This window comes from Melanerpes formicivorus, unplaced genomic scaffold, assembly GCF_026170545.1.
Source record: "Melanerpes formicivorus ecotype bairdi unplaced genomic scaffold, bMelFor1.0.p_v2 SCAF_6, whole genome shotgun sequence".
NCBI lineage: Eukaryota > Metazoa > Chordata > Aves > Piciformes > Picidae > Melanerpes > Melanerpes formicivorus.
The window spans coordinates 3,559,996-3,704,174 of record NW_027142358.1 but is presented as its reverse complement, the minus strand read 5'-3'; the positions used below and the strand labels follow the sequence as shown (position 1 = coordinate 3,704,174).

The 144,179-nt window shown below is 42.7% G+C and overlaps 2 protein-coding genes across 5 annotated transcripts; one reads left to right on the top strand and one right to left on the bottom strand.

The window, feature by feature from the left end:
• Window positions 1-41,714: 41,714 nt before the first annotated feature.
• Window positions 41,715-75,246, bottom strand: GPAM (glycerol-3-phosphate acyltransferase, mitochondrial). Of its 3 annotated transcripts, XM_068139380.1 has the most exons (22): window positions 74,783-75,246; window positions 74,386-74,513; window positions 72,822-72,952; window positions 70,745-70,867; window positions 68,464-68,537; window positions 65,470-65,583; window positions 64,065-64,214; window positions 63,001-63,097; window positions 61,896-62,032; window positions 60,515-60,614; window positions 59,022-59,234; window positions 58,450-58,563; window positions 55,795-55,880; window positions 54,722-54,837; window positions 53,936-54,006; window positions 53,299-53,563; window positions 52,497-52,639; window positions 50,114-50,191; window positions 47,932-48,072; window positions 46,715-46,904; window positions 46,559-46,617; window positions 41,715-45,122 (listed from the first exon to the last, which is right to left on the bottom strand). In XM_068139380.1, the coding sequence occupies exons 3-22, from the start codon at window positions 72,921-72,923 to the stop codon at window positions 45,006-45,008; spliced, it is 2,490 nt and encodes an 829-aa protein (XP_067995481.1). In that variant the 5' UTR covers window positions 72,924-72,952; window positions 74,386-74,513; window positions 74,783-75,246; the 3' UTR covers window positions 41,715-45,005. The 3 variants fall into 3 exon arrangements, with proteins under 3 accessions (XP_067995481.1, XP_067995482.1, XP_067995480.1); XM_068139381.1 differs by lacking the exon at window positions 74,783-75,246 and having other exon boundaries at window positions 74,386-74,532; XM_068139379.1 differs by lacking the exons at window positions 74,386-74,513; window positions 74,783-75,246 and having other exon boundaries at window positions 47,932-48,069.
• A 4,069-nt stretch (window positions 75,247-79,315) lies between these two features.
• On the top strand, window positions 79,316-128,371 carry TECTB (tectorin beta). Of its 2 annotated transcripts, none has more exons than XM_068139383.1 (12): window positions 79,316-79,488; window positions 116,228-116,395; window positions 117,321-117,409; window positions 119,481-119,671; window positions 120,120-120,262; window positions 120,344-120,416; window positions 122,917-123,020; window positions 123,100-123,183; window positions 123,380-123,542; window positions 126,222-126,291; window positions 127,638-127,670; window positions 128,157-128,371. In XM_068139383.1, the coding sequence occupies exons 3-12, from the start codon at window positions 117,334-117,336 to the stop codon at window positions 128,207-128,209; spliced, it is 990 nt and encodes a 329-aa protein (XP_067995484.1). In that variant the 5' UTR covers window positions 79,316-79,488; window positions 116,228-116,395; window positions 117,321-117,333; the 3' UTR covers window positions 128,210-128,371. The 2 variants fall into 2 exon arrangements, with proteins under 2 accessions (XP_067995484.1, XP_067995483.1); XM_068139382.1 differs by lacking the exon at window positions 79,316-79,488 and adding an exon at window positions 105,416-105,507.
• The last annotated feature ends 15,808 nt before the right edge of the window (window positions 128,372-144,179 follow it).

Genomic DNA, 144,179 nt, shown 5'->3' with positions numbered 1-144,179 from the left:
CACACACACAGAGGCAGAGTAAACAGATCAGCAGCAAAGCTTCAGGGAGGTCAGGGAGTTGCACTCTCTTCGCAGAATCACAGAATGTTAGGGGTTGGAACGGACCTCGAAACATCGTCTAGAGCAGGGTCACCTAGAGCAGATCACACAGGAATGCATCCAGGTGGGTTTTGAATATCTCCAGAGAGGGAGACGCCACAACCCCCCTAGGCAGCCTGTCCCAGTGTTCTGTCACCATCACAGTGAAAAAATTTTTCCTCATGTTTCCATGGAACTTCTATGCCTCAACATCCACCCCTTGCCTCTTGTCCTGTCATTGGGCACCACTGAGCAGAGCCTGGCTCCATCCTCTTGGCACTCAGCCTTTATATCTTTATAAACATTAATGAGGTACCCCCTTAGTCTCCTCTTATCCAAGCTAAAGAGCATCAGCTCCCTCAGTCTCTCCTTGTAAGGAAGATGTTCCACTCCATCATTTTTGTGGCTCTGCACTGGACTCTCTCAAGCAGTTCCCTGAGGTTCCTCTTGAACCGAGGGGCCCAGAACTGGACACAATATTCCAAATGCAGCCTCTCCAGGGCAGAGTAGAGGGGAAGGAGAACCTCTCTCAACCTGCTAACCACAGCCCTTCTTATCCACCCCAATATGGCATTGGTCTTCTTGGACACAAGAGCACATTCCTGGCTCATGGTCAACTGTCCATCCACTAGGACCCCCAGGTCCTTTTTGTCTCCACTGCTCTCCAACAGGTCAGTCCCCAACCTATATATGAGGTTGTTCTTTCCCAGGTGCAAGACCTTACACTTGCCCTTGTTGAATGTCATTCCATTTCTCCCTGCCTGTCCAAGTCTTGCTGAAGGACAGTACAACCCTCAGGCATGTCAGCTATTCCACCCAGCTTTGTGTCATCAGCAAACCTTTCCATTTTAGCATTGGGGAGTCTGTTCACTATTTCACCCAACCAATACATGCTTCACAGCATTATTTTTTTATATGGGAAACTTTCATACGAGTCACACGTAACAAATTATATTATGACAATCCAGGGCCAGCAGGAAACTTTCCTGATAGGCACAAACAGGAGACTCTCCCATGAGGGGTGATGACTAACATCACTTTAGGGAAAAAAGAGAGCTCCTGGTGTTAAGATGTTGGAGTTACTCTAAACTTCATTATGCCAACTTGTTTCCTGGCATCCCCAATGAACAGCAGCTCTATATGCTAAGCCTCAGCAGCATTAGTCCGTAGCAGAGCTGTGTTTGTCCAAGGGGGGTTCTGGTGCTGTTTATGAATTGCAAATATATGTAAATGTTGTCTATTTTGTACATATTCATTGCATTTCATATTTAGATTGCAGTTTTGCTTGTAAATACATTTGCTTCCAGCTGAGCTGGTCTGGCACTTTCATGTGGGGGGACAGGGGGAATTTTCAACACACCATACTGACACACAGCCAAACTCTCTGACCTCTGAATCTTCCATGTCACAGGACCAAGATGGGAGCTCTGATCCTAGAAAGATCACATACACAAGCCCTATGAGGAGAGGCTGAGGGAGCTGAGGTTTCTTAGCCTGGAGAAGAGAAGGCTCAGGGAAGACTTTATTGCTGTCTACAACTACCTGAAGGGAGGTTGTAGCCAGGTGGGGGTTGGTCTCTTCTCCCAGGCAACCAGCACCAGAACAAGAGGACACAGTCTCAAGCTGCACCAGGGGAGGTTTAGCTGAATGTTAGGAAGCACTTCTTCCCAGAAAGAGTGACTGGCCATTGGAAAGTGCTGCCCAGGGAGGTGGTGAAGTCACCATCCCTGGAAGTGTTTAAAAAGAGACTGGATGAGGCACTTAGTGCCATGATTTAGTTGATTAGATAGTGTTGGATGATAGGTTGGACTCGATCATCTCCAAGATCTCTTCCAACCTGGTTAATTCTATTCTATTCTATTTTTACAGCATGGGTTGGCTCCCAACAACTGATATCCCAGAGTTCTGCCCCTCACCCCTTGGTTCCCTGTCCTTTGCTAAGGTTACTGTTGTCACAAAGCCCTTCTCAAACGGGAGGTTCTGCGATGCATTAACCCTGTCACGTAATGAGTTTTATTCGGCAACTGCCCAGGTGATCCCTGCTAGGAAATTCAGGCTCCCACTCTGCCCCAAGATGACTGTTTTTACAAAAAGACAATTCTGACTTCCAGAGCCATGGCTGCATTTAGAGTAAAAAATGCTTGCAGTGACATAGCTGCAGCATTCGAGGGGGGGAAGGTATAATAACAATTATGCTCATTTTCCAGCTGCTGGGGTGGGGGGACGCTATTCCCACCAGCAGAGGAAGAGAGGAGTTGTTCCAGACAAGTTCTTATGTCTACTATCCATATTCTGCATCACTACCAGGCTTCCTTGTGCATATATACAAACAGAAGGTTTTATGTTCTCCTTCAGAGGCTGTTAAGTATTCCCTGTACTATTTCTAGACCTGCAAGAGTCTAGGAAGGTGTATAAACATAGACACTGATTCATACTTGCTAAAGACTTCACCATTGTCACCTAATTATTGCTGGTACTAATTAAAAGACTCTATGCAGATAGTCCACACTGTACGTGACATTAGATTGAGAGCACCTAAGCAATTCATCGCATTGCTAAAATATGCAGGCATGTTTCTCAGCACCAGAATAATTTAGAAGTGACTCTTGCTGCAAGATAATTGCAAGCCACTTTTCCTGGCTTCTTCTGTTTTCAATTTGTGATTACTGCAAGAAGTTTAATGGCAGCTGTAATTCTGTGCCGCCCCAGAAGTCCCCAAGGGACAGGTCACAAGGCCAGTTTCTCAGAAGTAAACCATCACAACTCACTTGCTATTAAGATTGGGATGTAGAATAAATGTGAAATAGAATGTAATTAAGAACACTTTCAGCAGGAACCATTTCCTTCAGGACATTATTTGGAAATTCTGAGTGTTTTGATGAATAGCAGGGAAAAAAAAACAACAGACCAATCCCCCCACCAGGTAGCAAGGGCTACCTCTCAGGATTACTTTCGTGAAAAATTAAGCATCCACGTCAATTGTGTACTCTCAGTAGATTAGGCTGAAACACAAAGTTTACCAAGTTGCTTAATGTTGAGTCACATTGTTCAATTCACCACAGACAAGTACCTAAATTTCCAATGAAGTAGCTTTGAATAAGGCAAGACAAACTGGCTTTTCAGAACATAGTCATTTGTCCAATTTCTCATACTGAAGGCTAGAAAATAATCCAAGGGTTTGGGGCTTTGTTGGGTTTGTGCTTTGGCTTTGTGGGGGTTTGGGGGTTTGTTTATTAGTTTTGGTTGGTGGTTGTTGTTTAGCAGGGTTTGGTTTGTTCTTTTGGAGGGTGGTGCCAGTGGTGTTAAGTACTACAAATAGAACGGTGAAGAACTTCTTCCTAACATCCAATCTGAATCTACCCATTTCTGGTTTTGTTCCATTCCCCCTAGTCCTATCACTACCTGACACCCTAAAAAGTCCCTCACCAGCTTTCTTGTAGGCCCCCTTTAGATTCTGGGAGGCCACAATGAGGTCTCCTCGGAGCCTTCTCTTCTCCAGACCGAACAGCCCCAACTCCCTCAGTCTGTCCTCACAGGAGAGGTGTTCCAGCCGTCAGCTCACAAACATCATAACAAAAGCTTCAAGTACTTGATGATGCCGAAGTATTCGGAGAGTACATTCCTAAATAGGAATAAGGTCCTGGAAAGCCCCAAAAGCAGCGTAATGAAGGCATGCCATTTGAAAAGAAAATGAAAATTTTACCTATGACCCTGTTCTAAAGCCTATTGTTATCTTTCTTCACTCCAAGTTTCACATCAGCCCAGCAGATAAAAGCAGAGCTCTCTTACAAGTCACTCTTTTTATGGTTTTTGCCTGACAGGATGTGCATCCATAATATAGCACCTCTCTTTAAGGGAGACGAAATGCATAATGGTTAATCTTCACAAGGGCTTTAACAGCTTCAGGGAACAGCCACCGTTTCTTTCAGCACTCTAGGCAGGAAGTCTCCCACAACCAAGATGACTGTTCAAGACAGAAATAATCCCATATAATAATGCTGCACTTGGGCATTCAAAGTATGAAGAGAGCTGACATTTCCTAACACCAAAGCGATGAAGACAACATGGGTGTACTGTCTCAGCCAGACCTGCAGGCTTCACTTCTCTTTGGAATGGTGCAAACGCCTGCAGAAACAAATGCCACCCTAGTGACAGTTTGAGAGTGTTAATTAAAGACAGGATTTTTCAGAAAGATTTGAAATGCTGGAGATTTGGACACACTTGAGCAGAACTTGTACCCAGACTGCCACAGATACTTTGGGGATGCTCAGCTGAACACACTAGACACAAGAAACCCACGTGGGGCAGCTCTTGCTGGGACATCATTTTGTCAGGGCTTGAGATGACTAAAGCATTGAATCAGAGAGACACAATTTAACTGACAGCCAGCACTGCACTTGGAGTGAAGCATTCCTGCTGCTTGAGTCTTCCCATTGTTCAGCCAGGCCTCGTGGGTCACGTACCACATTCCGTATGCAAGTTCATACTTTTCATTCATTTAAGGAGTAGCATTAAAATCCTTCAAAGTCCTTTCTTCTATGCTTAAGAGTAAAAGGGAGTATTCTACTGCAAAGAATTAAAAGCATCCCTCCTCCCTCTGTGAAAGAGCTTGGAGAATATAAAATGGAAGAAGCTATACAGGTGTCATGTATTATTAGAGAATAGAGGCGAAGCAATTAACTTAACAGGCAGATCCTAAGTTTATTAGACTTACACAATGCAAGGAATTCAGTCCAAACCTCCTCCAGCTCTGAAAGAATTTGAGTGACTGTAGTTAACTGGCTCACAACTTGTACTTCTACAGCAATGGAGTTTATCCTGCTAGCTGAAGCAATGAATGAGAACTGAGCAGAGCACTCATTGCTGTAGTTTTTGGATCTACTTAACTGTTCTGTGTAGACACACAGAAGAGTCAGACCATGTTAAGCAAATCTTTAACAGAGAAAAAAAGCCAAAAACATTTCTTAAAGGAATAGTAAATTAAACACATGTTCAGAAGTCACATCTGAGACATGGTAAACAAGGACAGATTATTTTTTTTCCCCATGCATCAGGGACTTTTGTTTATATGAAGAGAGAAAGTTACCATCACCAGGTTAAAGTCAACACTCCCAGAAAAAGGGGAAAACAGCTGTATTCATCACAACACTATAAGGTTAGAAGTACCTACCAAGATAATAAAGAGGTCATCCATGCTTGCCACTTATTTCTTTTTAAGATGGAACAACATATTGCCACCTGCTACATTCTTCTAATTTAACCACGAGACACCTCTGAAAAATACCAGCAAAAGTTAACTAATCCCTACACAAGATCTCCAGCTTGTTGTCTGTGAGTACCACAGATATTTCAACCACACACAGTGGAACAAATAGGTATCACCAGATGTACCAATAGGCATCACCATCTTCACTTGTAAGCCTGAGCTTAACAACCCATAAAATAACAGAATACAGAATTAGCCAGGTTGGAAAACACCTTCGATATCATCAAGTCCGACCTATAAAGATCTTTTCTTCAACACTCAGTCCACTGATATGTACTCAACAGGCTATCTTTACTACAGATCCCTCCCCAAAATAGAGCAGCCTCCGCCCAAACTTTCCATCCTTCTGTCCACTGACAGCTCTCGTTTATATAAGCTAAGGTTCACCAGAAGTAAGAGGTACAGGTCCACACTGTGTGATGGGGAAAGAGCTTCAGGCATACTACTCCACAGACATCTCTGAGAACTTCTCCCCCAGCAGCAACACAAGTCACTTGTTCATGCTTAGATATCTACCAAACCATTTAGGTCCAGCAGCCATACCCAGAGGTATCCACTCCTTTATGCAATAGACTTGTTCATAAGCTTTGATGAGTATTTGCTTATTTGCCTAACTTCTCAAAGTTTGCTTGCTGATAAAATTCTTTGCCCAACATTTCAACCATTACTCACACAGCAGTGTCAGAGACCAAGCCAACATTATTCATACTGAATTTCTCTATTCAGTCAGCCTCCCCCCTCCAAGAGCTCACTTTTCCTATTTAGCCTAGCACAGCATTTTCCTGAAATTGGGCACAAGGCTGACATTTTTTATGATGTGCATCTGTTTAAGGCAACTTCATACTTACTAGATTAAAAGCAGCCCTACCACACACAAACGTGAAAGAGCCTTAGTTCCCTTCACTCTTGCTGCATTATCCTTCTCTTTGAGAAAGGCCCACTCCCTGCTGGGTAACATGCTCCATTTATCACAGCCTGCAGAGAACCCTCTTACAGAACTTGTCTTTGCGCTGCAGCACCCCACTGTCTGCCCTGCAGGTGACAGAAGAGTGCAAGTATGTAATTAATTATACCTAATGCTTAACATATCAGCTTCCATCTATTAATAATCAGCTGAATAGCCAAACTGAACCAATTTGAAAGATGTCTGATGTACAAACTGAACCAATTTGAAAGATGTCTGATGTATTTCACTGAACTTGAGCCTGAATACAGAGCTGAACAAAATCCTCTGGCTACTACTATAACTAACATGCTGATGAAACAAAGTGGGAGTTTGATTATGATTTAATAATTCACAATACACTGACAAGAAACTGTCATTTAGCACACAAGGGGGAAAGCAACAGCACAAAATCCAAAATCCACAAAAAAAACACAAAATCCATGATACAACAGAGATTCGAGCACTAATCAAGTGATTTGTACTAATTGAGTTCTGCCTTCACTGTTTTGAAAAGTAGTTGGATACATTCTGTGTTCTTCACATCTCACAAAGGTTGACCTGCTCTAAGCTTTACACCCTCCACTCTGAAACCAGAGCAGGTTTCAATCTGCCAGGTCCGGTGGACAGCATATAACAAACCACTCAGTTCATTTGTCAATCTTCACCTCAGAGTTCAGTCTGTATCGTCCAACATCTTATCAATTGCAAGCAAAGTTTTCAAGTCACAAGTGAAGTGAAAATCAAACAGTTAAGATATACTGAAGATGGAAGCAAGGCTAACATCCCTGGATAGCACTGCTTCTGCAGCTCCCATCACACACCTCAGGTTAAAGAGATGCTCAGCACAAATTTTGTAATTGCTTACTTTCTATACTGAGAAAATAATAAAGTATGTGGGACAAGAACTCACTATGACATTCATGGCAGCTGCCTTGCAAATAAACAATGTGATTTGTTGCTTTTATTAGAAGTCTTACCTAAGAGAATGTTCCCTTCCAGAAACAGGGAGGTGTCATCCAAACAGGAGAATCTTAAAGAGCAGCTAGTAACCCACATTGTGAGATTTACACAAAACTATCTCCTACAAAGCTGCACTTTGCTGAGGCTTACAATTACCCCAATGAATCTTGATATAAATACTCACACTGGTATATTTATATTTTTCCTTAGGAAAGCTGAAAGGGATCCCATGGGTCTCTGCAGGTTTTAGTCTCTATTCTGGAACTATGCAGAAGGGCAGGCAGTAACCTAACAAGGAAAAGCTTGCCCTAAGTAGACTATGAAGAGCACCTGGAGACAAATAGATTTTAGTTACCAAATCTCTTCTATATTAAGAAACAAGCAAAACACAGTGCTTGAAAGCTTTGCCACATCTACCTTTCATGCTTGCCTGGAGCTCTGTTACGGGCATCAACACCTCCTGTGAGAGATTAGCTTCTAGTACAAGCAATCCAAAGCAAGTAGGGCTATAAAGCAGGTACTGCAGCCTACTGGTTAGAAGAGCTTCTGCAGACACAACTATTTTAATGAAAGAGGAACTAGCTCTCCTTTATTCAGTGGGGTGGGAAGCATCCGTGTGTGCGTGGAGTTTTGACAGTTACTTTTCTGACTAGATAAAAAGCTTCCAAATTTAACAGGATCCCGTAGCCAGACCTAACATCTACTTTTCATCAGGACTAATTACAAATTAGCTGTAGCCCACCACCAACACCCAACCAAGGCAGAATATTTATATCTATGCCATTCAGCAGCACTGAGATTACACATCTACAGAAATTAGTAGGTATTAAGAGTATTCAGGCTTGTGATTTGCTCGAGTACCTAAACTCCAACCATATCACTATTTTAGTCCACTCCCCACCCCCAACATGATCCTATAAAGCACTTACTTTCTTCCAGACGTTGTGGAAAGTGCACCTTCTCCCATCAGAGCCTCACAGGAAAGTGTAGCCATTCTTTCACAGCCCAAAACTTGATTTCTTCCTCCAGACTCTATCTTCTTTGATGCAGTGGCTTACTGAGCCAACAACTCAGCTTTACCTGGAGCACGATAAGGAAGGTCTCATTCTGCAGGAAGGAGCAATGAGATAATCTAGGAGGTCAAACCACAGGAATGTGTGGTTACATAATGTAACATTGATACAATATTAGTCTTTACAGGACTCAGGACAAAGTACATTGGAAGGTGAGCTTAAGAGAAAAGGACTGGTTCCATATTTGTTAATATAACTTATTTATTAATACTGGGTTAATATAATATTAATACTAGTAACACTTAATATACATAAGTTAGACATAGATATTTAAAGACCTATAGGATTAACTCAAGGATAGGACTGGACTAAAGGGTTTGCAGACCAGCTAGTCTCTCCAAAATTGACACAAGTCAGCCTTGAAGTTCCTTTCCCTGCAGGAAAACTACATGGAAACTTGATTCAAGTTAGCAGCTAAATCAGAGCACAGTGAGTGTATTGGCTGATCAGCTGGAATTTAGATGCTCAATAAGGATAAGTGATTCACCTGGGTGTATCCTCATTCTCAAGGTTTACTTCCAAGAGTTAGCTATTCATAGTTAGCTATATGCTTTCTTTTTCAGGTGCCACAAATGTGTTTTGTAGCAGAAATATTTTGGGCCTCCTTCCAAGGCCACTGCAGAAAGCAGAAGCATCCCTACAGACTTTCCTGGGCTTTAATCCTAAATATATCATGAGCATTTCCAACCTGTCTTTTATTTTATCTCTGCTGGAAAACAAATCCACTCTGAAAATTATTTACTTTTTCTAGGACCCTACAACCTCTGTGAACTCCTGCCCCATGTGCTGCCAGTGCAAACTCAGATTAAGGCTCAAGTTCTCCACCTGTGAGAATAACAGGGGGGCTGATTTTTGGTATCCATCAAGGTGATCTCTTTTTTACTTATGAATTTGCCTAGATGATAAAGCATAGCATAGCATTTTCATATTGGGCTGAGCTTGGTTTCAGATAGGATTGATCTCCACATAGTACACACAGAAGTCCTTGCCACAGCAAGCCCTCCAAAATATCTTTACTGAAATTTTATCTTCTCTGTCAACGCATCCAATTTAACTTCCCCTTTAAGTTCTTGCTTGTGCTTACACAGATGGTTTCCCCTATCACTTTCTCACAGCTTCATGTGCCTTTTTCTTGTGCGTATCTAACAGAGTGGTCAAATGTCTTGTCTTTGTCTCTTAGCCACAATTAATTGTTTCATGTTCTACACAGAGTATTTCCTTTGATTAATTGAAACACACACAGAGGAAACCATATAGTAATTTTAGTGCTGTTTTTTCACTAAATAGCTTTTTTGTGTCTGGATATTATCCAGCAAGTGTTCCAGTTCATTTAAGAACTATAAAACAGAACTGCAAATTAATGTAAACTAGTTAGTGTCATAGGAAAACTAACACCAGTGTCATCAGTTGCAAAGAAGATCATGACATGCAATGCATTACTCAAGGAATCTGCCTTCTTCTTTCCTGTTATTACTGCTGCAGCTCTAAAATATGCTGCATTGTTTTGATGACATAATAGAAATGCATCAGGTTGCCCACACACTGCCTGAGCTGATGCAGACAATTTGACATTCAATGGATACATTTTAAATCCTGTGTGCATTGTCATCCATTCCAGGTGCAGTGGGGCAAACTACGCATAACAGACCTCAGCATACAGGAGCCCTGCATCATTTAAAACACAGCTGAAGACTTGAATCTTTCTGCTGAATCTGCATCTAGGAAAGACTTATCCTAAAGCTAGGCTAGTGCCCAGGTGGCCAAGAAGGTAAATGGCATCCTGGCCTGCATCAGGAATAGTGTGGCCAGCAGAAGCAGGGAAGTCATTCTGCCCTGTACTCAGCACTGGTTAGGCCACACCTTGAGTCCTGTGTCCAGTTCTGGGCCCTCAGTTTAGGAAAGATGTTGAGTTGCTGGAAGGTGTCCAGAGAAGGGCAACAAAGCTGGGGAGGGGTTTGGAGCACAGCCCTATGAGGAGAGGCTGAGGGAGCTGGGATTGCTTAGCCTGGAGAGGAGGAGGCTCAGGGGAGACCTTATTGCTCTCTACAACTCCCTGAAGGGAGGTTGTAGCCAGCTGGGGGTTGATCTCTTCTTCCAGGCAACCAAAACAAGAGGACACAGTCTCAAGGTGTGCCAGAGGAGGTTTAGGCCAGATGTTAGGAAGAAATTCTTCCCAGAAAGAGAGATTGGCTATTGGAACGTGCTGCCCAGGGAGGTGGTGGAGTCACCATCACTGGAGGTGTTTAGGAAGAGACTGCATGGGGTGCTTGGTGCCATGGTTTAGTTGATTCGACAGTGTTGGATGGTATGTTGGACTCGATCTCAAAGGTCTCTTCCAACCTGGTTTATTCTATTCTATTATGGTCACTTTAACCCATGTGGGCAAAAAAATGTCTCTTTCCTCTTGGATGTGGAGAGGCCTCACGTTCACTACCCTGAAACTTCACCACTGCAGTGCCCTCAGCTGTAAATGCTAGATTGCAGCAGGCCTCTCAGTCATGCCAGTGCAAGGAAGACAAATCTCTGTGGGAAAGCACTTGTTTCTGTAAGGTTATTATTCACGCTCTGTCTAGTCTTGATCACCCCAGGTCTGCACAGAGTCACCTTGCCACCTGGCTCCACAGTCCAGCTTTCTGGAACCAGCCTTCCTCCAGAGCAGTTTGTTCTGATCATTGCTGTTTTTCTATGCCTGAAAACTAACCTCTGGATAATGAAAACTGAAAAATTCATACCACAAAATAGGTCATAACAGCCTGGTTTTGTCTGCAAGGTCCATGTATCTTTCAAACTCCAAGTTTCAAAGTCCCAAAAGGAAGCACAAACAACTCTTAAGCCAAAATGTGTGTGAGACAGAGACCCAGATACCAAGATATATGGCTGTGCAAACTCAGAATGCATGCACAAATAGAGAGCTAATTTGTTCTAAAAGTACTAAAGAAGCATATGTTAAATTCTTTGCACCTGGTGTTTCTGATATTTTTTGCTTGTTTAATCTTTCAGTGGTAGCTGCTGATAGCGCCAATAAAACAACATTTGGATAGATTTGGCACTTTAAATATCATGGACAAGTCTTTTGTCACCATTCCTGTCTGCACTGTTTTACAAGTGGCATCTAAAACTAGTCGCCTTTCATTTTCTCACTAAAGTGTGGAGTTGTTTTCAAAAATAATTAGCACACTGGGAGGCAAGTAGGAATTAGTATAGCAACTGACACCACAGAACCCACAGCAGTCCATGAGAGAATGGATTTTGAAACAAATCACCTAAATCTTCATAAGGTCTTGATCCTAAGGAGTCAGAGAAAATTACCACAGAGATTTCCTGTATTAAAGGAGTAGCTCATATGCAGGAATCTACTGTAATTAAATTAAAAGTGAAAATTGTTTTTCTGTTCTATGAAATGACAATAGCCCTGTAGTGACAAGGACACACAGTCTAATTCTCCTGTACCTGTAATTTTCCCCTTCTTGAATAAAAAAAGGTCAGAAACACTTCCATCAGCTGCAGACAGACAACAAGCAAAAAGCAAATGTCTGTTTCTCCACCCTGCTAACACAGGGGCCATCAACTGGGTTTGGATCGAAGAAAAACTCTCTAACATCTCAGGAGAGCTGTGCATGTGATTGATGCGGGGCAAGCAAACATGTTGTAAGATGTGTTTCAGCATTACTTATACCATGCATTTGAAGAATATATGAAAGTTGCTTTTTTTTATGTGCAGTGTTTCACTTGCAGTTAAATGAAGTTTTAGTGTGGGGAAACAAACAAGCAAGCAAGCAAACAAAAACCCCACAACTAATCAAACCCCGTTTCCCTTCCTCTAATCCTTAAAGCTATTCCATTTTGTCCCAGCCTCTAGAAACACTGCCATTTTCTCTGGAGATGTCACTTTTTAATTAACTTGCTATTTTTCTGAAGTTCCCAAGTGAAATGCTAATTTGGGTATTCCTTTCTCTTTCCTTGAAATTCAAGATAGTTTAAAACTTCCTGGTTTTTCCAGATACTACAGGTACCTTCAATAAGAAAGCATATCCTTGACCATCCAGCCACCATAACTGAGTAAAGCTCCATTGACACAAATTGGGTCCCCAGAGCCCAGTTGAAAATTCATATACTACCAAACAATGTTACCATCTAGAAGTGACATCAACAAAACACCTGGATGTTCTATGAAGGAAGAATGTGAGATAACTTCTCTCAGCCATTCCTTCCTGTAGGGTACTGAGATGTCCTCTGAAAGTAGCAAGATGTGGTCAAATGGGTAGAAGCTGCCCTCCACCCAACTCCTAGGCAGCTACAGCTGTGCTTCACAGCCCCCAGCTTCATGGGTCTTTTCTATCACCTCTCTGTTGCAAACTGGCAAGAATTACTCAGCAATCAATTTATTTCCCCAGTGCTCAGAAACTTCGAGCCTGTTTCTTTCTACCCTCTAAGACTGGTCTGCCCCTGAGCCACTGTTTGCATTCCAGATGACCTTACTATCTGTCTATAACAAGCCCATAGTGAGCTCTGAGTGTTGCCTGTGTCCTTTTCTTCCATGGTACTTAGGTGCACCTGCTTCAGAGTGTTTTAGCTCCAAAAGAGAAAAACAGTCAGAAGCAGGAAATCATCCAGCACTGGAGGTTCAGTTTAATGGATTTCTCCTACGTCTAGGATAGGGCAGCAGTGACCATTTCAGAAGAACAGGACTGCAGACAAAGATATGATATTCCTAAGGGGTCAGTTCAGGAGACAGGCTACCTACACATCAAGTACCTCAAAAAGACAGGGTGATAGTCAGGCACACCTACAGATAGATACTGACAGTCACTGGCTGACTGAAATGAGTGTCATGGGCCACAGGAGAGGGTGTGAGAGGCCCCAGGGAAGGCTGGGCAGGGTCATGAAGGGCCATTACTACCCTCAAGGGCCCGACAGTGTGACCCATCTCTTCATTTGAAAGGTGGCACTTGCAAATGTTAACGCCAATATAAAAACCAACATCAAATTACTTTCAATTTTATGTTCTCAGCAGCTTTCTGAGATCCCCTTGAACTACAAGTAGACTTGATGGTAATAATTTTTCCCTTTTTTTTTAATGTATTGGTAGACAGCTATCAGCAGTACCACATTAGGTAACTGTCTCAGCTAACAGCTCACGAATGTAGGGAGTATTCCTTGCTCATCATTGACACTCGGTTAGTTCACCAGCTGACTGAATTATTGTTTGTAAGTACTTTTGGATTGATTATCTTTTTCACCACATTTTGAGCTGTTTGAATCAATGCAGATTAGTTTGTGTAGCTTAAATTGTAAGACATAACAGTATTGAGCTCCAAAAAAATAAAAGCTTTATGCTGTTATATTTTATATACTCTGCATCACTTACAAGGCTACGTCTGACCCCTAGCTGGAGTGAAATACATATTCCAAAGTATTGTGTCCCATTTTACAGGAAATTAAGGCACAATTTAGATCCCTGACACCTCTAAAGTTTATTCTTTTTGCAGAACTGGAATGTTAATCCAAACAATGCAGATTTTCTTTACCTCTGTTCCACACAAGATTTTTTTTCAATGAAGAATCTTATTTCTTTAAGATTCACAAACCCAGGAGCCCTTTGATTTGTGTGATGCAATCTATGCTTGAGAATGCAAGTCGTTAGTGAATTAACATACAAGACATCAAATCTGCATTTGGCAGATGTAGGCTTTTTGGCCAGAGTAATGTATGCCGTGGTTTCTGGCCAGTGTCAGAGCTGTCAGACCTATGTGAGTTAACACTTAGGAGCTACAGTAGCTGGTTTCCATCTCTGCCTCTGGCATCCCAGGCATCCTTAGGGCTCTCTCATGTCTCTGAATTCATTGACTTCATTTATCATTGCCCATCACATGGGAATAACAATGTTTAAAAGCATATTGGAAGGATGTGATAATCTTATAGCACATTTTTGAAACCAAGCAGATAAGATACAAAAGAAATAGCAAATATTATTGTACACTTCTATATCTTCTACTCTTCAGCAGAAGGCAAAGTTATCAGCTGCTGGGCTGAAATGTTTTGGTGGAGAAAACTCATGTCTAACATTGTGGGATTATGAGCACAAGATTTCCCAAAAGAGAGCTGCAGCAAAGAATATTCTCTCTGGTACAAGGAGACAGATTTGCAGGGATCAAACAATTCACTGCTTTAAAAAGATCTGTTTACTGCCTGCCACTGGTAGCTGCATTTCTGTTCCTGTAGATGCATTTCTGTTCCTGAATTTTCTGGAGGTAGAGAATCTGGTTGTTCTAGAAGTAGCAAGAAAGAAACAATTCTATTTGGAAGGTCTCAAGTGACAGAAGATCAATATGAAATCTGCAGGAATACAATATTTTACAGTCGTCATGCAAACATTTTTCAAGAATGAGTTCAAAGCTGACTATCAGAGCAGCTAATAGAATAAATACATCTCAGTTTGGAGATTAAAGGTCTTGATTTTTGCCAGGTTTTACCAAGGCTTATTCTGCTCTTTCCATCATGCTACAACAAGTAGTTCTGCACATCATGTTTCACATTGCAACAGCCTCCAACGGTGAGACTCAGACAAGACACAATCTCTTCAGTTCCATCTTCTTCTGGAGAAGAGAAGACTGAGAATGGATTTAATAGGCATTTATAAATATCTGAGGGCTGGGTATCAAGAGGGAGGGGACAGGCTCTGCTCAGTTACACCTTGTGATGCAAGGGGTAATGGATATAAACTACAGCACTGGAGGTTCCACCTCAACATGGGGAGGGGCTTCTTCACTGTGAGGGTCACAGAGCACTGGAACAGGCTCCCCAGAGAAGTTGTAGAGTCTCCTTCTCTGGAGACTTTCAAGAGAATGGATGGTTTCCTGTGTGACCTATGCTAGATTCTATGGTCCTGCTCCATCAGAGGAGTTGGACTCGAGGATCTTTGGAGGTCCCTTTCAACCCCTAACATCCTGTGATCCTGTGAACACTTCAAATTGTCTGTAATCCTTCTGATTTAGATGTAAATATTTGTTTAATTTTTGCTAAATTGAGACTCCATTCCCCATCTCCATTCTCTCCTTCTGTCCTAGGCTACAGTCTGTATTTAGTGCAACATCCAGGACATGTGTAGACCATCTTTCCTTACTACAGATCCTGGCTTAGCCTAATTAAAATTAGATTACATGCAAGAAAAAGGGCTGACATAGTAAATGCAGCATTAAATAAATATGTAAACAAATAAACAGCCTTGTGAATCTTCAAAGCAGGCATCACAATGAGCTGCCACTTTACATGGAACGAGCTGCAGTATGTAATTTGAACCAACATTGTGGGCATCTGGGCAGATTTCAAAAAAAAAAAGATGAAGGCAAATTGCCAGCTGTTACCAAAATATCCCCAGTATGAATTCTCATTCCAAGGTTTACATGAAATGTGGTCTTAATAATTGCCCCACTACTTCTTATAATAGGCATGCCCAGGAATTATCCCAACTGGAACCACATCTTGCAGATCACAGTTGCTACTAAGGACTAGATCTTGCGCTAAACATAGGGATCATCTGCAGTGCAGAATCCAACGGCATGAGATTGAACACATCCAAGTGCCGGGTTCTGCACATTGGCCACAACAACCCCATGCAGTGCCACAGGCTGGGGCCACAGTGGCTGGAGAGCAGCCAGGCAGAGAGGGACCTGGGTGTACTGGTCAATGGTAGGCTGAACATGAGCCTGTAGTGTGCCCAGGCAGCCAAGAGGGCCAATGGCATCCTGGCCTGCATCAGGAACAGTGTGGCCAGCAGGAGCAGGGAGGTCATTCTGCCCCTGTACACTGCACTGGTTAGGTTGCACCTTGAGTCCTGTGTCCACTTCTGGGCTCCTCAGTTTAGGAAGGATGTTGACCTGCTGGAATGTGTCCAGAGAAGGGCAACAAAGCTGGGGAGGGAATTGGAGCACAAGCCCTATGAGGAGAGGCTGAGGGAGCTGGGGTTGCTTAGCCTGGAGAGGAGGAGGCTCAGGGGAGACCTTATTGCTCTCTACAACTACCTGAAGGGAGGTTGTAGACAGGCAGAGGTTGGTCCCAGGCAACCAGCACCCGAACAAGAGGACACAGTCTCAAGCTGCACCAGGGGAGGTTTAGGCTGGAGGTTAGGAAGAAATTCTGCATGGAGAGAGTGATTGGCCATTGGAATGGGCTGCCCAGGGAGGTGGTGGAGTCACCATCTCTGGAGGTGTTTAGGAGGAGACTTGATGGGGTGCTTGGTGCCATGGTTTAGTTGATTAGGTGGGCTGAATAATAGGTTGGACACGATGGTCTTGAAGGTCTCTTCCAACCTGGTCTGGTCCATTCCATTTCATTCCAAGGTGGTCTTGGGATGAAAGAATTGCAGAAAGTTAGAGTTTGGAAGGGATGTCCAGAGTCCAACCCCCCTGCCAAAAGCAGGATCATCTAGGGTAGTCAAGGAAGTCTCTAAGCCCTGCCAAAGTTTAAAATAGAAGCTTTGGTCCTCAAGTAAAGTCACACAGCAGACGTGTGTAACCCAGAGCAGCTGATGGATGTGAAAAGTGCCATTGATAGATAATTGCCTAATTAATTAATCAAAAGCTTCAGCAACATATGAACAGCAGAGTATAAAATTAAACATTTCATATATATATATATGAAGGAGCACATTCCTTCTTGGCAGCTGCTGGCATTCTGAACTCCCAGGAGGTCCTGCCAGTGCTCACTCTGAGGGATTTGAGATGAACTTCAGCAGTTTAAGTACTAGTCAGTGGGGATGTTCAACACCACGTAAGGGATTTACAGCCCCAAAATCCATTAATTTTAGAAAGAACTTTAGAATGCTCCAAAGCCTTAGGGACCATCAAGCATTTTACCCTCATTTTCATGTCTAAGATTTGTTTTCAGGGAAAGCTTTTGGTAAGAAATGTCATGGGGGAAAGCACTGATACACAGCTGTTGCTGCAAGCAATGAGTACATGACTTCTCACTGCACTTTCTTGTTAGTTCTGTGTCCTGTTTGTAGAGGTGATTTTTGTATCACTTCTGGATTGTCCATTGCAGGTGATAACTGTAAAGTGGGATGAAGAAGGATGGCTTGTGCAAAGTGTGCTAGCAGAAGTTAAGGGATAGAAGTTTTAAATCACTTGCCTATAGCAAGCAGGACTCTGTGACTAAGGTTTACTGCCTCTCCAACACAGCAATTTATCACTTCTGGCCATACTCTCAGCTTGCTTCCAGCAGGTACAGTGCTACTAGATAGGAAGCAAAGGACAGCACAAGTTTGCACACATATTTTATTAGTGGCAGACATAAGGCACTACCACAACCTTCAGATGTTTATCCTGATCTTTCAAGGAGCCTAGGTGCTCAAATCTCAGCTTTTAATTCAGCTTATGCTAAATATGGAGATTAGCCATGGCAGCACCATTTGCTGTTGGGCTGCCAGGACAGTTATAAAGGATGTTACAGGAAATCACTAAGACCAGGGTACATTTGACAGTCCCATTTCAGATGCAGAGAGATGACTTCTACATAATCACAGAACCAGGCTGGAAAAGACCTTCAAGATCATCAAGTCCAACCTATCACCCAACACCATCTTATCAACTAAACCATGGCACTAAGTGCCTCATCCAGCCTCTTTTTAAACAATTCCAGGGGTGGTGACTCCACCACCTCCCTGGGCAGCACATTCCAACAGCCAATCTCTCTTTCTGAGAAGAATTTATTCCTCACCTTGAGCCTAAACTTCCCCTGGCACAGCTTGAGACTGTGTCCTCTTGTTCTGGTGATGCTTGCCTGGGAGAAGAGACCAACCCTCACCTGGCTACAACCTCCCTTCAGGTAGTTGTAGACAGCAACAAGGTCTCCTCTGAGTCTCATTTTCTCCAGGCTAAACAACCCCAGTTCCCTCAGCCTCTCCTCACAGGGCTTGTGCTCCAGACCCTTCACCAGCCTTGTTGCCCTTCTCTGGACATGTTCAAGTTACAGAATCACAGAATCAACCAGATAGATAGGAAGAACTCTCCAAGATAATTCAGGCCTTTCTGCAGTCTGTGAAGTCTGTCACTCTGGAGACTCATTGTGGGGCTCATGTAGACTAAAGACACTCATTGTGGGGCTCACACATTACAGCTCTGCACAAACAAGGCTGAAGCCCATTGCTCTGCTCAGCAGTGCCATGCCTCCCCTCCAATCCTGTGGTTCCTCTCTGGGGTAATCTTATCTCTGCATTCAGGGACAGAGCACTGTATTGGTGCCAGCAATCACTAGAGCCTCACTCAAGGACACAGTTTTTGCATTATTTAATTAGGTGGGGTTTAATATTCCACAGAAGACTGAACTTGAGATGTGGTTTGAAGCATTCATTAACATTAGCAGACAGGTATTGCAAAGTCCCAGTGGAAGTAACCTCACCTCCTGCTCTCTTCCTTATCCAGGCAACAAGAAATCTGTTTCTATGACTTTCTTCTCAGGGTTATTTCACTTGCTGTTTTCAGACAGTCCTCTACATGAGCTCTGCCAGGTGAGGTTTAGTTTGGATATTAGGAAAATGTTTCTTCACTGAAAGAGTGGTCAGGAATTGGAATAGGCTACACAGGAAGATGGTGGAGTCACTGTCCCTGGAGGTGTTTGAGAAATGTGTGGACATGACACTTTGGGACATATTTTAATAGCATGGTAGTCTTAGGTTGACAGTGGACTCACTGATATTTGAGGTCTTTTCCTAATGAAACAAAACCTAGATCCCATGATTCTATAATATTGGGGGGAAAAAATGTGTCATTTCTTCATAAAACATTCAAATAACATATTTTATTTTTTAACAGAACAAATAGTAACAAGAAAATGTTGGTTTTCTGCCACAAGCTCTTTCACAGGAAGGAAAAAAAAAAGGGGGGGGGGGAGTTTGAGGTACCTCCAATGTCCTGATGGGTTTGTCATTAAACATGTCAGCTCAGTGATCGTGCCAGGAAGGCAACCCAACTGCCTAACTCCTGAAGAACTGGAGAGAGAAAAAAATCTTACAGGCATTTAGGACAGTGATCAGTAGAAGAGATGTATTCACAGTGCTGTGGCCTGACACCAGGCAGAGATCTGACCCAGCCACTCTTGGAAAGGAGTATAGAGACTTCTGCAGCCTGTGTAGACTGGTGACACACTCATCAGCTGCTTCTGAGAGGAGGCCGGGGGGAATAAAATGATGAGACAACAAGCTATTTCTGAAGTCAAACTTTGGTTTTGAAAGAAATCTTAATTCCATCTAAAGCAGCAGGTAATAATGCAAAAGTGTACCATCACCCAGGTTGTATGGGGCCTGCTGAAAGGGGGTTAGAAGGGACTGTTTATTACTGCATACACGAGGCTATCACATGCAAAGTACATCCATGTTGTCCAAATATCATCACTGAGTGAGAACTGATACCTATGATACCATCCCCTCCTATGAGGACAGACTGAAGGAGTTGGGGCTGTTCAGTCTGCAGAAGAGAAGGCTCCGAGGTGACCTTATTGTGGCCTTCCAGTATCTGAAGGGGGCCTACAAGAAGGCTGGGGAGGGACTTTGCAGGATATCAGGTAGTGATAGGACTAGGAGAATGGAATGAAACTGGAGGTGGGGAGATTCAGACTGGATGTGAGGAGGAAGTTCTTCCCCATGAGAGTGGTGAAGCCCTGGAATGGGTTGTCCAGGGAGGTGGTTGAGGTCCCATCCCTGGAGGTGTTTAAGCCCAGGCTGGATGAGGTTCTGGCCAGCCTGATCTAGTGTGGGGTGTCCCTGGCCATGGCAGGGGGGTTGGAACTAGATGATCCTTGTGATCTCTTCCAACCCTGGCTGATTCTATGATTCCTTTGACTGAGTCCAACTTCCTACCATTACTGAAATCCTTCTCTTTTGCAGAAATAAAGGGTAGTTCTGGCATTTGCTTAAAAATACACCTGCAGCAGTCTGGGACAGTGTGTGATTCTGCCCAGCTCAGAGGCAGACTGTGAGAAGATTTGAGTATCAGAAACAATATATTTCATAATACATTTCACTATCAGAAACAATAAACTTCATAACTATATAGGTCACGGACAGGCCTGTTCCGTGATAAATAATTCTTTCACATACACTATTGGGCACTTCAGCATCTCATCCAAGATCAGCTCCAGAGCAGGAATGGCAGGTAAAAGAGAAGAGCAAGAGATACAATAGAAAAATAGCTAAATTATCAGGTGGTATATGGAAAGGGAAACAGACCTCTCCTGCATATACCCTCGTGAAATCAAAGAGATAATCTAGTTAGTGTGAATTGGGAACCTATTGCAGGCTGGGTGTAGGAAATGCATCTCAGTTTGCCTGGGCAGGAGTAATTCCCACAGATGCTAATGAGCCTTTGAAACATAGCATTGTTTGATGCCACAGCACTGAAGGATAGAGATGATCTCACAATAAAAGCCATCCTGCATTTCAGCCTGTGTTTCTCAGCAAAGAACTTGGAGATCTGGGAATGAAATTCCCATTTGAGTGAGTTATTTAAATGTGGGGTTACTTGGATTTACATCTTAACACATGTCCCTGGTAGCTGTCAGAGGCAGGATAACACTGAGGGGGCTTCCTTCTAGCAGCACCAGTCTTGCATTTCTATACTGCAAAGAAACTAAAGAGTCATGTTGAAAGCTGGTTTATGAGCTCTACAACATCAGAGATAATTCATGAACTTTCAGTGAAAATCCTGGGTTCTTGCCCTTCTGGAAACCAAATTCCCTCAACCACTTTGGAGATGCACTGTGCAGAATTAAAATCCTCCCCAGGGAGATTTTGTAGATACAGTAACACTGTTTAAGGATCTCTGCCAGCTAGATCATGTCATTCAAAATCCTTCCGGAAATGTTGAAAACAAGTGGACCGGAGAGGCTGAAGTAAGGGAAATGTGAGAGTCGTGCAAATATGCAAGTATGCAATAACCTTACTCAGATTCCTAAGAGTATGGTGATTATTTGAGTCAAGAATCAATTTCTAAGGCAGCAGAAACAGAAAGCTTGCTTTTTAATTTGTGATAAGCAGGAATAAAACTGTAAAGAAGCTCTGATAACAAATTCACAATATGCTTTATAATGAATTCACTAATGGAAGTGAATTAAATACATATTTAGCATAGTTTTGTGCTGGAGATTCAATAGAGTAAATCCTGAAGCAGAGCCTAACATATTTGTATGAACTTATACAATGTTTTAAAGGATTTCCTGAGCAAGACCCTAGAAGCCAGACTTGAAACCTGAAACAAATACTGTTTTTTACAATTCACATATAAAAACAGAACCAGAGGTTTTCTATGACAATCCTGACACATTGTTAACTAAAAGAGAACCTGGTAGTGTTAAAAACCAGAAGGGGGAAGAAATGAAGAGAAAGAATCTGCTGGGTACTGAGGGTACATACAAGTTTTGTGTTACTTTGCCCAGAAACAAAAACATTAATTGAAAAGAAAACAAATTATTAAATCATTGCTGAATTGCTCCTCAATGTCCCTGGAATCTAGCTGTGCTCTTCAAATGCTCCTCTGGATGAAGACAAACTAATGGATAGGATAGGATAGGATAGGATAGGATAGGATAGGATAGGATAGGATAGGATAGGATAGGATAGGATAGGATAGGATAGGATAGGATAGGATAGGATAGGATAGGATAGAACGGAAAAGACCTTTGAGATCATCAAGTCCAACTAATCATCCAACACCATCTAATCAACTAAACCATGGCACCAAGCACCCCACCCAGTCTCTTCCTAAACACCTCCAGTGGTGCTGACTTCACCACCTCCCTGGGCAGCACATGGCCAAACACTCTGTGAAGAACTTCTTCCTAACATCCAGCCCAAACCTCCCCTGGTGCAGCTTGCAACTGTGTCCTCTTATTCTGGTGCTGGCCACCCAGGAGAAGAGACCAACCCCCACCTGCCTACAATCTCCCTTCAGGTAGTTGTAACCTAACTGAGCTGCTCCCAGCACTATGTTTTGCTATGTATGCAGTTTGTTTCTTTGCAATGTAAGAAAAAGAGATTGGTGTTTGATGCTAATTATGTAGTAGCATTGCTCTACATGTGCAAAAAGGCAACAGAAAACCTTCCCAAGATGTATGGATCCCACAGAGGATAATAGAGAGAAGCCTACCTAATAACTAACTTCATTTTCACTTACTTAATCAAGTCTTGTTAGTTTTCCTGTCCCAATATTGAATATAGGAAAACAACTGGTGTAAAATGAAATACATTAAACCAGTGTCAATCCTCTTATTTCCCAGAGCCAGTCACTGATCCAGTTATCGTGCCAAGAATGCAAAGAATTCATAGTTTCATAGTTTCATAGTTTCATTCAGGGTTGGAAGGGACCACAAGGATCATCTAGTTCCAACGCCCCTGCCATGGCCAGGGACACCCCACACTAGATCAGGCTGGACAGAGCCTCAGCCAGCCTGGGCTTAAACACCTCTAGGGACGGGGCCTCAACCACCTCCCTGGACAACCCATTCCAGGGTTTCACCATTCTCATGGTGAAGAACCTCCTCCTCACGTCTAGTCTGAATCTCCCCACCTCCAGCTTCATTCCATTCCCCCTAGTCCTATCACTAACTGAGATCCTGAGAAGTCCCTCCCCAGCCTTCCTGTAGGCCCCGTTCAGATATTGGAAGGCCACAATTAGGTCACCTCGGAGCCTTCTCTTCTGCAGACTGAACAGCCCCAACTCCTTCAGTCTGTCCTCATAGGAGAGGTGCTCCAGCCCTCTGATCATCCTTGTGGCCCTTCTCTGGACACGTTCCAGCACCTCCACATCCCTCTTGTAATAGGGGCTCCAGAACTGGACACAGTACTCCAGGTGGGGTCTCACCAGGGCTGAGTTCATTGAACTGGGACCATTCATTCATTGAACTGGGACCATTTAAACAAAGCCAAATTCGCTTTCTCCTCTGTCTTCCATCAATTTTCAGGTAGCATGCCTTGCACAAGGTAATTACAGACTCATTGCAGCCATGCTGTAAGTGATTGCTGTAATTTTGCATATTTGCTGATGTATATTAAGCAGTAATATTGCAGCTCTCAGGATGACAGATCTGTGCTTTGAATTTGCATTCAAAGTCCATGCAATTCTTTACACAGGTGCCTCAAAAGAAGGTCTACGGGAAGCAAAGCCAGAAAATTCACAGTAGATTAAAACTCAGCAGGGGTGAATTCCTTTGTGGTGAAGAAATGAATTAAAAGAAGAAAATCAGTCCCACTTCTAATTCTTTAGCAACAACAAAAAAAGTAGAACAATCCTGATCTCACAATGTTCACTATTCTTACAGCAACAAAAACCTTAGTGTCTCAAAGGCTGTTCATGTCCTTTGTCGAAGCATGGCCTAGAGAAGTAGAAAATATAAACTCTACAGGTCTGCTCCAGTTCTCAGCAGGAATAAAATAATGGAATAATTGGGAGAAACATCTGGAAGCCAGAAGGTCCAACACCACTATATCCTGCCTTCAAGGAGAGTCATCTTAGGACAGGTTGCTCAGCACCTTTTCCATTTTGGTGTTTTCAGCCTCCAAGGACAGAGATTTGGCAGCCTCCCTGAGCCCCTGTTGCAGTGTTTCATTGCTCTCACTGTAGATTTTATTCCTCGTATCTGGTAGGAATTTCTCTTCATGCAGCTTATGACTGTTGCCTCTTGAAAGCAGAATATAGCACAGGCCATTGTTTTGGGGATTAAGGGAGGAGAAGGATTTGGCACATTATCCCAGATGTGGCTTCTTAAGTGTTCAGCAGAGGGCAAGAAGCACCTAGGCTCTAGTAAATGCAGTTCACGGTAGAGTTGGCCTTTATGGGTTGGGCAAACACTGTTAGTGCACAAGCAGTTTGATGCCCACCAGGCTGTGCAGGTAATTTCCATAACTAGTTTCTATATAGAATCATAGAATCAATAAGATTGGAAAAGACCTCAGAGATCATCAAGACTAACCTGTCTCCCAACACCTCATGACAACTAAACCAAGTGCCACATCCAATCCCTTTTTTAACACCTCCAGGGATGGTGACTCCACCACCTCCCTGGGCAGCACATTCCAATGGCCAATTACTCTTTCTGCGAAGAACTTTCTCCTCACCTCAAGACTAAACTTCCCCTGGCGCAGCTTGAGACTGTGTCCTCTTGTTCTGGTGATGTTTGCCTGGGAGAAGAGACCAACCCCCACCTGGATACAACCTCCCTTCAGAGTTGTGGAGAGCAATAAGGTCTCCCCTGAGCCTCCGCTTCTGCAGTCAATTAACAGCACTGAGAAATAAATAACATCTCTAGCGCATCCTCTGTGCTCACTACAATTTTAGAATGTCCCAAGATTGCTTTGATATATTTGGTACCTGAATTTTCCAACACAATTTTTTTTGTACTGTCAGTATAATCTGGTCTGCAGTCACCTTGATCCAGAGTGGCTTTAGATGACACATCTGGAGAAGTACAGCTGGAGATACAATTAATCCAGTGCCTTTCTCAAGCATCTGAATGAAAAAAAAAAAAAAAAAAAAAAAGAGAATAATTTCAGGAGATGAGGAAGTTTGAGTAAATAACTGATGCCCCTCTGCATTTGTTAAATGATAGTCTCTACTTTGAGTTTGAATGTGCACTTGCAGCCCGCAAAGCCAATCAGATCCTGGGCTGCATCAGGAGAAGTGTGGCCAGCAGGGCAAGGGAGGTGATTCTCTCCCTCTACTCAGCTCTGGTGAGACCCCACCTGGAGTACTGCGTCCAGTTCTGGAGCCTCTATTACAAGAGGGATGTGGATGTGCTGGAGCGTGTCCAGAGAAGGGCCACGAGGATGATCAGAGGGCTGGAGCACCTCTCCTATGAGGACAGACCGAAGGAGTTGGGGCTGTTCAGTCTGCAGAAGAGAAGGCTCCGAGGTGACCTCATTGTGGCCTTCCAGTATCTGAAGGGGGCCTACAGGAAGGCTGGGGAGGGACTTCTCAGGATCTCAGGTAGTGATAGGACTAGGGGGAATGGAATGAAGCTGGAGGTGGGGAGATTCAGGCTGGAGGTGAGGAGGAAGTTCTTCCCCATGGGAGTGGTGAAACCCTGGAATGGGTTGTCCAGGGAGGTGGTTGGGGCACCATCCCTGGAGGTGTTTAAGCCCAGGCTGGATGAGGCTCTGGCCAGCCTGATCTAGTGTGGGGTGTCCCTGCCCATGCCAGGGGGGTTGCAACTAGATGGTCCCTGTGGTCCCTTCCAACCCTGACTGATACTATGATACTATGAAACTATGAACTAGAGTCCAAATGCAAATCCTTCAGCTGGGTGTGGTGTAATTTATCTTACACCTGTATGAAACTGGCAGATAGTTTGCCCTGAGTTCATCTATTTTGGTGAGCCTCGGTGATCCTAACATTCCTTCCTAAATAAGCAGCAACCACATTGAGGGCCCTTTAAATCACTCTATTCTGCTGTTTTAAAATGTTTCCACATCATGCCTGGCTTCACCCTCCTGCTCCCAGCTGCACGCTGCTCCACAGAGCTCACTTAACCACTGCACTCCCCTGGCACCTCCGTTCTCCTGGTCAGCCTATTCCTTCCAGCAGTTTCATGTCAATATCTGTCAGCCATCAGTGATGTCTTGGGACTGGAAGAGAGTGGGAAAATCTATGGAGAGTTTTCCCTTTAGGTTTCTTCCTTACAAAAATCATAATTTTAGATAAAGTTTACCTATTCCCTATTTTCCCACAAAGCAAAGGGAGAGACAGTAGCAGAGTATGGGGAGGTAGCTCCTCACACAGGCCTTGTGGTAGTTTTAGGCTATGCCTTTAAAAGTTTTCACAGAACTTGAGCAGGAAAGTAGTAAAATATAAATAAATCACTATTGGGTGTAAAAAAAGGAAAATAAAGAGGAGGAGGAGGAGGAGAAGAGGAGACTCTGGGGTGACCTTATTGCTCTCTACAACTACCTGAAGGGAGGTTGTAGCCAGGTGGGGGCTGGTCTCTCCTCCCAGGCAGCCAGCACCAGAACAAGAGGACACAGTCTCAGGCTGCACCAGGGGAGGTTTAGGCTGGATGTTAGGAAGAAGTTCTATACAAGAGAGAGTGATTGCCCATTGGAATGGGCTGCCCAGGGAGGTGGTGGAATCACCATCCCTGGAGGTGTTCAGGAGGAGACTGGATGGGGTGCTTGGTGCCATGGTTTAGTTGTTTAGGTGGGTTGGACCGGTTGATAGGTTGGACGCGATGATGTTAAGGTCTCTTCCAGTCTGCTCTGGTCTATTCTATTCTATTCTATTCTATTCATCCTTCTAAACTACCCCATTGGAGAGATACCTCCCATAAGAGTTATTTTAAAAGACAATTTCTCTTCTCTTGCTTCTTCACTCTGGGAGAGATACTGACATGGTGCTTCTGCTGGCTTTTATTTGACCTTGGCTGCATTGTTTTGGCTAAGTGTAACGTCCTTCTGCTCCTGTCTCTTCTCCATTTTGTATGGGGGGGTGGGGGGTAAGGAGGAGGCAAGGAGGGAGAAGCTATAAGAAATTCTTCACAGAAAGAGAGATTGGCCATTGGAATGCGCTGCCCAGGGAGGTGGTGGAGTCACCATCACTGGAGGTGTTTAAAAAGAGACTGGATGAGGCACTTAGTGCCATGGTTTAGTTGATTAAATAGTGTTGGGTGATAGGTTGGACTTGATGATCTCGAAGGTCTTTTCCAAGCTGGTTAATTCTATCTGTTGTATTCTATCTGTTCTCCTGGTCCATGGCTGGGGGGGTTCTTGTGCTGTTTATTAATGGCAAATACCTGTCAATGTTGTAAATACTGTATATTTTTACATATTCATTGCATTTCAGTGTAGATTGTAGTTTTGCTTGTAAACACAGCTCTTTCATTTGCTTCCAGCTGAGCTGCTCTGGCAAATTTAATGTTGGGGGGAAATTTTCAACCCACCAGAGGCCTTCATGATCAAACAGCACTTTTTTACAAGGGTGGAAGGATGCAGTCCAGTTGCTTAACGTTTTCTTCTACGGAGAATTTTCAAGTGGGCGTTATTTTCTTCCTCACTGAGCTGGTGTCATTTAACACTGTCTCAAATTGTCAAGCAGCTTCTGGAACTTCTTTTCTGATGGATGAGGCAATTCTGTCTTTATGTAATTCAGAGGAGACACATGAGACTTAATTAATATTTATAAAGCATTGAGGATGATCTGAAAGCTCTACCAAAACACTCCCGATTTTTCAAACTCTCTGATGCTGCAGGTCAAGTTAAAGACTCATTTTCTCCCTTCATTTTCCTACAGCAGTTCTGTCCCTTTTGGGTTGCATGGAAACAGTTGATGCCCAGGAGCCAGTAACAGAGGGAATCTGAAAAGAGAGGGTGATCTAATTATGCTTGTACAGGATGGCATCCTATGAACAGCAGAACCAATGAATCGTTATTTCCTGTGTCTTTATGTTCTGTCTCCTCTAACCACCACCTCGTCATACATCTTCCCCCATCTTCCCTTACATCTCTCCTGGGGCACATGATGGTGGAAGGAGTAGATGATCTGAAACTGCCAAGGGGCCAGGCAGCTGGTGTGTGCTGTTCAGCCACACGACTGCTGCGTCTTGAAGCAGCGGAGAAGTCGAACTGCGCAATGATGATATTATGGCTTCTTATTACATCCGCAATTACTCTGACTTGTGTGCAAGTTGGTTCAAATTGTCTGGAAAAGAAGACAGACATCTCAGCTGTCTAAAGAACCTCATTTCTTTAAATTGCCAAGCGCAGCCCCAAGCAGACGAGCCTGGACTGAGACTCTTGAGGCCTCTCAATGATGTCTAGTTTTTACCTATGCCTCACTTTCGCAAACAGCTGTTGGTGCCAGCAAAGATAAAAAGCTGCTCAGCTGAGGCTGGAACAGAGTGGAAACTGTCCTGCCCTGCTGCAGGGCAGTAACTAAATAGATGCAACAAGGATCACAGTCACAACAGCAAAGGCACTGGACTGGAAGGGATGTGTTACAGCTGGCAAACAAAAGCACCAGTCAGAGAAATATCATAGCCCATAGGGAAACATGTGTTGTTTTTTTTTCATCTACCATGCAGAGGAAAATTATAGAGAAAGTGAGCGTTTGTGCATGTTTGCATCTCCACTCAACCATGCTGGAAAAGGGAAATCATCCAGAGCACAGATTTGTCTAACGCAGAACGATTCGATGGCACATGATGTAATTCAGTGAGCAACCTGAGGCAATCTCCCCCTCCACCCTTCTCACTCCTGCCCTACAGGGCCCAAACACTTACTCCTTTTAGCCACCTTCAAATGTTGCTCATACCCCTTGTGGGGAGCCAAGGGGAAGCGAAGCAGCTGCTCCTGAGGTGGAAAGTTGGAAGTTGTTTAATTTCTTAACATGCAATGCTTACAGCTGCTGTCAGAGACATTCAAATGATTGTGTCCCTGCAGTGTATGTCCTCAGGGATTGCCAGCTCCAAGCTCCTGGGCTGCCATGCCCCAGATCAGAGCACTGGCATTCATGGGAACAGTTTGTCTTGCCTTCCCTGGTGCCAGCTCCAGGGTATTTCGGCCCCAGTGGTGGGCTACTTCAGCTCTGGTAGCTGGCAGAGAAGTCTGCACTGTTTTGTTTTGCTGGGTTTGTTCTCACACACTGTCAAGTCCGTCCTCTTGTCGGCTTCTGTGCCCAGAACACTCCTTTCCTGCTGTACCTACAATTGTAGGCTGTGACAGGTAAGATCCCTGCCTGCCACATCACCATGCTGTTGGTAAGGGGTCTCAAAAGACAGCCCTCTCTGCTGCTATTGGCTCTGCCACTGTTTGGCATCTCCTGCCAGGCTGCAATGTGCTGCAGCTGATATTCACTGCAGCATGCATGACATCTGTGGCCCCTCTTTTTACTTCTGGGACACATTCAGCCCCCTGAAGAAGCAGCTTTAGAGCTGTGAAAGGCTTTTAATCCTCAGTATCTATTTTGCCCACTGTGCTCAACGTCCCGTAGGGTGACGGAGAAGCTCTAGCCAAAACAGCAGGGAGACTTGGTGCACAGACCGAGGAGGCAAATGCTCCGGGACAGGGTAAGAGTGGTTGTTCATCCAAGCTAGTGTTACCCCTAGCATTGGCTGCACTGCTGCTGGCAGGTGCATAGGGGAAGCTGTCCCCCTGTATACTTGAAAAGCTGTAGGATATGAGAATCATGGAATGAGAGGAAAAAGAATGTAGGAAAGCAAAAGGGAAATGTTCACTGCAACAAGATAAGCCTGAAGTGGATCGTTTGGGGACAGATTAGTTTAGTCGATACAAGGGCAGTTCTGAGTTTTAGAGCTGCCCTCCAGTGGCTGTCTTATAGAATCCACGGATCTCCTCCTGGCTTAATGAGCTGGTATTTCAGATGTGGAAGAAACAATTTTGGAGTTTTATTTGTGCCAGAGTGACCACGTCTCTCACAAGCAGTTCAAGACAGAGGAGTTGATTCCTTGTCATTTTGACAAAAGGAATCAGATTCTGATCCCAAACACTTTAGTGGCAGAACAAGAAACCCAGTTTTGCTTCTAAACCTGTCAGCAGGACGAGGCTGCAAGGGCCAGGCCCAGGGAATTAAATGCAGTCTCTTCCAGCTCAGAGCATGCCTACAGTTTCTGAGCTGGCAGAGAACCGTCTTCCTTCTCACTTTTAAACCATCTCTAAGGCAATTGCTATTTTCTTGGATCTAGACCCACATAGGAGGTCTGCCCTGCACATCATCTGGGAGAAGTGAAAGGTCATAAGGATCCTGTCTTGGTTGCTTCATTGCCCACACTTTGCTTTTTGAGTAAGATAGAAATTACTTGAATTGCCACAAAACTTAAAGCTTTAAGGGTAGAAGTCTCTTTAAAATACTTGTGTAAGATATTTCTGCCCTCCTTTCAACCTTTCTAGATCATTTGTTGTTGTCATCAGCTTGTCTCACTCCACCATGCTAACAGCGATCACTGGTGCTTCACAAGGAGCCAGACTGGGAGTTTGATCCACCTGAAATGTAATCCAGAAGCAAAGGGGAGGAAGGAGGAGGAAGCTGCAGAATTTGATTCACCTGTGCTCCCAGCTCCTGTGCCCAGGAACAGGGGACATGGAAACTGGGGAGAAGCTAAGGAGGGAGAGGGAAGGGGAAAGGACAGGATTTGCCAGCATCAACACTGCTATCAAGAAATGAGTGTGAACTGCATCTTCTGGGCTCCACAAAGCCACTTGGACACCAGGATAGAGGTGCTCAGCAGGGCATAGGCTATCTCCCTGTCCAGACCCTGCACTTTTGTGCTATGCAGTAGAGTGAACTGTGCTGCCTCCTCTCCCCTGAGGGATTTCTTAAAGTCAGGGGACTCCTCAGTTTTTAGTTAGGGCAATCTGCTTTGTCCTGGTGGGTGCATCAGGAGGTTTTTGTGTTAAAAACACTGTGCTGACAAATTAGGCTGTGCACTGCTATTTTAATCACTCTTCTTCCTAGGACACGAGTTCAAGAAGGTTATCTTCACAAGGAAAAGACTGCAGGACATTTTTAAATTGAATTAATGCTTGTAATGCTTTGCAGAATATTTAGGAGCTGTAGTCATGCTATGAGGGCACCTTGTACTCACATTCAGGCAAAGCCTTGGAGTTACCCTCCAGCATCAGAGGAAAGTTTATATCTAAAGGGGGACAAGCTGAGCTGGCAGCCCTGCTGGGCTCCCTGAAACACTCATACAGACAGCCTCTCCTTTCCACCTACCTTGCAGAAGGTTCTGTTTTCTGCTTCCAACAGCTGTAAAGGGATGTTGGTTTGCATGGGGTGGGAAGGTCTTGCATCTGGAACACATTGAAACTTGAGGCCTGCTCAGGTCTCGACTTGGGAGTGGTGGCTTCATTTCTCAAAAATGCCTGTCCAAACCAAAGGTTGCAGGAGGAAAATGAGGGGAAGGGATTCTCCTGTAGTGCAAATTTTTCTTGAAGCAGTGTAAACAGCACTGCATGCCTACCGGCATCATAGACAGTCTTTCAAGGTGGTGGTGTTTGTGTCAGGTGCCAAACAGCCTGCCTCCTGCACCTATAAAAATCAGTCAGAGCAACAGATAAAATCAGCTCCAAACCAAGTGCCTTTCTTGTTAAGAAAATATTGCATCTGGCTGCCAAGGAAATGTTTTGTTCCTAATGGAGAGCCTGGGGGCTCAGGTATGGGAATAGTGCTGTCCAGGCCCTCGACAGGAATCACAGCTGTAGATGAAACTCCATCACCATCTGCTGGATACACTGAAGATGGAACTGGGCTCACCCATGCTTGTCTATTAGCAAAATGACAAAATCCCTCTAAAGAAAAAAGTTTTAAATGCCAGGATCAAAATCCTTCACCCTCTGTTTTCTGGTCATCAGGCATTTTTCTGCCCATGGACATAAGTGGCAACTAAACATCTCCTTTGAGAAGTCTGTTTGTATTTATTGCAGCCCTGATAGATCTGTGAGGGAGTCCTTACTTCGCTAAACACAGTCTGAATGTAAAAGCAACAAACAGCAGGGAAAGAGAGGGGTTTTAAGCAGTTTAAACAAAACACCCTTATGTGGTTTATGCAGCATGGAGCAGCCAGACTCAGGGTTCCTCCTCTGTATGAGAATGAGTTGGGAGAAAGAAATCACTGGGCCAGAGCTCATGTGGACAGTGGAAATAACTACAGCCACGAAGTTGTAACAGGGAGAACTGATTATTTTTTTTTCTATTCAAGAAAACCAACCTGAGCTAGTTGGATCAAGAATCTCACTGGGGCTCCTCTTATTTAATCCCATCTTCTGTGATGCTTCTGTGTGCAGCCAGAACCTGCCCAGACTGGCAGCCATTTGTGCAGGCCACATGCCCCATCCTTGCCGTGCTGTGGCTGAGCAGGTGCCACTTGCCCCACTCAAGGGCAGGGATAGGGCAGAGGTGTCCAGTGCAGACACACACCTTGGGATTGCCAGCACAGTAGGACATAGCACTGTGTAGGTTAATACCTGTGCAACTCTGGAGGTGCTTGTACATTGTCCTCCCCTGCTCCCAGGTCCTGGGTCCCACAGGCCATCACACCCTCGCCCTCCTAGGCAGTGAGGGACTTTCTGACATAAAGAATTAAATAGTCACATTTGGAGACCATTTCAGAGCCAGGAGCAGCATTCCATTCCATCATGTACCAGTGATGTCCCTCCAATCCTCTGGTGCAACAGCCCTCCCCATTCTCCCTGCTCTCTTAGCCCCTCACCTCTTTGCAAGACCTACAACAACAATCCCCAATGACAGGACTAGGCTGTCTCTAGCAGGACCCGCTCACCATGTTTTCCTTCACTGAATTCTCCTTCCAGCTTATGCCAAGCCTGCAGCAGGATAAGGCTATTGCAACAGCAATATCTCAAGCCTGCTGCATCATTTAGATCTGAGTTTTTAATAAATGAATTGAGGTTTTAGTAAGAGATAAGGGAGCCTTGCACTGTCTTGTTCAGACTAATCCTTTAATGGTTGCAAATGATAGACAACTCGCTTCAACTTATCTAGCATTTTGCTTTCAATTATTAATAACCAATTTGTACTTCATTTATCACATATATCACCAGTTCCAACATTTTCCAGTTATAATGCCTCCTGCATGGGTAAAAGGATAACTGTATATAGACTAATTAAAAGACAAAACAGACGCACAGCCTCCTGTCCCCGTTCGCTCCCCTAACTCTCAGGAGTATATCCAGAAATACCAGCTTTTAGTATTCCTGTGCTTCCTTGATTCAGACTGCCTTAAACTACAACTTGGGTTAACAATTACAGCTGGTAAAGGGATAGAATTCTCTTAACAGCCAAAACAGTTTTCCCAGACTCTTGAACAAAGGGAAACATTTTGGAGTAAATCTGACAGAACCCACACTTTTGAGGGAAGAATGGAGGAGTTCTAAAGCCTCCCACTGTGATTAATTCACATGATATTTAAGTATTACAAAAATGTAAACACAAGACATGTCTACATCTCCTCACCTCCTAGAGACAGGGAACATTCACTTTATTACTTTATTCTCTCTGGGGAATTAAAAACTATTCCAAGGAATGTGCCCGAGGATACAGCTTCCTTTCTTTGCATGGAACATACTCTTCTGCAGCATAGCTTTGAAGTTCATCTCATGGAGCCAAGCTCATCACTTTAACAAATATCAAATAATATTTATTCACAGTTGCAAGTATTATTGGATTCATCAAGCTAGTCCCCATAAAGAAGAGAAAATTAATTACATTTCAATGACAGCCGAAAGAAACATCACAAACATTTCAAATCTGGTTGTTCTGTTGCACCTGCTTGGACAGCAGCACCCTGCACTGGATTAGGAACTGGCTGCAGGGCCAAACCCAGAGAGTGCTGGTGAATGATTGACGCTGCCAGCTGGCAGCCCGTCACTAGTGGTGTACCCCAGGGATCAGTATTGGGAACCATCCTGTTCAATATCTTTATTGACGATCTGCATGAGAGGATTGAGTCCATCATCAGTACATTTACAGATGACACCAAGTTGGGAGCAGGAACACTGTGGCCAGCAGGAGCAAGGAGGTCATTCTGCCCCAGTACTCAGCACTGGTTAGGCCACACCTTGCATTCTGTGTCCAGTTCAGGACCCCTCAGTTTAGGAAAGATGCTGACTTGCTGAAACGTGTCCAGAGAAGGGCAACAAAGCTGGGGAGGGGTTTGGAGCACAGCCCTGTGAGGAGAGGCTGAGAGAGCTGGGGTTGCTTAGCCTGGAGAAGAGGAGGCTCAGGGGAGATCTCATTGCTGTCTACAACTACCTGAAGGGAGGTTGTGGCCAAGTGGGGGCTGGTCCCTTCTCCCAGGCAGCCAGCACCAGAACAAGAGGACACAGTCTCAAGCTGCACCAGGGGAGGTTTAGGCTGGATGTTAGGAAGAAGTTCTTCACAGAAAGAGTGATTGGCCATTGGAATGGGCTGCTCAGGGAGGTGGTGGAGTCACCATCACTGGAGATGTTCAAAAAGAGACTGCATGAGGCACTCAGTACCATGGTTTAGTTGATTAGATAGATTGGACTCAGTTTCAAAGGTCTTTTTCAACCTGATTAATTTTAGATTTCTGTGTGAGGGATGGGTGTTCACTTGTCACCATGTCCCTTTCTCAGTGATCCTTCCTGTAGAGAAGTGTGACTGAGATTTCCAAGCCAGCTTGAACTCTTTTCCCCCTCCCCGCCTCTGCATTTACCATCGTGAAACATAACCACAATGGAGAAGATGCAGCCTTTTCCTGTCTGTTCTTTATGAAATGTGTTTTGTGATTCTTACTTTCCAACCTGCCCCTCTTCCTGAAGGCTTCCTGTTCAGAGTTGATTGATAAGTGAATGTATTTTCTAGATAACACTTTATTGGTTTTTTCCTCCCCTATTTCTGAAAAGAAGTAGTGAGGGGGGAGAAATGGTCTGTAATGAGGCACAAAAGCAGAGATTTATTGAGTGAGGAGAGCAGACTCCAGGGGCCTCCAAGTAAAAACAGTGTCAGAATATCATCTGATTAAACAGCTCCTGCACCACCCTTTTTGCACCCATCGCAGAGCCAGAGGCAAGACCCTCACCAGACAAGATACTACACTGAGGAGCTCAGCCCCAGTGAGGAGGCCCAGCCAGCACCCGTGGATGATACTGGAGGAGTCATCAATCATTGCCCTAACAACCGGGGGGCCACCAGGCCCCCCGGCCTTTGTCGTCACCACCACCATCACCCAGCGTGCACCATGGGCACTCACCAGTGATGAGAGGAGGATCTCTCAGCCCAGAAGGGCTCAGCTTAGGGCTTCTGCCTTTCCTGGGGGGGATTAAATAGGGGAGTGGGTGGGGAGAGTCAAGTGGCCACACCTGGGGTGGGAGGAGACTCCAACAGAGCCCAGGTGCTCTGGGATTCGAGGGGAAAAAGGGGGGAAATGGGGCAGGTGAGAGACTTCTAGGGTGTCAGGTAATGATAGGACTAGGGGGAATGGAAAAAAAAAAAAACTATAAATGGGTAGATTCAGATTGGATGTTAGGAAGAAGTTCTTCCCCATGAGGGTGGTGAGACACTGGAACAGGTTGCCCAGGGAGGTGGTAGAAGCCTCAGCCCTGGGAGTTTTTAAGGCCAGGCTAGATGTGGCTCTGATCAATCTGATCTAGTGTGAGGTGTCCCTGCCCATGGCAGGGAGGGGTGGAACTGAATGATCTTTGAGGTCCCCTCCAACCCCAACAATTCTATGATTCTAAAACAGTTTTGCAGTTTAGGCTGGGTGTTAGGAAGAAATTCTTCCCAGAAGGAGAGATTGGCCATTGGAATGGGCTGCCCAGGGAGGTGGTGGAGTCACCATCACTGGAGGTGTTTAAAAAGACACTAGATGAAGCACTTAGTGCTATGGTTTAGTTGATTAGATGGTGTTGGGTGACAGGTTGGACTTGATGATCTTGAAGATCTTTTCCAATCTGATTAATTCAGTGATTCTGATTTTTATGGAAAACTCGGGGGGGGGGGGGGGGGGGAAGGTGTGGAAACAACGACTTGTTCTACCTTGCCTTTCAAAACCCCCAAAAGGAACTTTCAAAACCCCAAAGAAAGCCACTGCCTTCAGTGCAAAACCTTTCTTCAGATCTAATTCTTTCACAAACACCTTGCTAAAACAAGGAAGCATGCTGATTTTTAAGGAAACAGGATTTTCTGATAGAAAACCAATACAAATATTCATTGACTTAAGGTACTGTGTCTGGATCTTAAGAGGAGCTTATTTTCACATTTTGTGGGCTCTTTTTGAAGGAGAAAGCTGAGTCATCCAACCAAAGAATTGCTGTTAAGGACAGAGAGAAGGACCTGGGAACAGGAATGGTCATGAGGATGACGGGTCTCAAAACCTGCAGCACACAAGAAGAAACTGTGGAAACCAGAGGCTACAAATGGCCAACCAGACAGTGAGACAAAGGGACAGATTTGTAAGCAAAGCTGCTGGATTATGATAATAATGTTTAATGAAGGGGAAATATCAACACTGAAAAAGGCCTTTTGCAGCTTTCTGACAGGTAGCAGTTTAATTGGCCTTCTCCACCCTGCAGAGACAGGAAGGCTGATTCAGAAAGGTGCCTAGCACCACTGCTAAAATTGGGCTTCAGCTAAATTTGGAGCACACATGCATTAACACAGACATAAAGTAAAATGTTCCACAAATATGCAAAATGCTTAACTAGGAAACAAAACCCAATCTATCACCCCATTCCTGACTCTCCTCTGAAGGAGAACAACAAATCAAAGGTGAGACACTAGTTTTACAGACATGCTCTAGCTAGCTGTTAACAAGCCATCTTGGGTACCAATTACACACAGTACAGAGCTCACTGAAAGAGGTTGCTTTTGGGGGCATCCTGGAATTCTTCCAAAGAAAATGCATTATGTGCCACTGACAACTCTGTGGCATTTATAAATGTTGTTTTCTTTGGGTAGATACAATCACTGGTGCCTGAACCCCTGAGATAACAAAACAGTCAAGGCAGCAGCAAACCCAAAACTCAGGAAATGTCACTTGGGTTTCAGCATTTCCAAAGCAGGGGCAGAGTTAAACTGTAATCTGTTAACAATTAACAGATTACAGGGTTAATTTGTAATTGTAATCTGCCAGGAAGTCTGGAAGGGGAAAATGCCAGAAGCAGGATTCCTTACCCATTTTCCAGAAACTTTACTGCTGCCAGAGTTAGGAGACCCTTCCACATTCCTCTGTGAAAATGCTCATGCAACACTCCAGACACAGTGCAGAGGCACAGTGATGTTACCCAGTTTCTTCTCTCTTCCTTTCCTTGTCTCTGCTGGCACTCCGTGGGCTTTTCTGGCCAGCTCAAACACTAAGCAAACATTTTCACAGAATATCCTTAACAAAGCCATCAAATCTGTACTAGAGCTGCTCCTGAGCTTGGGACTCAGGGATGAAGCCAGCCAGACCACCAGCCAAAGCAGCCTGATCAAGCTGCTTCTCCACTAACCCATTTCTGTTTCATCTAGGAAAGATGCCCAGACCTGGAAGGCTTAGTTTCACCTTCCATCCGTTCTGCTCACCACCACACAGCATGGCACTACTGGCAAGGAGAGGGACACAATATTCAGAATAAGGGAAACTTCAGCCTCCCAGACCATCTATCTGTGTTTCTCTTTGCTTACAGTAAAAAGGACTCCCAGTATCTTTTCAGATACTGCAGTGATAGCATCTGAAACTATTCAGGTATTTCACATTCTTCTCAGCACAACTGAAGACTGGATCCACTACTTTTATTCAACCTGGGTTTTCCCATATACAGGGAATAATCCAGATTCTCACAGTATCACAGTATAACTAAGGTTGGAAGAGACCTCGAGGATCATCGAGTCCAACCTATCAACACAGACCCCATGAATACACCATGGCACCAAGTGCCACGTCCAATCTCCTCTTGAACACCTCCAGGGACGGTGACTCAACCACCTCCCTGGGCAGCACATTCCAATGACTAATGACGAACGACTTGCTTGGTGAAGAACTTTCTCCTCACCTCGAGTCTAAACCTCCCCTGGCGCAGCTTGAGACTATGTCCCCTTGTTCTGGTGCTGGTTGCCTGGGAGAAGAGACCAACCCCTTCCTGGCTACAACCTCCTTTCAGGTAGTTGTAGAGGGCAATGAGGTCACCCCTGAGCCTCCTCTTCTCCAGGCTAAACAATCCCAGCTCCCTCAGCCTCTCCTCATAGGGCTTGTGTTCAAGGCCTCTCACCAGCCTTGTTGCCCTTCTCTGGTTCACAAGGAGGGAAAGAACAAGCCTTTTTCTTCACCACCCTTCCATTTTGCTCATTGTCATCCGTCAAATAATGCTCCTTACACAGAACATCATATCCCAACTGAGACCTTACCAATCTGAACGGACTGGAAGGTTCTGCCCTGTGTTTGTCTGTGGCGTGCAGGAACCTGGCGTCTTTGCAAGATGTTTGACCTTTTCATAACAGCCTGCCACTTGTGACTCCTGTTCTGCTCATGACCTGCCTTAGTAAATCTTGATTTACTCATCAAAGTTTTCTTCAAAGAGTTGCTACACAGTTTATCTCCTGTGTGTTTAGTTTTATTTCTCTGCTGTAACACCTTATGCCTTCCCAGTTGAATTTCATTCTTCTTTTTGCCTTCAGATCTTTCCAAAACACATCATTACCATTGAGATCATAACAACCTCCAGTGCACCACCTGGCTCTCCCAGACTTTGTTACCTACAAATGGAAAGAGCAAACTGTCTCCTCCATTCCCCAAGTCACTAACGCAGATATTGAACAGATGAGACTAGGCTAGTGGAATTGTCTCCACTACTAATAGTAATTCTTCTACTCCATAATTCTTCCATTCTGACTGTGAACTGTAATTTAAGGAGAGAAAAAAGATCCACTCAGTACCCATACAAATGCAGCTTTCCTTAAACTACAATTGCTTGGAAATTAAATACAAGACAGCATCAGAAGTAGCATGTAAATTAGGAGCAAAAGGTGTCACTGACTTCCAGATATAGGTTTCCTCTTCTGTCAGGGATCGGTGCCCTCTAAAACACCTGAGATCAAGTGACTGCAAAAACTATCAGCTTTATAGCATAGTATCATAGTATCATAGTATCAGTCAAGGTTGGAAGGGACCACAAGGATCATCTAGTCCCAAACCCCCTGCCATGGGCAGGGACACCCCACACTAGATCAGGCTGGCCAGAGCCTCATCCAGCCTGGGCTTAAACACCTCCAGGGACCACCTCCCTGGACAACCCGTTCCAGGGCTTCACCACTCTCATGGTGAAGAACCTCCTCCTCACCTCCAGCCTGAATCTCCCCACCTCCAGCTTCATTCCATTCCCCCTAGTCCTGTCACTACCTGAGATCCTGAGAAGTCCCTCCCCAGCCTTCCTGTAGGCCCCCTTCAGATACTGGAAGGCCACAATGAGGTCACCTCAGAGCCTTCTCTTCTCCAGACTGAACAGCCCCAACTCCTTCGGTCTGTCCTCATAGGAGAGGTGCTCCAGCCCTCTGATCATCCTTGTGGCCCTTCTCTGGACACGTTCCAGCACCTCCACATCCCTCTTGTAATAGGGGCTCCAGAACTGGATGCAGTACTCCAGGTGGGGTCTCACCAGATCTGAGTAGAGGGGGAGGATCACCTCCCTCGACCTGCTAGCCACACTTCTCCTGATGCAGCCCAGGATCTGATTGGCTTTGCGGGCTGCAAGTGCACACTGAGAGCTCATGTTGAGCTTCTTGTCTACCAGCACCCCCAAGTCTCTCTCCTCAGGGCTGCTTTCCAGACAGTCACCGCCCAGCCTGTATTTGTGCCTGGGATTGCCTTGACCCAGATGCAGGACCCTGCACTTGGTCTTGTTGAACCTCATGAGGTTGGCTTGTGCCCACCTCTCCAGCCTGTCAAGGTCCCTCTGGATGGCCTCCCTTCCCTCCAGCATGTCTGCTGCACCACACAGCTTGGTGTCATCAGCAAACTTGCTGAGGGTGCACTCAATGCCACTGTCCATGGCACCCACAAAGATGTTGAACAAGACAGGTCCCAGGACTGATCCCTGAGGGACTCCGCTTGTCACTGGCCTGCACTGGGACATGGAGCCATTGACAGCCACTCTTTGGGTGCGGCCATCAAGCCAGTTCCTTATCCATCTAGTGGTCCACCCATCAAACCCATGTGTCACCAGTTTGGAGACCAGGATGTGGTGTGGGACAGTGTCGAAGGCTTTGCTCAGGTACAGGTAAACGACATCAGTTGCTTGCCCCTCAGCTATTAATTTTGTCACCTGCTCATAGCATGATTACTGTAGTGGAGAAAACCCTTTTCATGCCAATAACTCATAGTTATAAAGCCATGCATCTTTTATTGAAACCTGGCATTGCATAATACAGATCTATTTGTATGACTAAGAGTTACACAATACTTCATTAAATACCTTTTGTTTCTCTGTCAATGCTTTATGGCAGATGAAATCTGAAAGTCTCTTTGGGGTTTATAGTCTCCCAAGTCTGAACTCCAACATAATATGCAGCAGTGAACACTTCAAACATGCTTCTTTTCAAGAGCCAGGAATTTCCTTATTGTGATGACAGCATCAACTACAATACTTTTTGTTCAGTTGCATTAACAGGTGGACCACTTACAGAAAAATTAATAAGGATGACAGCTCTCACCCAGCAAATGCAAATAGAATTGGGTCAGTGTGGGCCTTACCTTGGAAACAGAGGGCTGCTGAAAATTTAGTGTACCAAAAGACAGAACAAAACAGAGCCCTCAGATCAAGTGATCCTCCTAAACAAGCTTGACAAGGTTTTATTGCAAGAAAACTGAATTAAGCAAAAAACAGAGAGAAGTGCTTTATCTGACATTTGGGGTTTTAAAAGACTGAGAAATAGGAAGACATTTAGGAAAGAATACCATGTAAGGTCACCACCACTAAGAATTGGGTTTTATTCAAGCTATTGACGATAATTGAATTTTAGTTTCCTGCCTCAGCCAGGAGTTGTCAATTAATCGAGCCTTGCTTGCATCTGAACATTGCTAGAGGCCTCTCAAAGAATCAGTTGATCACTTTTTCTTTTCTCTCCCTGAAGAGTGAAAGTGCATCCCTCCTTCTCACTTTAAGTAACGATCATCTATGCAGCTTCTATCATATTAAAGCCCCACACCAATTGATTCAGATTTATCAGCTGCTGTCAGGATTGCTGACAGGAGCTTATTGTACTACAGGTCAGCTTGAAATTGCCATGAGAATGGACAGTCTGCAGCATCAGAGTCACCCCAGGCACCCCCCACCCCCCTGGCTCCTTGTAAAGTGAGAGGCACATTTAAAGATGAAGCCACATACAAGAGCCTTGCAGGATGGGGAAACAGATGAAAAATGACACCTCCATTTCATAACTCAACAAAGAGTGATCCAGGAGTCAGGATGTCACCTCCCTGATTTGTGGCTCTAAGCAACCTGATCTAGTGTGAAGGGTCCCTGCCCATGGCATGAGGTTGGAGCTAGATGTTCCTTGGGGTCCCTCCCAACCTTACCAATTCTATGATTCTATGATTTTTAAATGGTTCTGTCCAGTCCATACACTGGTAAGGGATACAGCTACAGTGGGGGTGGAGTCACCATCACTGGAGGTGTTTAGGAAGAGACTGGATGGGGTGCTTGGTGCCATGGTTCAGTTGATTAGATGGTGTTGGGTGATGGGTTGGACTCAATGATCTCAAAGGTCTTTTCCACCCTGGTTAATTCTATTCTATTCTATAATGGAAGATTTTCATGGTTTAATTTCAGAAACTGCCTGGAGTGGGGCAAAGCTAGGAAATTAATTATTTTAGCAGATTATTTAAAAATAAAACCAACAACAAAACACAAACCACCACCACAAAAAACCCCACACTTGTTAAATGTCATATTAGCAAACAGTTTTATTTATTAAAATGACTCCGGTATACCTCTGTGCTTCTACAACAGACAGCATTACACATGACAGGTAAAATGTGGTAACATTCTCAAGGAAGCAGTATCAGCCTCATTAGCAGAGAAACAACAGCTGCAGTATCATACATCACCTCCCAGCTCAATCACCTTCTACGTGGTGATTCTGATACTTCTCCGTGGAGCAGGCAGTCAGCTGAACACAAGGGTGTGATATGCTTCCTAAGCAAAGACAGGTGAATAAAGCCCTACACTGTGAGAGAGAAGGCAGGTGTGCCTCTGATGTCAGTGGGAGTAGAAAGTAAGTGTATTAACAGGTTTATAATCCCTGGGGGAGGCTTGGGTAGCCGTGGTGGCACAGGAAGTGAAATTCTACATTTTAATCACTCTGAAAACGTGAGACCTACAGGAAGCACATGGGAAGATTAAGTTTCTCATATCATGAAAGACCCTGGCCTAAAAAGACTTTCACACCTGAGTAAAATGCTCATAAGACTCATGTCAGTCTTTGTGAGAGAAGAGTCTTAAAATACACCTGTGGTAATTCAAGGCCAGTCCTTCCTTGTTTACTGGTTAACTTTACTGAAATTAACCTGGCATTCCGTCAGCACAGGTAACACGAGAGGTGAAGATAATCAGAAGACACTGGAGGTATAAATACAGTGCAAAAGTGTTGGGTTTAGTTTTTGACTGTTACAGCCTGATAATGTTATATTCTGTGCTTTATTTTCAGGGCCCAGTATTGTTACCATGTGTTTAGGACATACACACTTGCATGTAGATACACAGAGACACACTTGCTGCGGAATGCAAAAGCTTCCAGGGCCATATGACTCGCGGTGCTGAATCAAACCAGTTTTAGAGGTGCCTCCTCCCTCTTGCATACTAAATGTAATCATTAATGTGTCTTCACATGCATTAATACCCTACCCACACACTATCCTATATTAACCAGATTTCTTTTCTTCATTTTTTTAATGTAAGACATGAATATTCTTAGTTGTAACTCCTAGCCAGAACACTCCCAGTGACCACAGCACTCCTGGGTTTTGTGGTAACCAATACATCAGTTGGCAGAACACTCTGAATAAAATGACTCAAGTTTTTTGTTTGTTTGTTTTTGCTTCATATTGCTTCATTTTTAAGAACCTATTTATGTACAATCTTTGCTGTTAGTACACTTCAGATCTACTGAAATGCAGTAAACGGTAAGAGCTCATTATTTAGAAGCACCTCATCTTTTTTTCTTGTTTTTGACATTAAATGGAAGCCATCAGCAACAACCATTGTATGAAACATTCATTAGGTTAACAAACAGTGCATGTTAGTAGTATGAGATGAAACTGTGTTTCTAAATAGCCAGTAGACTTCACAAAAATTACGTGTGATGTAGTCGCTACCCTGCTGAGAGAGCAGCGGGACATAAAACCAGAAGTGACTCTAGGGTCAGTTCCTATCCGTATTAATGCAGCTTTGGTTCAGAAAGTCTTTTAAGTGTTGTAGAGCACCTGGTTTAGTGACAGAACACATGCGTCTCACAGTGCTAACAGGATCATATTAATCGACTACAAACTGCAGCTTCCCAATACTCATAGCATTTAATAAAAAAGGTACAGAAAGAGTCTCGTTGACAAACGTGCAGTACAAATGCAAGCTCCTTGGCCACAAACTCGGATCTGATGCATCAGTTTTGTGCTGGCATTAACAGTGCAAGTGCTGAGATTCAAGTATGCTTTCCCGGATTTATGTTAAGCAAGAGAGGCTGCATGATGAAGGCTGGGGGGAGCTTTCTGCTCGCAAGGCCAGGATGCAAGGATCAAGAGTAGTGTTGAAATGTTTGATTTCCCTCACGGAGAAGGCAATCAAAACGAGATAAAACACGTTTCACAAGCAAACCAACTTCACATACCACCGAGTTATTGCTTCAGCTAGATCAGCTGTACTAAAACACAGGACCACAGGTTGCAATCGAACCTCTGCTCACATGAAGAGAAGATGAAATCTACAGTGCAAGTACTCCATGCAAAAGGATCAGATTGCAAGACCAGAGTCCCGTTTCATAGGACAGAATTTATTCATCATTCAGTTTTGTCTATCAATTACTTTTGTTTTCTTAAGTCAGTTAGATTGGAGTCAAAGGTACACTGCTCATGACGTTTCTGTCTTTCTAGAGGTTAGTACTTCATGCCAATTTAGATCTGCTCAACAAGAGAATGTAATATGAACACTTGCTTCCAAAGAATTGCAGATATTATTGCTGAAATTTTTAGGGCCAAAATTAATTTATTATTCCCCCCCCCCCCCCCAAAATCAAGTTTTTACTCCATTAAAAAAAAAAAAGACATTCTATTATTAAACAAACCAAACCAAACCAAACCAAACCCCATCCAAACAACAACAAAAAAAACCCCACCAAACCACACAACAAAGAACCAAACTGAATAGGTTGTTTCTTTTTTTCAATTAAATAATAATCTAAGCTTTTACAAGCTATTCACATTCAGGCAACTGTCTCCTGACTTTCACCTGGCTGAATGGCAGACACCATAATGAACACGAGAACGCTCCTCTCATGCTCTTCATGACAGCGGAAGATTAGTGCAAATTACCACTGCACTACACAGCTGCAACGGTGCAAGGCGTGCCTGCTGACCTTGCTCACAATCACCTGCTACATGATCATCATTCTCAGACGTCTGTGTTATTCTCATTAGAATTTTGGCATTTATGTTAACAATTGTGAAAAACTATGGCTTCATCCATGAAGTATCTATCATGTGTAAGCAACATTTTTTCATCTTTTATTTAAAACAATGAAACTGAATTGGAATCAGAGTTACTGTTTTATGCCATAAGCTGTGTTGCCACTAAATTCAAGATCTCAGGGTTAGCTACAGATCATTGATGTATGGATTTGTGCATCTGTTACAGTCCTTAAAAGTATATTTAAAATGTAACACTGATAAAACTTCATTCTTAATTTTAAACCTAATTCTAAGAGTTCCTCTTATTTTTTGCAAGGTGTTTGATTACTTGTATCCAAAGTGTCATCTGAGTATCACTGTATGACAACAGGACTGGGACTTAAGAAACCCATAAATGCATACATAAGAAGGCACTTGTCTTCCAGTAGTTCAAGTCAGAGAAGGCCTTACACAGACAGTGGCACCTCACACTTTGCAGGATTAGCAAACGTCCCCAGGCTTTGACACAGTCTCAAAGCCTGTCTTCACGTCCTTGGACAAAGGTGCTCTATGTGGTTTATATTACCATGAAGCTCATGACGAATTCCAGTAGTCTCTGCCTGTTGCGCTGAGGTAGGAACATAGTGCTCAGTTCCAAAATGGTGTCTTGTCTTTGTTTCGTCTGATTGAAAACCTAGAGCACAACATGTCAACATGTTAAAGGAATCTCCTTGCCTTTGTGATTGAGACTTCATCTTCCATATTAAATTTGCCCTCATTTATTTTTTTTTTCTTGTCATAGAATCACAGAATGGTCTGGGTTGGAAGGGACCTCTGAAGGTCATCTAATCCAACCCCCTCTGCAGTCAGCAGGGGCATCCTCAACTAGATCAGGCTGCCCAGAGCCCTGTTGAGCCTCACTTTGAATATCTCCAGGGATGGGGCCCCAACCACCCCCTGGGCAACCTGTTCCAGTGTTCCATTACCCTTATGGTAAAGAACTTATTCCTAACATCCTTTCTTGAAGGCTTAGATGGCAATGCCTGTAGATAGTAGAATTCATTCAGTGTTGAAGCCCTTCAAGTGGTACAGAAGAAGAGAAACTGAGAAATAAGCAGAGAGTATGATAAACAGCCTACTCCTAATAGTGAGGGATAAACCCCACATCTGAACTGCAAGTGTAAGCACTTTGAAAACAAGAATTCAGATGCTTTGCTCTGAATAGATACTCAATAGATGCCACAGAGTTCCACTTTTTCAATGGCAAAATCAACTAGAATTAACACTATGGATTTGATACATGCTTTCTTTACAGTTCTTACAGTCCCTAAGGAGAGGTCTTTGCTATAAAAGCTTCTCCACAGGCTAACTATTTTTAGATTACTTAATACTGAAAAGTCCTTACCTAGCAATACTTGGCCTAAATGCTGATGTTTTCAAAATTACAATGCTAAATCCCATCTGGCATTCAGGAAGCCACATCACTCTCATGAAAGAAAAACTCTTGCTCTGCACAATCTGGATAGGTGATTTAGATTTCAAAATGCTCATGGTTAAAGTGCAAGACTGATTCTTTGTTTTAAAGAACATTTGTATCCTCACAGTGGACGTTGGAGGTCTATTAGAGTGGTTCTCCAAGGAGCATCAATCATTGCTAAGCCCAAATTCAATGACTAATACTTTCTGAAGACTTAAGCAGGTCTTCAAAATTAAATTTGAGCTGTTGCTAAGCATAGAAGATGCTCTCAGCCTTTCAGCATGGTCACTAATATCCAATAAGGACATGGAGTAGAGCAGAGGAATTTCATTTGGACTTGATGATCTTTGAGGTCTCTTCCAACCTTGGTGTTTCTGTGATTCTGTGTGTGATTCTGAAAAACAGTGTCTAGTCACCTTGTGCTCACCTAGACAGGTTTTCTCAGGGGCAAGAAGTGCCCTGATCTGCAATGTGTGCTCTTCTCCTATAGCCCTGAGCCTTAAGGAAAGCAAAATGCTCAAAACTCACAAAACTTTTGCAGGTACAGTCACAGATTCTTGACTGACACTGGAGATGTTCCTTGAATTGTCAAAACTGTGCTCATTATTAAAATGAAACTTAACCATCTCCAGCTTTGATCAGCAAATACTTACCCCAATGTCCTTGAAGACTTTCACTGCATTTTTCACATGACTGTAGGTAGCACTCTCAGCTGTGAAAAAACAACACAGAACAGAGATAAACAATCTGCCATTGACTTGGAGCTACCTTGTGCTAGGAGGAATAGTTCCAAAATTAGTTTAACATACCATAAACAGCAACATTCTTCTCTGTCCTGCTTATTAAGTGCCTGTGTAACTTTTGAAGGTATTCAGACTCTGAAACAGGACCACTAAAATTGTGCACAAAGATGACAGCAGAGCTGTATGCCTCCAATAAAGGTCCCAATAACCTCTGCAGGAAAGTGATATATTGCTGATGCTCTTGAGATTGGCTCACCTGAAAAAGGGAAACAAGAACTTGAGCAACAGAGATCAATGCAAACAAGAAATGACCTGCAACCCAGCATGTGACAAAACAGCAGCCCAAATAGCTCTCAGTACAAAAAAGGAGTGTGGGGGCACAACACATATGACAATATAGCCAAAAAGCAGATTAGTGGGAGGGACAAAATAGACACTGCACGTCACAGATGAATGCTACTTGTTCTCTCCTCCATGATTTAATAACTATTTTCCTAAAATAAACTGAAAAACTTTAGGCTGTTCTGCAGCCAACAGAATGGCTGCCAAACATTTACACAGATGGACATAAGTTTCCAAGTGTTAACAAGATGCTCTAAAGTTCTGTGTGTGTGTCAGCCCTGAGAGAAAACAAAACCAACATGATCGATCTGTGAGGTGAAATTTAGGCTGAAAACAAATACCAGCCAGATGTGCCCTTTTTAGAGTGTAATGCTGTCAGTCAAGAATAAAACATAGAGACACTAAGATATTTGAGTCTTCCTCAGTTTTCATGGCACTAACCATTGTCCTCCCACTTTCCTGAAGGATTATTTGATGTGTCCTCAGCTCTCTGCTGGGAAGGGACGTTTTACAAGGGCTTGCAGTGACATGATGAGGGACAAGGGCTTAGAGCTGGAAGAGGGGAGATTTAGACTGGAGATTAGGAAGAAATTCTTTACAGTGAGAGTGGTGAGACACTGGAACAGGTTGCCCAGGGAGGTTGTGGACATATCCTCCCTGGAGATGTTTAAGGCCAGGTTGGACAAGCAACCTGGTCTAGTGGAAGGTGCCTCTGCCCATGGCAAGGGGGTTGGAACTAGATGACCTTTAAGGACCCTTCCAACCTAAACCATTCTATGAATCTATGAAAGAAAGTTGTTTTACTGACTGTAGCAAAATACACCAGACTAACATCATGAACCAGCGGGGAAAAAACCCTATCATTACCCCTTTCAAGCTAGCTAAGTACTTTGTACCTCTTGCAACAGCCTTCAACACTACTAGCCTTAGGATGATATTACCTTCAGGTAGCAATCTCTCTGCTCTTCTCCAAAATCACTGTCTTCATCTTCCTCGTCACTTCTCCAGGACAATGGCTCAGGGAGTTTTTTATCCCATTGCTGTTCTGTAAGACCTGGGCTAACATCCTCCTGTTCATCCTGCTTGAATTTGAAAGACAAAGTGGTAAATATGGAAAAAAATCCAAATCCAGACAACCAGTAGGTTCATTCTGTAATCTCATTTGACTTAATCAATCCATCCATTAACCAATATTTGTTGCACACAGAGATCACTATGTGGAAGGAGTATTTCTTAGTTTCTGAAGAAGGCAGCAGAGGAAAAGAACTGTTTTTCTTAAAGCATGAGTCAATCAATTAATGAGAGATTTATCAAATTTCCATGGAAGCAGTAAACTGAAATAATTAGAAGGGGCAGAAGCTAGCTACCCTGCTTAGAGAACAGGTTGCAAAAACACTTCCAGCCTGTCTGAAGTTGTGAAACAAAAACTGCTTCCAGTGTTTGCACTGATTTTGCAAATTCTTATCATTTCAGAAGCAGTAAGAGGTTATTTAGGAAATTTCCTGAGGGTATATAGCTCCATTTTTAAGCCTTCAAATGTTGCATGGGTGGTGCATATCAGACAAGTATTTGTATACTGCCTAGTAGCTACCTATATCCCAGCTATAAATGGTAAAGTACCAGCTTAGCAAGCAAACCTGAAAGAAGGACCCTCAAGGGAGGCTTCATGCTTGGACAGACAGTGGTGTACATCTACTGCTCTCCACATTTATTTTACCTATTTTATTCAGGTCCCTGCCTAATCCTTATTCAATTAGCATTTATTTTTAGATTGATCTAATAATGATTGTAATCTAATAAATGACAGGGCACTTCTTTATAAAAAGCAAGCAGTAGTAACTGCAGAGAAGGAGAGGGTTTACAATCCAGGTGTATCACATAAATAGCACCTGTGGTTATGTGTATTAAAAATGCAAGCAGTAAAATTAAGAGTGGGATGATGGTCGTTAACAAATACAGGAAGGACAGGGACATCTTGGGAGTGGGTCCAGAGGAAGGCCACGAAAATGATCAGGGGGTTGGAGCACCTCTGCTACGAGGACAGGCTGAGGGAGCTGGGGGTGTTCAGCCTGGAGAAGAGGAGGCTCTGGGGAGACTTGGTAGGCACCTGCAGTACCTGAGGGGGGCCTACAGGAAGGATGGAGAGAGACTGTTTACAAAGGCCTGCAGGGACAGGATGAGGGGTAATGGCTTCAAACTAGAAAAGGACAGATTTAGATTGGATATCAAGAATAAGTTCTTTACTATGAGGGTGGTAGAACAGTGGAACAGGTTGCCCATGGAGGCGGTTGAGGCCCCTTCCCTGGAGATATTCAAGGTGAGGCTCAACGAGGCCCTGGGCAGCCTGACCTAGTTGGGATGTCCCTACAGGGAGGTTGGACTGGATGACCTTTGAAGGTCCCTTCTGGCCTGGACCGTTCTATGATTCTATAAATAGACAAGAAGCAGCTTTAGCCTCCTTTGAAACTGAATTGCTGCAAGAAGAAAGCAGCCAAATATGTAACTCCTTGTCATTGTGCTCCTTGAATTTTCTTGCTTCCTCCTGGGCACCATGGTTTGTTTACTGTGCACACACACACACAAAAATAAAAGCTTGGGAAACAAAACTATGTTGAGTCAGCTGCCCCCTGGTCTGCAGGTTTGCGTTACACAGTATGCCTCTGGCAGACTGCAGCACGCAGCAACTCTACTACATCCCTGATACTCTGAGTTGTGCTGGCAGAAGAGGTTTACAATAATTTTGAGATCAATGAGAAGGAATCAAAGAATGACAAAAAGACCTGGACTACTGACTCCTGTAGAGTATAAAACAAATGTTCATGCAGCTATGCTATGATTTAAAATAGATCCCCACTTTACAGGGCAGTAAAAATAAGTCTTCCTGAGTAGGTTTAATGATACAATGACATTGCATACAGTCATTCACAGCACCTGTGGATGACTATACACAAACATCTGATGCTTACAAAGGTAGGAATGAAGTAGTATCAGTCCTGGACCTAGTAGTTACAAACTTTCAGTAACAGTATATATTTAGAACAAGACTCCCAGCTAAAGATAAACTACCTACTACTGAAGCCAAGCACAGGAAACAAATCTCATTCAGTATCTCCACTGCCTTACCTCGGCCACCAGAAGGATGCCGTATTGTATCAGCCTTTCCACAGATTCATGGCAAACTTGATATATCAACTGGCAAGGCTGCACAACATAAAAGAAATAGACAGAAAAAAAATCACATCTTTACTGCAACACCAATCCCTTTTGAGTAGGAATGCTTTAAATACAGCACTGTTATTCCTTTCAAGCAAGTTAGTAAACTTTTAATACCATAACCCTAAAGCACCACTCATGTTTACCCTGGCAGACATTAGAAGAATCACAGTGAAATAAAATATTTAAATTTGGTCAAGTGTTTTGAGGAAATATATTACTACACTGAGAGTTAAACACACTAAATATTCTTCCCTTTCAGAATAGAATAGAATAGAATAGAATAGAATAGAATAGAATAGAATAGAATAGAATAGAATAGAATAGAATAGAATAGAATAGAATAGAATAGAATAGAATAGAATAGAATAGAATAGAATTAACCAGGTTGGAAAAGACCTTTGAGATTGTCAAGTCCAATCTTTGAGGTCTCTTCTAACTTTGGTGATACTGTGACTGTGATACTGTGAACCCATCACCCAACACCATCTAATCAACTAAACCATGGCACCAAGCACCTCATCCAGTCTCCTAAACACCTCCAGTGATGGTGACTCCACCACCTCCCTGGGCAGCACGTTCCAAAGGCAAATCACTCTTTCTGTGAAGAACTTCTTCCTAACACCCAGCCTAAACCTCCCCTGGTGCAGCTTGAGGCTGTGTCCTCTTGTTCTGTCAGTGGTCTAACTGAAATTTTAGGTTAACAATTCTGAAATAAAATAATTATGAAACTAAAATAATTGAGATTTGTGACAGTGATTTTTCTTCAATTTAAAGGAAAGCACACTTTCAAGAAATTCTGTGTTTTGCAACTGAATTAAAAGCCCCAACCTCTTTGACATTGCTCATAATCATGTAAGAAATGTTTTCTAATTAAAAACAATAATAAATTAAAAATCCACATCTGGCCAATGAAATTCATTTAGAACAATCTCTTCTTTTTCACTTTTTACACCCAACTGTGGATTTGTTTATATTTCTCCACTCTTCTGCTCGAGCATCTGCAGCTAGCTTTTAAAGGCCATAGCCTGAAACTGCCACAATTATTAACTCTGAAATCAGATGGATAAGATCATTAAAGAACTCCACCATATGACCTGCATTAGTGCCCAGACAAAAATACTTGATTTGGTTTATGTGCTTCCATCTTAAAAATGCACAAGGCAGAAATGTGTACAAACTTAAGAACTGATTCAAGAACCTGTAGAATTCCATGTAACTTCTAAACATAAGGGGGGAAAAAATATGTAGCACTTAACATTGCAAGTATATAGAGTCTTAAGTATGCAGTGTCTGGAAACTGAGTTAGAATCATAGAATCAACCAGGTTGGAAAAGACCTCAGAGATCCTCAAGTCTAACCTATTACCTAATACCTAACACCTCATGACTACCTAAACCATGGCTTCAAGTGCCAGGTCCAATCCTTTTTTGAACACCTCCAGGGACGGTGACTCTACCACCTCCCTGGGCAGCACATTCCAACAGCCAGTTACTATTTCTGTGAAGAACTTTCTCCTCCCCTTGAGCCTAAACTTCCCCTGGCACAGCTTGAGACTCTGTCCTCTTGTTCTGGTGCTGGCAGCCTGGGAGAAGAGACCAACCCCCACCTGTCTACAACCTCCTTTCAGGGAGTTGTAGAGAGCAATGATGTGTGGCACACTGTGACTATTGCACTCCTACACAAATTAAGAATGCCTTTAGAACCTGGAGCCTGAGTTCCCAGTGTAATGTCAACCACCTATGCCAACTCTTGCAAGTTGGGTACTTTCAAAGACTTCCATTGTTTAAGTAAAAAAAAAAAATATTGAAAAACTTTGGGGAGGATGCAGATAGTTGTGCTGGTTTAATGACAGAAGTCACACAAAATCTGTTTGAAAGCATTGAGAAGCTCAGCTTCAAGTTAGAGAAGCTGACAGAGAAAGCAGCTTTTCTTTCTCAGGAAAGGCCTACAACCAGCACGGCAGAAATGCATCATGCACACATTTAGTGTGCATCCCTGAAACCAGATCAACTCTTTTGTCTCACCTTGCCAAGGAAACAAGGTAGCAACAGGAGTTTGGCAAGGAAATTCACATGTGATCTTAGGCCAGACATCTCTTGGGTGATCTGATTATCCTCAATCTCTTGATACCCATTACCCTCAGACTGTACTTACAGAACTGTGACTTACAGACTTACAGACTGTATCAGAACTGTGACACTTAAGAAAGCATCAATTAATTTTGAAGTGATACACACTGTTACACACAGAACAAAAACCTGAATCATGGACAGTTAATGCAATTACTTACCAAAGACACAGTAAATTCATTAGAAAGCAAGTAACACAAGCTGGCAGCTTTTCGGACCAGGTGCTCTTGACTTATCAAACTGGGAGAAACACCATTGGTACCACTTCTGTACCTCCTGCTCTGAATTGCATGAAGGCTGCAGGCTAGAGCAGAAACAGAGACAAAATTTATTATTTCCAAAGAGCTTCAGAGCAAACAAAATTCAGAAATTGTGGTTTGTCTACTTCTAGGCTTAAAAGCAGTCTAATATTCCATTCAGTTGAAGAATAAAGACAGAGTGCATCAATATTTTGTTTCTGACCAATAGATAACAGATGAACACAAAATCTCATTAAAACATTGCTGCTGAAAGCAGAGTTTTGCCATGTTGGCTCAAAACTCTGATATTGCCTTGCCTATGGCAGTGACCAAAGCACTTTAAAATTGTTTTTGTTAGGGTAAACAGAGGCTGAAGCAGGGAGAGAAGAAATATATTGAAGGAAATTACACCAAAAACTGGTGGCTTTTTGTGCAGATACTTTGATTTCACACATTGGACACAGTCTCAAACTGTTTAGGCTCCAGGTGAGGACAAAGTTCTTCACAGAGAGATTGTTAGCCATTGGAAAGGGCTGCCCAGGGAGGTTGTGGAGTCATCATCCCTGGAGGTGTTCAAGAGGGGACTGGACATGGCACTTGGTGCCATGGTTTAGTAGTCATGAGGTGCTGGGTGACAGATTGGACTTGATCTCTTAGATCTTTTCCAACCTTATTAATTTTATGAATTCTATGGATGCTATGAATTACAAATCCCAAAACATACCAATAATAGCCTCTTTAATGAATACATGGAATACTCCATTGCTGTAGAAGTTAAGTTCAAAGACGGCAGGTATCGTTGTGCTGGGAGTGATGAAGAACTCGTTGTTGCGGCTAGTGTTTGTGATGTTCACACAGTTCCCCAACAAGTGGATGGCATGCATGACAACATCATCTGAATTCCCTGAAAACCCCAAGTCAAAGTCACGGGCTAAAACCTCCTCCTTCATGGAGAAGAAATCTTCTACCAATCTAGAAAGATCAGTTCCCTAGAAACAAAACCAGAATCACAGAGTGAAACAAGTTTTCTGCACCATGTAGCTGTGTATATAGCAAACACATACACAGAACACTCATGGTCAGTAACCCAGTGCACAACAGCCATGTTAGAAGAAAGTCCTTTTCACTGAGATTTTGCTCTAATACTCCACAGGTACATACAACCGTATTTTCAAGCCATGAAGCTATTTGAGTATGCAAGCATTGTATTTGCTTCTTGGTTTATTTCACAACCTGCAGAGACCTGAGCTGTTCTTGAAGAACATGGTAAGAGTTATTTGCCTTACCTATGCTATAAAATGAATGCCAAATGCATACTGTTTTTTTAATTAATCAAGCCCAAAGCAGCATGGAAGCCTTACCTGCCTGTGTCTGTACAGCAGCAAACAGGCAACGATGTGGGTAGACATCACAGCACAGGACTTGTTAGCAGCTAGAGGTAAACAAGATAAACTCGTCACGCACCTCAGAAGTTCAGAACATCATTACAAGTGAAAGAGCACTCATTATTTACAAAAATAAATGGTGATTTTGACACAGAACTGCATATTCTGAACAAAGCACAAAGTGCATTGTGTCTCTACATTAACAGCATTAATCAAATTAGAGTAACTTGAACTAAGAAGGGCGAGTAAAGTTTAAATGTTTACTAAGCTAAGCACCATTTGGTATGCATCTCTTATGCCACAAACCACAGATCTACTGACTGAAGCATGCACTGCATAAGGTATAAAACCTGGCTACACTGGTCCATGCAGCTTGGTGAGTTCATGCGAGTATGACTTGAAATAACAAATGCCATTAAGACACTGCAATAACTCCTTATATGAAGTGGCAAGAAATCAGTGTATCAACACAACAGTCAAACACTTCAAGGTACAGAAAGTTCAGTATATTAGTGCAAGGAATACAGGAGTTAACAAAACAAACAAAATGCAAAGCTTAGCCTTAACCAGAAAGAGTTTAATTAAACTTCAAAGGGGAGGAAAGAGAGACAAAGAAATCAGCATTTGCCAAGAGAGTATCTGAAGTCATGAAATGATCACCTCAATGGAGAGATTTTAGACATGTGACATCACCAAAGAGCAAGTTAGTTCATGCAGTCAGCAAACAAAACAGGTAGCTGACAGTGATACTGTAACACTTACTAAACAAAATATGCTCAGCCAAGTTGGCTATCAGCTCTCTTCTGAAGGGCTCACTGGTGATATCCCTGGAGTTGGGCAGGGAGGCCTCTGTACCTTCATCCACAGTATCATTAGGTCTGCATACAGAATAAAAATTCACATTACAACATTTAGCTTTTGATCAAAATGCAAACTAACCTAGACTGATTTGTTTGTTTGTTTTATACACTGACTGAACTCTAACGCAAAAAGCCATTATGCAGTCTGGTAAGGGCACAAAAAAAGTGATGCATAACAAACTCCACAACAATTTTAATATCTATCAAATTTCCAGATTACTTCTTCACACTGAATGATAATCATAAGAAAAATTGCAGCCTTGTCCTATAGTCATTCATTACTTTGACTTTATATCATTTGCACTCCAATGCTCTTTTCTCTTCAATGAATATGGACAACATCAGAGTAAGCAAATCTGCCTAAAAGGCAATTACCTGCCCAAGCTCTTTACAAACTAGAAATGATCTTTTGTATGGACCTATAACTTGCTAAAGATAAATGACTGACTTTGCCTCTACTAGGACCACACAGGTTTGTACAAGTCCAGCAAAGATCTCAGCTAAAATGAGTATCTGTGTAACAAATGCAGATCCAGCCCTCAAGCACACTTTTGCAGTTCTAAGTGACCCTCAACTCCTTGGCACTCCCTGCCAAGCCCTGTTTGCTATAGAATTACACCAAAACCCACCTGAAATATTTCTAATCTTTAAAACCAAATCCTTTTTTTTTTCATTCTTGTTTCCCTAAGTTATTCCATAAATTTTAAAGTTAAACCAACAAAAGTCACTAAAATTTAAAACAGGGGAGGGGAAAAAATTGAAAAAGGGAAAAAAATAACAGAGCTGCCCAGAAAGAATGCAACTCTCATCACAAATTGCACAGTTACAACTGTCAAAAGTTTTCAGGTTTTCTATACACAATTAGATTACTCTTGGGGAGTTCAAGCCCTGCTCAGAACGTACACAAAGCAACACAAAAAGCACTGAAACAAACCCAAGCCCATCCTCCCTAACGTCAAAAAACAGTATCTCTACCTTGATGGAAGTATAGCTGGTAACAAAGCTTGTTCCAAAGAACGTGGAGCAGGCACAGGCTTTTGGCTTTGGCTGTTTACATATTCCTGTTAAGAGGAGATTGGTTATTTTTTTTGTACTTCTATTCAACTGGTGATGTCATGACATGAAAATGGCAATTACTTAAAACTGTAACTATGATTAGAAATAGCTCACACTAACAGAATAGTAATAATGTCACAGAAATTCAAAACTTTCAACAGTTTATTTGCTTGTGATTTTGTTTTATGAAAAGGTAAACTTTCCACAGCAAGGAAGCTGTACTCCATGAAAAACACTGCTACAAAAACAATACATAGCCCCTCAGCACTCTGCTGGGAACAACTCCTTGGAGACCAGCTACTCCATGATTAAATTAATGAGAACTGCCTTCATTAACATGACTGAGAGCAAAGTCTAATACTTATTCAGAACCAACATGGTGACTAATTATTGCTTGCTGCTGCCAGGATAGGAAACTTCTCCATTGGTAAACAAACACCAGGGTAGAAATTCCAGTTGCAAGACCCCTCACGGTGTCACAAACTAAAGCACCCAGGGAGCAGGCAGGGGGGTGCCTCATGCTTGGAATTCCTGCACTCTGAATTTCTCAAAAGCCAGGCATCTCTCTTACACGTTAGCATTTACATTATTCAGTTTTCAGGACGCTGTGTTCTCTAAGTTTCTATAAAGGCTGATGTGGGAAACTAAAGAGCCACTTAACCTGCTGGTCAGGAAAACAGTTCCCTCCAAGGAAAGCTGCTTAAAAGACTTTCACAGCCAGCTCACTCTCTTCTGCTTCTAAGCCTGCGCTCACAGAATTGCAGATGCCCAAAATTAACCCACAAAGCTCATCTCCTTTAGAAAAATCTGCAGGGATGTAACTACAGCAATTGAAAGACACAACATCCATTTTAAAACACTTACACATCTGTGAATCTTGGTTAAAGCATACTTAAACAATTTATGTCATTTATGGCCCCCTCTGGAGTATATAATTCCCCTCTGGAGAATGAATATAAATACAAATGAGACCTGACAGAGGTTCCTAGGAAGGTATAGTGTGATTAGCATTTCACTAGATTAAGAGAGCAGATAACCTTCTTTTCCTTATACTGATCCAAGAACAATTGTTACCTCCCTACCAAGAATAGCCTAAGCCTTCTCCTTTGCAACTCAGTTAATATTTTTCCCTACTATGCTAATTATAATGCAGTGTAGACGGTCACAATAATTTCATGTTGTGGTAATTGAACCCTCCAAAGCTCTCCAACCTCCTGCTTTACTGAGAGAAGTAGGGCAGAAAGAAGAACACCTAATTAATTTGAATAATGTTCTAGGAGGTTGTTGTTACAGTAGTTAATCTTATTAAAGTCACACTTGAAAACAAGATACACTGTAGCAGAACATGGCTTCGTGAAATGCACTAAGCTAAGCATAGTAGTAGGCTCTGCAAGCAGATCAGAGAAAATCTGAGTGAAGGCAGATACTACTACACCAGCACATTCCCTGAGATAATACACAACACTATTTGGTGAACCAGGGTAGGCAACAGTTGTAAAGTATGTCTTTTAAATACTATGCAGCTTTTTATGGCATGTAATCCACACTTTTATAGCTACTAATTAGCTCAGCAATTCTAAAACTCCAGTGAGATAAATGTTCTTCCTCAACTATAGCGTTAATTGTAAACTGGAGAACAGTATTCAGTTTCCTTCAACTCCAAATATTTCTGCAACATAATTATTATTACATGCTACAAGGACCATTCTAATGATTGCTTGTTGAAACAATCCAAAACAAAGAAGCCCAGTGAGAATACATATCCTTTGCATCACCTCTGAGACAATTTCAGCTTAATGTAAATGTGTCCTAAGACAACAGGTATACTTTTGTCCCACCAGGATGGGCTTCACTAGATGGTATGGGGTGATAGGTTGGACTTGATGATCTCGAAGGTCTTTTCCAACCTGGTTAATTCTATTCTATTCTATTCTGAATTGGAATTAGAATTAGAATTAACCAGGTTGGAAAAGATCTTTGAGATCATTGAATCCAACCTATCATCCAATACTGTCTAATCAACTAAACCATGGCACAGCGCCCTATTCAGTCTCTTCCTAAACACCTCCAGTGATGGTGACTCCACCACCTCCCTGGGCAGCCCATTCCAATGACCAATCACTCTTTCTATGAAGAACTTCTTCCTAACATCCAGCCTAAACCTCCCCTGGCACAGTTTGAAATTGTGCCCTCTTGTTCTGTCACAGGTTGTCTAGAAGAGTCCATCTGGAAGAGACCATCTGGAAGAGACCATCTGGAACCCCCATCTGGCTACAACCTCCCTTCAGGTACTTGCAGAGAGCAATAAGGTCTCCTCTGAGCCTCCTCTTCTCCACGCTAAGCAACCCCAGCTTCCTCAGCCTCTCCTCATAAGGCTTGTGCTCCAAACCAGCTTAGCTGTGCTTCTCTGGACATGTTCCAGCAACTCAACATCTTTCCTATTCTATTCTACGCTATGCTATGCTACGCTATACTGGTAGTGATAATCCATAAAGAGCAAAATCAATGTGTCCCACCACTGAAACATCAAAAAATATCACACTTTTGAAATGATCTTCGAAATAGCCAACTTACTTTTAAGGAAAATGGCTGTGCAAAGTCCACTCTGACACAACCATAATTCTTCCGCAGCATTCTGAAGACTCCTCTAGCTATACCCCAGAGACTTTCATTCTTCTTAGGCTTACCCTGGAAAACATAGATGGCTGCTTAGCATTTTTTTTCCAATTTGCAATGAAAAATTACAGTATCACACCATCACCAAGGTTGGAAGAGACCTCAAAGATCATCAAGTCCAACCTGTCATCACAGACCTCATGACTAGACCATGGCACCAAGTGTTACACTTAAACTTAAAAGTTATGCTTAAACTTTAAATGCATGCCACAGCAGACAAAACAAGGATTTGGATGCACCTTCTAACTTTGATTTGCTGTGTCACGCATTTGCATTCAGAAGTATGTCACCCATACCTTAGCACTCCCTGTCAGAGAGGTTTTGTGATTCATGGTTCTGTGCTCTTCCATCACTAACACCCAAGTACAAGGGACAGAGGACAACTAGCACAGCATTTAGCCATCTAACACATTTCCCTGCACGTCAACAGAAAATCCCCTAGGCAAGACAAGTTGTAAAATCGTTCTCACCAGCTGTTCACTGTTATAGTGACCTTCAATTATGCGATCATAGGAGATTCCCACAGGTATAATTAGGACGTCAGGAGTAGCATTGGAGAAGAGAGCATCCACCACCACAGATAAAAGGCCTGCTTTAGCTCCAGATGTCTTTCCACTTCGAGACCGTGTGCCTTCCAAGAATATTTCTAAAAACTGCTGCTGTTTCAGCAATTCTTCTATGTGCTGTATACAAAAAGATGGGAAAAAGAAGGAAAAACTAAGCAATGATACTGGTAAAGTCACATTGGAAAAGTATTTTCAGTATCCATTTCCTTTTAAAAACACTGGAGGATTATGATTTAGCATGAATACTTGTGAAAAAAACAAATGCAATAATTAATGCTTGACATTAACCCAGACCAGACTGCAACTGAACTTGCATGAATATAGAAGCAGTAGAAGAGGACACAGTCTCAGGCTGCATCAGGGAAGGCTTAGGCTGGATGTTAGGAAGGAGTTCTATACAGAGAGAGTGAGTGCCCATTTGCAATCTCAACCCACTACAAATGGGCTGCCCGGGGAGGTGGTGGAGTCACCATCATTGGAGGTGTTCAGGAGGAGACTTCATAGGGTGCTTGGTGCCATGGTTTAGTTGTTTAGGTGGGTTGGATTGGTTGATAGGTTGGACGCGATGATCTTGAAGGTCTCTTCCAACCTGGTCTATTCTATTCTATTCTATTCTATTCTATTCTATTCTATTCTATTCTATTCTATTCTATTCTATTCATGCCATTTGTTCAAGAACAGCATGTTTCGCAACAGTTGATCTAGCCAATTTGCAAACAACTCTCCTTCGGCTTCCCCAGTACAACCCATCTTCCAAGATGCAAATACAGCTATTATACTGAATGGCACAAAGTATTACATCAGGCCATCACAGAATCATAGAATCAATAATGTTGGAAAAGACCTCAGAGATCATCCAGTCCAACCTATTACCCAACACCTCATGCTATGTCCAATTCTCTTCTGAACACCCCCAGGGACAGTGACTCCACCACCACCCTGGGCAGCACATTCCAACGGCCAGTAACTCCTTCTGTGAAGAACTTTCTCCTCACCTCAAGCCTAAACTTCCCCTGGCACAGCTTGAGACTGTGTCCTCTTGTTCTGCCTCTTGTTCTGCTGGGAGAAGAGACCAACAGCCACCTGTCTACAACCTCCCTTCAGGTAGCCGTAGACAGCAATAAGGTCTGCCCTGAGTCTCTTCTCCAAGCTAAACAACCCCAGCTCCCTCAGCTGCTCCTCACAGGACTTGCGCTCCAGACCCCTCCCCAGCTTTGTTGCCCTTCTCTGGACACGTTTGAGTGACTCAACATTTTTCTTAAACTGAGGGGCTCAGAACTGGACCCAGCATGCAGCATGGAAGCCAAGATGAATTCAAAATAGCACCCCCAGACCAATAGTACTCACTTTCCCACTTACCACCTGACTAAAATACTACAGAGATAAGAAATACATACCACGTGGAGCAAAGCTCTGTAGAGGAAGTCCTTACGACCATCAGGAGTCTGATCCAACCTCCGCCGAATGAAAAATCCTCCCAGCTTGCGGATCAGTGTGCTACACAGTGAAGAAGAATTGTATTCATTGATTTTACTTTGCAGAAAAGTACTCCACAGCTCCCAGGACACAACAGGAACTAAAATTACTTAAAATTCTCCAAGACTAAAATGTTTTACACTACTTGCACATGATAGGACCATACAAGCATTACTCTAACTTAAGAAACAAGCTTCTCTGCGCTGTCTTACTCCGTTTCACTCTCTTGACAGACCACTTACTGTCTGTAATAAACCACCCTGACCAGGAGACTATTGCACACTGAGCTGAGCTGGCCCAAGTCTGTGCTGTGCTGCACATATAGCATAGCCTTTGCGCCCATGTTGTGCTACACATAGCCCTGCATAATCAGCTCAGTCAACTAAGCAGGCAGTTCTCACTCAGCACCAGCAATTATGCCACTTGCATGGCTGTGCTTTTATCTAAGTGTAGCAAGAAGTTCTCATGGGAATATCCTTTCTGCTTGAGAGAAGAAATGATGAATTGAGTTGTTTTTTTGTAAGAAAATCCTGTACTAGCTCAAGTGATCAAAATGGGATAACACTTTCTGCAGGCAGAAAGGGTTATGCACAGCACACTGTGCATGAATCACAGGCCTGCTGCAGGCTGCACAACTTGGGATTCCCAGTGTCTGAAGACATTGCCAAGGCTAGTATCTCTTTCTTTATGCTGCTAGGCCTAATAGCATTTTAGCCAATGCTTTATAGAGTCTGAATGCCTCTTAGTGGGATAATCAGTGACCAGCACCTACTAGTGCAAAACACCCTCTAAGTCAAGGTATCTTCCTTCTTTCCTCATTGTTTCCTGCAATATGTCCCCAAATCCTGCCTCACTGGCAAAATGCTACCTAAAAGACCTGAGGCTCTTCTCCACCACAAATATAATTGAAACACAGACCAAGTGGAATACTTTCCCCCAAAGAATTATTCACTCTGTGCTGTTTCTGCCCATTGGCCAGCTCATTAAACTTCATGACAAAGAGTTGTTCATTCACACACTTTTTCACATACTTACCTTTCCTTAGTCACCTACCCACTCTGACACTCCTAGAAGAGAGGAATATCCTTCCTTACCCTACTTAGGCTATGGCAGAGCTTCTCAGAAGGCTTTTGATATGCTCTCTCTGAGCATGTAATAGGAACTAAAGAAGTTCTACAGGATGGTGCAATAATACTCAGATTATCTTACACCTGGAAAGAAGATATATTGCACAATAGGTTGCACAATCCCTTCCCCCACACTCCCCCATCATCAGTTTTTTTCCAAATAAGAGGTTATTACCTGAAGATGGGGATGTTGAGATTGTTCCCTGCAGCAATGTAGGGTGCTTTGATGTTATGGCAGAAAAGAATGAATGTAAGGAGCAGGTAATCTATGTGGGATTTGTGAACAGGTAAGAAGATAAGAGGCAAATTCATCTGACGGGGAAAAAAAGATAGAAGGCACTTGGTAAAAGATGCAGAGTAGTATTTCTTTTCTACAATCCACTTCTGAGATTGCTAGCATCATATTAGCAGAACTGATGGTATTTTCTAGCAGCCATCACCCAGTTTGTTTACTTCTGCTTTTCATTCAACCATGATGGTAAGATATAAATCAACTGTATGTCTTAATTTTCATTTTTCAGTTGTATGCTCTATGTTACCAATGATTAATACACCCAGTTCCTCCAGACTCACAGTACTGAGGCAACAATCAGTTAAAGGGATGTGGTTAAATCATCAGTGTCACCAAAGTACTGCTAGTAATGGTCTTTCTCTCTATTAGGTATCTGCAAGAATATATGAATAGGAAGGTTCCCAAAACACTAGAACAAAAAGATAGTAGAAAGTTTTAGGAACCTTTTTGTTTGTTTCATTTATCTACTCCATCTTTCTAAGACAAACCCTGCAAAAAGAATCAGTTCCCTTGAGTGCAAAGAAAATGGTACAATTGAGGAGGTATTTTGATAAATGTGAATAAATATCAAAAGACTGGAAACAGATTGCCAGGAAGTAATAGCAAAAGTTTACTTCTTAAAAAGATTTTTCTTCCAAATTAAGGTGAGGGTGAAGAATCCTAATTAGACTTATGATTTATTACTGGCTGCGTCAGCACAACAAAAGAAATGATGCTGGACAAAGCTTATCCAAGATAATCATTCAGCCTGACAGTTAAACTTTGATTCTGAAACAAAGGTGAAATCAGAGTTCACATGGAGTTTTAGGTTATACAACTCAAAGAGCACTGTATTTAAAAGCACTATTTCACAGATACCGGACAATTCTGTCTACAATCTGATTGTCACACAGACTTAGAATTCTCCTAAAAAGAGAAAGATTTGAGAATATTAATAGAAACTACATCAGAAATCTACCTTACTAAATTCTTTCCCACATTCCCTTACCTCTGTTGCTGCTTTCACCATTTCTATTTGACCTCTATGGATCTGAATATTCCAGAAAAAGCTGTTGAACAGCTTCAGTAATACCCAGCCAGTCAACCTGAGGGAAGAGCAAACAAACTCAAAAAGTTTAATTCATCTTCTGCTTTTATTTTACATTGTTTCTATATATTACTAAAGGCAAAGCCATAAAATTTGATTGCTTCATATTAAAACAAAATGACAGTAAAATCCAATTGCTTAACAAGTTTTTGCCTATCAGCTAAGCCATGGCTAGCAACCACATTTCAGCCTCTTGCAGTCATGACACAAAACTGAGTGTCAGCATCAGTGTGAAGGCTGTGCAAAGGGCAGAGACCACTTTACATATGGGGCAAGTTAATGGAGGTTCTGTGTTCAACTATAATAACGTGGCACTTGGTGCCATGGTCTAGTCATGGGGTCTGTGTTGATAGGTTGGACTCGATGATCCTCAAGGTCCTTTCCAACCTAAGCGATACTGTGATAGCTAAACTAGTTAGGCAACGTTAGGTGACAGCATGTATCTGGTCTTGTGGGACAATTTAACATAGTTACAAATAATACAGGGTGAAGGGAACTAGCAACATGACAAGAGACAAATTCATCCTTAGCAGTAAAAGTGGACATCACATCCCTCTGAGATATTTATAACTGCAGGTTATGACAGTCGATGGCATACTAGAAAAAAGGCTTGTCACAGTCTAAGATGCTGAAGCTATCTGCTCCTCAACAAAGGATGCTAATGTTGGTCAAAGCATTAGCATAGTATCTATTTTCAGAAGAAAAATGGAAAAGAATGTATTTAATCTTACTGTAAGATTTTATCCCTTGGAAAGGCAGAGGGTTTCTGCTGCATCTGAGAAGGAAGAATAACTACCATTTCATTCATTAACACTAGGAAAGGACTTCTAATGAATAATGTATTTTTTTTATGAATAAATATTCATTACTTATGAATAATGTGTTACAAGCCCTGCTGGTATAACTTGGAGAGAGCTTGGCTGCCCTTCTACCCACTGACATCATTCATTAGCTGTTTTCCTTACCTGATTAAAGCAGGTGACACATTTGCTACCATTTCCTGGAGAAGTCTCCTAGCTTTTTTCTTCACTTTGTTGATAGCTTTAGGATCTGTTTGAGCAAAACTACCTGGAGCACTTTGCTCGGAAGCTTCCTCTACAATGGCCTTCTGGACTCTAACATTAAAAAGTAAAACTTAAGAGACAGTCCCACAACAGAAGAGTGCAAGACACAGACTACAACTACTGGCAATTACCTATGTGTTACTACAGGAGTTAACTTGCAAGCATAAAAGAACATGCACACTGTAAAGAGTGTACTCCAAATGCTTTAAATTCAACTCAGTAGTGTTCTAAGGTCGGATTAAATAGGTAGACAATGGATGAATGCACTCAAAGTTGACCACACAAAGCAGCGTATATGCAGTTCACAGGTACTGACATCAAGTGACTGCCAATTTTCAGAAATGGTTAATAAGGTTAAAAATGCAGAAAGAACAGCTGAAATCTCCTCTTTGTTAATGTTTTCTTTTTCCTACCATGGCAATTTCACTTGCCTCCTTAGAGAGAATTATTGCAGTTGCTATTTGGCCCTTTTAAGATACCTTCCCCTTTGAATTCCCAGTTTTACAAAATCTGACTATATTTTATAAGGGCTGTTTTCCCCATTTAAAAGATCTCTAAGAGAGGTTAAGTGGTTTAATACACCATAACTGTGGCACAACACTGTCTGCTTTACTTTTCAACAGCAATACTCTCATCTGCAGATGGGACTCGAACATTAAAAATTCAGGAGAATTAGCAATGTCAATGTAGGCAGCATGTGCCCTCTAACAAGTGAAAGTAGTCTCAAGGAGTGCACATCCAGCTGAATTTCCCTGTTTCCAGGGAAAACTGATACCTAAACAGCTAATCAGAGGATCAACACACCATTTAAAATGTGGTATATGAATCAGAAAACAAGCCCCACAAAGGGTAGGTACTGTACACTGTAGCCTTTTTCCAGTTGCCTCACACTCTTGGTATACACTGAGGGCACTCTGAAATGCTGCCTTCCTATTATTTCTGAAACACTGACAATTTCTGGTGACAGCAATATGACTTTACAGATAATGATTCTGATAAATTCAATACAACAAACGTTTGAAGAGTTACCACATAACAATTTCTTTTTCTCTGTACTATCTGCTGTCCACCCACAAAGCACCATTCCTTTGTGAGATTTAGAATTCTTCAGCTCCCCTCTTTGCCTAGTCAAACCTTAGAAATTGCAAATTACAGCCCTGAAAGGCTGTGCTGAAAGATACTGCTACCTTCTAAGATTTTAAATAGCCTGATTTTCAAGACCTGCCATTTCCAAATTCTTGTATCACATTATAACGTATCAGGCATTAAAAAACAAAAACAAATCCTTTATTTTGCATGATCTTACCTGCTGTTGTTCAGCACATTTTCTGTCAGATTCTTGGCAAACATACCCTTATGAACATCCCTCTCTTGCACAAAAAGGACATAACAAAAGCGTCTTGCAAGCCACCCTCTGTACCTACAGAAATATGAAGGGTGTTGGAGTGTGACTTTCAAAATATTTCAGTGCCATAAAAACAAGACTATTAAAAATACATTAACATACAATTCAGAAGCAAAAGTAAGTGGTTTTATGAAAGGCTGCCCAAAACCTTCTGCATCTTCCAGCAAATTGCCAATATCCTAGTGTTACAGATTAAATAACCAATGCATAGCACAAATTATCTGAGACAACTGAAGTCTGCATTACTTCAATTGAGGGTGATACTGGCCTGAAAACATTCATAGTATCACAGGAAAATAGCTAGAAACCAGCACATACATTCTGTCTGTCTGCTCAACTCCCTAGAGCTCAGCAAGGATAAAATAGGAAGCAGTGCTGATTTCTGAGTCAGTGACTTTCCATGGAGGAACAGAAATGTCCAGCTAAGAGGTTTGTCAGCATCTTCAAAAAACACCAAGTCCTCTTGGGAAACTTGTTCAGGTTGTACACACAGGATATACTCTCACAGACACTTCTGAAAAATATGTTTGCCTTAAGCCACCAACCTGAGAAACACTTTATTCAAAATCTTTGCTTCCTTTCTAGTGTTTTTAAACACCAAGCCCTATGTGCCTTCTACACACCCTCTCCTTGCAAAGTTTTAACAGGAGTAGAACCACTAAATAGTAAATCTCTCTAAGTATTTGAGTATTTAAGTAGCTTATGCAGCCAGTCTCTTCCCTTTAAATTAACCCTCCTCTAATCTCTGGATCATACCAGCAGCAGTCACCTGAGAAAATGTTATTTTGAACCCTTTTCCTAGTATCACAGAAGATGCATGTGACATGGGAAAGGACAAAACCTAGTCCTCAGCAATGAATATTCATTACCATTTTCTTTCTTTGCCGCCCTCCCTCATCAGGCCAGGACTGGACAAGTCACCACTCATGCAAGTCACTCCACAAACCAAACAGAGCTGAGACTTGTGAACAGCAGAGCTGACATGAAGGGGCAAAATGAAGAGCTGAAAGGAAAAATTAAATTCTGGCCATTCCTAAAACCAGAGCACACAGTATTATGCAAGAGGACTGCTGGTGCAATGCATCACTAATGCTCTGGAGAGCGTCCCAAACCGAACCGTAGGTGGCAATGCTCACGTTGGTTTCCATGCTGGAGTGATGCCAAGGTCTCACTCCTCGTCATTACACGAGTTACTGATCTTGGCTGTTAAACTTCCCTACCATATTTCAGTAAATTTATGCATGTGTTAAAGCCAGCTAGGAAGGAGGTGAAGGAACCTTTACACTGCAAAAGGCCAAACCTCCTGAGCACAGGGGTAACTTGCAATAAAACTGAGACAAGTGCATACGCACAAGCCATCAGCACAGTCTGACACCTAACTGTTACACAAACATTCACATCATTTCAAAGAGCAGAATTTTGCTATTCATGCTGTCAGGGAAGTAGAGTTGTGACTGTTTTAATTGCTTTTCCAGTCTCCCCTTCTCCTCAGAGTTTGAGAGCCCTATTATTCAAAAAGCAGAGTGAAGGACACACTTCTTTCTGACAACAATTTTGGTAGCCATGAATATATCGCCACAACAGCATACAGCTACTGCAGGGATCTGTCAAGGCATAAAGGCTTCTACACTCATTTTACAGGTTAGATTTTTCTAATTATAATGCATTATATCTGTTTTCTAATCATGTAGCAATGACAGAAGACAAAAAACCATGCAGAATGGAGCCAGCCAAGTTGTGTTATAAAACTGACATATTCACACCTCAGGAAAAGGCTGTCTCAATATGCTGGCAGCTAAAGAGAATCCCTCTTGCTTCCTAAGGCCAAGAAACTGTGGCTATGTAACCCCAGAGGATTTCAGAACTTCATTAAAAGTGTCCATTTTCAGACTATAATGACATTCTGAGCTAAAGCTTTTTTATTTCAGAATAACTCATTAACCCATATTTTGTTGCCCTTATATTTCTAATTTGAGTAACTCTGACCATTCAAAACCACTCAAGCAGAAGACTTTTGGAACTATTTTTTCTTTTAAAGTTAAACACTATTTCTGTTATTTTTCTGTATTGTAAACTGCAAGTTCAACCTCTTAAATAACATAATTAATTCAAATTAGAGAATGAACATCCTCTAACATTAGCTTCCTCCTTCTCAAGCACAGCACAATGCTGCCTTTCTTCCACTCAGACACTTTGGCTCATTTCTTTCAGGCTGCTGGCCTCTCTTTGTTTGCTGTGACTATGGCAAACACTGCAAGACCTGCTTATGCTAATGACTACTGTAAAAACCTTAGCAAGCACCATTAACTTTTCAGAGAACGGAATGAAGATTTTTCTATGTATTTCCAGTATCTCTATCCTAGAATACAAGATAGCCTTCCCATAGTGCAAAGATACATCATCATTTTTAGGTCATATTCACCATCATTAACGAGCTGCACTCTGCCACCAAGGCAGAGAAGAGACAGTGTCGTAAGACATATTCAGATTTAATTGTCATTAGTGGTATTAGTCAACGTCTACATTGTGAGCCCGATCTGCTCAGTAAATTAAAATGCAGCCTGAAGTCATTCCTGAGCACAGGAATAAAATAGTTCTACACAGCATTATGCTACAGATGCTGCCGTCCACACTAAAGGAGAAAGGATTTAAACATGCTGTGTTTTCTGTGAAACAGGTTTGACCCTTATACTCCTTGGCTATAACCCCAAAGGACTTTGTCCAGCTCCTAAATACACATGGCCAGATTTAACAAGTACACTACTTTCCTGAAGTCAGCATCAACTCCTGCATTTTAGGACAGTAGCATATATTCCTTCAGTCCTAGAGTTTTCTCCTGTTGTAAGACCAGAACACATAGAATTTTAAGGGCAAAAGAAAGACTTGCTACCTTACCTCGTGTGTGTTTCATTGATGTATATGACATTACGTAGACCCAAAGAAGGAATACTGGAATTGAAGAAGTTATCCTGTAAAACCAAGTAAAAAAGGATTGGTGGACCACTTTGTTACATAGGAATAACTGTGTCTTTACATTCACCAAAACATTTAAGACAATGCAATGTTTTTCACCTCTATTATAAACAAAAGCCAAAGCACAGAAGTGCTGAACTCTCTCACAAAGTACACACAAACTGCTCTGCAATGAAAATGACATTCAGAAAGTCCCTATTCCTGACTCCAATACTTTCAAAGTATTCTCTAGGCTTTACTGCACACAGGAAGGCTTGTATTGGTTGTATTCTTCAAGCCAGAATATTTTATTGTATTCTGATGTAACATAAACCAGGACTTGTCATAATACAGAGCTCATCTTTTCCTCTTTGAGATAGAACTTTACTAAGCCGCATTCAGCGTTAGTATAATTACAAGCCTTTTGGTGCTCAGTCTGTGACAAGCAGTTTGCCAGCAGATCAGGCATCACATAACAGCAGACCAAGGGTCAGGATATCCATCCAGAGTTAGGTGGCAAATCTCCATGCTCCTGCTATGCCTGAACAACAAACTTAATCCTGCCTGCAATCTTCCCAGTACAGACTCTACCTGCCAGTGCACTAACTGTCCTGAGATGCATTTTGGAGCAGCTCACCTTTAGACAACTACTTCTCGGCAGGAAAACCTAAACTCTGTTTTTTCATATTTCAAGACCAAGAAGCTAGTTTCATTCTGCCCAAATAATACTTAATTACAAAACTGACACCAGGCCAGTCCTTCACCTCTTGACTTGTACCACCTCCAGCATTCATCACATCCCCTAATAAGCCAACCTCATTCAGGCAAGGCAGAAAACTAAGACAGCCACACTAAATGAATAAATAAAGCAGGTAGTTTTCTGCTTGGTTAGTGAACTTGATCAGCTCCCAAGACAGCAGGGGAAGTACAGGGGGGATATGTAAGTCTTCCCGCTCTCACCTTTAACAAGCTGATACTTTGTCCAACACTTAAGTTTGGCCAACTTCAGGAAATGTCTCACTTACCCACCCTTTTTTCTTAAGAGAACTATTGAAGCAGGCAGCTCAAAAAAAGTGAAACACCTAGAGTCTAATGACAGGATCTGCTTTGTTAGAGTCTACTCTAAAGATGGCACTCTCTCCTTGTGGGAGAAAGCAATAAAGGGCTTAATCACATCATACCCATTTCTTGAATGGGATCTCTGGATAGTTACTTAGTTTCTTATTAAGTGGAAAAAATACAGAACAAGATTTTCACTTTTAAAGCATAATTCCTGACTTGAGCAGAGAGCCTAACTACTAACAGATTAATGAAAATCTAAAAAGCCTTAAATTGAGGACTCCTACACAGATTTTTACAAGTCAAACCCTATGTCTGATAGAAGTAGTCTTGCACATATCACAGACAGCCTTCACATTATGCTTGGATCTCCATCCCACATTTCCACTCTGGCATAGGAATGGAGGGGAACAACAACTTTTGCTTGGTCAAAGAAATGAACAGATTTTCACTCTAGTCCAGCCAATCACAGAACTTAGTGCAGGTGCAACTAAGTGCAGTTTGAATCCTGGGGTGTACACACATTCAAATTATATGATGAACTTGTTGCAAACTCCATTATGCCATATACCAGCATTTAGCATCTTCAGCTCATGGAAAGTCTGCCCAATGCAGTTCAATAAAATTCACATTTTAAATCAGTTTGTGCAACCTCTCTAGAGTCATCTTGACACTGTTCCCAGCAAATAAATATCCCCACCACTCTAAGTGGCACTCCTTGTTTCCAGGCTGGCAAGAGAAGTCAGGAATCAGCCACCTGTAGGAAACTAACTTTTCTTCTCAAGCAAAGGACTGATCTTTTCAAGTTTGAAGGGAAGAATACTGCTTACTTTCAGAGCTGTACTTATTCTATGGATAGAGAATTAGGCATCCTAAATGTAAGCTTTAACACTTTGATATGCATCCAATTCCCATTCTTCATCTAGCAGAGCAGATAATTTTTCCACACAATTTCCTAATTCTGAAGAGCTGGAGAGTTGTGGGAGACAAAGCATCACAACAGCTCCATGTCATCCACTAATTCCATAACTTCAAACAAACTTGAAAAACTATGTTCCTTTATGAAATAATAACACTATGACCTCAATTTTGGAAGTAAGAAAACTACTGAAACTCTGCAACTATGTGTTACTGCCAAACATAATCCAGTCTGTAATCTTCTTACCCGGCTCTGGGGAGTGCATACGTAGCAACATCGTCCCACAAATGGCCTTTTTCTGCTCAGAAAAGTCTCTTTCCATTTTAAAGTGGCAGATCGGAAGAGAGTGGGCCTTGAGTTACACTCTCCCTGCAGAGCAAAAGATCACTGTCTAAATATCCAGAAATATACATTTCACTGGCTATGTGAACACTTGTGAGTAAAAGGAGTTGTCAGACACACACAAAAAATACCACCACTACCACCCACCCTGGTCCAAAATTATGTCAAACATCATTTTTTTCCTTAAGATTTTTGTAAACCACATTATACTCTCTCCAGAGGATGTGATTTTAAAAACATAACACCGAAATCACAGTGTTGCATTTTTGTATCTTAAGCGCTGCAGCATTTGCTGACAACACAAAACGTGAAAACACCTAACAGCTCTCATGAGAAGCAGCCAGGAAACTTGAGAGCTGAAAAAAAGTGAAAGAAATTCACAGCAAATTACACTTTCAGTAATGTCAGAGTGCTTATAACATGAGGAAGGTCTTTTAAGCTTTAACTAGACATTACTCTGAAAACTTGCAAGAAGCCTGAATGTAGGCAAAACATTAACAGTTTACTCTGTAGTCTCAGCAGCTTCATGCAAAGTGACATGAAACAGGGAGCACTGTGCCTTCGCCAGTGTTATGCTGTCCTTCTGGAGGTTACAGAGACAAAAACTCCAAGGTAACTGCATTCACAGAACACATTCTCTATGTTAGGACACAATGAAAACAGACTTAACAAGTTTTTACAAGGATATGGATTGTTCCTGTGAAAGGCTACTGAATTGTTGCTCAGAATGAGCACTACATTGTCATTTTCTGAACCACATACATAGTAAATTTTTTATTAAAAATGGAAATTACAGAAACAGACCAAACCAAAAAGCTGTTTGAAGTTACACATTTACGTGGGAGAAAAGCATGGTAGAACCAATAGCTCGAATCAGCATAGGAGTTGGAAAACACCAATACAGAGAATCACATAGTCAGCTAGAAAGCCAGCCCAGTCAGAAACAACCTGAAAGCCAAAAGCAATGCTGAAGATACCTGAAAACTAAAATGTGCATATAGCACATCTGGCAATTGAGTTGGCAATTATTCCAAGATTAAGTCTTCCATCTGAAGTAAATAAGCATCAAGCTGCCAAACCTGCTCCAGCCACCTACCACTTTCCATAATGCTAACTCCAAAATTAACCACTAACAAAAGTCTTCCTTGTGTCCTGACTGAACTCACCACCACGTCCTTACAAAACCTCCTTCCTATGTTTACTGTTTTGCCTGCCTTTATCCTACTCTCTCACAGATCTCTTGGTTACCACAGCTTGATGTCTGAAGTAACTTGGATCTAGCCAGATAGCAAACCCAGCTGTCAGTACATCTGTTCTTTCCCTCAACTCTGACCATGTCTCCAATTCTTCTTCTGTATCAAGTTCAAACTCCTCCTCTCCAGAGCCATGTCCAATTCTTCCTGACCTATCCTTCTAAACCAGCCAGTACTAGTTCAGTCCCCATGTGGCTCTTTTTGCTCCACCCAGCCCTCTCTGCTTACTGCCCCTGTTATCTCCTCCAAATCCCAGGACGCACTCAACAGAGGACATAGCCTTTTAATAGGCTCATATTTATATCCATGAAAAGCTCCAGCTACAATGGCAACATGGTCAAGCATCTTTAGCTTCACATTCCTTTTCGCTTGTGCACTTCAAACTGCTTCCTTCAGAATATCAATGAGCTTTGTTTGACCTCAGTCTACTGTAGAATGGGATTCTGCACATTTACTGCTATATAAAGTGATTAATAACATCACACCAGAAGACTGCAAGACTATCAGTAGGGATTAACAGGATTTTTCTTGTATAGCAACATTAGTCTTTGGCCCAGCACTGAAGTGCTGGCTCCTTCTTTATATTTCAAGTTATTAAAATGAATCTGTATCGTTCATGAGAGACATGATGCCTTATTTTCATTCTTCATAATAAAAAGAGTCTACCTTCAACTTGAAGGAAAAAAATAAGACAAGTATCACCAGTAACAGTCACAATATTTACTTACCCATTCTTCACTGGAATGCTTGCATCTACTGATACTGCACTCTGCTGAGGTGGACAAATAGGAAACATCTATTGTTCCAAGGGACAAAGCTGTCTCATCCATGACACAGGACTTGAAGTGAAGACCAGAAGCTGTAAAAAGTAACACACATATATATACATACATATGTATACACACACACACACACACATACACAGAAACACATATAAACACACAAAAAAAAAAAAACCTCAGGGATAGATATTAAACCAAAAAATTAGAAAACCATTATTTTTATACCCTTCAGTAAAAGTTAGGTTCTGAGGAAGTTTCACTGCATTCAGAAATCAGCATGGTTTTAATATGATTAAAAACCCCAGCAGATTTGATGTCCATAAAAAACAACATGCCAATCAGCTACCTGCATGTTTTTCTCTCCCTGCTCTTCTTCCCATTACAGCTCAGTATATCCCCTCTATGGTTTTCCACTTCAGTGCATGGTTTAAACCATTCAGCCACAAGGATGCACATTTCAGCTACTTTCAAAAGTTTACTATTCTCTTGCACCCCATGACCTCACTCTTTCACAATTTGCTTCTCAAGGACACCTCTTATCTCAAAATAATTTCATTAATGGTCTGTCCCAATCCCATCCTAAAGTATATTTTATATGTCTGATCTAGCTGTAGTCAAACCAGTCTGCAAACTCCTTGGATAAAGGAGTGTTCTACATAACAAGCACATTCCTAAATATGAACATTGTGCTGACTAAGTGGCATTGCAGACTTCTGGGATTAAAAAGTAGTCAAGAATTATAAACTTACACTATTATTTTAAAAGAGAAGCTTTATAGTCCATGTATATAATAAGCCCAGTTAATAATCCTCAGTTGGAAAAGAAAAAAAGAAAGAAAAGACAAAAAAACAAAATATAAAAGAAACTTAGCATTACATAGTGTATCTGCAAATGACTGCAAATTAAACTGCTTTGTTATGAAGAGTCACTGAGACAGGGATCCCGGCACGCTCGTCTGGAGAAGCTGTAAAGTGGCAATATCGCCTCTTCCATCTGTCGCCACACAGAAACTTGTACCACAGCCAAGCTAGGAGCCATCAGGAAAGAAACTGTTCCCATCCTGCATGCTAACATTTGCAAGAGCAAGGCCTAAAACTTTAGTTCAACGTTTTGTCTTTTCTTACTGTCCTGCACCATCAGACACAAACCTCTCTCTACTGCAATAGCTCCCCACGTACAGAGCTCTCATACAAACTGAGTTTGAGCTGGAATATCCACACACATAGTTATCTTCATGCAGCCCAAGGAGATAAGTTATGCTTTCTTCTTTGATGGCTCTTACGCTTAATTTGCCTTTTTCATTCTTATTATTACTAGTGCTCAGGCAAATTAAACCACCCAACAAAGAGAACAAAAAGACTCATGAACGATTGAAGAGAAAAGCGTCTTCCTTGTGCTCAAGGTGACCTTGGCTGCACCAGCACATATCAAAGATTAGCCTTTTAAAATATATAAATAAATAAAAATGGTAATGAAAAACCTGCCTGAGCAGCAGCAACTCCATACGTACCTCTGACAAAACCTGCCCTGCCGAGTGCCTGCTCTCAGCCGCGACGCTTACGCTGTTACCGGCTGCAGCACGCCGGCATCCTCACGGGCTCGGCACAGCTCGGGGATCCCTCACGCTCACAGGATCTGCTATAAATAAAAGGACTGAGCGCCGGTACCGGGTGCTGAGCCTCCCCGGGCTGGGCCGTCCCCCTTCATGCGCCCGGCAGCCGCGAGGGGCGGGGGCGACCGCAAAGCAGCCTCTGGCACCGGTCCCCGCAGGGCCCAGCTCCCTCGAAGCCCTTTCACCCCCTAAACGCGGGGGCTTCCCGTGCCCACTTGCCCTGTTCCTCGGTTCCAGGGCAGCAGCGCCGCCGCTTCCATCCACTCCCCGCTCCCTGGGCACCCTGAACACGCACCCGAGCGCGGACACACGGTGCCGGTCGCTCCTCTGCCGCGCCGCGCAGCACACGCTCCCCGGCTCCGCTGCCGGCGGCGAGCCCCCTCCCGCCACGCGGCAGCCGCTGTCCTGCCCTGCCCCGCCCCGCCGCCGGGGGCAGCACCGACGAGCACCGCCACGGCTCCAGCCTCAGCCTCGGCCTCGGCCCCGGCCCCGGCTGCCGTGCCGATGCCTGCCTTCTCCGCTGCTGCCACTGCACCCCTGTCCGCCCGCCGAGCCGCGCGGCGGCGCCGGGCCTGACGCGACTTCCTGAGCGTCCGTCGACATGGCGTGGGTCCGCGGCCTCCCGCTCAGCCGCGCAGCCTCCTGCCCCTCGCCGAGACCCGGCGGCTGCAGGCCAGGGCCCCCACCGCTGCTCTCCCCCTTCTCGGCGACGGCGTTACATCCCCGCGCGCCCGCCGTGCTGCCCGGCGCCAGCGCTGCCCCTAAGCGGCTCCGGCCGGCGCAGCTCTGGACCGCAGCCCAGCACAGCCTCTGCGCTTCGGTGCCAGTATCACCGGCTGCAGACACCGCAGATGCAGGGCCATCGTTAAACTGCCGTATCCTGCACCAAACTGTTTCCCCCGCCCTCTCCTCCCCTCGAGGGAAGTGACTGTCGATTATTTTGCTCTCAGAGCTGCTAAAAACGCCGGAAAAGTTATTTTAAATCGTGTTTATGTTAATTTACAGTGACTCTTGAGCTGCTACTGAATGAAGAGTTTGCAGAAAATTCGGGACGGGTATCGATCTACCTGCCTGCCTGTCCTTGTTGCAGTACCAGTTTGCCTTTTACTGCGTCCAAAAGTAAATGTTGATTTGAGATTGCCGCATATAAACAAACACGGGCTGAGAGTATTTCTTGGCTTTGGCACTCTTGGGCTATTTAAAGACACTCTTACGTAGTTTGAGTTGCAGACCTATGGAAAGGCTAGCACTTAGATTTCTTCTTTGAATGCCCAAGTCTAAGCAGTTATTTAAAACAGTGCAAAACAGGAATGAAGTGATAAAACACAATACATCATTTTGTGTTAATGCGAATACTCTGCTTACAATTTTCAGCAACCCAAGGAGGTAGTCTCCTCCTAGAGTTCTCACATCTGGTCTCACTTGCAGATGTCATTTCGAATTTCTTACAGATGAGAATTGTTAAGCAAATATTACAAGTGCTCTTGACAGGTGAAAGAAGGTGCCTAAAATGTGATAGGCTAAGCTCAAACTGATAAATGCATACGTCAGTTGCCCTGCCTCCCACCACTGAGTGCCATCCTGGGGCACTCTACTATACAGTACAGCATTTGTGTATAGCAAAGCACATTTTCTAGGGCATCACATTTTGTATAGAAAAATGACAGCCTCTTTGACATTTGTCATTTCATTGGGATACATGTTTATGGGTACTTGTTCCTCAGCTTTTTAAGTGTTGTGGTTGCTGTAGAAGAGTGAAAGTATGGAGCCTTTATTAGGAATGATGAATCTCTCATAACTTCAAAAATTGCTCATTTATTGTGCAGTTAATGTTCTTGCATTCGTTTTTCTGGGATACAGGATGTTGATGGTGAAATGACTCTTAATAGACAACTATTGACAGCTCAATTGATTGTCAAATTTGGATGATAGTATAATACTAGACAGCAATCAGGGGAGACCTTATTGCTCTCTACAACTACCTGAAGGGAGGTTGTAGCCAGGTGGGGGCTGGTCTCTTCACCCAGGCAACCAGCACCAGAACAAGAGGACACAGTTTCAAGCTGTGCCAGGGGAGGTTTAGGCTGGATGTTAGGAAGAAGTTCTTCGCAGAAAGAGTGATTGCCCATTGGAATGGGCTGCCTGGGGAGGTGGTGGAGTCACCATCACTGGAGGTGTTTAGGAAGAGACTGGATGGGGTGCTTGGTGCCATGGTTAAGTTGATTAATGGTGGGTGATAGGTTGGACTCGATGATCTCAAAGGTCTCTTCCAACCTGATTTATTCTATTCTATTCTACTAACTCAATTGTACTTCTTATATTCACACACTAAAATTTTCTCTCCGTTTTCTCATAATCTGTGTTCTTTTCAAATTCCATGAGCAGTTCCGTGTGTCAGCTCTAGTGAAGCAGAGTTGGTTGAAATAGTGCCAAACACACAAGTTTTGCTCTCAAAAATCAGCATAGCTGGAATCTCTGGCCGTAACTGTCCAGCTTTAGAACAAATCTTTTCACTTTGTATCAACTTTTTCTTGAATTGATTTCCTGAAGGTCAGCCTGTGAAAAAGGGGCAGATTTGAGCTTTCATCTGGGTCTAGAGCAACTATGTGGATTTGTAGCTGCTTTGCTAATTAGAGCCTAGCCCTGAGGCCGTCTATATGGAAAGAAAAAACATAAGGGGTTTCACTGACAGTCACAGATTTGTGTGATCTCAGTTATGAGATCCTCATCTCAGATTCACTTGTAATAATGAGCATTCCCCTGATGTGGTGGAGTTGTAGACACCAAAGAAGGAGATTTCTGCCTCCAATCCTGTGGCCCAGTGGTCAGCAAGGCCACATCCCACAGTCAGGATTGCACAGAGTTTGTTCTAAGTGCATCGGAGGCATCAGAAGGGGAAACTCTGAACTCCATTCAGAAAAGTGAAATCCAGTGTTTCATCATATATTTTTGCAACTCTGTTTGCATAAAGGGTAGATCACAGAAGCAATCAAAGTCCCAATATAATGCTGCAGCCCACATCCTGATCATTGATTCCAGCCTATGTAAGATTGTGTGCAATGGGGGAAGCCAGAGCTGTGACTCAAGAGGCAAAATTACCTCAGAAAGCGCATCGGAGGAGAAGATTCAACAACTGGATTACATGAAAACTGAATATAGCAAAGATGGCAATGAATGGCTACATCCAGAGTCTAAGAAAATGCATGAGGTGTAAGGCAGTTAAAATTCTTCTTAGTGTTGTCCACTGTTTTCATTGCTCCACTGCATTTGTATAGTCACTTGGGAAGTCTTAGCAGGCACTTTACACTAGAAAGGACCATAGCTATTGCTTATGCACAACTACCTTTTCTAGGTATGGAATTGCTTTGTGTTTTTTCTCCCCTTCCATGCATAAAAATAGGGAATCAAACAGTACAGTCATTTTCAGTGTGCTATAATGTAACTCAGAGCAAACTCTCAGCCCCTGAGTGTAAAGCAAGCTTGTCTGCTTTGTTTTCCTCTATAGGAGATGAACTGTAGTATGGTCAGAATCTAATACAGATCTTTTGGCATGGTTTTTTTTCTTTGCATGCTGTTACACTGGTATATTTTTCAGGTTGCAAAATAGTAATTTCTGTGATAGAACTAATAAATCAGAATAAAGGCCTCAGAGGCTTTATCATGACTTGACACAGTCTAAGTGCCATTGGTGAGAAAACCGCTTAGGTTATTCTCTCGGCTGTTTTGAAAATAACGGTAAATAGATAGAATGTTTTACTGAAACACAGTGATTCTATGTAATAATAAAAAACAAGATGCTTCTGGTATGGTTGTAAAGCAGCTTGCTCCTTTTTTCTAACCTTAGAAAATTCCTGGGTTATTATATAAAATAAACCCAGCAGTGTCATTCATCTGAAAAGGATGCAGAATTAGTCCAATGGCAACTTGCATCTCAGCAAGATCTTTTTACAGGATACACTTGTAGAAATCCTGAGGCTTAGTGGTATAATCTCGTTTCAGTGTTGAGAGCTCAGTGGTGGTGGTGTGTTGCCATGGAGTCAAACTAATAGGAAAAATTTTGGAATGCACTAAAGGAACAGGCTTTCAGATCTCTATGTGCTCCAAAAAGCTCAAATACTGCTGCATCTCACTTCTAGAAAAGAGACTCTATCCCTCTTCCACTGAAGCCAACGGGAGGCTTGCCACTGATCTCAGTAGGAGCAGGAGCATGCCTAAGTTTTGCAATCCGTCTTTTTAAACTTCTTAAACTGAGGTGTTTGCTGTGCCAGTGAGTCCAGGGAGGTAATTTGCATATGATGGCAACTCAGCAGAGCCCTGGCTTTCTGTGAATAAGCTACTGACCACACCATGCATAGCAGCCTGCAGATGAGAAAGAGCTGGCAGGATTCTTTTGTTTAAAAATAATCATTAGTCCCTCTTCTGTTAAAATTCCTCCTGCAGCTTCCAACAGAGTTCAACAAAGTACCTGTTTGCTAGACAATGCTGTGGGGAGGAGGAGGGGGAAAGGACAAGAGGGACTTCTTTATACATCGCCTCTACCCCGGGTCTGCGCTCCCAGCTCTCTTCCAGCAATTCCCATGATGTCACTTTTAGTAATGGAGACATGTTTACAAAAGAGTACACAGCATCCTCTTTAAAAAGAAACTTTCATCCCAAGGAGTGCTACAAAAGTTAGGAGACAAAAAACTGCATGAGGATTGAGTAAAGATCCAGACAAAGGTTCTCTATTTGCAGTGACCGAACTCGACCTCCCATGACTATGAACAATAATGGATATGCAATAATGAATATGCAATTTGGCAGTTTGCAGAACTCCATGTCAGCAATATTGCCTTTAGCATACAATGCATTAAGAGCATCTAAGAGTGGCAAATGGCCATGAAATGAACTGCTAAGATTGTGCATAGACCTAGTTTGGGTATATCCTACATCTCCTTTCAAGACAAACCTATTTCATCCTCTATTTCTTATCTTTGAGAACAGATGGAAAATTCACTAAAGGTACAGTGACTGTCCTATGTACTATAGCACATTGTGCATTGTGTTTCTGTAATTTCTTCTCATTCAAAGATCATATTTATTACTGTAATTTGGAAAAGATAAGGGCATTTCAGACAGAGCTGCTTCTAACCTTTCCCTTTAATTTGTTACATTAGCACAAAAAAGGCTTTTATTCTAACAGTAAGGCACTACTGGCTTAAAATCAGTATAACTAACTTGTACAATTGCAAACTTAGCACCGTTTATCAAGCAATTGCACACATACTTCTATTACTTACAAATCAGAAAATCTCAGCTAGGCAAAGGAATTTGCCAGCATTTTAATTTAGGAACATGGACAGGCTGCCAGAATTTGGAATAAGATTCTCCCTTACTCAGTCAGATCTTAAACAATTATCTACCATAACAATGCAAGCTTCCCTGGAATAAGGAGGGCATTTTGTAAGGGTAGTTATTTCAGTCCTCTGCTTTTGTTTGGTGAGAGTATTTGCACAACTGACATTAAACTGACTGGTTTACTGAATAGGAGCCCTCAGTATTATTGGATACCTCAAAAATATTACCCATCTGTAAATCCTTAAAAATCAATATGTGTAGGGGACTCTGGTTATATAAAGGCTAAATCCAGTTTTGTGCTTGCAGATATTTCAGGATTCATTAGTGGCTTTCTTTTATGTCACACTCCATGAACTTGTGGTGAACTACCCCACAGTAGACAGATGGGAGATGAGCTTCTTCTCTTCTTCTCTGCTTGAGAGCAGAGCTGTTTTCTGTCCCTCCATAGAAACAATCAAGGAATAGATATAAAGAAATCTGAGAGCTAAGAGAAGTATGGACCATTTTGACAAAATCACATATTACAAATAAGAAATCACAATCTCACCAAATTTGCTGTGACTCATCCTTGAGGGATAGCAAATTGTTCTAGAGTAACACATCCCCTAATTATTATGAGATGTTAGGCAAGATATTGATGTCTTTCATCAATATCTCAAAAGGATAAGACAGTTTTCACTGCACAGGTTTGCTCTACTGAGCAGTTCTTGGTTTTAAATGGGCTCATTTTATCTTATTATTTACAGCACTGTAGGTATTGGAAGTTGGGATCACATAGAGCTCCTTCAGCCACCAGTGCACAAGAGTCTTTGCAAGAGAGGACATGACCCAGGTGTTGCATCACACGATGTCCCATCCCCTCCACTCCCCTCTACTACAAATCTATGGGACTTTAGTCAAGGAGTTGCCACTGGAAGAGTCTTAGTGCTTTTGATATGGAAGACACATGACCTGTGCATTGGGAATTTTCTCAGAATTTTGGGGACATCTTTTGCAAACACCTTGAGAGGGTTCAGAGGGTAACGTAATGATGTAATACAATGATCCTGATGCAAACTGCCATACATTCCAATGGAGGCCTTACAATCCCAGTATTTTCCAATATCCTATTAGATTATCCCTTCTGCAGATCAACAGAGAACTACCTCCAAAGGGCAACACACCCTGCTCAAACTTATCCAGGGAAACACAATGGATTTGCTGGTTTAGGTTTTGTAAAGAACAAACAGCAACTAAAACTTCCCGTAGATGTCTAGATTGATCTTTTCTGTGTCACTAAAAAGGCAAAACAAAACAAAACCAAACCCCAACAACAAAACCCAATGTCTCCAGGCTTTAATTTATCCTAGATCTATATAATTAATTTTATGTAACTGAAATTTTATCCATGAACACAATCAACAAACAGTAAACTACAACTTTTGCTTCAGTGTGACAAAATTAACTGAGAATTCGGGGGGGGGGGGGGGGGGGGGGGAAGGCATTTTTTTGCCTCTGGCCTTTTCTTTGTACTAATCTGCCTACACCAGTTGTTACATTCCAATTCTGACATTCAAATTGCATTGAGCAATTTTCCCACAGTGTGTTTCCCAAACAAAAGCATTTTTTCCCCCACTCCCACTTGTGTGTCTCTTGGATCTGGGAACTGCAGAAAAATATTCTCATTTAAGTCCTAAGACCCAGCCAACAACTGTAGCACTGTGCTAGATTTCACAAGCTATCAGTGATCGTTCAAGCCAAATGATACCAAGAGACCTGGCAAAAGTATACCTTTCAGTTACTAAATAACAGATATTCAACTCATAACATAAAACTTCACTTCATTTGTTGCAGTTTTTTAACTATTTGGAGCATCACCTAATACTTTCCCAAGCACCTTATACCTTTGTGAGTGCAGAAATATTTTAACATGTATACCCTAAACTATTAAATTGCTTAATTATTGCAGGATATTCACCTGGAATAGCAAAGGCCTTGTAAAGGATCACAGAGTCACAGAACATTAGGGGCTGGAAGGGACCTCAAAAGATCATCTAGTCCAACCCCCATGCTGGGGCAGGATGACCTAGAGTAGGTCACCCAGGAATGCATCCAGGTGGGTTTTGAATGTCTCCAGTGAAGGAGAGTCCACAAGCCTCTCTGGGCAGCCTGTTCCAGTGTTTTGTCACACTCACAGTGACAAGGTTTTTCCTTATGTTCACATGGAAACTTGCACCTATTGCTCCTTTTCCTATCACTGGGTGTCTCTGAGAAGAGCCTAGCTCCATCCTCCTTCATGTATTTATAATCATTAATGAGGTCACCCCTCAGCCTTCTCTTCTCCAGGCTAAAGAGACCCAGTTCCCTCCGCCTTTCCTCATAAGGGAGATGTTTCACTGCCTTCAATGTACTTGTGGCTCTCTCTTGGACTCTTTAAAGCAGTTTCCTGAGGTCCTTGAGCTGAGGGGCCCAGAACTGGACACAATAATCCGGGTCTCACCAGGGCAGGGTAGAGGGGAACAAGAACCTCTCTCGATCACCTGGAGATACGCTCCCCTTCTAATACACCCCAGGATTCCACTGGCCTTTTTGGCCATTGGGGCACATTACTGGCTCATGGTCAAAATGAAGGCCTTTCCCCTTTACAAAAGAAGAATGCATGTTACTAGCTTGGTATTTCACACATGACCAACCGTTGCTTCAGGAAAATTACATGGGGCACAGTGTGACAGACTGGTTTCATAAAGCTGTTTGTGGTCTTAGGACTAAGTCACTCAATAGCTCATTCAGATTTAGGACAATGCAGGATCATATATGTCTTGTTTATTCTTACTGCACTTTCCCCTTTCATTCTCTCCTTAGAAGGGTTAAAGCAGCACTGGATTATAGAGGTTTTTTGCTTCTTTAGCTTTTACCTGCAATGAGTGGTTAGACTATGTATTCCCTGCAAACTACTCTGGGCTGTAGGACAGAGATGTTTTGAGCCAAAACATCTTTTTGGGAAGAGGGGTGATTGATTAGGACCTAATCAGCTTAACCTGAGGTAGAATAGAATAGGGTAGAGTAGAATAGAATAGAATTAACCAGGTTGGAAAAGACCTTTGAGATCATCGAGTCCAACCTACTGTCTAACACTATCTAATCAAGTAAACCAATGCACCAAGAAGAGATGGTTATATCAGCTGTTGCCTTTAAAATGTCCATCTTGCAGAGACAAAAAGGTAGTAAAAATGTCTCATCCAGCATAAAAAAAAACACAAAAATGAGGCAAATTGGATCACCTTTCAGCATGGTTTACTAAAAGTGTCACAGCAGTTTAAGGAAAATAAAATTGGCTTAGAATTCAGGTTGAAAGGCAAGGTGAGGAGCCTCCTGAAGCAACAGTGTCTTCCTGTGAAGAACTGGCATAAAATATAGATCACATTTCTGTGTTTTGTGATTGAACTTCTTAATTTTCAGTGTTATGGATTGACTGCACCACTCTTGATTTTAATAAAATGCAGAAATTAATGAGCAGGCCAGCACGTTTTGTGTATGCATTCAGGAGTCTGCTTCAGTGGTTCAGAATATACTGGGCATGCATCTGCCTCAGGGTCTTCCTTGCAGAAACAAACAAATTCTTCCCATTTTTCATCTGTGCTCCTGCAGTGTTTCCAAGATCCAACTGAGCTCTACTGCTCAAGCTGGGTGGTGTTTCCCCACCAGCTTTTTGGATAGAAGAACTTTCTCTGCATTTTAACCTATAAGATTTCTCAGAGATGTTTTTTTGTGCATAGCTAGTATTTAGTATTTCTTACATGACACAAGCTTAGAATGTGCTAATTAAATTAAAGAATACATTAAAAAAGTAATAATAGAATAAAAAAACAACACTTGGGAAGCGCTGGCCAGATTGGAAACCAGAGAAGGTTCGTGGGTAGTTAGGAAGCAATTTCTGGAATAGACTTCCAAGAGGATTATGGGGCAAATATCAGCCTCAAGTCCAACCTTTATCATGGGACCATCCTGACAATTTTGGCCATTCCTCATTCAGTTTCAGCTCCTCTGGTAGATCATTAGTACATATAGACCAGGAGGTACCACCAGCACTCCCAGTATGATGAAACATGGAGGGAAATTTCATCGTTTGTTTACCCTAGGAACACTTGTTGCTAAAAATGTCTTAGTTACTATATTTTAACTAATACTTCAAGCACCAGCATAGATATGTTATCTGTTCCATATCAGACCTCAAAGTGAGAGCCAATATATTTTGAAACCTGATTTATTTTCTACTGTACACCTTGTTAAAACTCAAAAAAATGGGCTCAGGCAGATTTGGGGGAAAAGTCATCCATATGGAATCACAGAATCATAGAGTCAGTCAGGGTTGGAAGGGACCACAAAGATCATCTAGTTCCAACCCCCCTGCCATGGGCAGGGACACCCCACACTAGATCAGGCTGGCCAGAGCCTCATCCAGCCTGGTCTTAAACACCTCCAGGGACGGGGCCCCAACCACCTCCCTGGACAACCCATTCCAGGGATTCACCACTCTCATGGTGAAGAACTTCCTCCTCACATCCAGTCTGAATCTCCCCATCTCCAGCTTCATTCCATTCCCCCTAGTCCTATCACTGCCTGAGATCCTGAGAAGTCCCTCCCCATATTTCTTGTAGGCCACAATAAGGTCACCTCGGAGCCTTCTTTTCTCCAGACTGAACAGCCCCAACTCTTTCAGTCTGTCCTCATAGGAGAGGTGCTCCAGCCCTCTGATCATCCTCATGGCCCTTCTCTGGACACATTCCAGCATGTCCATGTCCCTCTTGTAATAGGGGCTCCAGAACTGGACGCAGTACTCCAGGTGGGGTCTCACCAGAGCTGAGTAGAGGGGGAGAATTACCTCCCTCGACCTGCTGGCCACACTTCTCTTGATGCAGCCCAGGATCTGATTGGCCTTCTGGGCTGCAAGTGCACACTGAGAGCTCTTCTTGTCCACCAGCACCCCCAAGTCTCTCTCCTCAGGGCTGCTTTCCAGACAGTCACTGCCCAGCCTGTTTTTGTGCCTGGGATTGCCTTGACCCAGATGCAGGACCCTGCACTTGCTCTTACTGAGCCTCATGAGGTTGGCTTGTGCCCACCTCTCCAGCCTGTCAAGGTCCCTCTGGATGGCCTCCCTTCCCTCCAGCGTGTCTGCTGCACCACACAGCTTGGTGTCATCAGCAAACTTGCTGAGGGTGCACTCAATGCCACTGTCCATGGCACCCACAAAGATGTTGAACAAGACTGTTCCCAGGACTCATCCCTGAGGGACTCCGCTTGTCACTGGCCTCCACTGGGACATGGAGCCATCAACAGCCACTCTTTGGGTGCAGCCATCAAGCCAGTTCCTTATCCATCTAGTGGTCACCCATCAAACCCATGTTTCATGTATCTACGTACCTGCAAAATTTAGAAGCAGAACACTGCACAGTCAGAGAGCCTGAATGCCATTTTGGGACTTCGTGGTCAGCAACACGATCCACTGTCTCTGCTACTCTGTTCTATCTGTTCCTTTGGTGAATCTGTGGAAGATGTTTCCTGACCATAGATGCACCACATTTCATATTTATGTGGTTAGTTGATACTTGGAATTGAAAAAGGCTCCATACAAAGCAAGATGTGCATTTTCAGAGGACCACACCAGTAAATATATGCTGATAGAGCTCTCTAGTAAAGAAATGTCTTAAATCTAACTTATGAGGTTTGCTATGGTAATTCAAATCGGTCATTTAGAAAAGTGTTAAATTAATGTCAGAGAAGGAAAGGAGGTAAGCATTCTTATAGCTAACAGCTTACCCTGTGAAGAGAGGCTGAGTGCCCTGGGGCTGTTCAGTCTGGAGAAGAGAAGACTAAGAGGGGATTTAATAAATGTTTATAAATATCTGAGGGCTGAGTGTCAAGAGGGAAGGGGACAGGCTCTGCTCAGTTGCACCTTGTGATAGGCCAAGGGGTAATGGATATAAACTACAGCACAGGATTTCCACTTCAACATGATGAAGAACTTCTTCACTGTGAAGGTCACAGAGCACTGGAACAAGCCAACAACCTCCCAGAGAGGTTGTTGTGGAGTCTCCTTCTCTGGAGACTTTCAAAATCTATCTGGATGTGTTCCTGTGAGACCTGTGCTAGATTCTATAGTCCTGCTCTGGCAGGGGAGTTGGACTTGAGGATCTCTGGAGGTCCCTTTCAACCCCTAACATCCTGTGATCCTGTGAACATTTCAAATTGTCTGTAATCCTTCTGATTTAGATGTAAATACTTGTTTCATTTTTGCTAAATTGAGATTCCATTCCCCAGCTTCATTCTCTTCTAGGCTACAGTCTGTATTTAGTGCAACATCCAGGACATGTGTAGACCATCTTTCCTTACTACAGATCCTGGCTTAGTCTAATCAACCTTGTGAATCTTGACTCTTCTTCTCATGTCTTCTCTATCTACATATTACTGTGTTTTATCTTATGTAGCCTGATACACTTGGATAAAAGCATGGCATGGCAAAAGTCAGTGATAGAAGTCCCACAAAAGTCCTGATCAGAACAGGAAAGCTGCATCACACTGGTATATGGTAGGAATATCACAAAACATATATACAGCATTACAGAACAACAACCTGCTTGCTGAGACCTCTTTGAACTTCCACTGTACACTTCTGCATTAATCAAACATTTGTTTTATACAGGGAGGATTGTAATTAATGCAAAATTACTGAGAGTGACCTTTGCCACCATGCTTACATTATCAGGTGTGATCTGTGCAGGCTACCTCGTGGAGCGGCAAACTCTCCTTATGTAACAGGCATTAAGAAGCAGTTACACAACTTAATACAAACACCACCGACCCATGAAAGCCCATGGCACAGGCAGGACCTTGAGTAATCATCAAAGCAGTGCCAGAAAGCAAATTCTACCTGCAGAAAATGTGGGGGGTTCATGCTAAATGCATTTCATGAGATGCTCTGCGTTTTAGTTTCTGGCAGCCTTAATACAGAGAGTCTGCCATAAAGTGGCTTTTTATTGTAAACTTTTTGCCCTCCAAAACCTGTTAATACAAACTTTGACCAACACTGCCACAAAATGTGTGTGCAATTCAACTCGTATCTTTACTGACTGCAATAATAAACTTTTGGTCTAAAACAAACAGGTCATTAGCAAACAGATACTTCTTTGCACTGTGGTTACTTAAGCCTCTCTCCTCCTGCCATCCTGTTTTTCACTCACTCGTAACATGCTTAGAGTTTGATGTCTTGCAGCTTTCTCAGATTTAGTACAGGTGAAGAACATAATTAATTTCTCTGTGCACAAAGTTTATTAGTGTCCCTTCATTACAACTGTTCATTGAGGCAATGCTTTTATCTTGGGTGTTAATTCAGGCCACAGGCAGCCATGGAGCCACGCCCGTGGATACATACTTGCTCAATTCCAGAAATGCTATCCAAATCTCTTTGTACTACCTTCAGAACATTTATTTTTCTTTAACTCATGTAATTTCTTGGTAAATAAATTTCATTTTGTACAAAAGGAGCATTCCCAGACCCTTTTAGACACTTCATATTGCAGAAGCTGAAGTGCTATACAAACTATTTTATGGGCCAGGTTCTGGTCATTTTTACGTCAGTGGAACTTGGGATAATTCCAGATTTCTGCTAGTAAAGCAGAATTTTCTTCCTCAGCCATTATAAAAGACTCACATGCATGGCAAAAAAAACCAACTGTGTGATCAGAAATACTTTTTTGAAAGATGTGTAGTTTATCACAGTTTAACATCACATGTTTAGTAAGCACTTAATGTTAAACACCATCAGGCCTGGAAGAAGTCATTTGGAAGACATTTTCTGGTTTGGTTTTTCTTTTTTTTACTCTGTGGCATTGCCTGCTTCCTTAACTGAGGTCTTAAAAGTGGTTTCAGTGATAATGTGTTTGTTTGAATAAAATATATTTAAATATATTCAAAATATATTAAAAAATATATTTGAATAAAGTATATTCAAACAGCAGTAAAATAACAGCATTGGAGGACTTGGGCACACAGAATTGGGCTGCATTCAGGTGGGACAGGAATGCTGAAAGAAGGGCAAGTTTGGTTTTTTATCTGTTTTTCAAGGTCTGATAAGGATCAGCCCATCCAGCTTTACTTCTAACCCACTAACCTCAGGAGGCATTTTATTTCCCTGGATGACTCTCCTATTTTTAGGATTCCACTTATCTAAATATAACCACTTGGAAATACTTAGGTCTCTTCCAACCTTAGTTATACTGTGATACTGTGATACTTATAATACATTCATTCAGTCACAGAAAAGCCTACCCAACAAAAAGCCCAAAGGTCAAGTTTAAGAGACACATGAAAACCTGACCCCTCCTGCTTTACCTTTTTCATTGTTTCTCCCTCCTCTCTCAACACAAGGAAAATACACCATTCTTTTGGGGTTTCTTAGTTAAAACTTGCTAGTAGCAAAATATATATATATAGTTTCATAGATTCATAGTTTCATTCAGGGTTAGAAGGGACCACAAGGATCATCTAGTTCCAACCCCCCTGCCATGGGCAGGGACACCCTACACTAGATCAGGCTGGCCAGAGCCTCATCCAGCCTGCTCTTAAACACCCCCAGGGACAGGGCCTCGACCACCTCCCTGGACAACCTATTCCAGGGTCTCACCACTCTCATGGTGAAGAACCTTCTCCTCACATCTAGCCTGAATCTCCCCACCTCTAGCTTCATTCCATTCCCCCTAGTCCTATCACTACCTGAGATCCTGAGAAGTCCCTCCCCAGCCTTCCTGTAGGCCCCCTTCAGATACTGGAAGGCCACAATTAGGTCACCTCGGAGCCTTCTCTTCTGCAGACTGAACAGCCCCAACTCCTTCAGTCTGTCCTCATAGGAGAGGTGCTCCAGCCCTCTGATCATCCTTGTGGCCCTTCTCTGGACACGTTCCAGCACCTCCACATCCCTCTTGTAATAGGGGCTCCAGAACTGGACACAGTACTCCAGGTGGGGTCTCACCAGGGCTGAGTAGAGGGGGAGGATCACCTCCCTCAACCTGCTGGCCACACTTCTCCTGATGCAGCCCAGGATCTGATTGGCTTTGCGGGCTGCAAGTGCACATTGAGAGCTCGTGTTGAGCTTCTTGTCCACCAGCACCCCCAAGTCTCTCTCCTCAGGGCTGCTTTCCAGCCAGTCACTGCCCAGCCTGTATTTGTGCCTGGGATTGCCTCGACCCAGATGCAGGACCCTGCACTTGCTCTTACTGAGCCTCATGAGGTTGGCTTGTGCCCACCTCTTCAGCCTGTCAAGGTCCCTCTGGATGGCCTCCCTTCCCTCCAGCGTGTCTGCTGCACCACACAGCTTGGTGTCATCAGCAAACTTGCTGAGGGTGCACTCAATGCCACTGTCCATGTCACCCACAAAGATGTTGAACAAGACAGGTCCCAGGACTGATCCCTGAGGGACTCCGCTTGTCACTGGCCTCCACTGGGACATGGAGCCATTGACAGCCACTCTTTGGGTGCGGCCATCAAGCCAGTTCCTTATCCATCTAGTGGTCCACCCATCAAACCCATGTGTCACCAGTTTGGAGACCAGGATGTGGTGCGGGACAGTGTCGAAGGCTTTGCTCAAGTCCAGGTAAACGACATCAGTTGCTCGCCCCTCATCTATTAATTTTGTCACCTGCTCATAGAAGGCCACCAGGTTGGTCAGGCAGGATTTGCCCTTGGCAAAGCTATACTGACTGTTCCAAATCACCTCTTCACTATTCTTTTGAGTGAGTATTGACTCCAGGAGGATCTGCTCCATGATCTTTCCAGGCACAGAGGTGAGACTGACTGGCCTGTAGTTCCCTGGTTCCTCCTTCTTACCCTGTTTGAAGATGGGGGCAATGTTTCCCCTTTTCCAGTCCGTGGGGACTTCCCCAGATTGCCATGACTTTTGAAATATAATAGAGAGGGGTTCAGCAACCTCATATATATATATATATATATATATATATATATATATATATGAATGATAGAGAATGATAGAGGTGATAGAGATGGAGATAGAGATAGAGATGGAGATAGAGATAGAGATAGAGATAGAGATAGAGATAGAGATAGAGATAGAGATAGAGATAGAGATAGAGATAGAGATAGAGATAGAGATAGAGATAGAGATAGAGATAGAGATAGAGATAGAGGTAGAGATAGATAGAGATGATAGAGATAGAGATAGAGATAGAGATAGAGATAGAGATAGAGATAGAGATAGAGATAGAGATAGAGGTAGATAGAGATGATAGAGATAGAGATAGAGATAGAGATGATGATAGAGATAGAGATAGAGATAGAGATGATAGAGATAGAGATAGAGATAGAGATAGAGATAGAGATAGAGATAGAGATAGAGATAGAGATATCCCTCAGATGGGTGGTGTGCAGTGAGCAAGATGCAGGAAACAGCTGAAAAATAAGTCAGCATCAAAACCATCTTGCTGCTCCAATCATAGAGGAAGGGTGGGAGGACTAACTGAGGGATAAGCAGGAGCTGTGCAAAGTAAAAGGCATGCATGTGGAATTGTGCTCAAGGGGTCATATCCTATTGCCTGTGAAGAACAGCATTGCTTCCTGCTACTGAATGAGAACATAAACACAAGGGAGGGAGAGCTCCGTGATGAAAGCAGACCTCATGATGAATGAGATCAAATCACAGCTTTAAAGAGTACATCTTTTACATGCTGATGCAGATGAAGGCTTTGTTTTGTTTTCTCAGAGTGAAAAAAAAGAGAAAAATAACTTACATACTCATAACTTGCCTTTTCCTTCATTTAAGCTCAGAGTTAAAAAAAAACAATAAAAATTCTTAAGCAGGTTTGCTTGTATGCCAGCAATTTAATTTACGAGAATATATTTGTATTCATTCCCTAATTAAAACTAAATTCTATTTGTCAAAGTGCTTCAGAGCACACAGGTGTCGATGAGATTAATCACTACAGCATATTTTCCTTGTCTAAGGGGTTTTCCTCAATGTCATAGAATAGAATAGAATAGAATAGAATAGAATAGAATAGAATAGAATAGACCAGACCAGACCAGACCAGACCAGACCAGACCAGACCAGACCAGACCAGACCAGGTTGGAAGAGACCTTCAAGATCATCATGTCCAACCCATCAACCAATCCAACCCACCTAATCAACTAAACCATGGCACCAAGCACCCCATCCAGTCTCCTCCTGAACACCTCCAGTGATGGTGACTCCACCACCTCCCCGGGCAGCCCATTCCAATGGGTAATCACTCTCTCTGTATAGAACTTCTTCCTAATATCCAGCCTAAACCTCCCCTGGTGCCGCCTGAGACTGTGTCCTCTTGTTCTGGTGCTGGCTGCCTGAGAGAAGAGACCAACCTCCGCCTGTCTACAACTACCCTTCAGGTAGTTGTAGAGAGCAATAAAGTCACCCCTGAGGCTCCTCTTCTCCAGGATAAGCAACCCCAGCTCCCTCAGCCTCTCCTCACAGGGCTGTGTTCCAAGCCCCTCACCAACTTTGTTGCCCTTTTCTGGACACACTCCAGCAAGTCAACATCCTTCCTAAACTGAGGGGCCCAGAACTGGACACAGTACTCGAGGTGTGGCCTAACCAGTGCAGTGTCCAGGGGCAGAATGACCTCCCTGCTCCTGCTGGCCACACTGTTTCTGATGCAAGCCAGGATGCCATTGGCCCTCTTGGCTGCTTGGGCACACTGCAGGCTCATGTTCAGCCTACCATCGACCAGTACCCCCAGGTCCCTCTCTACCTGGCCGCTCTCCAGCCACTCTGACCCCAGCCTGTAGCAATGCATGAGGTTGTTGTGGCCAATGTGCAGAACCTGGCACTTGGATGTGTTAAATCTCAGAATAGAATAGAATAGAATAGAATAGAATAGAATAGAATAGAATAGAATGGAATAGAATAGACCAGGTTGGAAGAGACCTTTGAGATTCGAGCATTTATTTACTATCTTCTCAATTATTTATATGCTCATCTCTTCTTTTTTTCAATGTGTCTTTGTACTGGTTATTCCAGAATTGTCTGTCATCTGCAACATCCTAATTGTATTGCTTAACTAACCGATAAAGAGGAAACATCATTCCAGAGACTCATTTTTAATTGTGGATTTCTCCTCCTCCATTAAAAAAAAATAAATCAACAATAAAGGAACACATAAAAAGATAACTGTAAAGCAGGAAGTGATTTTGAAAGAAATCTCTGCCCCAAATCACTCCATTCACTTTGCTCCTGTAAGACTCCTGAGAACCATTTATTTCCCACCCTTCTCACTGCCTGCAAGTATCCTGAGCACAGCATGGGCACTTCTAAATGTATTTTCCTTTTCTGCAAACAAAAAAATAATGACAAAACAGGCACTGTCTCACCACATCCAGCCAGTTCTGACAAACGTGAACAAGGACATAAATAAAAACTCCCTGGATGAAATATGATTCATATTTAGAGGAGAGGTATCCAGGAGACACACCGGGGATGACTCTGTCCTTTGCTATTTTATCTGCCTTGCTAAGGCATTTACACAGCTCCCATTACTATGATGGCAGAATTATATGGGAGCACATGCTATTCTTACAACACTCAAGTAGGGTGGGCAGATTGCATGGGTTATCCCAGGTCAGAAGATTGAAACAGAACAGATCATTGCACAAGCTGCATGAGCTCTTGATCAGTAGAAGGTGTTTACTGACCGCTTCTATATAAATCAACATCTAACCCCATTCCCAAAGTATCCAAGTGTTTCTTGAGTATTTATAGCCAAGGAGCTGCATCTTGGAGGGTTTATGGGACATGAGCCAGTGGCTGAAATGAAGTGGTGTTTGACTTATGGAGCAGCTTCTTTTGCACATCAAATGCGCTTCAGCGATGTCTGTCAAGAGAAATATATTTCATAACAAGACTTCTAAATTTCAATTTTAATCATTTTAATCACAGAGTGCCCGGTAAGACTGTATTTCCTCCATTTCCCACATGGTTATGAAATTGAGTTAACTTATGTTAGAATCATTGAATTGTTAGGGTTGGAAGAGACTTCAAGGATCATCTAGTTCCAATCCCCCTGCCATGGGCAGGGACACCTCATACTAGATCAGGTTGTTCAGAGCCACATCCAGCCTGGCCTTAAAGACCTCCAGGGATGGGGCTTCTACCAAGTCCCTGGGCAACCAGTTCCAGTGTCTCAGCACCCTTATGGGGAAGAACTTCTTCCTAACATCCAATCTGAATCTACTCATTTCTATTTTTGCTCCATTCCCCCTAGTCCTATCCCTACCTGATATATATATTGTATATGAAGATGTCACTAACCTACTCATGCCTTTAGGTTTTCAAACTATCAGAATAACCTTTAAAGCAGCCTTGTACCTGAAATTGGTTTGGATGCAAACTATACCTCTTTACATGCATGAAGAATTTACCCCTAAATTCTATAAATATATGAATATGATCTTGTTAGTTTACTGAAGCCAGCAGTGAGATTTCTACGTGGGACATGTGCATGTTGGCATCTACTATGAGTGATGGAAGTTCAGGCTGATGGATGGATGTCACCTGTGCAGGTACTCCTTGCTAGCTGCCAGGTAACACATTGTGTGCCCCTTGTTCCACAAACTCTATACACCTGCTTTGCCACAAGTGGAGGAATAATGCTCTTTGTACCTTTACACCATCTTTTATGACTCCCATATCACATTTTACAGTCAGAAAGTATTATCATGTTTATAATTACCTTTATCTGTAAATTGGCAAAATACATACAAATCTGGAAAGATGCTGGGAAAGATAATTAACTGTTACTGGGAGAAGTTCTTAAGACTGCTGAATGCTGAGTCCTGCAAGAGAAATCTATGGTCCACTTGGTTGACACACATCTATGTCATCATCCATGCAGCTTTTATGGCTTCCTGGGGCCTGGTAGTCAAAAGAAATAAGCAAAGCTGGATTGCTTAAAATCAGTAATGAGTTGGACAGTACTTGGCATGTTCACTATGTTGACATCCTTTCCCTTAAAACATCTAATATTCCAGTTTAATATAAATATTTTCCATCTAGTACCATCCTTCTAACACAATGCATCACTGTCTCTCCCATCACTTGGGAGTTGTACTAGATTTGGCCAGTGGAATGTGCTGCCCAGGGAGGTGGTGGAGTCACCATCCCTGGAGGTGTTCAAGAGGGGATTGGATGTGGCACTTGGAGCCATGGTTTAGTTGTCATGAGGTGTTAGGTATTAGGTAATAGGTTGGCCTTGATGATCTCTGAGGTCTTTTCCAACCTGGCTGATTCTATGGTTCTATGATCCTAGATGGCTTTTAAAGGTCCCTTCCAATCCAAACTGTTCTATGATTCCATGATTTTGCCTATACGAGTTCATGCTCAGTAAGCTTAGTTAGCAGTCATTTGCTTCAGATGTCATTTTCTAAACCAGTTTTTTTTTGTCCTGTATTTAATGTCATAAGGATATGTTGTAGATACCTAGACAAAATCTTGACAGAAAACCTGTGATCAATAAGGGTACCAAAGGAAAAGCATACAAGAAGAAAATACCATGAAATTCCAGATGCAAAAGTAGCTTTCTGCAGCAGCAGCATTGCAGCAATGCAATGAAGGATGTTTTCAGCATGTATGTAATAAATTTCAGCTGTTAGTGGTGACAATTGGAGCTTAGCAAAAATCAGAAAACTTGGCCTGGAATTAGTGGCCACAAGGCTAGATTTTTAGAATAGAATAGAATAGAATAGAATAGAATAGAATAGAATAGAATAGAATAGAATAGAATAGACCAGGTTGGAAAAGACCTTTGAGATCATCGAGTCCAACCTAACATCCAACACCATCTAATCAACTAAACCATGGCACCAAGCACCCCATCCAGTCTCTTCCTAAACACCTCCAGTGATGGTGACTCCACCACCTCCCTGGGCAGCCCATTCCAATGGCCAATCACTCTTTCTATGAAGAACTTCTTCCTAACATCCAGATGATTTTGGGAAGTCCTGAGCTCCACCTTTTATGTCTTCATACTGAAATACCTTGGCTATTTCATCTGTAATAAATGTGAGCTTTAAGATTAATTTAATACATTAACCTTAATATGTGGTAGTCAGATGTAAGAGCTAACCAGTTCTAAAATGCTCTTAGCTGGTATCTTGGCCTAAAAGTGGTAGGATATTTTGCATGAAAGTGTGTATGGCAAGAATTATGTAAAGTTAGTCTTTAGGGAAATTTTTGTGGTCATTCAACTCTCATTTAATCTAGAAATACAACTTACTTGGACCCAATTACTTGCTGCAAAATGAAGATGTCAGCTCAGAAATACTGCACTACTGCCTTATAGAGATGGAGGGCAGGCTCACATTATAATAGTGTTAGCAACATCATTCTGTAGTTCAAATGCTTCCTGCCTTCATTTGCCCTTTCTGTGCCAGGATCCTTGGTTAGGTTATGTGTTCTGCAACATTTGCCCCAGCATAATGCAGCCTAAGAGGTTTTGTCTAAGACAGAATTCATGCACTGCATTGCACCCCTCCAGGCCTCTGCAGCTATATTCCTGAACAGACAAGCATTTCAAGTTTTTTTACTCTCAGAAATCTTTGGACAAATCTCTGAACATAGTCTAACTGTGCTCTGTTCTCTTTATTGAGACAGCTCTGCACATACACATGACAATATTTTCACTAAATTCAGCCACACAGGGCAGTTTGTGGCAGAAAAGTATTAATAGATAAGATAGATATAAATTCAAGCCCTGACCCTCAAACATTTGTTCAGCTGAACAGTCCCCTCTCAGGAGAGGAATCTCAGTGATGCTGAAAAGGCTTGTGACATACGGATTACTCACAGGAGCCATGGTGCAAGACTGGAAAATCACTTCCAACTTATTATGCATGTATGGTTTCTGGTCTCTTAATGGCAGGCTTACATAGATACATACATTTTAACTACACAGCAGTGGGAGTAACAAAAACCTACAATCATTCAATTCAGGTGTTACAGCAATATACTGAGTAGATACCTCTCCACAACAACTGGGGTGAACTGGTAACTGCTGCGGTGCCATACTTCAAAACAGCACTTTCCATGGAGAGGAAATAGGGCAGAATGAAGGCTAGGAGGAGCTTTCACATTTTTAAATCATCTCTAATTGTAACAGGCCTTCAAAATTTCCATTTCAACCCATGGATATTGGAAAGAATAGAGCTCAAGGTGCAGGAAACATAAGAGGCAATATGAATGAAATCTGTGCATGAATAAGAGGAAGTAAGATGTTCACTGTTCAGTGGAGATGGAAATCTCCTGATGAATAAGGCTGAGAATGCTGAAATGTGTTGTCTTTTCATTTTCCACAACTATCACAAGTAACTACAGTTCAGTGACTGTTTTGCTAGTTCCTCAAATACCTTAGAGTTGTTTTTTTCATATTCTGTTTCTTTATGCATGCTTTAAAATATTCTTTAACCTGTTCTTTCTGGTTTCTATCTGAACCTGAAGCTCCCACTGCATAGTTAGAATTATTTTTGCTAACTTCCTGGACACAACTAAACTTTAGATATAAATCCCTGAATAATTTCACTTTCTTATCACCTGCTATTTGATCTCTTTTCATGTCAAGTAGTAAACTTTTAACTTGCCTGTGTCTTCCCCTTATATTTTCATTATGCAGTCTTCTCTTCTTGCTTTCTGTATACACTCTCAAACATGTGAAACATGTGTTAGCCTTCCTCATTTTATTCCAATATTTTTTACTTCCATTCTCATCCTCAGATATGTCTCCTTGCTTCAATTTTTTAATTTATATGTTTCATTTTGATTTTTAAGTCACAGAAGTGAACCTGATGCAGCTCTGTCAATGGGGGAGGGGCACATAGATACTCCAAATCAGAAGATTCAGTTTTCAGCCTTCTTAAATGTATTCCTAGAAGAAATTAGATTATGAGATACCAATACCTAGGAAAATCCAGTTGCTGATATGATAAGATATGCCTAGTAGATATTGAGATGAGTGAAAACATATTTGGTGCTAATCAGGCAGGTAAGTCTGGAACAGCAACACAGAAAACCATTGTGGGCTCTTAATCTAACCTGGGACAACACTGCATATATCATCACCACAATATTGTAACCCTAGCTCTAGCCCAAGGAGAGCTGTAATTCTATCACCCTGGCCATGTGTTAGACCTACAAGTTCTACAAGGTAGCAGATGTTAGAATCATTGAATTATTAGGGCTGGAAGGGATCTCAAGGGTCATCTAGTTCCAACTCCACTGCCATGGGCAGGGACACCTCACACTAGATCAGGTTGCTCACAGCCACATCCAGCCTGGCCTTAAAAACCTCCAGGGATGAGGCTTCCACCACCTCCCTGGGCAACCTGTTCCAGTGTCTCACCACCCTCATGGGGAAGAACTTCTTCCTAACATCTAATCTGAATCTACCCATTTGTATTTTTATTCCATTGCCCCTAGTCCTATCATTACCTGAAACCCTAAAAAGTCCCTCCCCAGCTTTCTTGTAGGCCTCCTTAAGATACTGTTGCTCTAGTATACTCAGGGGCAATGATAACATGGAGTGGATGTTCTTAAAAAAACATTAATAACACAAAAGAGGAGTGGACTTAAAAGTCTGATCAAGTTACACAGATGATTTGAAACACTCTGCTTTTCTGCCTGCTTCCTCTGTGCCTCCTACAACACAGAAAAATTGTTTTAAGTCCTGCTTAGTCCTGCTAATGCTAAGAGATTATGGAGAGCTGAGCTGGACTGAAGGGCAAATATGCTGGGTAAGTTTCATTCAGCTAAGCTTAGACAGCTATATCTGTATCCCACTCTGGAAAGAAACACTCACTTCTAGGGCACAGTTAATATGATCCCAAAGCAGATGCCTCCAACATTCAGGTGCATTGCTCATAACAAGCTCTGAAGAACCCTGTTTCTCCACACTCAATGCAACATCAGTTTAAGGTTACTAGTCCAAATATAGACAAAACACTGACTTCTGGTGATGGGCAGGGTTAATCTGGATGCACAGGCCTGACATGAAGCCCTGACATATTTGTAGCTACCTGCTGGAACAGCTCAAGAAAGTCAAAGCCTGGACTTTCTTTCCCAGGTCATTCTATGATACTATGACTTTGAAATATGAAACTGTAAACTTTAGACTGATCATCAAAGGCTTTAACAGCTCAAATCTACTCAAGCAGATGAGTTTCCATCTTCCCTGTAGTGTTGCTTCAGTCCTCCCACTGAAGATGTCCAAAGATCTAGCTGTGGTGCAGCTAATTGTAGGTAATCTGCTCACCAGCACAATTTGCAGGTTGTGTGGTATGCTCAGCTACACCAAGCAAAAGGATCTGATACTGAACAGGAACAAATACTAGCTAAGATTGCAGGAGATTAGTGATTTGAAGCACCTCTTGTGTGACAAAGATATTCAGGCTGGGATACCAGTTCAAACAAATTCCCTTAAACAAGGATGCCTTGGCATGTATGTGTTAAGAAGTACAATTAAGAAGTCATTTTTCAATATTTGCTTTTTACTACAGACCAGAGGAACTGGACAGAACTACTAATCCACCCCAAATTCTTCCTCTGCAGAGACTGGAAGCTAAAAATACAAAGCAGAAGCTGAAGGGCAGCCAAAAGCACAGAGTGACACTCTCTGTGGCTGGTCTGTTCTGAAGGGTTGTTCTCTGTCCCCCACAGAAATGCTTAAATACAGCCCTGAGAGTGACGGTGGAAATGAGAAAAGCCTCTGGAGACTGTAGGAAAAAAAGGTTGCAGAGAATTATGTCTTTCACACTGTCCACAAGTTAACACAAAGCCAAAGATCTAATCAGTGCAAGACGGTATGAGTTGATGGCTAATTTTCTGCCCGACAAACAGCAGGATCTTCTTCTGAATGACTGAGCCTACCAGCACTGTCTGAGGAGTGAAAAAACCAGTAGTGGGATTTGATTATGAGCAGTCTCAAATTGGATTAGAAGTTGCTTTACAGAAACCATTGTGCAAATCACAGAGCAACCCTTAGGAGAGGTCTGAGGCACTGCAGAAATCCCTGTTAAACTTGACACACAGGCCTGGAAAGGGGCTTTGCGCTATACCAAAGTTACCAGAGTGCCTCCAGCCTGCCTACAAGGATCTATGAGCAAGAAGAATAAGTTATTGTGTCATGGACATCTAACAAAATGTAACCAACACAAAAAATAAACATACCTTAGGTGATGAATCCTGGTGAGAAAATCGAGGGGAAATTACGTCCTGCCACGCTTCATATGCCTTTCAAAGACACCCAGAGCTCAGAAATACACAATAGACCCACAGTGAGCATGGGGAGGTTCAGAATAAAGTCCAAAAAGTAATTTCTTCAGAGTTAGCATCAAAAATGAAGCAGCCAAATGGAAAATAAATAAATAAATAAATAATGCAATGTATCCAAAGAAACTTACAGGAGGCTTCTGATTCCCTGCGCCAGGGCTGGCGTGCAGCAAGTACGTACTTGAATGTAACAGGATTTATTCCTATCTATGGACTACTCAATGTATTTATGTTTGAAATTGATCTATTGCACAATGCAATGAATAACACAGTAATAACAGGGGATAAATCAGTTTCCTTGGCACCAGGTTCTGCAGAGTAATAATCTGCATAGCACATGACTCACTGGCAATTCCCTTTCATATGCCAGCTTAAAGGGAATAATATTGAAGTTCATGAAATGAAGCCCATGAAGTCACCTATACCCTATTCTGATAACCAGTTTGTATAGGTGTTGGCTGTGAGCTAGATTGTCCACCAATGTGGGTCCTGTGCCAAAGATTATTAACCAAAACAGAATGATGAATATGATGTAAATAACCCAGTATCTTTAGACAATTACATTTATGACCAAAAAAAATGCTATGACATAAAAGCAGAATGTAATTCTCTGTGAAAGAATACAGAATTAACCAGGTTGGAAAAGAACTCATTGAGTCCAACCTATCACCCAACACCATCTTATCAACTAAACTATGGCACTAATTGCCCCATCCAGACTCTTCCCAAACACCTCCAGTGATGCTGACTCCACCACCTCCCTGGGCAGCACATTCCAACGGCCAGTCTCTCTTTCTGGGAAGAACTTCTTCCTAGCATCCAGCCTAAACCTCCCCTGGTGCAGCTGGAGACTTTGTCCCCTTGTTCTGTCACTGGTTACCTGGGAGAAGAGACCAACCCCCACCTGACTACAACCAGGGTCATTTCAACAAGAACTGCAGAAGACATGCCATTATATCACAGGAGAATTCCTGGCTTCCCTGTGACATTCCATCAAGAAAAGTCTCAGTTCTGAGCCTTGCTTTTTACTCCTGTTTGGGTTTGTAAGAACAGCACAGGGAGTAGAAATTCCACACAGGGGAGGCAGCTGGCGGACATGACAGACTTCCAAACATTGCATAGTTAATTACAGCCCTGGAATCACACTCAATTGATAGTGTGGGCCAAACAGATTCTGTGTTTGTTAATTGCTTGTTGCTAGGTTAATGTTACTTTTGTAGTGGTTAGAAAAGGTCTGACTCAGAAATGAGCCACCACAGGAATGACAAGCATGTCAAACTGGAAAAAAATGCACTGGTCTTTCCTGATGCAGATCCACCAGGTGGTAAGGCAGTGAAAATGAAAGGGACTCTTACAGCAGATAAAATATGTTATTAAGCTCATGCTTAATTAGGTATCTATTAGACATGAGCACCACAGAATCTCATGGGGTACAAAACCAATGAAGTCAGGTCCACTGTGCAAAGAGTTCAGAAAGACCAGATCCTTCTAGAGCTGAGAACCTGAGTGAGCAAATCATCATTCTCTCTGCACTGTTGATTCATATATCCGCAGGTGGGTGTCTAGCTAATGGGGGTACTTACACCCACAACTGAACACTTGCATGCCATCCTGATTGAGGATAATACAGCTACACAGCATCATACCCTCACTGAAGAAAAACCCACACCCCTCCATGGTAATTTTCTGGTCTGTGTTAACAGCACCTTCTCCCATTGCTCTGTGGGAGAGCAATCCCAATCTGTGCTAATATAGCCTCCCTTCTTATTCCTTTCTCTCATTCACTTCTCTGCTTGTATTTTGGTTGCTTTTCAAAGTTTTTAAAAAACAAATGCTATGCAAAAGCTGTGTTAGTGCAATGTTTACCCAGCAAAGTCAGGAAATGGCAAAAGCTACCTGGTGTGCAGAGATGGGGGAGAAGTGCAAACAAGAGCAGTCATGCCAGACACTTTCAGAAGCATAACCAAAGGCAGGGACAGAGAGACCACGACAGATAAAGTTAGTTAAAATGTCCTGTCCTAAGCACTGCAATAAGGCTCAAGGGATACTCATGTACATTGTTGCCAATCTCAAGAGACAAAAAATATGTTTAAATTTTCCCTTGCATTGTGTAAAAGAAAAACTTTTCACATCAGATGCAGCTATTCCCTAGTAGGAGACTTTTGGCCACAAAACACTGTCTAGACCTCCTAAAAGTATCTCTCACTTTAGGGCAGAAATAAAAGCAGGATGCAGAGTCTGACTGTTCTTCCACTCCCTATCAGCTGCTATTTGGCTATTTAGAAACTCATTAACTTCCCCAGGAGACCTTGCCCTTAATTAGTGGTTTGACTGATCACCCTGCTCCTTTCTCCTTCACCTCTGCCTCTTGGAACCTTCCACTGTGGTTAAATGAAACCCTATTTTTAAAATGGAATTTTTTGAGCTGTCAGGATCTGCACACAACTGTTAAATTCTGTTCTGCCTCAGAGCTTAACAGACCACTCCAGAATTCTCCAGCTTGATTTGACACCCTAATCCTTTGTGTGTATGTGCATCACTCTTAAATCCCTCCCCAAACCAGGGTCTGTAGTTTCCCTTCCTTTGCCCTTTGTACAACATAATATTTTTAACTGTGATTGAAATGTCACCAGGGCCATTCAGCCAACTCTAAAACTGATGCCAGTCCTGCAGTCTTTTTAACACAGTGAGAAGGAAAGGAATGAAAAATTGACTCATTCCATCTTCCAAAATTATAGTATGTTTTGCTTGTAGATATGTACCCACAAGCTCCACAATGATGACAAAAGAACTTATCAATATGATAGAAAAACCTCTTCCTTTCATTTCTGTCTAAATGGATATGGTTAGCAATGCTGAGTTCAGTAAGTATGGGAACTGAAAGATAAAGTGCAGAAAGCAAAATGACAAAAGTTGTGATTGCAAAGCCCAAGCACAGTCTCATGCAGGTTGTTACACAGTTTAATACATGTGATCAGCTTATGCCAAATGGTTTTTATTTCCTGAATTTCTTCCAATTTCTCACAGATACAATCCACATTCAGCACGGCTGTCATACCCCGAAATTAATCTCTTTGGATGACTGGACATGGGTTGCACTGGTGCTCAAACACAGGTGCACTCAGAGTCCAGCTAAAGCCATCCTCTTCCCAGCAACTGTGATAGTCCTTATTCCCCAAAATGAGGGGAAGTGTTGTCCTTGCACATGAACTATCAAAATTGTCAGTCCAAAGGCTATACAGTAGTAATACTACTCTAACATCTCTCTAATTAATATAATTACCATAAATGCCACTTAAAGACTCTTATCTTATTGTGGATATGCACACAGATCTTCCACTGGCATTACAGGAAGGCAAACTGAAGCCATCATAATTCATTATCATGATTATATATTAATGACAACCCTAGAATTTTTTTTCCAAAACAATGTTTGAAAAACATCATCACTGCAACAACAGAAATCCCAGCAGGAGTGAGGATAGCAATCTCCTAAGGTTATCCAAGCTGGAGCAATTAAATTAAATTGTAATCAACAGATTTCTCAGCTCAAAGACAGCCTGGTGAAAATAATGAAGTATTTGTAACAAAATCTGATCCCATGACATCCAAGGAATTTCTTCATATTATGTCTAAGGGAGGCATGAGGCTACAAGGCCCATTTAAAGCAAGAATCAGTAGCTTATTAAAAATGTTCCTGTTCTGGCATTGTTACCTTGAGTAGTCACTTATTTACCAAACTTGAGCTGCAGCTATGCTCCAACCACTGTTTAAATATTTCCTGAATTCTATTGCTGTTTTCCTTAGGGTTCCATATATGTGTGTGCCCAAACCACACTTGTCTGTTTCCTGCTTTCTCACACTATCACAGTATCATAGTATCAGCAAGGTTGGAAGAGACCTCAAAGATCATCGAGTCAAACCTGTCACCACAGACCTCCAGTTCTATATTACAGAATCACAGAACTGTCAGGGTTGGAAAGGACCTCAAGGGTCATTTACTTCCAACTCCCCTGCCATGGACAGGACACTTTCCACTAGATCAGGTTGCCCAGAACCACATCCAGCCTAGCCTTAAAAACTTCCCACAGGTGGGGCTTCTGCCTCTGTCCTTTGTGGCAGAGTTTCACTCATACACTCAGGCCATTTCTATTTCTTGAGAACCAGTCTTTACAAAGAAACACAAATAGGTGGATGTTTCCCTCCTAAGTAAATGTTTCTCTTCCTAAGCAAAGATCCTAAGCACAAGAAGTGCTTCCATCTTTGTAAGCATAACTGATCAGATTTCAGAATTGGCATCCCAAAGAACACTGCAATATTCCCCATTTCATTCTCTGAAGAACTTGGGTGAGAAGTTGAAATAATGAACTCTAAGAAAATACTGATATATCCTATAGGTAGACTGTCCTGATGGAATGGAGCATTATCTACTTAGCAGTTCTCTTTTTTAACAACTTAGGGGCAGCAGATCATCTTCAGAGTGAACACTGCTTTTCTGACTGACCTTCTCTGGCAATGTTCTCAGGGCAATGAATCTAAATTGCCCTCAGAAATGGTAGAAGCTCCCTCTACTGGAGGGTGAAGACCAATCTGAATCAGAATCAAAGAATCAATAAGGTTGGAAAAGACCTCAAAGACCATCAAGTCCAACCTGTCACCACAGACCTCATGACGACTACTAAACCATGGCAGCAAGTGCCACGTCCAATCCCTTTTTGAACACCTCAAGGGACAGTGACTCCACCACATCCCTGGGCAGCACATTCCAATGGCTAACAACTCTCTCTGTGAAGAACTTTCTCTTCACCTTGAGCCTAAACTTCCCCTGGTGCAGCTTAAGACTGTGTCCTCTTGTTCTGGTGCTGGTTACCTGGGAGAAGAGACCAACCTCCTTCTGGCTACAACCTCCCTTCAGGTAGTTGTAGACAGCAAGAAGGTCTTCCCTGAGCCTCCTCTTCTCCAGGCTAAACAATCCCAGCTCCCTCAACCTCTCCTCATAGGGCTTGTGCTTGTGGCCTCTCCCCAGCTCATTGCCCTTCTCTGGACACGTTCAAGAGTCTCAATGTCCTTCTTAAATTGAGAGGCCCAGAAATGGACACAGTACTCAAGGTGTGGCCTAACCAGTGCTGAGTATATGTGATGGGCTCAACCACCTTATTGTAAAGCAGTCTCACTGCAGGCAGCTTCACTGGAAAAGGTAACTTGTCAAAGATAGAGTTAGTTTTTAAAAAGCTCTTCTGTGTGAAACTCAAAGTGCAATAGATTTATTTGGCAAATAGAGATGGAGAAGTTTCCAGGGTGGAGTAACAGTGGAATGATGACCATCAGTTGTGCAATCCTGAATACCACTAGGTTTAGATTCCTAAATAACTTCTTTTGAAATTTTGAATTAGCCATCTGAATCACTTTAATCCATTTTTTAAGATGTATTTAGGTGCCCAGCCTCTGCTATGAGGACAGACTGAGGGAGTTGGGGCTGTTCAGTCTGGAGAAGGGAAGGCTCTGAGGAGACCTTATTGTGGCCTTCCAGTATCTTAAGGGGGCCTATGAGAAAGCTGGGGAGGGACTTTTTAGGGTGTCAGGTAGGGATAGGACTGGGGGGAATGGCAAAAAATACAAATGGGTAGATTCAGACTGGATGTTAAGAAGAAGTTCTTCCCCATAAGGGTGCTGAGACACTGGCACAGGTTGCCCAGGGAGGTGGTAGAAGCCCCATCACTGGAGGTTTTTAAGGCCAGGCTGGATGTGGCTCTGAGCAACTTGATCTAGTGTGAGGTGTCCTGGCCATGGCAGGGGGATTGGAACTAGATGACCCTTGAGATCCCTTCCAACACTAACAATTCTATGATTCTAGAAACAGGAAGATTTGAATAAAATAGCTATGTCATTTAAAAACAAAACAAAAGTAAAAATTAACACACAGTGGCCAAGCAGAACAAGCTATTAGCATTACAATAGTCAGCCACATACATAAATCATCAGCATCATTGATCTCTGTGGCCTTTAGTCCTGATGGCTCTTTTCCCAGGGCACCTAGGGCACTTTGTCCAGAACATTAAATCTAAAAGATAACTATTGTAGATAACACAGGTATATGCAGCATTTAGACACAAATATCAGGGAATGTCAATGCACAAGAATTATATTGTCCACTAGCCAGGATGCCCCCAGCTTTGGCATGGACAGACAGATAACAGATAACAGGACCAGAGAAAATGCTCCTTCTTGTGTGATCTGTGCAAAATGAGCATCAAGGACAATCCATGCATCAGGGAAGGCTGGGGCAGGTCCCCTTGCACACTGAGCCATGGAAACATCCCCAAAGAAGGCAGAGCAATTAAATATCAAGGTACAGTTTCCCTTTTCCTCCTTTGAGCTTCTGGGGCCTCTGAGCAGCAAAGCTTCCCTGTATTTCAAGAGAGCATAGTTAGACCAAGAGAAAAGTGTCCAGGCTGGCTATGATAGTGCAGTAACACAGGAAGCATTTCTTTCTCTTTGAGTGGTAGTGATTGAAAAAGCTGATAAAGTGCAAAAGCCTGCACACAACCTGGGGTCACAGCAACAGCCTGATGCCAAGGACCCATGTTAGCTGACCACCACTGACTGCCCAACGTCAACTACTTTCTCCTGCTTGTAGAGCCTTTCCTGGCTGATGGCTTAGTCTGGTGAGAGGACAGAGGCAGAAGAGTGATCAGGAAACCACCACTGAAACCCTGCACAAAGTGAGGGAGTGTTGAAAGGAAATATTTACCAACAACACCTCATGTACAAGCATATTCCAGCAGCATAGACAAAGTCATGAAGTGAAAGAGACTGTAGGAACGTCAGTGTTTGCTGAGCTCAATGGAAGTGGTAACAGAACAGAAGGGTGGTGGGAGAGGAAACATTAAAGGAGGTGTGAAGATGAGAAGGCAGCTTGCAATACCAGAAGGTGGCATTACATAGTAACAACTGCAGACAATGCGATTTTGCTGACATATTGGACAGACTAAGGGTTGCAACTACAGGAGGAAAATGAAGGCTAGAAACTGGAGAAATGAGCTGGCACAGAGATTTTCCACGCTGAAAGAAAGGGGACTGAAAGGTTGGAGGTCACTCTGTCACAGGGGATCTCAGCTCAGCTGGCTTCTGACAGGAGTTGAAGGAGAATGGGAAGATGTGGCATTTGTTGTCCTGGAAAGGAACATCTTTCCAAACTAGTAGTTCCTGGCCACAGGATTAAGGCTTGGAAGAGAACTCAATCATGTCTGCATGACTGAATTTATTTCACTCACATCTGCTCTTCCTGAGCACTGTAGGTTTTGACCTATTCTATTTTGAATTACCTCATAACAAATTATCTACATTATTAGTTAATGAATGTGGCCCCAAAGATTGAAGGAAATTATGTTTGCTTTCCTATGATTGCTTGCTCACCATATTGAAACAGGCACGCTAAATAGCAATTATTATGGCTAATGCAAATGATCAGAACAGGCCAATGAAAGATCCAAGAGATAAGGACATGCTGGAACGTGTCCAGAGAAGGGCCACGAGGATGATCAGAGGGCTGGAGCACCTCTCCTATGAGGACAGACTGAAGGAGTTGGGGCTGTTCAGTCTGCAGAAGAGAAGGCTCCGAGGTGACCTAATTGTGGCCTTCCAGTATCTGAAGGGGGCCTACAGGAAGGCTGGGGAAAGACTTCTCAGGATCTCAAGTAGTGATAGGACTAGGGGGAATGGAATGAAGCTGGAGGTGGGGAGATTCAGACTGGATGTGAGGAGGAAGTTCTTCACCATGAGAGTGGTGAAGCCCTGGAATGGGTTGCCCAGGGAGGTGGTTGAGGCCCCGTCCCTGGAGGTGTTTAAGACCAGGCTGGATGAGGCTCTGGGCAGCCTGATCTAGTGTGGGGTGTCCCTGGCCATGGCAGGGGGGTTGGAACTAGATGATCCTTGTGGTCCCTTCCAACCCTGACTGATACTATGATACTATGACAAGGCAGCACTCAGAGGAGTGTGAGGTTTCTTCACCAAATTTCATGTGAGTGAGTCACTTTGCTTTTCTGTGTCATGTGCTGCCTGTGTGTAGTACACCACTAACACCATCTCCTGGCCAGTCAGCGCCTGGAGTTAAAAGCTTTATAAAGGTCTCAGAGTCTGCAGTGAAAGGTATTACAAACACAGAAAATACTCTCTTTGCCATATCTTATATGCCTTGATATTCATTGACTTGACTTATGCCAAAATAACACCACCCACTCCCCACCCTGAATTATTTGCAGGGTGCAGGCATTTCAACTACTTTTTTTTTTTTTTAATCTTTTATTTATCCCAAAGTTTATTTATTCCAGACAGATGTATCAGAATACTAAAAAGATCAGCTACCATTTTCCCAAACCAACTATTGATTTGTGCATATTTTGCTTTGGAGACCTGTGAGGAAAAGGACCCTGATACTAAGGAAAAGCCTGGGAAAACCTAGCTTTCCCCAGTGTTTCAAGTTCAGCACATCAAACCTGACCACAAGTCTGAAAGACCATTACTGTATTTTCTCCACCTTTTGCTGTCAAAGATTCAGCATTCCCTGTTCTTTTTGCTCAATGTTTAGATATCAAGAACATCCAGAGATGCAATGAATATGACGTCAGGAGGGAGGGGACAGGCTCTTCTCACTTGCTCCCTGTGATAGGACAAGGAGCAATGGATGGAAGCTGCAGCACAGGAGGTTCCACCTCAACACAAGGGGGAACTTCTTTACTGTAAGGGTCACAGACCACTGGAATAGGCTCCCCACAGACGTTGGGGAGTCTCCTTCTCTGGAGACTTTCAAGGCCTGTCTGGATGCACTCTGCTGTGAACTGACCTAGATTGTATGGTCCTGCTCTGACAGGGGGATTGGACTTGATGATCTCTTTGGGTCCCTTCCAAGCCCTGACATTCTGTGAATAACTCTTCAGCTTTATGTGCTTTTGGTACAGGCAAGCAGCCAATAGACTGTTCACTGATTGGATTTATCCAGTTGTTTTCATGCATTTTAAATAAGGCTTTAACATCATCTTGATCTTTCAAAATCTTATATGTAGATGTCCAAAATATGTCCTGGTTTTGCTGGGGCAGAACCACAGACCAACCATGGGGCTGCAGGCCATTAGCAGCTCTGAGTCATCCAGGACAGCTGACTTGAGTTGACTCACAGGTATATCCCAGACCATGAGCCTCACACTCGGTATAAAGGGGGAAGTTTGCCTTCTGCTTAAGCTTGTCCGCTCCTTACTTCTTTCCTTCTCTTGCATTTGATGACTGCCTTCCTGTATATTGTGCTGGGCTAAGTATAATTTTGTATGGACACTGGTATACCAGGTTGGCTACTTCACTAAATCTGGTTTTGTTTCAACCTGTGAGTCTCCCTTTCCTAATTTCCCTTCTCTGCTGGGGAGGGGTCATCAGGTGATAGAGCAAAAACCACAGATATGGCCTAAATGTAGAAAGCATGTTGAAGAGTTACCTTGAGAATTGCACAGGGGTTATTGCTCATATGTCACCTGGCCCAGTCACCTTTCATTTCAAATTTATTCAAGAACTGACTTGCAGCTCAAGGATGATACCTTCTGACCTTTGGCTTTTGAAACTGTATTTCCAGAAAAATATCAGAATCAGTAACCTATTTGTGCTTTTAATTCAGGAACATAGGGTCAACTGCTAATTTTAGCTAATTTCAAACTAAACAAACAGCAGCAGAGCCTCCTGTGTTATTAATAGCACAATCAAGGTGGAGTCTTCAGCTCAGTCTGTCCCAAAGAATTAAGTACTTACAGTGGGTTTCTGAGGAGAACAACTCTATGTATTCCTTGGCAAGTATTCAAATTGTAGTCACAGAATCACCAAGGTTGGAAGAGACCTCAAAGATCATCAAGTCCAACCTGTCACCACAGACCTCGTGACTAAACCATGGCACCAAGTGCCACATCCAATCCCCTCTTGAACACCTCTAGGAATGGTGACTCCACCACCTCCCTGGGCAGCCCATTCCAATGGCTAACAAATCTATCAGTGAAGAACTGTCTCCTCACCTCAAGCCTAAACTTCCCCTGGTGCAGCTTGAGCCTGTGTCCTCTTGTTCTGGTGCTGGTTGCTTGAGAGAAGAGACCAACCCCCTCCTGGCTACAACCACCCCTCAGGTAGTTGTAGTCCTATGGGATTTTCATAGAACTGCTGTGTCCTACTTTCTGGAATAGATTATAGGAAACATTATGTGAATTCTCTTGGTATATTATAATTGCAAACATTTTGCAGATGACCAAATGCTCTGTTCAGCTACCTTGGATTGAAATGATCACTTTCTGCATACTTCATCCAGTTCCATTACTGTGAGCCACACCAGAAGACAGAAGCTGTCATTTTAAAAGCTAGCAAATAGTACTTGCAATCATCAGACAAGATGGCCAAATTGATTTTCAGTGAATAGGTGCAATGACCACAGAAGAAAAAGCAAAGGCATCAACTTTCTCACACTTGTCTATCAGAGGAAGCCTGTGAAAATCTCTGCAGTGCTGTGAATGGGTAGTAACACAGCCATCTCTTGCATTTGGGGCTTCAGTGATGCTTGCTATCTTCTAACAGCATTTGCTATTGGTTCAGTGGTAAAGCAACAAATATATGAATGTCTAAGTTGAATACACTCAAAGCTATGTCTTGTCAAAGTGGTAAGAAAAGCTTTAGGGCATCAGAAGAGGAAAATCCACTGAAGCGCTCAACTGGTGATGAATTGTGAGTCATCAGGTCATCATTAATAAGCCATTAGGCTTATTAGTGGCTTCACTAGTGTAAACTGATAAACAGTAAACTGATAAACAGAGGTAATTCAGGTGGTAAAATAGCCACTGAGATAAGTGTGAGTCCTCTGTTCCACAAGACATGGCCTGGCAGTCCAGGCAATCATCCTGCAGCTTCCCAGAAAGCTTTTCTTATTACCAGGACATACCCACCCAAAGTTTGCTTGGATAGCTTCTCCTCCAAGCTGCTTTATGGTTTCAATGACACAGTGAAAACAAGTGCAGTACGGCCAGCTCAAGAGCCCTACACTGAGCTTTGCCTTTCTGTGGCTCAGTTCCATCATCTGCAAAGCAGAGATAACGGTACTAAAATCATGATAAGCTTTATTATGTTCACTTTACATGCCTAGCACAAGCTAATTAATACAGTTAACTTTGATATATGTAACTCTCAAAGCCATGTAATTCTCTGTAAGAAAAAGATCCCTTTCAGAGCAAGAGAGACTGTCTCCAAGCAGGATGCTATCAGACTGCTGAAAAAATCACAAAGTTTTTAAAATGGGAACACCACCAGTATAAAGGATACAGTGTGCTAAGAAAAATAGGTCTAAGAATGAACTAGCAGGATTATGTAGCTTGGGAAACTAGAACTGTGATTTTAATCAGCAGCTGCTACTGATAGAAGTGCAGAGATTTGTGTTTGATTTGACAGGGCAGCACTACAGATACTGTAGGATTATTTCATAAGGAAAATGAATGGTGGTTAACTCTTCAAAGGATAGGAATTATGGTATTTTTAGAATCTGATCTTTACCAGCCCTTCATGTGTGCAGTCCTATCTGGATTCCACAAAGCAGGTTTGTAAGTCAGCTGGTTCAGACTATTGGAAGCTGGAGACAGGCTCTGCAGCTCAGTTAAGGGCAGAGAGATGTTATGAAGGGATCAGGAGTACTCCAGGCTCCAAGGGCAGCACAGATTGCAAATCTGAGGATATTTTTCTAGGCTTGGGAATGTGAATGGATAGTGGCTCTTCCAAGCCAGGTGACAATCAAGTCCTTTATTGTAATTCTGCATTTCTCCTGCTTCTGAAATTTATCACTTTGCCTCTGCAGTTTTTTTACTTTGTTTTTCTCTTACTTAGCCATAGTTTTCAAATGAGCAGCATACATTTAGGGACAGTTCCTCAGCAGTCAATGCAACTGCCACTGAGGGGCACCAAAGGAGAAATTTGCCTTTAATACGTTTTTGATGCCTCATTGCACTGCAGTCCTTTTTTGTCAGCTTTTCCATAGCAAAGCACATAGGCTGGGTGACCAGCATTACATATGGCCAGAAATCAGGCAGCTGCTACAGTCTCTTTCAAATTTGTTGTGACATAGCCCAGCCCAAGCTGAGAAATATCATATTCCAGCACTTGTGGGACAATGCTCAGAAAACTGAGCATTACTGGAGCAAGAAGAGTGACGGTTATTGCGTCAGAACCAGCAGCCAACCTACAAAGATTAAACTAAATGACACAAAGAGTCCATTCTTCCTTCTTTCTCACCTTTCTCTTAAAATTTCCTGCCCCTCCACCCCTTGCTTGACACTGCCAAGAGATCAAGACCTGTTGTTGAGATAACAAGAACTAAAAGGTTTACAAGGTGTTGTACAGGATGGCGTGGTTGAGATCCAAAAAAGCACTTAAGAACCTCAGAAGCCATTTAGGTCACTTTCAGGTGATTCCACAATGCTGTTTCCCAGCAACATTATTCTGCTACCAAACATTTAATCCATGAATTCTCACCAGAAAATGCCTGCAGTTCTGCTATGGCACATACTGAGTGGGACAGCAGTGCTGATTACAGGTGAACCCAGCAGCCATAGGCAAGGAACAGCTGGAGGAGACACGCCTGGTGGTCAGAGCTCTTGCTCAGGACTACAGGAGACCCAGATGCAATCTTCTCGCCTGCAGAATTCAACCCTATCTCTCCCAAGAAGTGCTCTAGTTTCTATCTAGAAGCTAGCTTTGGGCACTCAATAAATAATTTGAGGGCACTGTGCCAGCTGGAATGGGCTCAGCCACAGGTCTTGCAGAGCATGCAGGGGTGCTTAGACTTCCAAGGCAAACAAGAAAATGCAGTGTTCCTGGTTGGCCTCAATTCTGATGCCCACACACAGACACCCAGTGCCATTTCAGATGTCTTTGAGTATCCTGCCTGGCCTCCAGGTCCCACTTCAAAAGAGCATAAGTCTTGTTCAGGTCATGTGTCATAGCTATGGATATCTTGGCCAACTTACATCACCTGTTAAGTTAACACATGCCTCACTTAGGCAAATGAATCAGGTGCCTAGCAAGTTTAGGCATCTCCCAATGATGGCAGCCCAAGGACATCTGCCATCTTACATGATCAGTTTCAGTCTTACCTGACCTGTTCTACATGTTTCATGCCTTTATTAAACCAAGCCCAAATACCTTATCCTGCATAACTGGCTAGTCCCAAGACAGCCCATTAAAAATAAATAAATAAATGAAATACACCAAAGCAAGCACTTACCCACACAAAGGCTTCAAGGAAACTCAGCTGGAAACAGATGTTTTGTACCAACACAGTAGTGAACTCCAGGCTGGAGTCTGCAGGAGAAGCTTCTGCAGAATATTACTGTGAATAGGCTGGCAAAGGTAAATAGTAACAGGATCAAGCATTCGAAAGAACACAAAATATGAGTATTTATTTCATCCACAATTCTGTGCTCGTCAAGATGTGCTGTTGTAGATGTCTGTGTGAACGTCTTGGACAGCAGAAATGTCAAGAGGATGCTTCCTCAGCTGGGAGTCTGCACTCACCCACACCCCAGGGAGTGCATGTAACAAGAGCAGAACTGTCTCTCCAAGTGTATGGCTGTAGGTAATTGCTGGGAAGTTATGATTCAGTGTTGCATAGTTAGACAGGTGATGCATAAGGAAGTTTACAGCAGTAGACCATCTCCTCCAGTGGACCAAACTTCCATTTCTGATTTTTATGTGACTCCCCCTTCCACAAACCTGATTTCCTCTGATTTCTCCTGCTTCTGGTTTATTTGATGTAGTTATGGAAGAACATCAGCCACCTGAGGACTTAGGGTGCAGGGTGTCTGTGGGTCCCAGATGATCTGTAACCCACCTGCATGGTTCTACCCCCTGCTTATAAGAATAGGATAGAATCAGAAAACCATTTAGGCTGGAAAAGAACTTTAAGATCAAGTCCAGTCAACTTAAGTCTGCCAAGTCACCACTAAGCCATGTTCCTAAGTGCCACAGCTACAGATCTTTTAAATACTTCCAGGGATGGTGACTCAGTGGTGCTGAAGTGAGTGGCCAGCCACGTGCCTTGAGTAACTAACTATTGGAAAGGTATTTACTCCACAAAAAGCAAAATATTGCTGAAATCCATAAGGTATTCATGACTTGAAGCAATAAGTCTGCACAACATAGCTCACTGTAGACTTAGGATCCAGGATAAGTTTGACTTTACCAACACAGTGCTGCATTTCCAACAGCAGCCACCAACTCAGATGAGGCTGAATATAAATACAGTTACCATGCTTCCAGATCCAGCATGGAAGCCTCCAAGCCTGTAGGATAAATACAGTCCTTATCTCAGACAAAACTGAATATGTTAGGGTTTGGCACATGGTTGGAAACACCATCATCCATACATTGCAGCCTCTAGAGGACTATCACCAGATCTCACCCCTCCTGGAATCAGCTGTCGCCATTAATTCTCATTACCCCACAAAGTCCTTCCATACGGCTAAGAGGCTTTTCAGGTTCATTGTTTTTATCCAAAACAATGAAAACTGGATTGTCACAATACCCCTTGCAGAGTCAAACGGGAGAACTTTCTCTTCTTCATGTAAGAACCAGACAGTAGATACCTGCACAGCTTTCCACCGCAATGTGAGGGAACAAAGCCAGAGAGACAAGCTGCCCTTTTAGGTAAAACTCACAATAAGGCCTTCATTTGCTCTTTGTTGAAATCTTTACAGATACTTAGATTGCTGAGATTATTCAATGGGTCTGGAAAGAATCAGGGAAATGCAACAATACTCAATGGTCTGCTTTGCAATTTAATGGATTTCCTTTTTCTGTGTGTGCAATTACTTAGAGAAACCTAACCCTTCTCCAAGCCCTCACCTTTGATCAGAGCACATATCAAATGCTGGTTGGTTTAGGTACATTTTGTGCTCGTTTCTTATGCAAATGCAAACTACTATGCACCAACTGGCACTTGTGACAAATTTGTTTCATGGATTTCATCTGTTTTCTATCTTTCACCTAAAAGGACTATTATGCACATAGAGATTACTTTTCTGTGAGAAGATAGCAAAGGATTTATTTTCTTTCAAAAATTATGGGACCAGATCCATCTTGGAGGAATTCCACTGAAACCTGTAGCAATTACATCAGTGATAATTTAATTACAGTATTTGCCAAAAATCATCAGAACAAAGCTAATCTGTGTTTCAAGTGCTTTGTTAATCTTACAGCGAGGTTGGCCACTTAGATCATTTCTAGCAAGGCACTCACACTATGCCTCATCAAGGTTAGTCAAATATTTTATGCTCCAAATCAGCCCTGTGTGGGCAGACCTGAGAGACCAAGGCCAGCTCCAGGGCTGAATCTGATCCCTTGGGCTTGAAGAATCAGTTTGTACAAGGTCATGAGGCCTTTCTCATGCCCCAGGTCACAAGCTTTCTTCTGTAAACCTTCTCTTGTTTCTGGGCTATATACACTTGATAACAGGGTGGGTCATAATGTCTCACCAGGAGCCCTATTTCTGGCTGCAGACCAGAAGGGCACTCACATGCATGGAAAGAAAAATATAAGCAAATTTTTATGCAGTGTATATTCAGAGATGGACTTAGGAAATAAAATTTGGGCCTCAAAGCCTGCAGGACTTGGGGTGAGGCTGTGAAACAGACACTTGGTGCCAATTCTTCCTTGCTTAAGGATTTCTGATGAGGATAATCCTATTCAGGTCACACCAAATAATTTATAAGCTTTGATTCTTGTTCAATGGATTATTCTTTAATTCAGTTAAAACAACAACAAAGCCTGACTGAAGGATTTTATTCAACTTTAAATAATTTCATTTAAATCAGAATGTGAGGGCTTGCAGGACTTGGCTGACAAGAACAGTGAGAACAGCCTCTTATGTGCTCTGCATTGCAATCCTTATGAAGCTGCAGGTCTAGGCTCTTTTTTTTAATCTGAAACTAAACACAGACATTTAAAGGGTTTTTAACCTTCTTTAGGGTTCTGGATCAGTTTGCAAGAAGGAGGAGTCACCCTAATTACTTATACATATTTTCCTATCATTCACCTGCATGCAATCAACACTGGGTGAGGGACAGTATCCCATACGATGCCTGGTGTAGTCATTGCCATGCTTTGCTAATGCCAGCTGGCTTGAGACACTCTGTGCAGTGAATGCTCTCCTGAAGGTGAACCCACAAAGCTCACCCAGACAAGAGCTGAAAACTTTGAGATCCCCTCTGTTTTGTGACTCAAGACAGATATCGGAGCATAAGTAGCTCAACAGCACTGTTTACAGTCTGTTTACAGCCCAGAGTTTTAATACAGGCAGGTAAAATGGCACTAGGGACTTGAGTCCTTTTTATGAGTCTGTCACTAAAAGCTGACACAAACGGGAGGAAACAGGTCACCAGAAAATCTTACCAGCTGACCAAGGCTGTCATACAGCAACCACATGACTGATGGTCATATGAAGAGCAAAGCTGTTTCAGTTTTTGGTGCAGTAGCCAATTTTACACATTCTCTAGTCTAATATTTAAGGTATGTTACAGTCTTCTATGCATGTAGTATTAGGTAGTATAATTATATAGTATACTTAGGTTTATGAAAGATCCTACCCATACTCCAATTACATGCCTGTGAACTTTTAGGAAAAAAACTAAGTAGCCAACCTCAAAGGTGGCATGCAATCTGTTGAAATTACTTTTAACCATTTGCATGGCACAACAGGTTAGCATTATCAACAAGCCATTCAAGACAGGCATCTCATCCCTATGCATACATGTTCACTGAATTCTGGTATCCAGCTGTGGTTTTACCTCTGCAGGAAAATCTACATTTTCCTAAGTAACTTGTAAAGCAAACAAATTTTTTTGCTAGTGTCCTACCTTCAGCAAGCTGCTGTTCACTTTCAAGAGCTGTTAAAAAGCCACCACAGAAAGAAAACAAATAGCAGCAACACAGTCCTGTCTAAGGGAAGAGAACAGCTTCTCTACAACCTGTTTTTTTTTCTTTCCTCCCACACTGGACAATACTGGCAGGTTGAGATTTAACCAGAGATGGGCTCCTTTTACAAGATTGCTTATATAAAGCGAAGATAACACCAGCTGGGTTCATTTGAAAGAGGACGTCTTGGGAAGAGCTGACGGCGCAGCTATTGGAATAAGACCGGAATGAAAATCTGAAACACTTTGCCCCTTCCCTTCCATGTAGGTACAATACTTAAACTTCTTGTAGAATGCATATGATTTCCAACCTTGTTGAGTCTAGGATTCTATTATTATAATCACAATCATATGAGTATAATCAAATGACATTGTCACTGAAATGTACTGCGTCAGCCTTTTTATAAACACATTTTTTAAATAGAGACTGAGTGAGAATGTGGAATTCGATTGTTTTGTTGGAAATACTTAATTTGGAAGGTTTGGGGATTTTTTTTCTTTACCTGTGTGATGTGTGTCACTTCTGACAGTCTGGTCAGCGATGTGTATGTAAGGGCAAACACTGAAGAGTGTCTACAAGCAAAAATATGAGAACTCCAGCCTCAGTCCTGCAGGCTGTGCATGCTTCTCCCTGTGGGAAACAGCTTGCAAGTTTGAGGCCTGAAGTGGAAATGCAAATTGCTACTACGTATTCTTTTCCTGAAAGCTATACATTTAGCAGTGAAGGAGAAAATGCCTAATTTACCAGAACTGAGTTAGGTGAAGTTAAGCTTATGTACATCAGGATAGCCATTACCACAGAGAAGAGTTTCAGCATGAAATCTATAAGCACAACCTATATGTTATTGCATCATCTTTCTTCTTTCTTCAGATCCCAAAGTTTCATTTGATTATACTCGCACTTCAGGTTTAGACTCTTTAGAAGAACAAAGGAAACCAGCATAATGGAAAGCCACCACTAAACTGAAATAGTAAAATTGCCACAATAGAAACCCAGAAATAACAGTCTTGGAACTATTTGTCCTGGTGATGCTGATAAGTTGTGATACCAAATATCAGTCATGTTATTCGTTTCTTTCTCTAAGAAGAACATAATTAACAGTAGCTACAGTTCCAGGTCTGCAGTCAATGCATTGCTTTTATTTCCACTTTTAAAGACAGTTTCAGCTTTTATTCCCTGTGTCCTCAGATCACTGCAAGAAATGGTGACTCATACTATTTATCTGCTGGTCGTCTTGGCTCAAGCCCTTGCAGGACCTTGCAATCCAAATAAAGCAGGTAAAATAACTTAATTCACCTATGCTAGTCTCTTATAATTCAGCTACTAAAAGGTGTGTGGGGGGTTCTATTTAAAAATGGAAAGGTTTTTTTCCTTCAGAAAGGGAAACTGTGAATTCTGGAAAGCTAATCCTTACATGTCCTTTACTCATCTGCTTTCATCTAGCACAGTAAAGTAGATACATACCACTAAAGTCCTAGCCCCACAGAGAATAAGGCATGTACTTAACTACATATACTTAACTGCACAACAAACTTAAGCTCAAGCAGAATTCAGGCACAAAATGACAAAGAAGACAACAACAATTAGAAATTATTTGCAATAGCACAGACTAGATGAAGCATATCTTTGCTGCCCAAGCTGGCCTTTAGTTCTGCTGACTGCAGTCAGATGACTCGTGGGAAATGAATGTGCTGGTCTGAACTGAACCACACTGCCAAACTGAATAAGAAAAATCAAGAAAAAAATCTAACTGTACACTGATTTCTGCCTATAAACTCAAATGATCTGGTGCTAGACCTATATGTAATGTAGAACCACACAATAAAGAAATGTACTTTAGAAGTATGTTGTAAGTCACCTCAGTATAGAGGATTTGCTTCGTATGTGCATGACTGGTGTCAGAGCACTGTTAGTAATTTAATGGTGTATCTTAAATTTGTAGCCCTCTAGCCATTTATTCCAGCACTTTCATTTGCACAAGCAGTTTCTCTGAACTGCAGGAATCTTTACAGTTGTGAAGTCTCCAGAGTTACAACTCTGACCATCAGCACAAACAGAATCAGCCTGCGTGTGCTGAAGGTGTGGCTACCAGAAAGAAGTGAGTTGTTACGGACTTTCTCTGAGTATTCCATAAAAGACATGGAAAGGCTGCAAAATGAGGCTTTTATCATAAAAATGAAAGTGTCAAGGTCTTTAAAAGCAGCAATTGAATAATTCCAGACAGAGTGCCTGTAGCAATTGGATTGGGAGTCTTTCTCAATTTTCAATAGTCAATATTTATCCTTTAAATTCCCATCAGACATCCAAATCTGTACTGCCTGATTCTCTTTGATAAATGTTCAATTGTCTATCATGAAGCAGTCAGTCTGTAAGTTATGGCATTCAGTATTCATGACCACAGAATCACAAAATGGTAGGGGTTGGAAGGGACCTCCGGAGATCATCTGGTCGAACTCCTTTGCTAAAGCAGGTTCACCTAGATCAGATTGCACAAGAACACGTCCATGGTTGTAGTACCAGTCACCATATTTGGAAATACAGTGCACAGCTATTAACCATAGCTGTCAGCAGGGCTAGGATTTCACTACAGTTCTTTTACTATTGCTATTAGAAGGGCTAGGCTTCTCAGTTGGTTTTTAGATCTTAGCTTCTACCTTGGAAATGTGAAAATGCAGTTTTGCTGGCACTGTAATGCCACTGCAAGGAGAGAAAGGGCAGAATATCTGTTGTGACCTACACTTAACACTGCTGCAAAAAGGTGCAGATCTACTAAAGCATAACAAACAACTTCAATGTTGTTTTCACAGATTTGGTAGCGTAGCAGAAGCCAGCTCTGCAGATTAGTTAAATTAATCTGACATTTCACAGAATCACAGAATTTTAGGGGCTGGAAGGGACCTCGAAAGATCATCTACTCCAACCCCCCTGCCAGAGCAGGATCACCTAGAGCAGATCACACAGGAATGCATCCAGGTGGGTTTGGAATACCTCCGGAAAGGGAGACTCCACAATCCCCCTGGGCAGCCTGCACATGTAAGTGCAACCATTTTTCACTTCAGGTTTCTCAGCAGTGCCTGTGCTCCTCAACCAGCTATTCCAGAAAAATAAAAAAGTTACATGAAGTTCTACATTGATTAGAAGGCAAAGGCCAAACTCTTCCAAAGGGGACAGAGTTTAACAACCCAAAGGTCAGTTTTCTGTAGCAAAAGCTGCTCATGTTAGGGGACTTTCCAGCAAACATCCGCACTCACAGACGTTTAATCCCAATTGAACGTAGGTATGCAGACCCACCTCTTTGAAAGAAAAACACCACTGCATATCACTCTAGGGGTATTGTTTTCCTTTCAGATGTAATTCTAGTATACTGCTATCCTAAAACCATCATTACCAGAATTCCAGAGTGTCCTTATGGATGGGAGGTTAATCAGCTGGCACTTGGAGGCATTTGCTACAATGGGATCCATGATTCGGGGTATTACCAATTCACAATCCCAGACCTGTCACCTAAAAACAAATCCTACTGTGGGACACAGTCAGAGGTAAGACTATCAAGGTCAACATTTCTGAGCTGGCCTTGGAAGTTGGCTGGGCTTACTTGAGAGAGATGCATTTGCTTCAGGTAGGAGTAGGCTTTAAGTACTGATGGAATGAGGAGGGAAACTCCATTATCAGGGAGAAGGAAAAATCAAACACTTGTGCTTTTATCTACAGACAAAATACTTCCAGGCTTAGTATTATTAGACTCTGTTAGTCAGCCATTTGCCCCTGTATTGAATATAATGTGTAATACATGTATATATATTATATACACATATAGTAGTAAGGCATGCATATAGGTAGTGCAGCATATAAGGAGCTACAAAACCCGGTTTTCCTGGGGATGGCATCTTGTCACCAGATAGGGTCTTCATGTTTGGTAGTACAAAACTGTTCCTGATGCCTCAAAGACTCAGTACTGCCTACATTCCTCTGTCCTGCCAACCACAGTTCAAGAACCCTGTTTATCACTTCTACAACTCCATCGTCTCCAATGACACATCAATAATTGTGAAGAGCCAGCCAGTGAATTACTCATTTACCTGCTCATACAATGCCAACTACCTGGTGAACCAGGCTGCCTTTGACCAAAGGTACGTCCTCTTCTGGGATTTTGTCTCACTCCTTCTTCAGCACCATGTGTCACTCACACTGAAACTTTGTTTTGTCCCCAGGGTGGCCACTGTCCACGTGAAGAACGGCAGCTCTGGTTCATTTGAGAGTCAGTTGTCCCTCAACTTCTATGTGGTAAGTGCTTTTTGCCACCCAGCTTTTCACCTTCCACAGATTTCAGCCCAAGGGCTGGGGGGAAAAAAACGTCTGCTGCTCCTGATTTACATATTACTTGCCTTGAACAGATAATTACACAGGATTTGCAGGGCCCTTGTTTCTGCTTATTAACAGGGATATACTTAAACTGAACAGAGTAGACACATGCCAGCTTTTCTTTTAATCCCTCTGAATCAGGCAGATCTTTCTGCTAAGAGGTACATTTCCAACATGCTGGAATATGTTGAACATCTAAGAAACAGAAAAACTTGATTGTAGTCCCAGTGCTGCTACCACAGAGTCTCTATAGATACAGCAAAGCTCCATGCATTTCTTTTGCAGTTTGCCTCCTGGTCCCCTCACCTGACAGATATTTTGTGTTCCCCAGAGATCCTTAGGTCATAGCGGAATTATGTTTCCAACAAAATATTCTTCCTGGATATCAAAATGATCTTTTCAAATGCCCTTCTCCTCCACACACAGATCTGTTGTGCTGCTGGAGCAGCCAGCTCCTGATCCTGGAGTCTTTCTTTTTTCCCACCAAACCACAGTCAAGAGCTTCTCTATTCTAGTATGGCTAGAAAAACCACAACTAATAACATACTAACGTGTTAAATTTATAGGCCAGGTAGAGTAAGTATTTACTACAAGGTGGATGGACAGAAATCTCTCCTCCCACACCCTGCATTTTGGTCACCAATTGATCTCTAAACATTTTGTTAGGCTGTGAGTGCCTCATGAAAGCCCCTCTGGTCTTTTTTTCTATGGCACACTGGTATTACATCCTGGCAAAGGTCCCAGGAAGTACCACATTGTTCCTGTCAGCTCCTGACAGAATGGTTCCAAAACCAAATGAAGGACAGTGAGCAGTGCATCTCTGGTGCTTATCATATTTTTTGCCAAATGACTGTTCTGCTCTAGTGGCCATGAGGCTCTCAGGAGCCAAGGAGGGACTGACTGAACTGTACTAATACATTTTCCCACCAAGCATAAGTACAGAACAAACTTGGAAAGCTAACAGACCACTCCTTTGTTATTTCATTCACATTTTCACTGAGGAGAAAAGGTTTACTTCACAAATGTTCTCTCCTTTTGTTTCTGGATAAAATGTAAATTCAGATCTTGAATTTTGCCTTGCTATTCTCTCTGCCTGACACAGCCCACTGTTTCTGGTGGGCCACACTTGCAGGTGCTTCATGTGCCCATTTCCTCATGCAGAAGCAGTGCTCAAGCTGCAGTGTAACCCAGTGGAAACACTTCATTCTCACCTGCCCTTTAGTCCGTGACACACCAGAAAAAGCAAAGGACTGCCTGTGATGCAGTATGAGGGGCAGGGGCCTGAATGTAAATCAGACTTTCAGCACTGAAATCTGATGTGAAGAAAAGCAAGCTGGTGCCCTAAAACAGGCCAGAGCAATGAAGTTTGGAAAAAGCAGCATTACAGCAGGTTCAATTTAGCACAAGCTAATAAGGGGTTTGCCACCATACTTCTGCAGGTTCTCTGCTTTGGGAGAAATATTTGGTCAAATTAGAATTTCTCAAGGCACTTAACAGCCATGGATCACTAATCTGAATGCAGCCTTGATGTTGCAGTGGGAATACTGTAGTGCCTCACAGCCACCTTGCTGTGAAGTGAGGAAAGATATGTAAGAAAATCAGTACCAGAGAACTGAACATCACAGCAGGGAAAGATTGTCTAACAGCTCCAGAGCTACACAGATCTGAATCCTGCTGTGTACATTTAAGTAAGTAACGCAATGCTGTGACTAAACATGCTACTCTATATGCTTCTGGTGCTAGCTTCATTACGATCTTAGGCAATAAAAACAGCAGGATTTAAGGTAGACACTTCAGTGTATTTCTAATTTAGGTTTGTTGGGTTTTGTTTGGTTGGTTTGTTTTTTATCCTGAGCACCATGCACTGCACTATTTTGAGGAGGCTGGCTTTTTACTGGATGAATGACTATAGCTGGCAGAGCTCTTTCTGCACAGTTGTGCCCCCCTCAGCTCTCACCCTGCTGGCCACCACAAGTATCAATGGCAGAGTGCTGAAGCTTTGGGTAAGGGCATGTGATTTCTGCTTGTCTTTATTCCTTTTCCCTGACACGTGGCCACCTCCAATCTCATTCCCATTCCATGCAGACATCTCCAATTTCTCACTCTCACAAGCCTGCCCCAACACCTCTGGTGTACCAGAAGCAGCAGGAAGCTTGCTTTCCACCCTTGTGCTAATATATACCACAAGACAAATATAACCAAATTCTGTCATTTGTTAACATTATAAACCAAATATGAACAAGAAGATTTTTAAATGCCACCCTGAGCTTGTAATAGTCCTGCTAATAGGTGTAGAATTTGGAGCTTGCAGGTCATGGGAGCCCAGACTTTGGGAGTCCATCCCCCCAGAGCTGTCTGAAGTTGTCACCTTCCTTTGCTTTGCATGTTACCAGTAAGGTGTCTTTCCCTTTGCCTCTCAAAGAATGCCAAGTTTTCAAGCATAAAAGAAGCTCCTTTCGTTGTTGAAACATCAGAAATTGGCTCTGACATATTCGCTGGAGTGGAAGCTAAGGGCTTAAGTGACAGGTAAGCAAATGTAGGAATGATAATTAATAAACTGGCAATCAGGACATTCCTGGGTAATCTGAGATTTGTCTCTCCCCAGGTTCAAAGTTGTTCTCAACAACTGCTGGGCAACTCCCTCCTCCGAGTATTTCTACCAGATCCACTGGCCTCTGATCACCAAGGGGTAGGTACTGGTGGGACCCAGAAGCACCTCTCTGCAGCCCAGTCCTGAGGATGACAGAAAGCTGGGGGGTGGGCAGTGAGGGAGCTCTAGAGAAGCTGTCCCACAGCATGGCAAATGCATTGATCAGTCTGTGACCTCGGGAGACGTTTCACTGAAGCCAGGTAGGCTCTGACACCTGTCTCCATGCACAACACAGGTGTGCCTCGGACAGCTCCATCCTCGTGCATGAGAACGGGAAAACGAACCGGGCGACATTCCAGTTCAATGCTTTCCGCTTCCGTAACATCCCCAAGCTTTCCAAGGTCTGGCTGCACTGTGAGACACATGTCTGTGACAGCGAGAAGTTCTCCTGCCCAGTGGTAAGTAATACATTGGCCACAACAACCCCATGCAGTACTACAGGCTGGGGTCAGAGTGGCTGGAGAGCAGCCAGGCAGAAAGGGACCTGGGGCTACTGGTTGACTGTAGGCTGAACATGAGCCAGCAGTGTGCCCAGTTGGCCAAGAAGGCCAATGGCATCCTGACCTGGATCAGGAATAGTGTGGCCAGCAGGAGCAGGGAGGTCATTCTGCCCCTGTACTCGGCACTGCTTAGGCCACACCTTGAGTCCTGTGTCCAGTTCTAGGCCCCTCAGTTTAGGAAAGATGTTGACTTGCTGGAACATGTCCAGAGAAGGGCAACAAAGCTAGTGAAGGGTTTGGAGCACAAGCCCTGTGAGGAGAGGCTGAGGGAGCTGGGGTTATTTAGCCTGGAGAAGAGGCTCAGGGGAGACCTTATTGCTCTCTACAACTGCCTGAAGGGAGGCTGTAGCCAGGTGGGGTCAGTCTCTTCTCCCAGACAACCTGTGACAGAACAAGAGGACACAGTATCAAGCTGCACCAGGGCATGTTTGGCTGCTGGATGTTAGGAAGGAGTTCTTCACAGACAGAGTGATTGGCCATTGGAATGGGCTGCCCAGGGAGGTGGTGGAGTCACCATCACTGGAAGCATTTAAAAAGATACTGGATGAGGCACTTAGTGCCATGGTTTAGTTAATTAGATGGTGTTGGGTGATAGGTTGGACTTGATGATCTTGAAGGTCTTTTCCAAACTGGTTAATTCTGTATTCTGTATTCTGTAAGCCTCTCTCCCAGCGAAGCAAACAGTGCTAAATTTAGACAGGATGTCGAGATCTGCCTCAGGGCAGAGACAGTGTCAGAAGCACCACCATACATGAATGTAGTGGTCAGTCATGCCCCCTGACCCTTGTCATGGCCACAGGCACTGGATGCAATATTGGGCAACCTGTTTAAACATATTGAGAAATAAGGTAGCCATTGAAAAACTCAGTTCTCATCGATATACCAGACTACAGTCCTGCTTGACAAACAGCTACTGTTAAACACAAGCCTGAAAAAGACAGATAAACTAGAGCTTTTTCCATTTTACTAAATAGCTGGGTGCTGAGGTTACCCTGAGGGCTTCAGGAGAGCCTGGCTTAAAGCTCACTGTTTGTCAAATAGAACCTCAGACTCCCCTTTCCCAGTGAAGGTCCATTCTACTATCCTGCAGTGCTGCAGTAAGTTACTGCTCTTCAGCCATCCTATTCTGGGTGAAACAAATTATCCCTGGAGGAGGAACTGAGGTCAAAGAGTGGGTTTCTGTGACATTAGGTGGGTGCTGTAGAGGCATGGGGAGGTGTGCACTGTTTGCACCAAGTGATGCAAGAGTGAGGGTTACTAAAGTTCCTTTCTTTAAAATGTTCTCTCTCTCTCCTTTGTTAAGCCAGAGCTTAGCTATTCTTTCTTTCATGCAATGAATGTCTCATTGCTATAAAATTAACTCAAACTTCATTAAACATGAAATGAAAGCCCAAAATATTCCTTGGTTGGCATACTCTCATTTCAGCAACAAGTATTTCTTACTGGAGAAGAGAAAGCCTCACTCCCAGTGAAATCAACTCTTCTTTCTAAACCCTTTCTGTGCTCAAGAGATAAATTAAGATAGCAATTTACTACCCAGCCTCAGAACAATGCAGGGGGCATTGGTTTGTGCACAACCTGCAGGGCTGACAAAAACAGCTTGCTAGAAATTTTGAGTTTCAAAGGGCAAACAAACCAAATAAACCCAAACCCCTTCAGGCTTACATTTGCTGTTTGCTTTCAAAGATTACTTCAACTTTTTATCCAGCCACAGCCCAGGGTTGAATGAAAACAAAAGCCAGTATTCTGTAGCTGTCTTTCTGACAGTACTGCCAAACATCTACACCATCCTTTCGGGCACAGGGTGGAATTCCCTCCTGACCCTCCAATGTAGCATAATTGCTCGGTCAGGCTAACATCCCTGGAGTCCACTTCCAACCCAAAAATGCAGCTGGTGGTCTGCTGCAATTAACGTTGAACCAAGCTGGAGGTCTATGCTTACAAGCAACTCATAAACAGAATTACCACACACTGAGTTTGTAAAATGAAAAGCCCACAGCTGGGGATCTGCAAAGGTCAGGGGACAGACAAGGACCTTTAATCTGTAAAACACTGCCTCCAATCCAGCCCTTGTCAGCTGTGACAGCATCATTAGTACTGGACATGAAATGATCTATATGGAAAGGATTTGGTGTTCCCTGTTTGTACCCACTGGGCAACACTTACAATTAGCAATAAACAACAACAGAAGTCTTCACAGAGGTCACAGGTTAAATAGATGGAGCTCAGCTCACCCTTTCTTTCTTGACAGGAGTTTTGTTTAAGGCAGGGTGAAAAGGGCAGCCCAGGAGGACCTGTGATTAGCAAGCAGACACTCGTCTGATGTCTTACAATGGAAAAAACCACTTTGCACTTACAGTCACTCTAAAGGCTGTGGCACATCAAAATCCTCTGAAAAAGCACTGTACAGAAATCCAATAGTACAGGGGGGAAAAAACCCCTTAGAAAATATGCAGCAGTGCTGACAGAGATTTAATTTTCTAGGTTGGAAATGTCAGAACTGAGTTTGGATTTATTTATCTTTTAAGTTATTTGTAATTGTTTTGGTATATGTGGCTTTCTGTCTGATCTCTGCAGATGTGTGACAAAAGAAAACAGCACATGGAACAAACTGGAGGTGTTTTAGTGGCAGAGATCTCTGTACGCAGTAAGTGATTTGGTTTCTGGGGTGCTTCTCCTGTTGGAAGTTGGAAGTTGGAAGCCACCAGTAGCTCACAGCACAGGAGCAACCAAAGGGAACCAAAGCCTTCTGCTAGAGCCCTTTTACCTCATGGCAGCAGAATTGTTGAGCAGAAGTCGGTTTCCTCCAGGCTCTGGACTGTGGCAGTGTAATAGGGCCACGAGGATGATCAGAGGACTGGAGCACCTCTCCTGTGAGGACAGACTGAAGGAGTTGGGGCTGTTCAGTCTGCAGAAGAGAAGGCTCTGAGGTGACCTAATTGTGGCCTTCCAGTATCTGAAGGGGGCCTACAGGAAGGCTGGGGAAAGACTTCTCAGGATCTCAGGTAGGGATAGGACTAGGGGGAATGGAATGAAGCTGGAGGTGGGGAGATTCAGGATGGAGGTGAGGAGGAGGTTCTTCCCCATGAGAGTGGTGAAGCCCTGGAATGGGTTGTCCAGGGAGGTGGTCCCTGGAGGTGTTTAAGACCAGGCTGGCTGAGGCTCTGGCCAGCCTGATCTAGTGTGGGGTGTCCCTGCCCATGGCAGGGGGGTTGGAACTAGATGATCCTTGTGGTCCCTTCCAACCCTGACTGATACTATGCATAGCTGAGTGAAACTCTCCTCGTTAACAAAGTGAGCAAAGGCACCCATCTGGTGTTAACGATAAATGGCCAAACCACTTACACACCAACTCAGCAATGTAGACTCTGCTCACCTGCCCTCAGGAACAGCCCAGACAAGTTATGATAATTTGCACATGAGTGGGACAGGGCTCAAGCTTAGGAGCAGCAGCTTTTCACACTGTGGGCTGGTACTTCAGCATACCCATAACTCTGATAGATTAACTCTTCCTGCCCATCTGTCCTGACATGCAAATTAACTGCCAACAGGTTTTCTCATTGTAGATGAGGCTTCTTTCCTCTAAGTGCTGCCTCCTGCAGGCACCAGAAATTTTTCCCTGAGCTGATCTAATTCTTTGAAACAGGTTCTTGGAACAAGACATGCCTAAAATTCTCCCTAGAGCGCTTTATATTTGTTTATCAGGTACATCTACACTAGCTTGAAAGCCAGTTTAAAATTACAAGCACACACAGGACAGCATTTTTACAATTCACTGTGTTGCACCACTAAAGCTTCATCCATTTTAGGAGATGAAAGAACTGAGGATCCTTTAATAACTTCAGACAGCAGATCCAGGAGGGAAAAAATATATCCAGAATTTCAAACTGTGGCAGATGTTATCTGCTCTGCTTTATACAAAGCACACTGCTGTACTTTGCCCTATCTTAAGCATGCCATCCCAATGTTATCTCTTTCTCTTCTTTTATACAGGCAAAGGTTTATCCAGATTTTACACACGCTCAGGTAAATAGCAAAGTACAACAATGAAAACATCCATTTCAAATATGGATTTCGAGTGGCTCTGTCAGCATAAAATTCATAGCTCAAAGAAAGAGCTGACAAATCTAGCAGCTTTGGCAAAAAAAGGAAATGTTTAAAACCAAAATTTAATCTCTCAACATTATGCACTTTGTTTTCCTCCTTTTGGCACTTGTGAACAATAAAATCATACCCATAACTTTCAATGCTGAACATTACATTCCCTTATTTTCACGCCCTCATCCCCAAAAAAGGCACAGGCACGTTTCACTGGGTTCACAGAGATGTCTGAAAGCATTTCTGTTTGGAGAGGGTTTGAAAACAGCCCTTCAAAGCCTATTTGTTAAAATTTGATATGGTGACAGAGCCACATTAGGGGCATTTTGTTGCATTCATGGAGTGGGTTGGGAAGAGAATGTGAAAGGCAGCTGACAGGGAAGTACTCACATTTAGCATGTGTTTCTCTTGCAGATATCATCTTCCACCTACTCTTTGCAATTGGATTTTGTGCTGTTTTATTGTAAAACACAGCCCAGCTGTGTTTCTTCACTTTTCCCAATCCTGTTTGGACCTGGACTTCCTTACTAAAGATGTTTATTTTACAGAGGAAAAATTACAGTCTTGAAAATACCTTGTGCACCATTTTGCCAGATAAATAAAACATTCCATGAGCTCTGTGCCTTGAATATTGGAGAATCCCACAGCAGATTCGCCTCTCTCCAGTCTCTACAGGCACTTAAACTAGAGAAAACCCAAGGGTTATGTATCATACTGATGCCTCCTTTGAAAGAGTTGTGCTGCCAACAGTACTTGTTTCTGTAAGGAACATAGGCACATGCAAATTCAGCATTTTTCAATGCCAAATTCACCTTCAGGGTCCCCCTTACCAGTCAGTCTCAGTTTGATACCTAACTCCCCTCCAGCCCTGGTCTCGCAAGGTCCTAGCTTGATCTTTGAAGCCTTTGAACAAGATGAAAACTAACCTAGCACATCAAGGATGGGAGAAAAGGATGCTTTTCATGTAGCAATAGTTAGAAGGTCCTCAGAATTAATTGCATGGCTTTTCAGCATTGCCAGTATCAATTCATTGGCTTAAGCAGAGTATGACATGTGCTGCATAAGGTACAATACTATTAGGAGCACGGTGTCTTGCTGACAGGAGAGGCTGACTGCTGGAGAGCTACAAATTAAGCACATCTGAGGTTTAAAAGCAAGCTAATGAGCCTTACACTCCCTTGAAGACATAGGTGGTGTCAGATACAACAGCTTGAAGGCTCAGAGGAGACCTTATTGCTGCCTACAAATACCTGAAGGGAAGTTGTAGCCAGGTGGGGGTTGGTCTCTTCTCTCAGGTAACCACCAACAGAATCAGAGGACACAGTCTCAAGCTGCACCAGGGGAGGTTCAGGTGGGATGTTAGGAAGAAGTTCTTCATGGAAGAGTGATTGGCCATTGGCATGGGCTGCCCAGGGAGGTGGTGGAGTCACCATCACTGGAAGTGTTTGGGAAGAGACTGGATGGGGTGTTTGGTGCCACAGTTTAGTTGATCAGATGGTGTTGGATGATAGGTTGGACTCGATGTTGAAGTTCTTTTCCAACCGGGCTAATTCTGTTCTATTCTAAGAAATCACTAGAAAGGGAAACTATGGTTTCTAATGAGCAGAACTTGAATTTCCATGCATCAGTGGTGGTAGGTTCTTTACTAAACAATTACTAAAACAGTATTGAACAAAACTCTTGAAAGTGTAAGAAACATTGCTAGGCCTTTTCCATGAAACTGCCAGGTTCCTAAATGTGAAAGAGAGAAGAATGACTGCAGCTGTTACACCTCATGCTAATGAACAAAGTGGATGTAGCTGTGTCTTCACATATTGCACTTTAAGTACATCATAGACATTTTTGCTATTGTTTGTGGAGAGGAACTGAAAGCTCCTTTTTGAAACTTCATTGATATTGAGACCATACATGGCTAGAACATTCATACATTACAGCCACAGTTTTTAGACACACACAGATTTCCCCCCTTCCCGTGGACTCTATTTGCTCCTCTCAGTGTAATCTCAGTCCTTAAGTATTTATATGTAACTAAGAAAAATAGAGCTGTTCAAAAGCTGAAATAATAGCAGCCAGCCTGACAAGCTGCAGTTGTGCTGGCATGCATTTAGCCATTGCATCCAACAGAGGGCACTCTCTTGACAGAATTGTCAGATTCTGACAGACCTGGCACTTCAAAGTATTTTTTAGGGGTGTGAGTTTCTAAAGCACCATAGAGCATTTTGTTCAGAGATAATGACCCTGCAGGGTTGTTTTCCCCCCCTGATTTGCCTCCCTTTCCCCTTCTCTCCTCCAACTAACACCCCAAGATTCAACACCTGTCAAGTGGCTTTACCTCTTCAAATTGTTGTCCTTGCCAGATGAGATCAGTGGCTTCTTCTCCAAAGCCTGTTTCTTTTGCTTTGTCTTCCAGACAGTCGCTGCTCTCCTATCATGGCTACTTTGTACAGAATGCCTTGAACTGAGTTTCTTTGGTAGGCTGATTAATTTTCTTCCTGATTATGCAATAAATGTTGCTTTGGAACAAACCATACAGCATTGCAGCAGTTGTGAAGTGTGCCTATGCATTCCCAGGCCACCTCCCTGCCTCCCGTGGGATGGAGCCTCTGGCCACACATATCTCGTGTATGTGTTACTGCACTGAGTGGGGCAAATGCAGAGCTATAGCAACAGGATGGGCAAAGCCCTATTACCAATCCATGTCTGGATCATTATCTCCCTTCAGCCCAGAAGTGGTTTACTGCAAAAAAATCAAACAAAACAGAACTGAAAAACAGCTCCCAGAGGTCCTTGGTGCAATATACAAACAGATTTTAGCTCCAGAAGGCCTGTTCCTTGAGAAAGCACAAGCTGTCCATTCTAAATAGCTTACCTAAACAATATTTACCTTTGTTTACCCAAACATATATGGTTTATTGCTATTTATTGTACTAAATGCTATTTATGATTGCAAAAGATTTGAGCACAAGAAGAAGCTTGACAGACTCCATTTTAGCTGCACTGCATGGTGGATCTTTTTCAGCTGTTAGGGCATGAAGATGCTTGCCTTGATCTCTGCATCTTGAAGTCCAACTCCAGGATAGTCATGGAAGCATATGGAAAGGAAGTTTTGAATAGAATAGAATAGAATAGAATAGAATAGAATAGAATAGAATAGAATAGAATAGAATAGAATAGACCAGACCAGGTTGGAAGAGACCTTCAAGATCATCATGTCCAACCCATCATCCAACACCACCTCATCAACTAAACCATGCAACCAAGCACCCTATCAAGTCTCCTCCTGAACACCTCTAATGATGGTAACTCCACCACCTCCCGGGGCAGTTTAGTTACAGAGGATGCAGGTAAAATGTTTAGAGGACAACTTTCATTTCCCCAAAGATTACATTTTGGTTTTGTCTCAATTCCTCTTTCCATTTGGACGAACTTCTATGAGGCCTGAGTTTTTTACATGCTTCCCTTCTCATAGTTTGGTATGGCAATGATGAAGCACAAGGTCACTGAGGTCATGGCAAGAGAAGTAGGGAAGAAATGAAGACATACAGCTGTCAAGATGATAACACTACAGGTTGCAGCACAATATTGTTAGCACAGTGACACACATTTACACAATATTTTGTTCACTAAATATAGGTCACTTCTCACTTGCAAATGGTAAACACTATTAACCTGAGCAGCCTTTGACAGTCACTGTGGATGCAAACAACGATTAAGAAGGTCTGTCAGAAATTTCTAATTAAAAAGTCAGTCAGATCTAACACAAAATCCTCAGAAATACAAACCAGCAAGCATGCCACATATACAAACTGGCATTTTCCATCCTTGATGCTCTGTATTTAGTGTTCCCAAACAAGAAATGCTGTGGTGCTGCAATGCGTTCCACTCCTGCTACCCCAGGTCCAATAGTGAAGAAGGAGGAGCAAGGTCTGAGACTGTCAAGTAAGAATTCATTCTAGCCAAGCATTATGTATTATATCCTGTGCTGCATTCCCATGATCTCAAATTCGAACTTGAAAATGAATCGTCAGTAGCTGGTTATGAGAGGACATGCAACTGATTGTGCTGCAGATATGCCAGACAAAGTCTGACTTGTTATACCCACCTAGTGCATCCCTTGTGGGCTCACCCCTGAAAAGAGTGAAAGCTACATTGGGGATACACACCTTTCTATGGAAGGACCTTGATGCAGCAGCACACTGCATATGCTGCCACAATTAGCAATATAGTACACAATTAAACACAGGCAACATCTCAGAGCCAGATAGCATGTATAGAAACCCCTACCTTAATCCTGAACACCAACTTCATCTCTTTAGTCTGTAAATCCATGACATTTTGTTTAAATGTCCCAGTCAGGAACAAGGGAAAACCCTACTTATCTCAGAATAGTATCACAAGAGGCATGACTTGATACATACAAAACACATCATAGAAGAACATAGCCTGTTTTAGGAATGAACCTACTCACTCTATTTTGAACATCAAATAATTTCAAGTTATCTCCATCCAAAGGGCAGCTGTCACTCACAGGTGCAGAGGGAAAAATAGCTATTGATAGATTTGACTCCACAATCCTTTCATGCATGATATCACTGTGGCCCTGCAAAGGTCAAGTCCAGGGGCTACAGAGAAATAAATAATAATTCTTGTCAGTAACATGGCCCTGAAATATGTTTTAAGAACTTGCAGGTTTAAATTGCATTCAGCAGAGTCCAAATGATGCAGTACTGTATGACAGGAAGTGGAGAAAGCTTGGTGTCAGCATGAAACACAAGGTCTACCACTAAAGCAGAGGTCTTATCACTGCAAAATGTTTGCACAGCACTAGAAATTTACATGGTGATTAATCACAGAATCATAGAATGGTCCAGGCTGGAAGGGACCTCCAAAGGTCATCTAGTCTGACCTCCCTGCATTCAGCAGAGACATCTCCAACTAGATCAGGTTGCCCAGGGCTTCCTTGAGCTTTACCATGAATATCTCCAGGGAAGGGGCCCTGATAAAACATTCTGAGCGCTTCTCATTGTCTATGTCCAACAATTCTGTCCTGGCATCTTTTAGTGAATACCTCAAAGTATTCTAAACCCTGTAACTAAGTTGGAAGATTTAACCTCCCTTTACAAAACAGAAAAAAGGAGACAGAAGAATGATGTGAACGTGTCACAGCAGGGAGGCAAGGCAGATTGGCACCCATTCCAGTAGAGGGGAATGGTACTGGAAAAACAGAAATAGTTGTCAAGAAAAAATATGTAGCCAGATCTGACACTTCTGAAGGTGAATTGTGACTGGAGAAAAATTGCAGACTTTTAATTGATTTGATCTGTATTGGGAAGAGAAATTCCATTTATACAGAACATCAAAACAATAAAGAGTTCTGATGCACAATTTACTACGTTCCTGGTAACACACAGTAACAAATCACAAGCAACCATAGCAAACATGAGACAAAACTCAAAGTTCATTTGCCTGGAAGGAAGTCTAGACCAACAGGTTTTACCTCACACTTGTGATAGGTGTGCCAGCATGCCTCAGTGGGTGGCAATCCTTACCCTCTGATGTACCCAGACCTCCACTCCTAGCTCACAACCAGCCAGGCTCTGGGGTGTTTACCTGTGTGAAGGCAAATAATGCAGTCGCAGCTTCTCTCTGGTTACGTGGCCTATCTTGAAAGTAATCACAACGCTCAGAAATTTCACAGACACTATACCTATAATAGTTGGCCATGTTCAGAGAGGAGTAGAGAAGGCTCCAAGGAAACTCCATAGCAGCCTTCTAGTACCTGAAAGGGGGCTATAAGAAAGCTGGGGAGGGACTGTTTACAAGTGATAGGACAAGAGGGAATGGCTTTAATCTGGAAGAGGGGAGATTCAGACTAGATATTAGAAAGAAATGCTTTACAGTGAGGGTGGTGAGATGAACAGGCTGCCCAGGGAAGTTGTGGATGCCCTGTCCCTGGAAGTGTTCAAGGTTGGACAGGGCCTTGAGCAACCTGATCTAGTGGAAGGTGTCCCTGCCCATGGCAGAAAGGTTGGAACTACATGATCTTTAAAGTCCCTTCCAAGACAAACCATTCTATGGTTCTATGATTTCTTCAGTGTGGTTGATCCCACTGTGAATGGATGGGCTGCTAGCCACCATAAAAGCATCACCAGGGGGTTCTACTTTATCAATCAAAAGAGCAAAAAACTATTCTTACTGCATATCCTTGATGCAGGGTGCAGGATGCAAGTAAATGTGAACCTTTAATCCTGCAGGGACTATTTTCCAAAACGTACAGAAAAGCAAAGAGAAAGAAAAAAAAGTTCCAGAGTTGCTATATCAATGGCCCTTCACAGGAAAAAAAAGAACTTTTATTCTTTTTTTTTCCCCCTAGGAGAGATTTCAACCACTTCACAACCTTCTTTGGCAGATGGGGAAATCAACTTCCATCCTCACCCCCATGAATAGATTATGAATAGATTATTTGCTACTAACCTGCCTTCCGAGTTATTCTAGCAAGGGGTCCCTCTCCAAGGTCACCAGAAGAGTCATGAAAAAATATTTGCTGTTCCATGGCTTTTTGCTCAATATCCAGATATGCCAGGCATCATGTGTTTTAAGGATGGTATGGAAGAGACTGTAGAGGTCACCCGAGAGACAGACCACTTGAAGGGAGTAGGTGAGAGCACAGAAGTTGCAGCTCCACCAAGCAATGAGCCACTCTCTCGGGTGAAGCTGGGAAGTAGGGAAAAAAGTGTTCATTTATTTTGTGTCCACTGTTTCTTTTTCTCCAATTCATTTGTCCTGATTTGTTTTGGAGACAGGCAGAAGTTACTGAAAGCATTTTCCAAAACTTCAGTAGGAATCATAGAATCATAGAATTGTTAGGGTTGGAAGGGACCTCAAGGATCATCTAGTTCCACCCCCCCTGCTATGGGCAAGGACACCTCACACTTCACATCCAGCCTGCCCCTAAAAACCGCCAGGGCTGAGGCTTCTGCCACCTCCCTGAGCAACCTGTTCCAGTGTCTCACCACCCTCATGGTGAAGAATCCCTTCCTAAAATCAAGGAAAGACCACTATTCCCTTTCTATTTCTTCCCCTGATTGTGATGTTAACTTGCATCCTCCATTGGCTTTCCCTTTTCAATTTCAGGAATGCTAGAGCAACACTTTGATCACCAACACATTTGTAGAATGTCAGTCAAAAACCTCAGGCAACGCTAACAACAAATTTTGCCACCAACTGCACTGGTCCTTCCAACATATTTTTCCAGTTTGCGCATCATATGCTACAAGATCTTAATGTACCTACAGGTTACATATACAACAAGGTTACATTTGCTTATCATCTGATGCCAAGCAACACCAGTGTATAGTTTCAGATTCCAGGAGTTTCCTCCTGGTGGCTGGATTTCATGGCAAGGAAAGGAGCAACTTGTCCCTTCCATATTCCAGGCCTTTTCACAAGGTGCCGTAGTTTGATCATGCTTGGGTCCTTCTAACATGTCTCTGCAGAATCTATATGCACTGCGAATTATGTAGTCATCTCTCATACTAGTTTCAAGGGTAATTTGCTGCAAGGAGAAATAATTTTGAAAGAAAAGAATTTTCTCCTCTGGCATAATTTAACTCTTGCCTCACTGGGGCAGAATAAAGGTTTCTCTAATTCAGATGCCTCCCTTTGACTGGAGCCACCTTGTGCACAGTGAATCTTAGGGTCCCCCATAACAACTATTGTAACCTACAGCTATCTTGCAAGACAGAGCTTTGCATCCTGGACAAATTCTATCACAGAATAGTATATAGTAAAATAGTGAGATAGTGAGGGGAATAAAATGCAATTACCTGAGAGAAGTGGGTGCAGGGAGGGGAAAGCAGAGGTATCTACTTTTTAGTAAGAGTAAGCACAACTTCAAAGGATGAGGCACTGTTGTGTAGTTTATCCTTTTGCTTATTTTGAGTTTTTTTGTATGTAGCAAGATTAATATGGCCTATTTTGCTTCAAGAAGAGACTAGGTAAACATGTGAAATTAGTAGGGGGAGTATTGACCACAAACACAGAAAACTATACAGGAGGCACTCTATCACCCACAGTGCCTGAAGTCACCGCTGTCTGTATTAAAGGAAGAGGTAAAACTTACTAGCTAGTTAATTAACATGACATATGGTTTCAAAGGGATATTGATAGTCTTCATTTCTTCCTGTAAACCACCAAATATTGTCATTCATCTGCTGCTATTTCCCTTCTCTACAACAACTGCATCTGAATGGTGAGCAAACAACTAACCGCACATTTCACACAGTCTACAAAACACTTTTGATATCTGTCAGTTGAAAAGTACAACCTATTTGTGGTAATAAGCCTTTCACAAGTGAGTAAAATTCACCCTTCATGGCTTGCTTCTATTGACCACTTTTTCCCAGAGAAGAAAATTAGTCCCTGCTCTGTATTTTCATCCCAACAAGCTCTTAACGTGGTGGTGATCCTTGCACTGCACTCCTCCACACACACTGGATGGCTGTAAGGATGATTCCTTGTTTCTCTTGATCATCTCTGAACACAGCTCGCATGATTCATCATGATCCCAAGTCCCCATATGGCTATTCTCATTTCAGTATTGTGCATAATAGATTGAAATTGCACATAACAAGACAAGGGATGTGAAAAGACTGGATGAGGCAGCTAGTGCCATGGTCAAGTTGATTAGTTAGGGTCAGGTGATTGGGTTAGACTTGATGATCATGGAGATCTTTTCCAACCTTTCTGATTCTGTGATTCCTATAAAGGGTTCCAGCTCCCCACTTAGGAAAGCTTCCAGGCTGAGGATTGTATGCCACCAGAGAACTATTAAGGAATTAATGCAAGAACCTACACAAGTAAAGATTTCAAATACAAAGAAATTGCTGTTCAAATATGCAGAGGACAGACAAGAGGCTATCACGTGAGTGCTGTGATACACTGGAGAGAAAGAGTGACCATGGTTGCTAAAACAGATATAAAACTGTCATGATGTTTTGCTGAACTGCTTTAATTTTGGGGCATGGTGGAAGTGAGGGGGATTTGGATGGGTGCATGTGGTCACTTTTGGATAACAGAACTTCTAATCAGTGATAGGATCTCCATCTAGCATTAGAAATACAATAACATAATTACTAATAAGTTTTGGTTATTTCTATAATCTCATCGAATATTTATCAAAATATTTCTCAATCTTGTATAATATTTACCAGAATATTTATTACAGAGCTTCAATGATGAAGGGTGACATCTTTAGTAAGCAGGGAGATACACTACTCTATTTACTGGGAGGGAATTTGGCTGAGGCATCTGTGCACCTTGAATACTCTTCAGCTCCCAGCAAAGGCCAAGAAGGCATTAGAGCAGCTTTCAGGACAAGACTTGCTTTCCTGACCCTTATACTGGCATTTTTTTTCCTGGAACCAAGGGGACTTTAGTGGGACTTGAGACATATGGAGTAACTACATCACTTTCCAAAGGTGCATTGTGCTTGTGCATGTTCAAAAGAAACAGAAAGCATTGCCCAAGGGAGACAGGCACCAAAACCAGCCTGCCTAGGATGTATAGCTCTGATCTCATGTCACAGTTCTCTCCTCTGCTCAGCAGTCTCTCTCAATGTGCTGTGGGGTTTTTTCTTGCCAGAACAAATGGGCTGATGAGACTGGTCAAGGCATGACACCTATGCTCCTATTTCCAGTTTTGGATTACATCAGAGCACCAATTTCTGCAGACCTCCTCTAAGTCTTCCAGCAAGGAAAGACCCAAGTGAGACAGATCATTGTTGAATTTCCTCAGCTGATCAGTGGAGGGAAGGAGAAGAGGCATTCAAAAATTATTTTCCTACAATGCCAGGTATGGGACAGCCTGCATGCTGGCTGAGGAACTGCCTGAACCACACAGGACTGGCACCAAACCAGCAGTCTGTGATGCTGCTGCAGCTGGTCAGCTATAAAATCATTGCACCTTACTCAGCTTCCACTGCCTGCCTACCCTCCAGCAGCACCTCTCCCTAAACCAGCAATCTGAAAACAACCTGGAGTTAAAAGGCAAAATGAAAAGGTATTCTGAGAAATGTCTAGGGTAATCATGTAATTTTGACAGATCTGCCTGGATCCAGTTTGGAGGTACTGATCTCAGCCTCATTTAGTGACAATTAAACCAGCACATTTAGATCTTACCTCAAAACACAGCTGCAAGTGATATTTCCTCACAAGCCCTGCAACCACTACCACCACCCCCCAGCTACAACTGATGATGGGAAGCAGTCTGTTGGTTAACTCCAGTTGTACACAGCTGAGAAGATCACCTCACTGAATGCTTACCACATGACAGGATTTTATTGCAGTTTCAGATTCACATCAAGTGATCTTTGATCTCAGATGTCCCATCAATTAACTTCTTTATTTTACAGGTAGGTATTGCCCCAACGATTTAACATTTTCTTTGCTGGCATGGCATGCAGCAGGACTGCATCATGCTGGTAGGCCAAGTGAGATCATTTCTTAACCAGCAAACCTGAACCAAAGTGCAACAAAAATGCAGCAGTCTCAAGATGCTGCTTGGGTTTAGCATTTGCCAAATAATTTTCAGTTAAAGGCACATTTAATTTTCAATTAATACATTCCAACTTTGTACCAAATGTGCTGTGATTCCACATCATAAAAATAAACAGAAAATCTACACCTAGTATCATCCTTCAACTAGGAAGGAACAAAAACATGCCAGAAGTGTCCTATGTCACTCTCACATGGAATTAGGGATTCCTGAGTCCCTGAGGACTGAAAACCACACAGAGGTGCCTCAGATGCACTTTAGTTGGAGAGAAACTATTTCAAGCATGCAAATGTGGGTAAGTCATAAACCAGGAAAAGGCGGTGGCTTAATTAGGCTATCACATTGGGTAAGTGCTGTAAGCAGAGAGCACAATATCAAATTTGTTCCTCTGAAAAAAACAGAGCTATGGAAGGCCTTCCCAGTGCTCTTCAAAACAGCTAAACAGTAGATTCCTAAGCAGAAATGAAGGTGACCAGGGACACCTGTTCATAAGCTGGGAGAACACTGATTTTTCTCAGAGCATCTTCTAAGAAGATGTCCTGAAAACCAGAATCAATGCACCTCCACTGGTATGGGATTAGAAACTCCAACATTTAATCCAATCAGTCTACTAGAAAAGGCTAGAAATTAAGGTCAGCTCAATGCTAAATTGTGAGAACTTTAACACATCAGTTTATTTGGTGATTTCTCCTACTGATCAACAAGTACCTAGCAAAGAACTTCAGCTAGACTTGGTACATTGCTGCTGACTTTCAAACTGTTTCAAAGACAAGTTTCCCATTTAGCAGATCTGTTTAACTTCTAGCAGAACTGACTTGCAGATTAAAACAGGGATTGCAAGAGTGAAGGGGACGTGGAGAAGCACACAGAATCATTTCCCTTCCAATTTGTCACAGAGCAGAGCTACTGATCAGTACTCATCTTATGCGAATTGAATTTGTCATTACATAGCACATGCTTATGTACAGAATTTAACCACAGACATGTCCCAGGAAAGCCCACTGGGCTGTAAACAAGGATACAAATAAGTGTTGCTTGCTATCAGTTGCCTGATGATCGGTTAAAGATGTTGTGATGACAGCACTTTGTGGCAGCTGGAAATTACATCAATATTTTACCCGTTAATAGTCCTGAAAGTAAACTGCCTGGAGGTAATACAAGAAGGGGTTGCTTTTTTATACCAAAGGATTGCCAGCCAGAGGCTTCTAGCTGCTGTGCAGAAAAATTATGTCTTTTAGAATATTAAGCCAAATCTATCAAGTGCTAGCAAAATGACAGTGAAAAGCATTTCCTTAAGTGATGGTGAGTAGCAACCTAAACCAGCACAGAAACATCAGCAAACAAGAGATCAGTGACAAGACCAAGAAAAAGCTTGATTTGTCCTCTTGTCTTCTCTCTCCTCTGCTTTTGTGGAGTAAAACCAATATTCAGAAATAAATATTTTACTAACACCCTGTAAAATACTTATTAAAATACTCTTTGTTGGTGGTTTTTTTACCTCCTGGTAGCTTTATTTCTGTTGCACGAGTGTCTGGAGAATGCAGAATGGGGAGACCACCTCATTACAGTGGTCATTAACTGATGCTGATTAACAGGCATGGTTTGAGCCCTACACAAACAAGTGAGTCATGGAAAAGCCCAGCAGGGCTAGTGCAGACTGTGTTCCTGCTCCACCTGGCAGGTAGGCACACCTCACCCAACACCCTTCATAACCCCTACCTACCTTTCAAGCCACAAACCCCCACCATGGTGGAAATTACTAAAATGCAGTTCCTGCCTTCTCTTCTTCCATTGAGTAATTCTGGCCTGGCTCTAAACATTCTGACAGATGGAGGAGGACAGTTTTCTGCCTTCTTCCTGATCTTCTGCTTTGACATACTTTTGTCACTTTTTGAACACTTTAGAGAAGACAGAAAGTTACCATTCTGATTTGCACTGTTCAAGTATCGAATGTGCAGTCAGCTAAGGCCATGTGTGGGAGTGACACAGGTCAATTTGTTATATTCCTAGTTTCATATGTGAACACTTTTCTCTTCCTTTCCCTCCAAGTAAGAGTAAAATGCTTAATCTACAGTAAGCAGAGCAAAGTTCTCCTGCACAGTTAGGAAGCGCCAAGCAAAGGAGGAAAGAGTACATGCTATCAGGATGGTCTTGGGGTCAAGTATAGTGCCAGCAAGAACTCTGTCAGAAGATCAGTTATTTGTGTATAATTTACACAGCTAGACTCAATGGCCTGTGCTTGGGCTGCCTATTGCTGCAATATAGAATGATATGCCTTTCTAAGGTAACATTACAGAAGACAGTATATCAGCATTTCAAAGAAGACATAATAATGAGTTTGGATAAGAGACATCTTCAGTGATCAGAGCTTCCAAAAACTATGGACTTGCAAGATTCACATAGCAGCTTCCTGCAGAGCCTAGATGCAGACTGCAATATGGCAATATGGCATCCAATGGCATCCTGGCCTGGATCAGGAACAGTGTGGCCAGCAGGAGCAGGGAGGTCATTCTGCCCCTATACTCAGCACTGGTTAGGCCACACCTTGAGTCCTGTGTCCAGTTCTGGGCCCCTCAGTTCAAGAAAGACATTGAGTTGCTTGAACATTTCCAGAGAAGGGCAACAAAGCTGGGGAGGGGTCTGGAGCACAAGCCCTATAAGGAGAGGCTGAGGGAGCTGGGCTTGCTTAGCCTGGAGAAGAGGAGGCTCAGGGGAGACCTTATTGCTGTCTACAGCTACCTGAAGGGAGGTTGTAGCCAGGTGGGGGTTGCTCTCTTCTCCCAGGCAACCTGTGACAGAACAAGAAGACACAGTCTCAAGCTGTGCCAGGAGAGGTTTAGGCTGGATGTTAGGAAGAAGTTATTCACAGAAAGAATAATTGGCCATTGGAATGTGCTGCCCAGGGAGGTGCTGGAGTCACCATCACTGGAAGTGTTTAAAACAGAGACTGGATGAGGCACTTAGAGCAATGATTTAGTTGATTAGATGGTGTTGGGTGATAGGTTGGACTTGATGATCTCGATGGTCTTTTCCAACCTGGCTAATTCTGTATTCTGTATAAAATGGTCCTGAGTATAGACATTTAACTAGAAATAGCCCAACAACTGGATCAGATATCCACTTAAATTTAGAATTTTGCTTCACGTGGATCAATTATGGTTTTAAGCTACTTGTCATTCTGGATGGAGACGCCATTTGTGTTACACACAGTAGTCCCTGCTCAGTGTTCCAACTTGTGCCCCGCTACTAAGCATGTAATGTAATGTAGTCCATAAAACAAATTGCAAAGAGCATGGTTGCAGCATTAGTCACAATAGCAATTTTCAATATTCATTAAGAGCCTAGTACCTGGTCTGTATTTTAGCACATAGGGGAGCAACGTCTGCCTCACACTCTCTATGCAAGAGCTATTAAGAAATGCAAATCATCCTTTAAACAGTAAGGACATGTGGTTTTGGAAAAGCTATAGTCTTTGGCATCCACATATATCATCCAAAACTGGCAGTCTTTGTCCGAGTACTTATGGCACACTTGAATGGTAACCACAACAAACTTGGATATATTTCTTTACTGCTAAAAGCTAAAGATGCACTAAGGAAATAATCACCACTAATCAACACTATCTTATTTTTGTATTCCATAGCATAAAAGACAAATATTCTTCAGGTAAGAAAGGTGTGTAAGGCACAGCACTTTCTTACTTCCCTGGGTTACAAAGGCTGAGTAAAATTCTGATAAACCAAGTTGATTTGTACATGGTTTTGCTCCTATAATGGATGCCCACTGAGAACTTTGCAAGAATACCACCAACTGATTTGACAAAGGAAAACTATATTTAAACTGAAACTTACTTCTATCAGCAGATGGTAGATGCTTGACATTTCCCTGATGAAGGGTTGCATTTTTTTGTGCTGTATCTGAGCTTAGCAGCAATGATGACATTGACTGGTCTGCTCTTTCACAGAGATCCACAATTCATCTGCTTAATTCTACACATCAACTCTCGGTGAGCTTCCAAGTAATGCAAGAGGTCCAGCCAGAAGATGTTAGTAAAGTACTTCTGCTAATCTCTTCAGAGGGACAAGGGACACAATTTTGACAGAAATGTCAGAGAAGGGCATTTTCCAGCTTTGCTGTCTAATGAAACCCAGACATAGGGATACTTCAGTCAGAAGGCTATAAAAAGTACAGTGACAAAAAGATGGCCTTTTATTTTGTGTCAGAAAATAGAAGGTAAATGTTATCCTGTAGTGCAACTCTAAATTGTTCTATAGTCTTCATTAATCACAATTGCCATTGGCTTCTGCATTTTATCTCATAGATCCCTTGGGGTTTATTGGTCCATCACAGATTTCAATAGTTTTCATACTTCATAGTATCATCATCTATTTCCAAGATAAATCCTAGGCTATTATCTTATACAGTTGCCATACAGCTGAAAATTTACCCAAACTGGCCTAGATCCCAAAAGCTGTGATTTTCTGTTTTACAGGACAAATTCATACCTAGAGTGAATCCACTGATCTTAGAATCATAGAATCATTAGGGTTGGAAGGGACCTCAAGGACCATCCAGTTCCAACCCCCTGCCATGGGCAGGGACACCTCACACTAGATCAGGTTGCCCAGAGCCACATCCAGCCTGGCCTTAAAAACCTCCAGGGATGAGGCTTCTACCACCTCCCTGGGCAACCTATGCCAGTGTCTCACCACCCTCATGGGGGAGAACTTCTTCCTAACATCCAATCTGAATCTACCCGTTTCTAGTTTTGCTCCATTCCCCCCAGTCCTGTCACTCCCTGACACCCTAAAAACTCCCTCCCCAGCTTTATTGTAGCCCTCTTCAGATACTGGAAGGCCACAATAAGGTCTCCTCAGAGCCTTCTCTTCCCCATACTGAACAGCCCCAATTCCTTTAGTCTGTCCTCAGAAGAGAGATGCTCCAGCCCTCTGATCATCCTTGTGGCCCTTCTCCAGATCCAGGTATTTCCCTAACTCTTCAGTTAAGTTCTTCAAGAATTTAGAGCAACCCAAAATGTAAAGATTAGAGCTGTATGTGTGGTACTGCACGATCTGGAACATTCAAAATCTCAGCACCTGTTAAACTCCAGAAATGTCTCTTGTTACAGGGGTTTTCCCCAGATCTTTAATCCATGCATACTTGTTTGGTTTCCTCTATCAAAACATTGCTGTTCTTTGTATTATTGGAATACTTAGAACAAAGATGACCTGTAGATGTTTTTAGCCTGACATCCACACCAGAAGGGGCCACACTGAAACTGAAGAGCCTGCAGGATCGTTAGAGGATGTAACAGTGGAACAGATGACAGAGATTAAAAATGGAGGACAAACGTGGGATTATGTGTTACCTAAGTAACTCTTATGCAACCAGCAACAGATCAATATTTCCCTATTATGTGTCTCTCTACCAAGATTTATAGCCAGTAATTCCAAGGGGATAAAGAAGTTTTGTCTTAAAATAGCCCCTGAGTAAAAATAAATAAATAAATAAATAATCATTTGTCTTGGGGAAATGAAAGGTGGGAGAAAAAGGCAATCAAGAAGACAAAAACGTTGCAAGATGAAAGTTAACCACTCTTGCAGAGAAGCATGTCATGCTGTTTGCACCAACCCTCAGACAGCACACAGAACTTCATATTACTCTCTGAAACCTGAGCAGGAGCCCATTAAGATAGACATGAGCAGGCACAGCTACGCTAGCTGCTCATGGACATCCTCTGCCTAGGCTTAGTGGTAAGGCTCATTAAAACTCTATAGCAAGATCTCTCAGAGCATAGAACCACAGCCCACACTTTCTAAAATCTCTGCTGTAACAGACAACTGCTCAAGATTCAAGTTGTGCAAACTGGGGAAGAATAGAGAG

Excerpts from the sequence above, each read along its gene's own strand:
- GPAM (XM_068139380.1), bottom strand. The coding sequence starts at position 72,923 with ATGGATGAGACAGCTTTGTCCCTTGGAACAATAGATGTTTCCTATTTG. Across the intron at positions 54,838-55,794 it reads CCAGCTATACTTCCATCAAG|ACCTAATGATACTGTGGATG; the intron begins GTAGAGATACTG and ends TTCTGTATGCAG. Across the intron at positions 50,192-52,496 it reads ATGAATTTACTGTGTCTTTG|CCTTGCCAGTTGATATATCA; the intron begins GTAAGTAATTGC and ends TATGTTGTGCAG.
- TECTB (XM_068139383.1), top strand. The coding sequence starts at position 117,334 with ATGGTGACTCATACTATTTATCTGCTGGTCGTCTTGGCTCAAGCCCTT. Across the intron at positions 119,672-120,119 it reads ACTGTGGGACACAGTCAGAG|TTCAAGAACCCTGTTTATCA; the intron begins GTAAGACTATCA and ends TGCCAACCACAG. Across the intron at positions 120,263-120,343 it reads CAGGCTGCCTTTGACCAAAG|GGTGGCCACTGTCCACGTGA; the intron begins GTACGTCCTCTT and ends TTTTGTCCCCAG.